Here is a 144,179-nt window from a genome sequence, read left to right as displayed (position 1 = left end):
TTCTGGTCTGCTTAGTGTGGGGTACTCTTTGTTCGTTTGGACAACGTGACTGATGCAGGTTCATTATACTGTATATCTGAATATATATATATATATGCAGCATGTGAGACTATGCATCACCACTTGGGAAGGTTCCTGTGAGTGTGGTAATGAAGAGCAACATTTTACAACCTGTGCCTGAGAGAGATGCTGGATCACTCATTTTCTTCCACTTAAGCACTCTGTTTAACCGATTCTTGTCTTCACTTTTTTGATGGGCCTGACCTATATGTTTACATTTGTATGTGCATGTACATAGGGTGTAGTAGGCTCAAAAATGTTGAGAGGTTATGTATTTGGGTGTAGCTGTGATTTTATATTCTTTTTTTCACGTAACTTAATTTTTATCTCCAGAGGAACTAGAATACCCAAACAGTGGCTATCTGATTAGAAGCAGTGGCTGTTCCTCCAAAAATGTTCTGTCCAGCTCCTTCAATTTTTCAATTAAAGGATCTCAGGCTGGAGGGTTGCAACAGGCAATGTAGCAAGTGTACACCCAGAGATGGACGCGGTTCAACCATTTTGGCTTCAACCTCCATCTTGGCAAAGGGTCAACCATCTTGACAAACATATTTCCCCTCATTCTCCCCCCTTCCTCTCTGTTCATACACATTGACATATGGCCTGTGTGTTAGGAGTGTCACAGGCCAGCCAGGGCACAGCAGGGAGCCCCAGAGCTATAAAACATTTTTGAGCTGAAGCACTTGGTTGTCTAAGAGAGCTGTGCAATCTAGCACATTGTAAAAGATAACGCAAGCCTTCCCAGGAGTTCAAAGACATTCCAGAACCAGATAACACTTTTAAAATCCATTTTTCCCCTATGTCTCATATCTTGGAATATGAGAGACTTACATAAAAATCAGGCATATCTTCAGATTGGCCACCAGCAGACAAACAGTTTGATAGGTCACGCTCCTTGGCTGGAATACATAGGAAAGCAGAAAAGTAGATCTCTTGAACCATTCAGTGTATAATTTCATATTTCATATCTAATCATTCCTCAGATGTGTCTGCATAATAATCTACCCGCGGGTGGAATGTGACTTGTGCATAGAGAAAGTTATGAGCCAAAATATGAACTAGAAGAGATTTTGGCTCTAGTTTAGGCCTACGCCCAGACCTTCCCTCCCTAAACGGGGCATTGGTCCTTGACCTCAGAGACATCCCCTGCTGGGGAACTACAAAATGGGCTGTCAGGCCTAAGAGAGCTAAGTTGAAGAATTCTCCCTTTTACCATCAGAACCAACCTGGGAGACGTGCCCTTTTGCTTTGAAACTTGATCTGTAAACCCAAGACTGATTGGCAAGTACTTTAACCCTTTAACCTCCTTTCTGTTACCTCTTTGCTGTGCTGTTGTTCTCTGTATATTTATATATAAATTAGTTACATCTTTTTTTCTGTAAATATTTTTATTGCACCCTTTTGACCTTTTAGTAATAAATCTTTCCTTCTGAAAGCGTTGAACTGTTTCTAAAGCTCTTTATTGCAACTTACAAATTCCTGCCTCTAAAAAGAGCGCTACTATGTTTGTTTAACCCTCTGTATAACCGGTCTGCGGTGACAGTGTTATACAGATGATTATCTCAACCATTATAGTGTTATACAGTGGGGCAAAAAAGTATTTAGTCAGCCACCAATTGTGCAAGTTCTCCCACTTAAAAAGATGAAAGAGGCCTGTAATTGGCATCATAGCCCTCCAGCTGTTGCCAAACTAAAAGCCCCATGAGGCTGACAGTTACAAGCATGACTCCCAAAGTCAGAGGCATAATGGGACTTGTAGTTTCGCAACAGCTGGAGGGCCACCACTTTGAAACCCCTGGTTTAGGCTTAGGGTTCATTTATATTAGTATTGTCTTCTGAAAAGCCATCCATGATCGCACTTGACAAACAGCGAGAAGGTATTATGTTGCCTTTTTACCACCTGTTTTAACCCCTAAAAGGCCACGCAGCCACACTACAGTCACGTGCATTGCATACAGTTAATTGGCATTTACAGTGCGGCTCCTATTTTCATGAATGGGTCTGTGTCCAGTGGACTAAGCTACCCTCTAAATGTGATGGGATAGTTTTTTCCGTGCCCTGTCGCAAAGCATCATGGATGTGGCATGTGTATCCCCCCTACCCCCTCCATCTGCTGTTTTTGCAGCTTAAGGGTGAATAGTTGGGAGCAGTAAAAATGGATCTCATTTGCAAGCTTTTACCACCCCCCTGCCACAAGTTTTATCAAACCCTTAGGGAGTCAACTTTGTAAAGGTGCCTTGGTGCAGCAATGTGGCTTTACATGTATTTACAAATGTATGCAACTAAACAAGTTTTAAAGTAATTGTTAAAGTAGCAATAAAGGCCAACTACATATTGACATTTCCTTCTCAAATCATTGTGCAAATACTTTTTTAGTGGTTTTTTTATAAGCAATCACATGATCGCAAAGCACCAGGTCCTCCATGTAATGCAGAGGGCTAACAACAGAGATCCATTGAATAGTGCAGTGGCATTGCCCACCGACTTCCACTGCTCTATCCATTGTTGAGCAAGAGGAGAGTTTCCTCCCACAAGCCACAGCTGCCTCACCAGAAAGGGAGATGACGTGGAGTTTTGTGGACATGATTACATGTAAAAAAAAACACTTTAAAAAAAAAAAGATTTACACAAAGCCACAGGTTTTCATTGTGAAACATTAAAAGTTTGGGTATTGTGCAGGCCAGCTGTCCTAACTAGCCACTGACGTCATTGGTTAATAAGGAGGACATCGGGTAGGGATACCAACTCATCCCTTTAAAACCAAACACCAATTACCACCTTAATTCCTCAGAACCTATGTAATTAATTTGTGTTGAGTTTTCAAGTGATGAGGTGGCAACCTAGCATCGGCCCCTGCACAGCATCCTTGTTTGACCACCCCCCTGTCAGCACTGGGGTCATAAAGGACACAAAGAGCCAAAAAGGGTTTGTTAATTAGTCTTTCCTGACAGACTCCGTGGCAGCATACATTTGGGGTAACTTCGCCTTCCTACCCCATAGGACCCCACTCCCAAAAATTTTAAGGCTGAGCCAAAGGTCATATTCCTTTTTTGTTCTCCTCACTCAGGATCAATTCTGTTTGCAGTTTTCTTTACCTTTTTCTTTTTTTCTGTCCTGAACGGTAACTGTTTGTTTTAGCAAGGCTTGCTTTATGTATGGCAGGGTTTGTTTCATTAGTTACCTGCAGGAATCATAGTACTCTGATGTGAGAAGCTGCAGCGTCAGTATTCCTTTAGCAGTGGTTAACCCTTTGGGGGTTTTCTTACCTAGCAAACAGAAACAGCTATTACATTTGTCTTTTTGACAGCTTAGGAAACTTCAGCAGCTGTGGTTTGAACTGGGAAGGTCATTTTTAAATGACTACATGTCTTGAGTAGCATGTTATAATATTTCTTCTCAACAATGTGGAGTTTTCTCTTAGACTTGTACAGTATCCCTGTTTGGCAGGGATTTGTTTCTTTTACTGTGCCAGGTCCTTGTGCATCTGGAAGTCTATCCCTCCATGCTGTGACTGCTCAATGCAGGTTGGTAGCTGGAGGGGACAGTGTCTTCCTTATGGATAACTTTTCCTTGATTGTCAGTCCTTCTGTGGGCCTCGTACACTCCTTATCTTCTTGAATTTCTTACTGCCAGTTTCTGCAAGGAGATGTACTTATTGTTTAAACCAAGGATTGTCACTTCATCCTTGTAGTCAGTCATTGCCAAAAAGGTAAGGGGCATTTTTTGTCATGCAAGATTGTTTCTTCCAGGTGTATGGGAATCTGACTAATGGGCATTTGCTATTAAGCCCCTCCAGATCTGCATGCATTATGCACACCGTAACCTGGGCAAAACCCTGTATGAATTTCCTGCTTTTTTTTTTTTTTAATTTTATTCACATAGAATTGACATTCCAATTCTTTCATTAATTTTTTATTAATATTTGTTATAATCACATATAATTTTTTAATTCACATTTATAAATTAATTTATGTTAATTGTATATTTAAGCACCATAGAAGTAAGTAATGATTGGATTATAGGTGGTATATTAAGAAATTCACACAATCAAAAAAGGTCAATCACAAAAGGTTGATAACATTGGAGCGCGGTACAGTATAAGAATTCATAGTTTATATTTATACACCTTGAGAGGGTGTAATTAGTGCCTAGCGATCTAATATTTAATAAATATTCACTTAAGCACACAATTAACACTAATAATAGAGTAAGTTAACTCCTGGTGGCTCACAAAAAACTATTTTATTAAGGTTACACATTTATTGTCCATCCAGAACCAGTCAACTGGTCAATTAAGCCTCTGCAAAAAATTCCATAGAGGAAGATATGGATGAGGATGATCTATTTGCAGGTTTTTGTACCTAACTTTTGTAAGGTAGTCCTGTAAGATCCTGCAGAGGTACCAGCAATGCAGGCAATTGTTAGCGCTCCTAAAGGAGTGTGGTGCAATTTTTCCCTAGGATGCCTAGGCTAGAAGCTCATTCTAGAAGAGTGGTGCAAAGCTGCACAGAAGGACAGCGCAGTGAGTGGATTAGTGGTCAGCACTTCTACCTTTCAGCACTGGGTTCCTCACAGTTCAAACCCCAACCAGAACACTTCTACCAGCACTGCAGGATGTCAGATTAGGCACTCGTGAAGAAGTTTTCCAACATAAGGAGTCACCTATTTGGTGGATTTGGCCTTCATGAGATTAGCCAGATGCATGGAATGGCCATTAGGGGATTCTGTGCCCTTCAAGGGTATACTCAATAAAGGTGATTTGAGGGGTGGCATCTTCTAGTGGTGGCTTATGGGGCAAATGAGGTTTAATGTTAATAAATGTAAAGTTATGCACTTGGGGGTTAGGAATATGCATGCATTATACATGCCAGGGTGAGTACGACTGGGGAAGTCAATGGTAAAGAAGGATCTGGGTGTTCTGGGAGATCATGAGCTTAATAATGGCATGCAATGCCAAGATATGGTTTTCAAAGCGAGCAAAATCCTCTCTTGCATTAAAAGAGGTATGTACTACAGAGAGCGAAACATCATTTTGCCCCTGTAAAAATTATTACTACCTCACCTCAGCTGGGATTTGCAGTTCAGTTTTGGGCACTAATTCACAAAAAAAGGATGTCAAGGAACTGGAGAAACTGCAGAAGGGCAACCAAACTGATAAGAGGCATGGAGGAGCTCAGCTTTGAGGAAAAATTATAGGAACTGCATTTTTTTTTTCTTGAGAAGAGGAGATTAAGAGGGAATATGATCAACATGTATAAATACAGTGGATATAAAAAGTCTACACACCCCTGTTAAAATGTCAGGTTTCTGTGATGTAAAAAAATGAGACAAAGATACATAATTTCAGAACTTGTGACCTATAAACTATACAGCTCAATTGAAAAAGAAACTGAAATCTTTTAGGGGGGAGGGAGTAAATATAAAAAATTACACGAGAGAGATAAATCTTACCTTTTCAGGGGATGGCAATTGCAATTCAGGCGGATGTGATGTTAATACAAGTACTATTGTTGCTCAGGGGGATGCCTATTTCAAACTCCTGTTACTTCATGGGTCAATACATTTTGCAGCCTACATGCCTGCCAATTGGATTCTCAATCCTCTCTACAAAGATCCCTCTAAAGAATACAGAGAGAGTTCTCAGAACCCTACAAGAGGCTGGCTGGCTAGTGTTTTAAAAAGGATCTTCTGACCTCTACGCAAAATCTTGTGTATCTGAGAGCCCAATTCATCAGGATACATGCTTTTTGCTACCATACCAGTAGTAGGCCACTGGGTTATCCTGGCCTTCCTCTTTTCACCTGTCAGTGTGTCAATGCTGGATGATGATCGGGACCATGGCCTCTCACATCCCTATATCAAAGTGGGTTCAATGGAAAAGGCTTCCTGTCTAAAAGGGTTTTTCTCCATCATTGGACATGTCTCTCAAAGTCAGATGAAGCCTTGGGTGCCAACACAGTATTAAATCTTCTGTGCTTCAGAGCTACAGCTAGTGGAACTCTCCAAATTGTTTGGAACCTACCAGTTTTCTGGCCAGCCCTTATATGCTCCCTGTGCCTTTCATCACCTGACAGTAGGCTTTTTAGTCTCTGATGAGGCTGAACATCACAGTGGAGTTCTACATCAGGGGACAGGTCGGAACCTGCAGGGTCAGTCTACTGGGAGCAATCCATATTTTTTAGTCCAATTGGGCAACAAGTGGTTCTTTGTGCAAGATTCCAGAGTTAGATATGCTAGCATCTACTTACTCTTACAAGATTTTCCCTAAGAGCCTGGGCCAGCAAGCCCTGTGTGAGGATGCTGTGACAGATCAGGCTGTGACAGATCAGGAAAGGTTTCATAAGTCATATACTTTCCTCCAATTCATGCATAGTTTTCTTTTGGGTATATTGCTAAGGACAATGGCAATAATTGCAGCAATCCTCCATTGGCCAAAAAAGCCTTAGTTCCTGCTTTTAGTACCAGGTTATTGAAACCCAGTCTTTTCTCTCAGAAAAGTTCATCTGTCACAGGGTGCAATACTTCATGCTTGTTCATTCCTTTCCAGTTTTGGTTCTTTTTTGAGGGGAAGAGATTATTCAGCCTTGGCTATTTTTTTCTCTAAGGTGATATCAATAAATCCTACAACAGGATTTGAATTAGGCTTATTCAATTTGGACTGTTTTGGCTTATTTTTCTTCAAGCCTCAGGTCAAGTATATTCTGGACTTCAACTGATCTTCAGCTTTCTTAGAAGGCAGGCCTTTGCACCCCCTGTCATATCCAACATCTCATGGGTGAACTATACATTACTCATACAATACCTTGATGAGGTTCTGCATCTGAGACTCAAGGGAGACTTTCTATGTGGGATTTACTACTTTCTCTGGACTTCCTTGCCAGCTCCAGAAGAGTCAGCTCTTGTCAGTCTAGCATGGGTAAAGACTAGGCCATGAAGACAGCCTCTCTAAGGGTTTTTTTCCTCAGTCAGGAGGTTTACCAGGATTTGGGCCTTATGCTATGAGGGATCCAGGTTGGCACTCCGCCTAGTATGGGTAGTGTTTATACTCTTACTGGGTTGCAATTTGAGGTAGATTTGGTATCCTACAAAAACAAATCATTTGTTCCCGTCATTTGTAGGATCACTAAAGATAACTGGTTCCATGCCCTGTATATTGGGATGCTCACAAGCTACAGCTTTGCTTAGAGCTGTAGGACATCTTTGTCACTCTCTCTAGCAGAACCATTACATTTATTCAAATTGGCCAGTGGGACGTATTTTAAACCTAAATCCAATACTTGCAATTCTCTATCTGTTAAAACAGCATTACTAAAATGCCTGTTCCTAATTTTCTCTGTTTCTTTTCTTTTTTACTTCCTCCCCTCTTTCCTCTACATCTTCTTTTCTTAACAGAGTCCCATTCTCCTCTTGTTCTCTCCAACCCCTTCCTTGTGATCTGTACCCTCTCGGTGCATGGTTCCATCCTCTGTTGTAACTCTGGAAACCCTCCCCCCCCTCGAGGGAGCCGCTGAAAACTCCCTCTATTGTGCCAGGTACCTCTTTGCCACAAAGGCATTCTATAATTGGAAAAACCCCTCATAGATCTTCCCTGTCCATCTCTGTAAACCTCTCTCTGATGTCCCTGATGTTGGAATCCTCTCTCTGGGGTTTTTGTTCATGTCCAAAATCTTTCTGGGACTAAACTTTACTCTTACGTGGTGATGTACTTTTAATGGTCTTTCTAAATTCAACTGTTGGAGAATATTATATCCCTTTTGGTCTTTTTCTGGTGTCAGTTGTTTGGAATCACAGTCAACCAACATCAGGTCTTCCTGCCATCTATACACTTTATTGCTTTTATAATCATCTGTATCCAGGGGTGGACTGACCATTTGGAAACTCGGGCACTGCCCGAGGGCCCGGGGTCAGTAGGGGGCCCCATGAGATGCCCCTGGTACCTTTTTCATAGGCTTTTTTGAGTTTGGGCAAGGACACAGGGGCCCCATTATCACCTATTGCCCGGGGGCCCCATGAGTTGTCAGTCCGCCCTTGTCTGTATCCCTTTTATATTTCTTTACTTTTTTATTTTTGGTGTCCCTATCTACTTCGGAAATATAATCTTGCACCAATGAGCTCTTTAATATGTGTGTCTATTTTTTTTAATTTGACCATTTATATGGACATTTTTGTTGGACATTTATTTGTGCATTCATAGAGTTAATAGTCACTTTTTTCTGTTTCACTTGCTCTGTATGGTATTATGTAGTGTATTATTTCATATTATTTTATTTTGTGCACCAATATTAATCTGCTGAGTTCGCATATTCAGAGATATATTATTTATATTATTGAGGAGTGCTGTATTTAGAGATTGTTTGATATGCACCTTGTCCTTCAAGGTTGAGATAAGCTGCTCTTCCTGATATATCTTTCTCATCTGATATAATTTTCATACAAATCCTTCTTAGTATTGTTCTTAGTCGCACTTTCCATATCCCTGTTACAGGGTGCCAGGAATAGTTGTATGGTGATGACGTGGTCCTTCACTAAGGCTGTTCTGGCTTACTGTGGTGTGAATGTAGCTTCTTTATCCTGTTTACCTTTATTTGTAAGGTTTTCTGTTGGCTAAGTGCTATGTTTGAAATCTTACCTTTTTTCTGCATCTCCTCCCTTGTTGTTTTGCCTAGTTAGTTCCCAAATGTATGCTGCCATGGAGTCTGTCAGGAAAATGGAAAATTTCATATCAAATACTTACCATAATTTTTCTTTCCTGATGGACTCCATGACAGAATGTGTACCCTCCCAGTGTCATGAGTAGGCTAGTTATGGAACGCGGCCTCTGGCTTAGCATCAAAATTTATGGAAGTGGGGTCCTATGGGGTAGGGGCGGAGATGGAGCTACCCCAAATGTATGCTGCCATGCAGTCCATCAGGAAAGAAAAATTACAGTAAGTATTGGATAGGAAATGTTCTGGTTTCCTTCTACTTGAAAACAGCTATTTCTATTTCTCCAGCAATATTCCTCTTTTTTTTTTTGCAAGCGCTATTTTTTACATCAAAAAGTTTTCACTGTGTTATTGACATAGGAAACCACTACTGACAGACTCAGCTCCTTGAGAATGGATTTACACAGTATTGTTGCTGTCTGAATGGGAATTCGTGTTTTCATTGTTGTTTGTCCAAACAAAACCTATGGCTTTAAAAGGGTGTTGAGATAGAAGGTTATCAGGGTTATGCTTCCTGTAGAACATGATCAATACCTAAACTGCTGGACCAAATGTTTTGTATAAGAATTTAAGCTGGGTAGCTAATAAATCAAATTAATATTATATGAAACGTGATTAAACTATTCAACTCATAAATGCAATGCTGGTATATTACAAGCACCTAATTAAAAAAATGGGTCATATTGTAACTCTGAATTAAAGAGAATTTCCAGGCAACAAGTGAAATAAATCAGTGAATAGTGAACTCCTAATGAGTTCCAAGAAACAGTACAGCTGTTCTAAAGCCATGATGCGCACTCAGTTTAACTGTTAATGTGAGTTTTAAATAATCCTTTGCAGCCAAATTTATAGGCTGAGTGAGACAGTGTTTTGCTTTATAATTCTGTGTAATGCAACCTTTTTGATATTTTAATGCCCGTGTGCAAAGCCAAAATGCATTAACAAAGTGAAACTACATCAGTGAGGGGCACACAAGAGACCCTTCTGCTTAAGGCTAAGTTCACGCTAGCCTTGTTAGCAAGCAGCAGACAGGCGTTTGGGAAGCATTTTTACCGTTTCCCAAATGCCTGGGAAAATTCTGCACATTGCAGCACATGGTGCTGTTCAAACGGGATCGTTAGCGTCGCGTCGCAGCAAAACGGACGCCTCTGGTCAAGTCAGGAGGAGTTGAAGCTTCCTATTCAAGTTTATGGTGCTGCTCCACAAACGCCCGGCCAGCGTTTGCGGTGCGCTTGCGACGTGATTGCGGGGAGTTTGCGAAGCGTTAACACCATTCAAACTTCATTATAGGCATTTGTGGGGTGTTTTTAACGCTTGGCAAACGCCTAGCAACCGTCGCTAAACTGCGCATGCGGCATTTGCAGAACGTTTGCTGAGCCTTACAAACGCTCCGCAAACCCCGGACCAACGCTTGTCAAACGCTATAGGGACGTTTGGCAAGAGTTGGAAAAACAGTCAAGTGTGAATGAGCCCTAACGAAGGTAAGTGCAAGTTTCTTTTGATGTCTGCTCTCAGATAGGACTTTTACAATTCAAAGCTTAAAATGACTCTCTCGCATCCCCCAAGATATCTAAACTATTGCTCCCTACAGTAAAAACTATGCGGTTGATTTTTTTAAATGTGTATGTGCAGCAGCAGTGCAAAAAAGCCCATTTAGGAATTTATCAATGCTTAACGGCAACTGCTCCACACTTGCTCCAAATTTAAAAACCAGGTTTGTAGATGTGCACATGCATATGGAGCAGTGGAATCTATGAAGAAAGTTTAATAAGAGGAGGAGGAGTATGTTTTCATTACAATAGCTGTTGCTAGCATAAGGCAAGGTAAAATGCATATGTAAACTGTGTTAAAAACATTTTAGAAGTTTAAAATCATATGAAATACACCTGCATGTGAAGACACCAGCCTCAGGAAGGAAGCTCATTGTGTACTACTGCACATGCGCAAAGCCTAAATAGTCATGTTACATTTATTTTTTGAGCGGTCCAGCCATGCTAATGGTTTGTTTTAGTAAATATGCTATGTTGCAGAGATGCACAAGCTGTGACTGCCAGCCGCAACGGCTTCAACATGCCTGAGGACATACTCGATAGTAAAACGCATTTCTACAAAGTATTTGGTCAAAAATTTATCTTCACGAACGCATGCTTGCATATAAAAACTACAAACTTCACAAATTTAAACTATTGTGGCAAATATGAACCTCTCATCCAAAGCTGCTAGACAACTTAAAGAACTTTGCAAAACATGATACATTTGTATATTCATTCTTGCTCAACTTTTACGAATGAATCCTCTACCAATTCAGATACCCCACTTGCCTACTGGGCACTTTCACCCCCTTGTGCCCAGGCAAATTTTGAGCTTTCAGTGCTGTTGCACTTTGAATGACAATTGCGCAATCATGCAACACTGTACCCATATGAAATTGTTATAATTTTTTTCGCACAAATTGATTTCTTTTGATGGTATTTAATTTTTTGCACTATAAACAACAAAAGAGCAAAAAATGTGAACAAAAAAGTTTTTTTCTGTTTCTATTATAAAATTTAGCAAAAAGGTAGTTTTTCTCCTTCACTCATGTGCATTGATGAGACTGCACTGATAATCAGCACTAATAGGCACTGATAGGCAGCACTGACGGGAAATGATGAGGTGGCATGGATAGGCAGCACTGATGGGCACTGATAGGCTGCACTGATGAGGTGGCACGGATGAGGTGGCACTGGTGGGCATTGATGAGGAGGCACTGATGATGCTGCACTGATATGCAGCAATAATGGGCACTGATAGGCAGCACTGATGGACACTGACAGGCAACACTTATGGGCACTGATGGGCAGCACTGACTGGTGGCACTGACTGATGGCACTGCTGGACACAACTGATGGGTGGCATTGCTGGGCACTGATGGGTGGCACTGGTGGATGGCACTGCTGGGCACTGCTGGGCAACACTGATGATCGGGGAACTGTTTCTGTAGGACACAGTGATCACTGATAGTGCCCGGGTGCACACCACTGGGGGCATGTGACGCCCTCCCAGAACTGGACAACTGCGCTGTAGCTGTCGTTCGGCTAGAGCACAGTAGTAAAGTGGTTAATAGTTATTTATTTTATTTTTCTATTGTGTTTTTTATAATGATGGATACAGCTGTTACACTGTGAGCCCTATCTGGGTAAAAGGTATTCACATTATGATATGGTCATTTTATTTTTCTACTGACATGACATGTAAGACTTTTACTGTCTTGGAATGTTTGTTGCTACTTTTTGTTTGTTTACAAAAAATACTCAATAAAAATCTATTGATTTAAAAAAAAAACAAAATTCATTATCACTTTCCAATTTAGAATCTGCTGTAAAGCAATTGTGAGAGTCCAATTTTTTTCTCCTTTTCTCTGTGGAGATGGGATGTTTTTTAATGTTTAATTTTTTTTTAACTTTCTATACTCTAATGTTTGTGACCTGTACATATTTGTGTTATCATAATAAATGCAAATCCCCATATGAAATGCATTGCTTAACAGATTGCGAACCACCCCACTTACATATACGGTGGCAGGGTGGCCGCTCTGCACTTGCTGCTATCTGCTCTCTCCACTTTAAACTTCAACAACGCATGACTCCTGTTAATTTCAGAACAAATAGTGTATATATATCTTTGTCTATGTTGATTAGTTCTCACCTCTTGGTGCACTCTTTTTATGACTGTGGCCTGTGTCTGGTCTGTGTTTGAGAAACATCCTCCCTATTCATGTGATCCTTATCAGTTCTTAATTAGGGCAGGGAAGAGTGCTCATTTCACCATCTCCCTATAAATTTAGATCAGCTCATGGGGGGGGGGCATAGTCACAGATGGGGTGCTGTTTTTGATGGAGTACTAAGAAGCAGTTGAACACAGCAGTTTAACTAAAGCAGGATAACTCAAGCAACAGGAAGATACAACAACAAGAAACTCTACTGCATGCTGGACAGACTGCAAGCAAAAACCCTGAGAAACATCTCTTTCAAGTCTGAGTCCCACTCCGTGTACCTTTTAATATGTCCCCTCTACTCCTCCTTTTCATATTACTATCCTGCGTTCCCAAAATCTCACTTCTTTACCCCTCTGCTCCACCCCAAAACTTGTACATCTCACCCTCACTGCTACCATCTCCCTACTACTGCTCTCATCACCTCCTGCTGATACTTCACTCACCTGCTGACCCAAACACCAGGACAGGAAGGCATGTGCACTCGTATACATCCCGCTCCCATCTTACTTTCCTCACCCTTCTTCTTCTCCTAACCTCTGGGGATATCTCCCCAAACCCTGGTCCTCCACTATCTCACCCCCACACCAGGCATCCTCTTTCTTCCGGGAATAGCCGCAATCCCCTCAATTTAATATCAGTCCCCGTGCTCCCAAAAACCACCCTCCCTTTTTCATGTGCGCTCTGGAATGCCCGCTCTGTCTGTAATAAGCTCACCTCTGTCCATGACCTTTTTGTCTTCCGCTCCCTTAACCTACTAGCAATTACAGAAACCTGGCTTCAAGCAGCAGATTCTTCTTCTCCCGCAGCACTTTCCTATGGAAGCCTCATCTGGACCCACTCACCCAGACCCAGTGGTCGGAAAGGTGGTGGAGTTGGTTTGCTTCTATCCCCACTGAGCACCTTTCAAGTCCTCCCTAACCCTCCCTCTCTATCCTTCTCTTCTTTTGAGACTCGCTGCATCCGGCTGTTTTCTCCCATTTCTCTGAGGATTGCAGTGATCTATCGGCCTCCTGGACCCGTGTCACACTTTCTTGATGATTTCTCCACCTGGCTACCCTACTTTCTCTCCTCTGAGCTACCCACTATCATTCTCGGAGATTTTAACATCCCTATTAATGTCAACAACCCGGCTACATCCCAACTCTTCAACTTAACCTCATCTTTTGCATTAGCACAATGTATACAGTCCTCCACTCACTCTGATGGGAATACATTAGACCTTGTTTTCTCCCATCTTTTCACTCCCTACAACCTCACAAATACCCCCTTTCCTCTCTCTGATCACAATCTCATCACCTTCACAGTGTCCTCGTCTTCAAACACCTATCCCTCCAAGCAGCAACCAATTATCCGCAGAAACCTTCACAACTTGAACCCTGCTCCTTTCCACTCTGCAACTGACAAACTTTATGACAGAATCTCTCCCCTGTCCTGCCCTGACCTGGCCACTACTGTCTACAGCAGTTCGCTTTCATCCACATTAGACTCACGTGCTCCTCTAACAACACGAAGCTTCAGGCCCCGACCATTACAACCTTGGCAGACTGACGACACCAGAAATCCTAAACGACATAGCCGTGCGCTGGAGTGATTGTGGTGTAAAACCAAATCTCAACAAGCATTCACCCTGTATAAATCTGCTTTCTTAACATACAAGTCCTCCCTTCATGCTGCCAAACAAGCCTACTTTGTCACTCTTATTAATACCTTGTTATCCAGTCCTCGTCTTCTCTTCTCTACTTTTAACTCTCTACTTTCTCCAGCTCCACCTCCACCCAGTACCTCGCTCACTGGTCACGAGATTGCAAATCATTTCAAAAACCAGATTGACGCAATTCGTAGGGGCATTGCCACTGCACAGACATCCATCCCACTTGGCATACCTTATACTATACCTCCCTCAACACTTTCCTCTTTTGACCTTCCTAGTACAGAAGAGATCACTAAGGTTTTCTTAGAAGCCTATCTCACTACCTGCCCCCTGGATCCTGTCCCCTCACAACTACTACGGTCACTTCTTTTTCCATCCTATGCTCCCTCACTCACATCTTCAATTTTTCCCTCTCTACTGGTGCCTTCCCCTCCCCTCTAAAGCATGCACACATCACTCCCATACTTAAAAAGCCCTCCCTGGACCCCACCAACCTGAACAACTTAAGACCCATCTCCCTGCTGCCATTTACCTCTAAACTTCTAGAACGCTTAGTCTACAATCGCCTGAGCTCCTACCTCACTGACAACAACCTTTTTGACCCTCTACAGTCTGGCTTTCGCTCATTACACTCCCCTGAAACTGATCTACTAAAACTCAAGAATGATCTACTAACAGCTAAAACCAATGGCCACTACTCCGTACTCTTACTACTTGAGCTCTCTGCGGCTTTTGATACGGTTGACCATCCCCTCCTCCTCAAAAAACTCCACTATCTTGGCCTCAGAGACTCTGCTCTCTCCTGGTTCTCCTCCTACCTATCGCAGCGCTCCTTTAGTATTACCTATAACGCTGCCTCCTGCTCTTCACTCCCTCTTTCTGTAGGGGTCCCTCAAGGTTCTGTCCTTGGACCCCTTCTCTTCTCCATCTACACCACCTCCCTTGGTCACTTGATAAACTCCCATGGCTTTAAGTACCATCTCTATGCTGATGACACACAAATCTATCTTTCTACCCTACACCTCACCTCTTCAGTCTCCTCTCACATTACTAACCTACTAAGTGACATATCGGCATGGATGTCACTCCACTTCCTCAAACTCAGTCTTTCCAAAACTGAGCTCTTAGTATTCCCCCCAGCCCGTGCCCCCTCCCCTGACTTCTCCATTAAGATCAATAACACAATCATCAGTCTCTCCCCTCATGCCAGGGTACTAGGTGTAATCCTAGACTTCCATCTGTCCTTTCAGTCCCAAATCCATTCACTGTCCAAATCTTGTAGGCTTCACCTCTGCAACATCTCCAAGATACGCCCGTCCCTAACCTCAGAAACCACCTAGCAACTTATTCACCCCCTTGTTATATCTCGCCTTGACTATTGTAACTCCCTCCTCATTGGCCTACCTAGTCGCAGGCTATCCCCTCTTCAGTCTATCATGAATGCTGCTGCCAGACTCATCCACCTTACTAACCATTCTGTATCTGCCACCCCTCTCTGCCAATCCCTCCACTGACTTCCCATTGCCCAACGGATAAAATTCAGAACATTAACAATAACGTATAAAGCCATTTATAACTCTGCCCCAAATTACATCACCGATCTTGTCTCTAAATATCACCCAAACCATACTCTCCGTTCTTCGCAATCCTCCTGCTCTCTAGCTCCCTTGTCTCCTCCTCCCATGCTCCTCTCCAGGACTTCTCCAGAGCTTCCCCCATCCTCTGGAAATCTCCACCCCAATTTATCAGACTATCACCTACTCTGCTCACTTTTAGGCGATCTCTGAAAACCTATCTCTTCATGGAAGCCTATCCATCCTCTATCTACTCTTTCAACCAGTCCATCCCCCACAGTTACTACCTTTTGTACCACTAGCCTCTCCCTCCTAGATTGTAAGCTCCAAGGAGCTCCTATCCCACTTGTATTGAACTGTATTGTTGCTGTATTGTCTCCCGTTATATTGTAAAGCGCTGAGCAAACTGTTGGCGCTATATACATTCTGTATAATAATAATAATAACCCCTTGATCACCTCTAGATGTTAACCCCTTCCCAACCAGTGTCATTACTACAGCGACAGTGTATAGTATTATCACTGATCACTGTATTAGTGTCACTATTGATGTCATTGTCAGTTAGTCAGTTGGTATATCCCCCAACCAGCATCAGCTAGCATCCGAGTGGCCACCACACTATCACAGTCTCACTCTAATTTGCTGATCTCTCTCTCCTCTCTCTCTCTCTTTCTCTCTCTCTCTCTTCTCTCTCTTTCTCTCTCTCTCTCTCTCTCTCTCTTTCTGTCTCTCTTTGCCATATGTGTGTTCCTTACCAGGCTGGATTATGAACATGTACTAAGCACTAAACCATCCACATGCTTTTTAACCTGCTCGTGGGTGCGTGGCTGCCTGTTCACTGCATTCACAGCCACCACAAGCTCTCCCTACAACTTCCTCTTTTCAACACTAGAGGTGAGGCCCCCATTAATTATTCATACCAACAGACATAATCTGACAAAAGGGCTATGTTCTGCTCATGGGAGAATACCTGGCTCTGGCATGTGGCAACTCTGGGCCCCCTGATGTTCCCTGATGAGCTGGAATCAGGGTTGAGTGAAGGGTCCAGAGAAGATGTTAAATGATTTCTGGCAGACATAATTTAGAGGGTGAGCAGTTAGTCTGGTGTAATAATGGTGGCGGTGGCAGCAAGCAGGCAGTGGTGGCGGCTAATATACCCTCCTCCTGTTAATGTGCTGTGGATAGAAGAGTGACATTTGAAGAAAGGTTTGTTGGTGCTATATCAGTTTCTTAGACATTTGGCACTTAGTTGTAACACTGTCTTACCAAGGGAGGCCTCCTGGAGATGTAGTACTATAAACAGAGGAGTGACATTTCATAAGCAGTTGGTTGTTGCTTTATCAGCTTCTTAGACATTTGGTGAAATAGTTGTAGGATTGTCTTACCATAGTAGTCCTCTGGGGATGGGGTTCCTGGAATAGAGTGCAGGGTCTCCTGAAATGGAGTGTGGGGCTGCCTCAAAGGGGGGTTCCTGGAATGGGGTCTCCTGAAGATGTAGTACTGTAAGCACATGAGTGATATTTGAGGAGAGTTTTACTATAGTAGCACTGCACTGCTCTGGTGATAGGATGTAATTTAAAAAAAATTATAATTTTATCTACACTATGGTGACATCATACCGCTGTGGCATTGGTAATGTACAATGGCTGGCTGCTCTGATATCACTGTATGTCAGTACCACCAGCCATTATCTCTGATCACCCCCACAGCAGTACGGTGTCACCAGACCAGCGCTGCTAGTCATCTATAATCACATCCGCACCAGTCATTGTCCCCAATCACCGCTACCCACTCAGTGTCTATAATCACCACCACACCAGTCCTATTGTCCCTGATCACCACCACATCAGTCATATTGTCCCTGATCACTGCCACACCAGTCATATTGTCCCTGATCACTGCCACACCAGTTATAATTTCCCTGATCACTGCCACACCAGATACAGTGCTCCTGATCATCGCCACACCAGTCATATTGTTCCTAATCACCACCACACCAGTTACAGTGTCCTTGGTCACTGCCACACTTGTTACAGTGTCTTCACATTAGTGTAAGTCAGCAACGGTGTCACTGATTGTCACCACACTGGTCCCAATATCAGCTGAAAAGTATAAATCAGCAGCAATGTTCCTGTTTTCTGCCACACTAGTCCCCAGTGTCACCAGACAAGTGCAGCCAGCAACAATGTTCCAAACCAGTGCAGTGTTGCCTTTCCCTAGCACCTGCAATGACTCCGGCCCGTTTATTGGCCACATTTCTGCCTGTTGCCTGAATCAATCCTTTACTTGTTTTTTGACCATGTCTCTCCCTGTGGCCTGAACTGACCCATCTGTATGTCTGACTGCTATGTTCATGTGAGACACCAATCCCAGCCATTCTCTGCAGACAACTGCACTCCTGGAGCCACAGGAACTCTTTTGTTCTTTCTTTCTTCAGCCTCCTGTACTTCATCATCAGAAAAAATGACACTCCTGGGGGTAGCCATGTACCAGTAGGCTAGGCTTGCTTGGCATATATGAACTGGGACTGCTATAGGGGATACTACATGAAGCTATATTCCCTGACCATATAGTGGAGACCATTACAGTACATCCACCTAAAAATACCTTGGGGTGTTTTCTTTCCAAAATGTGGGTGTTTCTGCTGTCCTGGTCCAGGGTCTCCAAAAATGTTATAGGCAGTCAGGAAAGTAGGTGCGTGATTTAGCCCCCTAGAAAACCTGAACGTGCTCCTTGGATTTTGGCCCTCTCTGTGTGGCTAGGCAGTAAACAAAAGTCTCACATGTATCGTCATACACAGGAGGAGTAGCTGAATTTGTTTTGGAGTGTAATTCTAAGCATGCCTATGATGTGTGCTATAAATATCTTATTATTCACAACTTTGTGTAAAGAATACATTTTCGTTTTCTTTCCTGCATTTTCTAAAAAAGTTTATATCAAAAAATTACTCCCTATACTTCTCTGAAAATACATTGGAGTATTTGCTTTCCAAAATGAGGTCATTTTGTGGGTGTTCCCACTGTCCTGGTGCTCCAAGGCTCTAAAAAATGTGATAGGTAGTCAAGAAATTAGATGTTTAATTTATGCTCCTTGAAAGCCCAAAGATGCTCATACATGCTGAACTCAACTTTTGACACAGTTTGACTCTCGATCAGCAGATAAGGGTATTTAAGCTTTGTTATATGAAAGTTCCTTTTTGGATTTATTCAGTTTCTTTTTGTATTTATTCTTGCTATCACAAGGGACCTTTGGACTTTTTTGATGTTGGAGCTTTTGGATTTTTTGGATCATAAAAATAACATGTTGTGTTGCAAGGAGGATCTGGATGTTTGATAACTATTTACTACCTTCTTACAACTATTCTGATGCTTGATAACTACAGTGCTCAAAAAAATTAAAGGAACACTTTGAAAACACACCAAATCTCAATGGGGAAAAATATCATGCTGGATATCTATACTGATATGGATGGGGTAATGTGTTAGGAAAGTAAGGATGCCCCATCATTTGATGGAAATGAAAATTATTAACCTACAGAGGACTGAGTTCAAAGACACCCCGAACATCAAAGTGAAACAATGATGCAGCAGACTAGTCCATTTTGATGAAATTTCATTGCAGCAACTCAAAATGGTACGCAGTAGTTTGTATGGCCCCCATGTGCTTGTATGCATGCCTGACAATGTTGGCGCATGCACCTAATGAGGTGATGGATGGTGTCCTAGGGTATTTCCCCCAAGTTCTGGACCAGGGCATCATTGAGCTCCTGGACAGTCTAAGGTGCAACCTGATGGTGTCAGATGGACCAAAACATGATATCCCAGAGGTGTTCTATTGGATTTAGGTCAGGCAAGCATGGCGGCCATTCAATGGTATCAATTCCTTCATCCTCCGGGAACTGCCTGCATACTCTCGCCACATGAGGACGGGCATTGTCATACTCCAGGAGGAACCCAGGACCCATTGCACCAGCATAGGGTCTGACAGTGGGTCCAAGGATTTCATCTCGATACCTAATGGCAGTCAGTGTGCCATTGTCTAGCCTGTAGAGGTCTATGTGCCCCTCCATGGATATGCCTCCCCAGACCATCACTGACCCACCACCAAAATTATGTTACAGGCAGCCTAACGTTCTCCACGGCTTCTCCAGACCCTTTCACATCTGTCACATGTGGTCAGGGTGAACCTGCTCTCATCTGTGAAAATCACAAGGCACCAGTGGAGGACTTGCCAATTCTGGTGTTCAATGGCAAATGCCAATCGAGCTCTATAATGCCAGTGAACACAGGGATAACTAGAGGAGGTCATACCCTTAGGTCAACCTCATAATGTCTGTTTCTGATTGTTTATTCAGAGACATTCACACCAGTGGCCTGCTGGAGGTCATTTTGTAGGGCTCTGGCAGTGCACATCCCGTTTCTCCTTGCACAAAGGAACAGATACTGGTTTTGCTGATGGGTGAAGGACCTTCTATGGCCCTGTCCAGCTCTCCTAGAGTAACTGTGAGTCTTCTGGAATCTCCTCCATGCTCTTGAGACTGTGCTGGGAGACACAGCAAACCTTCTGGCAATGGCACACATTAATGTGCCATCCTGGAGGAGTTGGACTGCCTGTGCAACCTCTGTAGGGTCCAGGTATCGCCTCATGGTACCAGTAGTGACATTGACCCTAGCCAAATGCAAAACTAGTGAAAACAGTCAGAAAAGATAAGTAGGGAAATGTCAGTCGCCCCCAGCTGTAAAACCATTCCTGTTTTGGGGGTCATCTCATTGTTGCCCATCTAGTGCACCTATTGTTAATTTCATTAACACCAAAGCAGCTGAAACTAATTAACAACCCCCTCTGCTACTTAACTGACCAGATAAATATACCAAGAGCTTAATAGACTTGATGCTATACTCTGATTCTTTGATTTTTTTTAAGCAGTGTATTTGGTTGCTTCTAACACCCATTACAATTGATCTTAGCTTTATGTTTTCTACTTAGTTTGGATAAACTCAGTCTGATTGGAATATACAAAGAACCAGCAAACACAAATGCTCCTGCGCTTGGGGATGGACTCGATGCAGGCTACAAACACATTAAGAATGTCCTGGAACATGTACACCTTGCTGCCCTCAATAGACCGGGGAAATCCAAATATACTGAATAAGGAAAGAACAAACAGAGGGCGCACAGGCCTAGTGCATTACCATAAAAAATGTTTAATAAGAAATAAAGTAGGTGTTGTACTCACAAACGACAATAAAGGCAAGGCACGTCATAAAAGAACGGCTGGGTCAACACCGCGCTAACAGTCCGCAATGGGAAGTGTAGACATCCAATAGGCTGACGGATTTCAAGGACTTGCCTCTTCCTCAGAGCCATGTGCCTTGACTTTATTGTCGTTTGTGAGTACAACACCTATTTTATTTCTTATGAAACATTTTTTATGGTAATGCACTAGGCCTGTGCGCCCTCTGTTTGTTCTTTCCTCATTCAGTATGATTGGAATATACCCCTTTCTTTCAGAATACATCAAAACTATAATTAAGAGCTCTTTCACACTAATCCATTCTTGATGCATTTATAAAACAAGCAGAAGAAGAATGCTTTAAAAATGTATACTTTTAAATCCCATGGAGCTCTCCACACCAGTTGGCTGCAAGTGCGGTGCGTTTTTAAATGTCCTGCATGCTGCATTTTTCTCGCATGTTTAAAAACCACACCACGGTGTGCTTTTGGAGATAGGAGTCCAGAAAAAAACACATCAAAAATACTACAAAAACATGACAAAAAAGCATATGCATTTTAGTTTGTTTTTTCAATGGAGCTGTAGGCTGTACCGGGGTGGGCTCCCCAGGATACAGTGAAGTCACGAACGAGGAAAGCAACCCCACCACCAGCTTTTGCCACAACAGAATTTTACTTAGATGTGGCAAATAAACACAACCACAAATGCTGGGAAAATACAATAAATTTACATACACCCAGCCCAAAGACTAAAACCCTTGTGCTGCACAGCACAGCGCCTTCTGATGATCAAGGTAGAAAGAGTAGTAATTTACCTACTGGTGGGCACAACTAAGCTGCCACACCTTACCCGTTATTACCCTAAAAGAGCAGGAATCAGTGTATGGGTGTATATGGGCTAGCCTGCGGTGCAGCACAACAGCTTACAATCTTACACAAATCTACAGTATTCCCCCTCCCATAACTGGTCCTGTAGCACGTGCCTGAGTATTCCTTCTGAGCAAAACGCCAGTCTGGCTTGAGTTTGTAGGATTTTATCAGCTCTCCAATGTGAAATGTCACTTTAAGTTGTGGAGTCCTTCCAATGATCAGTAACAACACTTGTGGCCTGACACAAACAGAGACCCTAACTAACTAACTATAGGCCTGGACTTAGTCTCAAGGCGCCAACACTGAAATGAGGTGCGTGCACGATCTTACCGACCCGGGTCTGCTTTGCATCCGCTGGTGACTCTGAACAGAACAAATGTCTCTTCAACAAGCATGCGGTCTTGCCGTATATGTTGCTTAGTCCCTCTGCTCTCATCAGCATTCCTGGCAGCAATCTCATCAGCATTCCTGGCAGCAATCTCATCAGCTTCCTGGCAGCAATCTCATCAGCTTCTCTTAGCTGCAGAACATGGCTGCTCTCTCTTCTTCCTGTTCCCTCTCAACTCTGTGTGAAAACTCCACCTCTTCATGAATATAGAAATATCTATGCAGTCCTAGGCTGTGTTAGGAAAACAGTGACATCTTGTGGCTAAACTGCAGAATGTCAGTCAAAACATTTAATTTACTCCACACAAGCAGTATTCAAACAATGAGAGCTGTTTCCCCATCTCACAGAGCGATGTAAAAGAGCCCTCTTATTATCAGCTAAATGTGATACTAAGTGTAGTTAATCAAGTCATGTATGGCATCAGGTTTGTGTGAAGGAGTTTCCCTGGTGGCAGGACCCTAGCATTAATGATTGCTGTTATCTACCATATTATTATATTATTAATATTATTATACAGGATTTATATAACACCAACAATTTGAGCAGCACTTTACAATGTGATGGCAAACAGTACAGTTACAATACAATTCAATACAGGAGGAATAAGAGGGCCCTGCTCGTTAGAGCTTATAATCCAAAAGGGGAGGGTCAAGTGATACAAAAAGGTAATAACTATGGGGGATGAGCTGATGGAGAAAATACATGTACAGTTCTTGGGTGGGGATAGGGGAGGCAGGATAGGCTTCTCTGAAGAGAAAAGTTTTCAGGGATTGCCTAAAAGTAGACAGAGTAGGAGATAGTCGGACAGATTGGGGTAGGGAATTCCATAGGATGGGGGAGGCTTGGGACAAGTCCTGGAGGCGAGCGTGAGAGAAGGTGACAAGGGAACTAGAGAGCAAGAGGTCTCTGGTGAGGAATGAACAGAGCAATTTGTTTGGTATTTTGAGACACAAAATACCAAACAAGCAAGTCTCTTGTTATAGGGACAGACATGCAGGCTGCTACTGAGGGGTATGCCTATAAACACACACAGCATCACTTGGCCCCACCTCTGGTCTCTGCTCACAAGATTTGATTGACAGCAGCAGCAACCAATGGCTGCCCCTGTTGCCTCTCTGTCCTGTGAATGCAGGGAGAGAGGAGAATGTAGATGGGCATGGCACTGGATCAAATGAGGACTCAGGTAAGTATTTAGGGGGTGAGGGGGCGATACTGCTACAGTGAATGCATTAAGGCAAAAAATGTGTGGCCTTAAGAATGGTGTTAAAGTGTTACTAAACACACAACAGTAAAATCAGTCTATATATGCAGTAAAGCATGCTTGATATGCTCACTGTGGAATCTAAGGGGTTAATCTTCTGCATTGTGTAAAAACGCTGTTTGACCCTGACTTCTCTGATCCTCCCCTACTTCTATTGTCCCCATCTATCTCCTGATAAGACAAATCGTGTGGAGTCACTCTGCACATGCTCAGTTTGGTGTGTATTGCTAGAGAGGGTTTTTTTTATCTTGGGAGAATGCATGTGATCAGCACAGGGCCAATCAGCACTTTTCAAACAGAGGTCAGGGGTTCTGCATCCTCCTAGAGCAGAAATAAAACTCCTCCTACAAGCTTTAACAAGTGCTCTGCTGAACACTGATAGAAGTCACAAGACTGCTCTAACTGCTGATGAGATTTAGAAGTTTATATTTACTAAACAATAATTGCATTTCCATGTTTTGTGCACTGTGGGAGGTCAGATATAGTGAACGCAGGGTCCTGGGTTTAGCAACACTTTAATGTATTATTATTATTAATGTTCACTTATGTTGGTATGTTATGTTATGCTATGATAGGTCCTGTGACCTCTTGATTTAAGGTATACATATATCAGGAGTATAATGAGACATCTATTAGCAAATACCCCTATAGTGAACCTGCCAGGGTCCTTGATTACACTCAGCATGTGGGACACTTCTCTGACAGGTATTACTCAAAAGAATGTATAAAACCTGAGTGTGAGGCACTACATACTACAAGGACACTTATTTAACAGGTCCTGGCGAGTATGTCTGCCATTTTCACAGAACCATCTGTCACATTGCATGGTCACAGGAAACTTAAGCCAGATTTTTTCCACAGAGGCGGGACATTGTGTTATGATTTCACTGTCTGTTTGTGCTCTTTTATCAACAGTTGTATCATATAGTGAATTATTTTGATGTTTCTGTCCACCAGCTAAGCGAAGTTCCTATGGATGCCAATCAAACAATCATTTTGAAGACATAAGCTGTGCAATCCCTCTGCGTATATTCTCTGATTCTATTGGGGTTCTATCCATAATGGGGAAGCTGGTTTAAGTTTAAGTTTAGTTAGTTTAAGTTTAGTTAGTTAAGCTTATGGTTTTTAAAATGTGTGTTATCTCATGTGTTTTGGTGCAAATTATTTTGAACATATAAGTGGGTCACGGTAACATTTATATTCGATTTAGCATATTTAGGTCATTGAGCCCATTAAGCAGGTTTTCTTCTAAATAGTTCCTTGTCCATTGTAATTTATTGAATAATTTAGGATGACTTAGCTAAACTCTACACAAGTATCACTGGCCATACATTATCCAATCCGGTTGTCCAATCTGTGCACAGGCCTTTAAACTACATAGTTGTGCTTGGTCAGAAAATTGCACAATCATATTGCATTGTGTATTGAGAAGATGCTTTCATGCAAGTTGCAGGTCTACCATTGGGACTAATCATTTAAATGGCATGCTTTGGAGTGCCTTTAACAATGCATGTGCAGGAACAACCAAGTTGAGGCAAAAATTAAAGTTCCCTTAGAAGCCAATGTGAACATAACATGCAGTTTCCATACAGACTCAAAACCCAAACAAAACAACTGAAATTGTGTGTTCTTGCCATCCAGGAATAAGAGCAAAGTCACACTAAAATGGACAGCTGCCAGAGCACTATACCTCTCTGGCAGCTGTTCATTCCTGACTGCAGTAGGGGGCAGTGTGGTGCACGTTTCTCCCTTTTTTGTTTTCATACAAACTTTATTTAAGTGTACAAACGTGGAATTGGGTTTAAGGGAAGCCAATAAAAAGAGAACAGCTGACAGCAGAGTTAGTTTTGTCAGTCCTTTTAAACATCAATTCAATGATTCTGTAATCCATTGACATGGTCCTAGCTCTCATGATGTGCAGTAAGCCAAGAAAAAGCATCTATTTAAAATGTACTAATATTTTATGTATTTGTTATGATTTATGTGCACAGACTTATTTGATTTGTACTGGCACATTAATGAAGGCAATAGCCATACGTGAGCTTTTTGTTTAAGTAAATCAACCTCCCCAAATGCTTACCTCGCCAGTAGGTGATGGGTTCAAATCAAATTCTGCTTCTTTTGAGTGCTTCAGGCTTTGGACGTGTCTTTAACACTTAACACTTTCAGAAGTGTTGAATGCCTGCACACTGTAATATGCACACTGTGGTTTAACCTGATGTCTTGTAGTGAAGTTGGGGTTGGACCATGGAAACAGTGTACGGCAGGGAGCAGTGAAAGCAATAAAGGTCCTAAAGGACCTAAATAAAGGAGAGAGAGAGAGAGAGAGAGGGGGAGAGAGAGAGGGGGGGAGAGAGAGAGGGGGAGAGAGAGAGAGGGAGAGAGAGAGAGGGAGAGAGAGGGAGAGGGAGAGAGAGAGAGGGGGGAGAGAGAGAGAGAGAGAAAGAGAGGGGTGTGTGTGTGTAAATGTTAAGTAAAAGAAGGAATGAATTGTAAGCTTCCTGTCTGGGACTGGGACCCTCCACACCATAATTCAAACATGTTTATCTTTTTCCTGCCTTACAACATAGGAAAGTGTGAGGGTAAGAACCAGTTTTTCTAAAATGGCCATACAAGTAGTCTAACAGTCACTTGAATATACTGTTGGTTATTGTCTGCCTCCTACATACCAGTCATGGGGGTTGATTTACTAAAACTGGAGAGTGCAAAATCTGGTGCAGCTGTGCATAGAAGTCAATCAGCTTCTAAATTCAGCTTGTTCAATTAAGCTTTGACAAAAAAAATGGAAGCCAACTGGTTTCTGTGCACAGCTGCTCCAGATTTTGCACTCTCCAGTTTTAATAAATGAACCCCAAGGTGTTCAAGATCTGACACTCATATAAACAAAATGTTTGGCATAATATTAAAAGCTTTGAACATTTTGAATTTTCCATTTTGGTTTGTATTATATTTGAGTCTTTTCAGGTATATTAGGTCAGATACTCATCATTCTTGGAGAAAATCCCACTCAAGGAGCCCTCTGTAGTAAAATGTTTTTTATTAAAGTGGAGGATCGCCCCCACCTCCCCCCAAATGAGATTCTAAGAAAGCATTCTCTCCAGGAAAGGTGACAATTTCTGACCCATTAACTACTTTTCATTGAAGCAACCTACAAAAACTGTTAACATAGCTTTGAGTTAATGTGGTTAAGGTGGTTCTAAACACTTACATATACCCCGTGAAGTGACTGGCCTCTGGTGAAACAAATCATCCTACATAAGTTGTACCTGTTTATATATGGCCATCTTTCTCCTACATCCATCTTTCTCCATTTTTCTCCTACATCCATTCAAAGTACAGAATCTCTTAGCTCTGAAAAGCAGGGGGTTAAGAGCTGAAGGAGGAGAACTCTGATAGCTGATTGGAGGGAAGGGATACCCCCCCCCCCTCATACAGATCACAGAAACAGAGCTGAGGCTGTCAGTCTGCTGAAGGTCCCTCCCCTGTCACCATTTTTTCTGTTGGTGTCAGGAAAGCTTGTCAGAAATTATTTATGCTGATAGCAGAGGAATGAAGCAGCAGACAGAAATGAGACTTAATGCTCTTAATTGAGACAAGTACACACTATAGAGGGATTTGCTGTGTTCTGATGTCATGTCTGAGGCCCATCACTTTAAGTTTTTAGAATAAATCTGCTATAAAGTATTTAGAACAATACGTTTGCTTTAAAATTACACTATTTGTAATCTCATTTCGAAATTGCATACATACCCCCTCTATTCGGTAATGGAAGGCTGATTTGCCAAAAGAGAATAGCATGTTCTCTTTGCAAGGTGAATTTTTCTATTGCAAGGGAATTTTCACTTAGCTTTATTAATGTATTAAAGTTCACTTTGCAAACAATACCCAATCACGTGCAAGAACAATTTAAAAAAAACAAGATTTTTGCTTGCATGTGACTGAAGTCAGCAGTTTCACCTCAATCACTAAGCAAAGTGAAAATGCACTTGGCAAAGTGAACATGGTCATTTAGTAAACTGGACACAGTGTATTGTCAATGGGTGTTTTATTACCAGAAACTCTGGTTTCTGAAGGTTGATGTTCAAGTTTCTTTACTAGCATGTATACATAATAGTGATGCACACAGATTACTAAAACTGCTAAAGGGACATAATTGACAGTACAGTGATGACACAAACCTAAAGCTAAATAGAACTACTTGGAGTTATGTTTTTCCTTACTAAATAGAGCTGAAACACAAATTATTTGAAGCCAAATGTTACAAACCAAACACAACTTTCAATGTCTTAAATCATTTTTAAATTAAAATTATTGTTTTAAAAACTGCTCTGTCAGTAATATATCTTTTATGCATCTTTGTTTCTTGTGTTTTTTTTTTTGTTTTGTTTTGTTTGGTTGTTTGTTTTTTGTTGAGGAGATTATATCCAGATGGATTCATATCATTTTTGAAAATAAATGGCTCCCTTGTTTCTCCTTTTAACAGTTTAGGTATAGAAACAATAGCTATTTTAGAGAATGAACTATTTTTTAGAGTCAAACAGGTTTGCAGGCCTGAAATATCTTTAGAATTTAAATGATAACATTTTTTATTCAAACTTTTTTTACTCAAAGTTTAAACTAATTTGGAACTAGCAATTATTTTAGTTCAGTGAGTTGGAATTTAGAAATTTTACAAACATTTCTCTCACTTCTCTCTCCATATTTGATCACTTGTAACAATTTCAGCAACTATAGATAAAGGTTTACAGTAAATAAATTCTTCATTTAAAAATGCACTTTGAACTTGGCTATTTCAGTTAGAGTACATGTCGTCAATAAATAGTACATTTAACAACCCAAAGTATTAGAAAATTAGGCATTTTACAACCATAAAGCATTCTCTCTTTTCTATTTGTTTCTGAGAATATTGCAATATGTAATATTTAATTACTTCCAAGCTGCTTTATATTGCACACATTTTCTTATTTTATTGCATTTTCATGTCTCAGCACATCTGTTACTTATTTTCACTAAGTCAGCGTGCTTTGTTTTTTACAGTTTTTGGTATTGTGCAGATCTGAACTTTAATTGTTTATATACTTTTTTAATGAAAGTTATACTTCATTTTACAGTGAACATGCATACAATGGCATTTACAAAAAAGGGTGAAGAAAAAATATGAAAGAGAGCAGGTTTGGAAAATGATACAGTTTTATTTAGACATAAACACTTAAGCAAGGCCTTTATACCTTGTATAATTGTATTATTTGGGTTTTCAGGTATTAAATGACCACTTAAAGTACATCTATTGTTTCCTTTTTTTGCCATCTGTGTCTCATTAGGTTGAATTCATTTCACTTCCTGCCCTGTAGACTTAACAGAGGACACAGGCAGAAATAAAAACATGGCAGTGAGTCTAACCCCTAACAATCTAAATTGAAAGAAAATCATTTTGCCTTTAGTGATGCTTTAAACAGACCTCAGAACATGTGGTCACAGAGACTTTTACTTACTTTAAATTGTGGTCAACAAGAATTTTTTTTGGTTGATTGAAGTTTCAAATAATAATTTGCATAAGTCATTTTCCATTATTTAATAAGTCATCTCAAGTGTAGGAGGTTTAAATAGTATATTTTTACACTCATCTTTACCTGATTATCTTATCTTCTTCTCTGTTAAAAACTCAGGAAAGGCATAGGTAGGGACTACACAGCACTTCTAACTGATTTTGGTTTACAGGCTACCAGTTCAGTAAATTATCACCACATAGGCCAAGTCAAATTAATTTAGAAACACTAGTTAATAGAAACAATACACAAAACAGAGATGAAGGCAGAACAGACATTTGAATCGAAATATAAAAATGCCAACCTTGTAAATACACAATTAATTATTTGACCCACTTCTATCAACTTAAGTGATTAATTGTGGAATGCCTAACATGGCTAATTTAAGATATAGCTCATGGTAAGAAAGAAAACTTGACAGAGGAGACAGAAGAAAAACAGTATCTTAAAAAAAAACTAAATAATTAATTTTTAATTTTTTTGTCATTATCAAATCTATACTAATTCAGATTTAAGGCATCTTTTTATTTATTTATAACTTGATAATGTAGTAAGTATGCAGTAAGCATTTTAAGTGCACTAGCTTTATTATCATTGCCTTCTTTATTATTTATTATCAAGAAAAAAGATAGCTATAATTAAAATTAAAACCGAATAAAATTGCTTTAATGTATATTTTTCTCTGCAACTTATATTAGTATTAAGTATGCACTTTTTTTCATTTACACTAACTTTTAGTAATAAAACAACAACATGAAAATACCCTTTTAATCAATATATAGAAAACAAGCTGAACAGAATATTCATGGTTAAACTGTTTAGTTTTTTTTTCTTTTTATATACCATGTTTTGCTTACATTTTTGATAATGAACATTATGGTGCTCATGTCAAAGTAGATGTAAAAGAGAAACAGCCAACTTTTAAAGTTTTATTAACGCTGCAATAAACCCATCACCTCTACCAGAAGAAGAACCTAAAAGATAAAACTGAAGCTGCCAAGAATGTAGTTACCAGCCATTCACTTTTAAATGTTCACCACACTTCATTGCACAGACCTAATTACTTTTCTGCATTCTCAATTCACTTTGCTGCAGTGCAGTCAGAAACCCAGCATTAAAATATTTTAGGCTGTGAGGATCAAGGCCAATTATTGGACTTAGCTGCACCTCTTGTTTTTTTTTTTCTTTCTCTCCCTTTTCTATCCCTTTCTTTAGGCTATTTTAAAGCACGCTCCAGTGGAAGGAAAGCTGCCCAGTCCCCAGTCGGGGGTGAAGTTAAGAGAGAATGGAACAAAAACTAACTCAGTGCAACTCAGTAAACTTCAATATAGTTGGTATCTTTAATTTGAACCCACAGTTAGCCTACAGAATGGCAGCAGAATGCAAAATTCTGAACAAAAAAAGATATGTTTAAAGTTGGGTAAGGCCCCATAAGGCTCTTGTTGGTGTTTAAGTAGCTCACCAAAGTATTTAGTACTGAAGGTTTCTAAACATTCCAGCTCAGAGTGAAACCATGGATTCAGCTTCTTAAAGGTTTTGGGGGCTGGGAATGTAACCGCCCTCTTGAACTGAAAGGTCAACAAACAGTAGGAAAGATCATGTCATAACAATGATAGAGCCGACTATTACAGATTATTGTGATAGTAATAGCACTTTCACAGTGACTAATCATACATATTAAATGGTGTAATTATTGTAATAATATCACCATTATAAGAACACCCAAGAGAGGGACATTTTTCATCTTAAGCAGCAAAATGATCACTGATCTAGCTCTTGAACAGAAAAAAATGTCCAGCCTAATTGCAAATTGTATTCATTTTAGTATTCAGAATATCAGCACAGTTAAGCTAGATCTTTATATTGTAGCTTTGGAGATTTGTAATACATTGCAACATCCAGAATAATGTTTAGTAAAGAAATTATTTTTGTATTATTTTTTTCTTAAAAGTCTTCTTTTAGTAAATATCCACTCTTTTCTTTGTCAGTATAATGCAAGTCATTAGCAAGCAAGAAGTGTTATTTACATCCTGGTAACTAAACAGTGAAAAAGGAATGTTGAGCTGGGGCTCCTTTTCAGCCTCTGTCATCCAAGGACAAAGCATGGAGTTACCCAGTGTCTCTTAATGTCAAAAGAGAGACGCAAATCCAGAGCTAAATATTCCACTGCCAATGATAAGTTGCTGAATGTGAATTAAAGGTGGCAATGTAACAAAATATCCTCCACTAAAGGTATTTATTCCCATGGTAATATCCAAGATACAAGTGTGATTTTTTTTCTTGATTAACAAAACATTACATTGGGTTTAAAAAGCACAAATGAAAAAAGCACAAGATACATTTAAAGAAATAACAACTGAAACTGCTGCTTACAGCAAAATAGTATTTGCATAAATTTATAAAGTTCCCATATCGGTGTATCTGTAATTGTATAGTATATAAATCTTAACCAATATGCATACTCAAATAAAAAAATTTCAATGCAAAAGCTGAAAAAACAACAAGCTAAAACATGCATGACCCTGTTGTTTTATTGTACCCCATCAATATATATTAACAATTTCCATAGAAATAGTATACCTATTCAACAAGGACATTGTGTTCAATTATGGTATGGACAAAATCCCAAACAGAGGATTTCAACAACATAAAATGAATTCAGTTCCTCATGTTTCCCTCTATAAGGCAGGAATCCTCAGATATCCGTGTCCAGTGATTTTCTGGGATTTGTTTTCACTTCAACACAATAGGTAGCACTATGCAAATGTGGCCAGATAAGCATGATAATTGTATCTTACTATGTATCCCCAAGTGCATTTATATCCAAATAGTTTAGGGTTTTTTATACTGTTCCCAGGATTAATAGCAAGTTCCTTTGAGATATGGAATAATACATTCAATTAAGAAAAATACACCATACACTTGCATCCAGCACCATTAATAATAATAAGCAGATACAATATACTTCACATAGATATAGTTATCCATATGCAATACATGATCTCCACAATGTGTACATTAATAATACAGTCCATGTTTATGTACCACTTGTTTAGGTTGTGGTTCATGCTGGAAACATTGGTAACATCACCAGCCTTCAATGTTTACACAGTCTATAGCTGCAATTTGATAATCCATGTTGGGGACACAAAACAGTTCAATATCACCCTTGCATGTGCTTAGGAAAGGAATTGATATATGAATCAGAATCCTGCAGTGTGGAAAAGGGGAGAGAAATTATCCAGGTTAGTCCCTGCATGAAACAATATTAAAGACTGAAATTCTTCATCCAAGGGAATAAACTTCCAGAGAGTATAGCATTAGTCTAAGGCTGGCCATACATTTTACAATTTTCTTGAGAATTTTGCTTTATATGTACCAAAAATCATATAATATGAGGTCAAACCTGAACTGCACTTTCAATTGGCTATATAGTTGAAGGTAAATCTAAAGGAAAATGGGCAGAAATTGGACAGAAAATTGTAGGGAAATTGAATAGTGTATGGCCAACCTAACTTTCTCCCCTTCCTTTTTCAGAGTCTGGCTAAAGAAAACGTCACAAAAGGACATTTTATGTGTTCTACCAGAGACATTAAATGTTTTTTCTGAAATAACTTCATTAAGTAGGCAAAGTTTAAGACAGTCCATAGATGAGTCCATTTTTTAATTCAACCTATGTTTTGAATTAAAAAACCTGACCCAACTCTCTGATCCACACATTTGAGGTGAATGGGGGAATCCTCCCCACTGTGTGATTGTATTCTGACAGCGGGTTGACTTCCCTGCCATCAGAAAACACTGATCAGCATTTCTGGCTATAGCTTGCAAGTCTGATCGAGCAGGGAAAATCCAGCAGGGTGGTTATGCATAAGTCAATGTAAATGTAACCATACATGGATTGAAACTGGCAGGTCCCTACTGAACAGGCTTAATTTCAATACGTTTCCATGTATTGTGAAAACTATTTCCTTTGTCTCTTTACATAACTAAATATACCTTATCTGGATTATTCAAAATGTCAGATTAAGTTTTGTAATTTACTATGTAAAGTTGGTATGTTTTTCATTTGTAAATTCAGAACTTGAGAATTCTAAAGCAGATGTAAATCTGCAAAAATATTGGAAAGTTTACCAAAAATGAAAAACAACGAGAGCTAAGCCCTAAAGTTAACAGGGCTTATATTTTCTCTTAAATCTATCATGATTGCTGCTACCAGACTCATCCACTTTACCAACTGCTCAGTATCTGCCACCCCACTCTGTCAATCCCTTCAACAATATCCACTCAAACAGAGGTGAGTGATAAAATTCAACATACTAACAATAATATACAGTATAAAGCCATCCACAACTGGCCCAAGCTACATCACCCAAATTGTCTTCTCGACAACTTCCCCCCCCCCCCCCCACCCGTCACCTCCTCCCATACTGACCTCCAGGATTTCTCCAGAGCCTCTCCCTTTTTCTGGAACTCCTTACCTCAATGTATTCAGCTGTCTCTCACTCTATCCGCCTTTAGGCAATCCCAAAAAAACTCATCTCTTAAGGGAAGGCTATCCCACCTCCAACGAAAAACAACACTTTTATTTTCTCCATCAGCTTATCCTTTACAGATATTATATTTTGTATCATTTGCTTCTCTCTTTTAAATTGTAGGCTCTCACAAGCAGAGTCCTTCTAGGCCTTATGAATTGAATTGTAACTGTACTGCTTCCCATTAGTTTATAAAGCACTGTGCAAACTGCTGGAGCTATATGTCTATAAAAGTTCTCATTAATCCAGGTCACGGCTAGTAGTAATTAATCACATTCAAATGGACTTGTTCTGAAATGCTAAAGACATTTCATGGCTTATGCAGTTCCAGTGAGTGTCAAGAAGAGACCCCTGCATTTATGTCCACATTATGTGCCCTTAACTCAATAACTGTGGAATATGTAGCTGTTGAGTTTTGAAGAATGAGATGGGAGTTGTGAAAGTTATGTAATCAACTTTTTCTAGTTACATAATCGCATTGTTGATGTCAGGAAGCCTGCATAGGTGTTAGGACTTCCAATTACATGGTTAAAGGAGAGTCATGGTCACAGCATACACTTTCATTTTATAACATCAGCATGATAATAGCAATGCAAACAATAGTTATTTTTGACAATCCAATATAACCTTACTCGAAAAATCTTCTTTCATGTTGTGAGTGCTGCCTGCCTGCTGGCCATCTCTTTTCACATCTTCCTGGATTCCCTTTGTTCTTTGCATTTTCTCTTCTCCTGTTTGCTTTAAATCTAAATTATTAGGGACTACATATCCTTATTGGGACACCCCTCCAAATCATTCGATTCACGTGTTCCAATCACCTCCATTGCCACAGGTGTATAAAATCAAGCACCTAGGCATGCAGACTGCTTCTACAAACATTTGTGAAAGAATGGGTCGCTCTCAGAACCTCAGTGAATTCAACCACAGTACCGTGATAGGTTACCACCTGTGCAATCTAAAGTGCAACCCTGAAACTTCCTTGCTACTAAATATTCCACGGTCAACTATTAGTGGTATTATAACAAAATGGAAGCAACTGGGAGCAACAGCAACTCAGCCAAGAAGTGGTGGGCCATGTAAAATGACAGAGCGGGGTCAGTGTATGCTGAAAGCGTACAATGCGCAGAAGTCGCCAACTGTCTGCAGAGTAAGTAGCTAAAGATCTCCAAACTTCATGTGGCCTTCAGATTAGCACAACAACACTGCATAGAGAGCTTCATGGAATGTGTTTCCATGGCCGAGCAGCTGCATCCAAGCCTTACGTCACAAAGTGCAATGCAAAGCGTCGAATGCAGTGGTGTAAAGCATGCTGCCCCTGGACTCTAGGGCGGTGGAGATGTGTTCTCTGGAGTGATGAATCACACTTCTTTGTCTGGCAATCCAATGGATGTGTCTGAGTTTGGCAGTTGCCAGGAGAACGATATTTGCCTGACTGCATTGTGCCAAGTGTAAAGTTTGGTGGAGGGGGGGTTATGGTGTGGGGTTGTTGTTCTGGCCCCTTAGTTCCAGTGAAGTAAACTCTTAAGGTGTCAGCATACCTTGGCATTTTGGAAAATTGTATGCTCCCAACTTTGAGGGAACAGTTTGGGGATGGCCCCTTTCTGTTCCAACATAACTGCGCACCAGTGCATAAAGCAAGGTCCATAAAGACATGGATGAGCGAGTTTGGGGTGGATGAATTCAACTGGCCTGCACAGAGTCCTGCCCTCAACCGATAGAACACTTTTGGGATGAATTAGAGCGGAGACTGCGAACCAAGCCTTCTCGTCCGACATCAGTGCCTGACCTCACAAATGCAGTTCTAGAAGAATGGTCAAACATTCCCATAGACACACTACTAAACGTTGTGGACAGCATTCCCAGAAGAGTTGAAGCTGTTATAGCTACAAAGGGTGGACCAACTCAATATTGAACCTTACGGACTAAGACTGGAAAGCCATTAAAGTTCATGTACGTGTAAAGGCAGGTGTCCCTATACTTTTGGCAATATAGTGCATTTGGAAAAACTCCATCAGACCCCTGAAAAAAATGATTCATATAAATAATCTATGCAAAACCCCCATTTTAGAACCAGACAGATTGCTTTCTCCATTGGGAATATTATTCTGTTTTGGAGAAAATGTGTCTCTTTTTTAAATTTCCTAAAATTTTGGTTTGTTGACATCAATGAGAATGTACAAGAGCTGGCTTCTGGCTTTGGTTTGGAGAAAATAATGAAGCATTCCTGTGTTGTTGTTCCACCCTGATTTATTTTCCTTGAAATAATGATACTTTTTCAAACTTAATGGGCATATCTGCCTTGTTTGCCATGATTGATAGACCCTATGAATCTTTACATTGGTGTTAACACACAATGTTATTTTTTCCACCAAAATTCTTCTTTTAAAAAAAGTTCTTTGCCCGGTTTCCAAAGTTAATGTTTGGGAAGCATGGCTTGCTATATTTTAATACATGTGTATCTTCTTTTTGAAGATAATTAGAGTCCATTTAGCCCTAACTAGTCTCAATATTTAAAATGCATGATGATAACTTGTGGTGCAGCTGCATCCTGTCTAAGAATATATATGTTTTTTTTGTAATACAGTTATGTATCATGCAAGATTTTCCATAATTTTAAAATGGGGGGGAATCTGTGCATTCAAAAACAGAGAGATACAATAAAGGGACATGTACGATGTTCACTATATTATTCATAGAAATGCAATGTAACACACCTTTCCCTAAATTACATAATCTCCCTTTATTGGTTTAGAGCAATAAAGTTATCTTCATGTAATCAAAAACTTTGCTCAAGCATACAGTGTAATATTTTGGAAACAACTGCATTATAAAGATCTTATGATCTAAAAATGTTTAATTTATTAAATGTTTTATTATTTTTAAGCAAATAAAATATATGAAAATAGTGATAATATTAACAATGGCCTTCTGTTATCCTACAATCACAGACAATCAGTGGTTCTTGGTCCTCCAAGAGGACTGTCCAACCTCTAATTTCCTGTGCAGGAGGTTGATCTCTGAAGATGCGTATGCAATTTGATTTATGCTTCAACTGCAAAAGCTATCAAGGATGCCCATGTTAGACTGTTCCCATTAAAGAGACTTGGGGAAGAAAACAAGCATCTTTAGGGTGCAGGTTGTACTGTAATAGGTTAGGATTACATGAGCTCTTTCTGTATTTCATATGTGAAAAAAGACAAGTCCTCTTTTATTTCAGTATATGTAACACTGTCAATGCTTAAAGCGATTCTAAAAGTTAATTTTTTGTTTTTGGAAAATAACAAATACACTATACTTATCCACTGTGTGCAATGGTTTTACACAGAGCAGCCCTGATCCTCCTCTTCTTTGGTCCCCCACAGCCCCTCCTGGCCCCTCGCTCCTGTCTGGTGCCCCAACAGCAAGCAGCTTGCTATGGGGGCACCTGCTACTCCGTGTGTCCATTCGCACACGGAGCTGCGGCTTGGCTCCATCCCCTCTTTCTCATTGGCTCACTGGCTATGATTGACAGCAGCGGGAGCCAATGGCTCCCTCTTTCTGTCTCAGCCAATGAGGAGGCAGAGCCCTGGAACAGCTGAGCCTGTTGTTCATATCGCTGGATCTCGATGGGGCTCAAGTAAGTATTGAGGGGGCTGGTGGCACTGCTAAATACAGAAGGTTTTTTACCTTCATGCATAGAAAGCATGAAGGTAAAAAACCTAGAGCCTTTACAACCACTTTAAGAATACAGGCCAACAGTCTGTACCAGCTGCTTGCTTCTCCGCAACACTGCAAGTAATTTCCAGCTTCTTGGCTGCTATGTTCTCACATCAGCATTAACTATTAACCCTGAAAAGATGATTTAGGTCTCTAAAATGTGCCTGCCTTTTTGAATATTTAGTAAATATCTTAGACTAGTACAGTGGTGTACAAACTGTGGCCCCAGGGGCCATTCCTGGCCCCTTGCTTGCTTTTATCTGGCCCTTGGGGAATTATTCCCCCCACTGTCAGTAATAGTAGGGCAACGTTTGATACCAACAATGGGGCACTATTTCTTCCACCGAAATGAACAATAAGGCACGTTCCCTCCCCCTAATTCCAAAGATGGGGCATTGTTTACTATCACTGACACCAGGATTGGCCACAATCCAGCCCCCCCCCCCCCCTTATAATTTAAGACAGTAAATTTATTTGTTTAGAAAGTTTGGAGTCCCCTGGACTAGTACAAATATGAGAGTCCTCTTGATTCTATGTGTCTCTTTTGGATAGTGATATTGCTCTCTGATTGGAGAGGAGTGCTCCTGTTCATGTTAGGCTATCAGCATTAAAGAGGCTGTGAAAGACTGCTCACCCATATTATAGTGACTGAGACTGCAAGCACCAGAGACTACAGAGCCATACAGGGTGCTATATTTTGCTGTTTAGTGATAATTTACTTACATGTACTCATATGCCTAACATGGGAAAACATCAACCTACCAGCTCTGACGTTCTGTACAAATATTTCTCTGTGTAGTTCTGCAATTTAGCTCATTAGGCTTTAGCCTTCATAACAATAAAATTGGGCCACAAACTCACTGCAGCAGTACTGACAACCTAACCTGCAATTTAGTTTAGTTACATAAAACTCACCAAACCATGCTAAAACTATGACATATAAAAGTATGACATATAACCTGAAGCTAGCAGCACTTTGCCATTGCAACCTATACAAGAAGTTCCACTATCTTAGTTGCAGAATCCAGCAATGGGAATGCATCCTATGTAAATTACAAATATAATCTAAAAATGTTTTTTCAGGATATAATTTTAGTAAATTTTTATTTATGACATGTATAGATAGGTTTAGCTTGCCACTAAAAAAACAATAAAACAAAGCAGTGAATGCGAGGCAAGCAGCCAACAGGATCAAATGTAGGGAAAAGTTTAATGAGGTACACCATGGAAATACAGTTCTGAGAAAAGAAAAGTGTAAGAACAAGAGGTCATACTTTGAAGCTGGAGAGTGAGGATCTGCAGGGGAATAAGACGAAGTATATTGTCACAGAACAGTTGTTGGAATCAAACAACTATTTCTCAAAAGAGTAAAGGGTTAAAGAGGAAAATAGAAGTGATTTATTGAAACCAGGAGTTGTAGTTGCATACATACACTGAGGTATGGTGCACCTCTGAGCCCTTGTATGTCTGTATGTTACACATCACATTTCTGTGATATTAGTTACTGGTGCACACTTCAGTTATTCATGTAATTAGTTGCAGATCAAGGAAAATACCTTGAACTGATGTGCTGCTGATTATAGAAATTTCTGCTGGTGGTATGGCTGCTATTCTTAGTAATACAATACAGTATTACAACGTGTTTGAAATGGTCAGAATGAACTGCTAACACTTTGCTGGAGGTTTCCTCTCTGCTTGTGCATTTCATTTTGTGCATTCTTCTTACTTGGATATATGGTGCCCCACTTAGAACATTACTCTCTCAGTCACACCTTTCTGAATATGTTGCCTACCCAATACCTGTGCCATAGGTATTAATCACTTTAATCAATAGGGTGCATGGTAGCATTACCGGATTACATTATTATTAGTCTGAAAAAAGTACTGGTATTTTGTTTCTGGCCCTAAATAAAACTTAATCAACTCACAGTCTAGACAGCTTAGGTCACATGATCTCTGACTGCCAATCATTAATGCAAATAGTGTTTCAAGTCTTCAGCACATATATAATTACAACCTATACATAGAAACAAGGTTTTTAATACATTACAAATTTTATGATGCAGTTTTCTATTAGTTCTCCTGCAATGTCTCACACATATCTGTTGATGCAGCTAATGAAGTCAACCTAATACAGCTTCCTGACATGGTGTGGCAACACTGCTACTCTGCTTGATATCAGATCAGAGTTGCTACACTTATGTAGGCCATGCCTGTTTGTTACAATGGGCTGAAAATACATACCAGGGGGTGGCTATGAGCTTCTATCTTGTCAATCAGCACTGGGGTATACCTAGTCTTGCCCACTGCTTACTGGATTGATAGCACTACCTATTTTACTGAATACTTTTTTGTTTAACAGTAAAACAAAACAAGCAGCAGTGGTATATTGTCTCCATCAGAAACAGCAGATACATTGGAGAGCAAATACAGCAACGTTACTGAATATTTAATAAGTCTTGCGCATCACAATTGGATTTGGGACTTGCTTACACTGTCATAAAGGAGACTTTAGATGTACATGAACATCATTTATAATATGTTATGTACTGTATGTTTACAATAAGTTTATCTATTTCACATTTATATCTAAAAATATTAAAATATTATAGGGCATATGTATAAAAGATCTGACAAAGTATGTCATACATTTGCTGTATAACGTTCCCCCTATTTATAAAGCACATTTTGCCAACATTTGTCTTTCAAAGGTGGCAACTGAATTATATGCGTATTTATTAAAAAACAAATGAAACATTTATTGCACATTTACTGGCCATGTTAAAGTTAAATCATTTACCAATCTGAGATGGTGAACTGTCGCATTTTTATGATGCAATATCTGACTATGAAGACCTGTTGTGCATATGGCAAAATTGTGTTTTTAACGCAGGTTCAACACCTAAAAAAGGTATGTTTTAAAAAAATGCACCTGGCACGCAGGCTTGAATCCCTATAACAAGTGGGCAGTGGGCATGTAGCCCCTGCCCTGGTGATAGCAGCACTCATGCTGTTCAGCAATTGTTTAGAGAGGGTTTAGGTATCTCCCCCAAAGGATTAAACCTGATATTTATGTACTAGACTGTTTGTGGCTCCAGTGTTCAGACACAAGATGCTAGCAAGGTGTGATGCACCTCCTGGCGGTACCTCTAGCAACCCACGGGATAGGGTTCCCCAGAGCACGGAGTCTAAGTCCCAGTCTGCTTGTTCACCAGGGCCCCTGATGGTGGGGATGGAGCAAACAGAGAACAGGTCGCGGCCCCTGAGTACACCCACCCGTGGTAGAGGGATCCGCCAGAGGATATACTGGAGAAGAGCCTGATGTAAAGAGGCGGATAGGTCCGTGCAGGACGGATGGATGGCAGAGTAGAAGCGTGGTCAGACAGGCCGGGTCGGTAACGGTGGGGACAGCGCAGTACAAGGCAGCAGGCACAGAGTAGTCGGGCCACTCGCCGGGTCAGTAACAGGAGGTCACATCCAATGAGGGTATCCAAAAGAGAAGTCAAAACAGGCCAGGGATCAGAGCAGAAGAAGTCAGCAAGGTCAGGATAAAGCAGGGTTGGCAGTAATCGATAACAGGTACACAGAAGCAGGAACAGGGAGATTAGACCATACGGCAACCAGTGTCAGTGCAGAGCGGATTTAAATAGCGCGCCCTGCACTGTCATTGGTGCCAGGCGCGTGCCCGCGATCCCGAGTGCGCATGCACGAGTGCTGCCATCGTCGTGGCCGCCCAGGACCTAGTGCCCGCACGCTAGTGTGAATTGGCACACTGCGCCTGCGCAGAGCCGCGCGCCGCGATGGTTGCTGACATTGCCCCCCCCTACGGGCAACCTCCGGATGCCCAACTGATATCTCCTCCGTGGATGGTTGCGATAAAACTCCCGGACAAGTCTGGGGGCATAAACATTTTTGGGTTGGTTCCCATGAGTTTTCCTCAGGACCATAACCCTTCCATTTAATCAGGAACAGTGTCTGGCCACCTCTCTTCCTGCAATCTAGGATTGCTTCTACTTCAAATTCCTCTTGTTCGTTAATGGTTACAGCCTCCGGGGGTCTGGACCTCCGATCCGGGAAGGGATCTAGCGTTGCTGGTTTTAGTAGCGACACGTGGAAGACTGGGTGAATCTTAAAGGTTTCCAGAAGTGTAAGTTCATGCGCCACTTCATTGATTTTCCGTTTCACCTGGAATGGACCCATAAACTTCAGCCCCAGTTTCTTAGAAGGGCATGACATCTTTAAATTCGTCGTCGCTAACCAGACCTGATCCCCCGGTTGCAGGATTAGTTTGCCTCTTCTTCTTCTGTCGAAAGCCCTTTTACTGTCCTCCTGGGCCTTCGCAATTGCTTCTTGTAGCATCTTGTTGTTGGTAGAAAAAAAATCCAGCATATCTAGCGGGAACTGAGTGTCAGGGCAGGAGCTGAGGAACGGACAGGCAGGCCTAATAACAAGGTAACGCACTGGCTGACGACAACCACCACCCACAGACCGAGGTCCCTCAGGGCGCGGAGTCTAAGTCCCAGGCTGCCCTTCACCAGGGCCCCTGATGGTGGGGATGGACTTGACGCAGCCAGGAACCAGGTCGCGGCCCCCGAGACACCTCAGTTGCGGTAATGGCCACCGCCAATGGCGTGTAGCTGGTGGAAAAGACAATAGAGTAGTCAGGCAGGCCGGGTCCACAACAACAGGACAAAACGGTACAGGACAGCAGACGAGAATCACAGGTCACAAGCCGGGTTCAGCAACAGAGAGTCAGATCAAAGGAGAACACAAAGAATAGTCAAGTCACAAGCTGAGTCAGATTCCAGGAGAGTCACGAGAGTCAGAACAGAGTAATAGCAACACAAAGACACAAGACACAAGTGCAAAGAGCATGTGCGGACCACAGGCTTATATGTAATCAGCCACACCCCTCTGGGGGATGGACCTCAGAGACCTGAAGGCATAAAAGATTCCCACCATGCTCAGCAGAAATCTAAGATGGATGCCAGCACATGGAGTAACATAACCTCTGGGAAAAGGTAGGACCTTGACACTGAGCTTTCTGAAATCAGGTCAGGCAAAAACATGGGATGGAACCCGTAGTTTGCAAAAAATGGGGATTGCCCCGTAGCAGAATGATTTGCGTTATTGTACGCAAATTCGGCTAATGGCAAGAGCGCCAGCCAATCGTCCTGGAGAAAAGACGTATAGCATCTTAGGTACTGTTCCAGCGTCTGGTTCGTCCTTTCCGTGTGCCCATTTGTCTGAGGGTGGTATGCGAACGAGAAGGACAGTCTGATTCCTAAGACTTCGCATAAAGCCCTCCAGAATTTCGATGTAAACTGGACCCCCTGGTCTGAGACAATGTCTTCTGGAATCCCATGAAGCCTTAACACTTCCTTTACAAAAATTTGTGCTGGTTCCAGAGCCGAGGGCGTGCCTCTCCATGGTAGGAAATGGGCCATTTTCGACAGGCGATCTACAATTACAAAAATTGCTGAGTGATCTTGCAAAGGTGGGAGCTCCACTATAAAATCTATAGAGATCATTTGCAACAGTCAGTCCGGTATGGGCAATGGTCGTAGTAAACCCCAGGCCTTGCTTCTGGTGGGCTTGTTCCTCTGACAAGTGGCACAGGTTTTTACGTACAGTTCACAATCCTTGATCATGCTCGGCCACCAGAATGTATGCTGGAGCAATTCTAGAGTTTTAGCAACTCCAAAATGACCTGCCAGTGGATGGTCATGGCAGTATCCCAGAACTAAGGTATGGACCTCCTCGGGTACCGCGATCTGTCCTTCTTTCCAAAGAAGACCCTCCTTGCTCTGAAGGGAGACCCCGGGTGGGTTTGGCATTCCTATGGATGTGGTCTGTAACCTGGAACGTAACTCGGTTTGGAGGCGAGGAAGTTTCCAGAGGACAGAATAGTATCTGGTTTAGGGGCTTCTTCCGGATCCTCGAACATGTGCGAGAGGGCGTCGGGCTTTGTGTTCTTGGAACCAAGTCAATACGTGATATGAAACTCGAATCTGGAAAAGAAAAGTGCCCATCTAGCTTGGCGTGGTCTCAGGCGCTTGGCTCTCCTCAAGTACTCTAGGTTCTTGTGATCTGTGAATATCAAGATGGGATGCATAGCCCCCTCCAGCAGATACCTCCAGCAGATACCTCCAGCGCCGTCTTGATAGCCAAGAGCTCCCAGTCCCCTATGTCGTAATTCCTTTCTGCTGGTGTAATCTTCCTTGAAAAGAACGCCACTGGGTGCATAAGTTCCTTGGTACCCTACCTCTGGGACAGGATTGCCCCCACTGCGTTCTCCGAAGCATCGACTTCCAAAATATATGGCAGAGAGGAATCTGTTTGGCTGAGAATAGGGGCTGTAGTAAATAGTTCCTTCAGGGCCTCAAATGCTGCTTGAGCCTCGGGTGTCCACCGGAAACAGACCCCCTGCTTGGTGAGCTGGGTAATGGGAGACACAAGACCTGAAAAGTTTTTAATGAACTTCCTGTAGAAGTTAGCGAACCCAATGAAGCGTTGCATGCCCTTCTTGTCCGTAGGTACTGGCCACTCCAGAATGGCAGAGATTTTCTGGGGATCCATCGCAACCCCCGTGGTGGAGATGATCAGCCCCAAGAAAGCGATGCTATGCTGCTCAAAGCTGCATTTGTCTGCTTTAGCATAAAGTCCGTGCTGACATAAACACTCCAACACGCTCTTGACATGACCCCTATGGGCCTCCAGGGAAGAGGAGAAGATTAGAATATCATCTAGGTAAATGACCCTGAAAATGTCCAGATAATCCCTAAATACATAATTTATAAAATGTTGGAACGTGGCTGGGGCATTGCAAAGTCCGAAAGGCATGACCAAGTATTTAAAATGCCCGAACCTAGTACAAAATGCGGTTTCCCACTCGTCCATCTCTCTTATGCGAACCAGATTATACGCACCCCTCAAGTCTAACTTAGTGAACACTACTGCAGATTTTTACCTTTGAAACAGCTCTGGAACCAAAGGGAGTGGGTAGTGATTTTTTACCGTGATCTTATTTAACTCACAGTAGTCTATGCAGGGCCTTAGGGACTTGTCTTTTTTCTCAACAAAAAAGATTCCAGCTCCGGCTGGAGATGTGGAGGGGCGAATGAACCCTTTTTGTAGGTTTTCGTCAATGTACTCCTTGAGTACCCCCAGTTCCTGCTCAGATAGAGGGAATATCCATCCGAAAGGGATCTCAGATCCTGGTAAAAGGTCAATGGGACTGTCGTATGTCCGATGTGGGGAAAGATGTCTGCCCCCCGTTTACTAAATACAGTTGTGTCCAAAATTATTCAACCCCCAATGCTGTAAAGGGGTTTAGGGACTATAGTGTACATTTGGAATTGTATTCAGAATCAAATCCTACAAGGACGTTGTAACTACCCAAATGCAACTAAAATGACATCAATTGTTTATGTAATACAGTAGTAAATGGTTCTTATGTGGTTTCTTCATTGCCACAATTATTCAACCCCTTAAAGACTACCACTCTGAAGAACAGAGGTTCATACAGGTGCTTTCCATCAGGTATTGAAAACACCTGTGGATGTCACCGAGCAGCAATCAAGCATAATAAGCACCAATTAGGCAGCTTTAAAATGACTGTGATACTCAGCTCCTTCTAGACATTTACTGGTGTGGTTACAAACATGGTGAAGGCAAGAGAATGGTCCAGGAAGACAAGAGAAGAGGTGATTTCTCTTCACAGGAAGGGCAATGGCTATAAGAAGATTGCAAAGATGTTAAACATACCAAGAGACACCTTAGGAAGCATCATTCGCAAATTCAAGGCAAAGGGCACTGTTGAAACGCTACCTGGTCGTGGCAGAAAGAAGATGCTGACTTCGACTGCTGTGCGCTACCTGAAGCGTAGAGTGGAGAGAAGTCCCCGTGTGACTGCTGAGGAACTGAGAAAAGATTTGTCAGATGTGGGTACAGAAGTTTCAGCCCAGACAATAAGACGCACACTGCGTAATGAAGGCCTCCGTGCCAGAACTCCCAGGCGTACCCCCTTGCTGTCTCCAAAGAATAAGAAGAGTCGACTGCAGTATGCCAAAAGCCATGTGGACAAACCACAAAAGTTGTGGGATAGTGTTCTGTGGACTGATGAAACAAAATTAGAACTGTTTGGGCCCATGGATCAACGCTATGTTTGGAGGAGGAAGAACAAGGCCTATGATGAAAAGAACACCTTGCCTACTGTGAAGCATGGTGGAGGGTCAATCATGCTTTGGGGCTGTTTTGCTTCTGCAGGTACAGGGAAGCTTCAGCGTGTGCAAGGTACCATGAATTCTCTTCAGTACCAGGAGATATTGGATGGAAACGTGATGCAGTCCGTCACACACCTGAGGCTTGGGAGACGTTGGACCTTTCAACAGGACAATGATCCCAAGCATACCTCCAAGTCCACTAGAGCATGGTTGCAGAGGAAAGGCTGGAACATTTTGGAGTGGCCATCGCAGTCACCAGACTTAAATCCGATTGAGAACCTCTGGTGGGACTTAAAGAAAGCAGTTGCAGTGCGCAAGCCTAAGAATGTGACTGAACTGGAGGCCTTTGCCCATGAAGAATGGGCGAAGATACCCGTAGATCGCTGCAAGACACTTGTGTCAAGCTATGCTTCACGTTTAAAAGCTGTTATAACTGTAAAAGGATGCTGTACTAAGTACTAAGATTGAATGTCACTTGGGGGTTGAATAAAACTGATAATGCTGTGAGCACAGAAAAGACATTTGTGGTTATTTCATTATAACTGTTATGTTATATTTGTCTGACCTACAAGTGCCTCTTTAATGTAAATGTAAGCAAGATGACTGAATGATCAAAAGCAATGTCAAACTGGCCAAAACACTCAATTTCAGTGGGGGTTGAATAATTTTGGACACAACTGTACGTCAAGGAAGCTGTGGTAGGCCGAGGGAATGACTTGAACCAGCTCGGCTTCTCCATCCATACATAGGAGGGACTGGGGAGCCGAGGAGGACCATACAGCAACCAGTGTCAGTGCAGAGCGGATTTAAATAGCGCGCGCCCTGCACTGTCATTGGCGCCAGATGCGCGCCCACGATCCTGAGTGCGCATGCGCGAGTGCCGCCGTCGTCGCTGCCGCCCAGGACCTAGTGCCCGCACGCTAGTGCAAATCGGCACACTGCGCCATGATGGTTGCTGACACAAGGTGAGTTTCTGCCCCGTTTTTTTGTCTCCCATAGAGTATTTTATTACTGCTTTCCCTATTCTCTGATTTTCCTATTCTCTGACCTGCACTGAGAGTGAAAGCTCCAGTAGCAAATGAATGAGCTGGTATTATTTAACTAGATCACATGGAAAAACTGAAAGGATAGATGGGAGGAACACATTTCCTACTAATCATTTTATAACTGAACAAGATTACTTTTGCACCATCTTTATGCTGATGAAACACAAATCTATCTTGTCCCCTATCTTGTCCCCCACTATAATGTACAGCGCTGAGCAAACTTTTTGGCGCTATATAAATACTGTATAATAATAATAATATCTTTCTACTCCTCACCTCACCCCTTCAGTCTCCTCTCACATTACTAACCTACTAAGTGACATATCGGCATGGATATCACTCCACTTCCTCAAACTAAATCTTTCCAAACAGAGCTCATACTATTCCCTCCAGCCCGTACCCCCTCCTCTGACTTCTCCATCAAGATTAATAATATAATCATCAGTCCCTCCCCTCATGCCAGGGTACTAGGTGTAATCCTAGACTCCCATCTGTCCTCTCATCCCCAAATCCAATCACTGTCCAAATCTTGTAGACTTTACCTCCGTAACATCTCAAAGATACACCCATTCTTAACCTCTGAAACTACTAAGCAACTTATTCATTCCCTTGTTATATCTCTCCTTGACTATTGTAACTCCCTCCTCATTGGCCTACCTCATCGCAGGCTATCCCCTCTTCAGTCTATCATGAATGCTGCTGCCAGACCCATCCACCTTACCAACAGTTCCATATCTGCCTCCCCTCTCGCCAATCCCTCCACTGTTTTCCCATTGCCCAACGAATAAAATTAAAAACATTAACAATAACATATAAAGCCATTTATAACTCTGACCCCAATTACATCACCAATCTTGTCTCCAAATATTACCCAAACCATCCTCTCTGCTCCTCCCTCGACTGTCTGCTGTCTAGCTCCCTTGATTCCTCCTCCCATGCTCATCTCCAGGACTTCTCCAGAGCCACCTCCATCCTCCATCCTCTTGAACTCTCTATCCCAATCTATCTGACTATCTCCTACACTGCCCAGTCTTAGGCGATCTCTGAAAACCTATCTCTACAGGGAAGCCTATCCTGCCTTCAGCTAATAACCAAATCTTCTATTTCTCCTATCAGTTCATCCCCCACAGTTATTACCTTTTGTACAACCAGCCCCTCCCGTTTAGATTGTAAGCTCCAAGGAGCAGAACCCTCCTAACCCTCTTGTATTGAACTGTATCATTGCTGTATTGTTGGTGCTATATAAATCCTGTATAATAACAATAATAATAATGATAACAATATTATATGTAATAAGTGCTAGATTTTAAACATCAATTTTAGACATCAAGCAATAATTTCTTAATACATTTGGTATGAGCTTAAAACCTCTGCTTAACATATCTTTAAAGTAGTCTTGTGGATATTCTAGTATTTTCATGATTTTAATGAGTAGTAAATGAACTTTAAAAAAAGTTAATTCTTAAAATTCACAAAGGAAACAGAAAGGTCATTCAAGTCCAGTATTAACATCCTGCTCTCACCCCATTTCCTTTGTATTTATATTAGAGACTAGAGGACTGAAATATAACCATGAATGTACAGAATACGTTGTAATATGCTGAACTTAAATGAGACAATCACCTTTTTTCTTTATTCTTGTTATTATTGAAAAATGTAAGCATCTTGTAATATTCATATGCAAAGTCATTTTTACATTGTATTTGAAAAATCAGTCCTGATATATCACTTTAGGCTGGTCTCTCTTGTAGGTATAGCTATTTAACACATTAAAAATAAGTGCCTATACTGTTTAAAATCCAGTAATGCACAGTCTCACCCTGCTCTGCACATGCTCAGTTGCTCTCTGTTCTCAGCACTGTGCCTAAATTCAGAGCCACTGGAGGCCGATCAGCTGACAGCTTTAAGATTTACTGTTGTTGCAGGGGGATGAAAACAACAGGAATAACACAGACTGCACAGAGGGAGAAAAGAAAAACAGGGGAGGTGACAGGACAAACTCTGCTGCAAGGGAGGCATAAAGGAGTTAAACTTACAAGGATAGTAGTGTCTTATCTTCTCTCCTTTCTCCCTCATGGTAGCCTTTGAATTTCAGCATTGTAAAGCTTCTGTCAGCCGTCCTCTCTAATTGTACCAAGACATGCAATAAAGGCTGGAATTATACATATTTTAATTGCAGAAAGTCACATTTATTCTTTGAGGCCAAGGGAGTTTCCATTAAGGAAGTAACTCCTCTGGGCTTTAACAAATTGATGGCCTCCAGCAAGAAGAAACAGGAACAGTGGTGGAGGTTATTTACAGCATACACCAATTCTGGTATAATAGTTATTAAAGTGGTTCTAAAGGCAGAAGGTTTTTTTACCTCATGCGTTCTATGCATGAAGGTAAAAAACCTTCTGGGTTCCCCCCTCAGCCCCCCCCCATACTTCAAGGTAAAGAAAATCTGGAATTCGCTGCACTATTCAATCTTTATTTGTTATAAGTAAAATCCATATCAGAGAAGGTTAACGTGTTTCACGCTAAAAACTAGCGCTTATTCATAACCACTAATAAGCTTTTACTTATAATAAAGATTGAAGAGTGCAGCAGATTCCAGATTTTCTTTACTTTGCAGTTTTACAGATGAGCTGTGCGTGCACCCTCACTCTAATGGCCAGTGGATGATCCATACTACTCACCTGGAGCAGTTTTGAAGTGTGTGTTCCCCCTATACTTACCTGAGCCCTATCTCAATCCAGTGATGTGCATGAGCGCTGCGGCTCTCCTGGGACTCTCTCTCCTCATTGGTTCACACAGCAGCAGGGGCCATTGGCTCCTGCTGCTGACAATCACAGCCAGTGAGCCAATGAGGAGAGAGCGGGGGGGACAATGTCCATTCAAAGGAGTGAAGCTTGTGAGCGAGTCTGCTTGAGTGCCTCCATAGCAGGGTACTTGGCAGGGGGGAGGAGCCAGAAAAAATAAAATTATCCTTTAGAATCACTTTAATGTGGAATTTATGTTCTTTTGTTAAAGAATATTAATTGTTATCAAACTGTTATGATTGAAGTTCCACTTTAGTAAAAATTAGTGATATTAGAGGTCTGGCAGACTGCCAAGTTGCTGCTGGGTGAAGGAGGCAGGATGAGCTGAGCTGCTCAAATTGAACGTGCTGCTATGAACTAAGATGAATTACTCCACTCTGCAGCTACAGAGGTCAGTTAAGACTTGTTTTAAAGTATATGTACTGTTTCTTAAAAATATGAAAATATTTAATTGCCCATAGAACTGCCACATGCTCTCTGTAAAGCAGCTTGGCAGTATATGTAATTAACTGCTTAAGGACCACCCTATAGAACATTTACTGCTACAGGGCGACCCCTGTGCACAGGATAACGTATATATACGCGATTCTGCATTTCCGGGTAGGGGGTGCGTGTATGCCCTGCCCGCACCGCCGATTATGGCCCTGGGTGTCAATCACCAGGTCCCGGCTGGTGATTACCCGCCAGCAATTACCCACCGGCACCCGATGATTACCGGCGATCACCGAAAGGGAGGAGGGCTGCATTGTTTACCAACAGCCCTCCTCCCTGTCTCCCCCCCCATGCCCTAGTAAAACAATTCCATCACACAGTTAACCCTTTGATTGACCCTTATGTTAACCCATTCCTGCCAGTGCCTTTAGTACAGTGTCAGTGCTTTTTTTTAGCGTTGATCACTGTATTGGCTTCACTGGGGATGCCAGTGACACCAGGTCAGTTCCCGCCAGTGTCAGAGTGCCCGCCGCAGTCCCGAAGTCCCGCTATAAGTCACTGATCGCCGCCATTATTAGTATATAAAAGATATTAGTATATTAAAAAAAATTCCAGTATCTATACCACTATTTGTAAACGCTATAACATGTCGCAGAATACATTTTGGCCTAAATGTCTGACGAAATTAGATTTTTTAATTTTTTTACTGGACTTGTTTAATAGCAAAAAGTCCAAAATATTATTTTTTTCTCAAAATTGTCGCCTTTTTTTTATAGCGCTAGTATAGTGTCTGAACTGATCAATATCTTTGATCAGATCAGCACTGTACCAGCATTCACATTGGTATAGTATCCCCAAAAACACAGCATTAGTGGGATCAGCTCTACACCTGCCAACACCTCTGTTTAGCCCCTACGCTTACCCCCCCTTCTCCCCCAGTAAGTGCAGTGTCAGTAGGTTACTGTCACTTGATACATTGCACACGAAACCACAGTGTTCGCAGAATCAGGCCTGATCTCTGCTAGCACTTGCCGGTAAATTTTCATGACTCTCATATGCAGCAGAGTGCCAGTACTAGTGCCACTCTACCTTCTGGTGAACTGGCAAGCACCAGCAGCCTAGTACATCCTGGTCTTTCACATACCAGCACTGCAGTATGACTTGGTGACATGGCGAGTCCCATAAGTGCAGTACAAGCTGGTGTGGTGGCGAGCACAAGTATTGTCCCGCAACCACCAAGAATTCGCACACAGGCCCATAGAGCCCCTAGCATAATTCCGAATGTGCTTGCAAATCCCAATTGGCAGCCCACAAATTATGCAGCACCCGTACTTCCCCCATTCACTGCCCAACCCAGAATTCAGGTGAAAACAGCAAATTTAACTACTCCCCTTGATATTTTGGAGCTGTTTTTCACGGAAGATCTGTATGCATTGATTATGTATCAAAGAAATTTATATGCACAACAATTTATCGCAGCCAACCCAAATTAAAACCTTGCCAGATCATTCGCATGGAAACCCATTAGGGTTTCTGAATTTACATTTTTTTTTAGTCTAACCCTCAACATGGGCATTACTAAAAAAATGAATTGCGGTTGTATTGGTCCACAGACCCGATTCATCATATGCTCATGTTCTCTGCTGCCATGGCCAGGGATAGATATGAGAGTTTAATGTTTTATGCATTTCAACGACAATACACTCTGTCATCCTCAAGGTGACCCTGAATTTGACTGTCTCCACAAAATTCGGCCCCTCGTAAATCACCTTAACCAAAAATTTGCAGATGTCTATACTCCCCAGCAAAAAATCTGCGTTGATGAGTCCCTCATTAATATTTCTGGCCGCCTTGTATTCAAACAATTTCTCCCCAGCAAGCGTGCCAGATATGTGGTCAAGATGTATAAGACCTGTAAGAGGGCAAAAGTCTATACATATAAGTTTCAGATTTACAAGGGAAAAGATAATCACGTGGAGTCCACCGGATGCCCAGACTACATGGGGAGCAGTGGCAAGATAGTTAGGGACTTGGTGTCATCCTTTTTCCATATGTTGTACCACTTATACATGGACACTTTTTATTAAAGCGTGCTACTATTTAGACAATTGTACAATCTTGGAATTGGCACATGTGGCACCGTGCAATCTAATGTGTGCCCACCATTAGAAGTGGGTGGATGCAGGGTGGTATATTTTAACAGTGAGCATACCACACACGTTTTCTGGCAGAGATTTATTCTCTTTTTTTCATTCAGCCCAGAGGCTGCATACAAAAAAAGAACATAGCATATACACCCAACAAGGACCAGCGGCGTACTGGTACATTGCTGGACTTTGAATGGTTATACCAGGATGATGCCTACAGCTTCAGGCATCATCCTGGTATCGTTTTTTTCAGCTAGCGATCGGCTTTCATGTAAAAGCAATCCTAGTGGCTAATTTTCTGCAGGACTGCTTTTACAAGCAGCGGGAGATGATGCCCTCCCTCCCCCATTGCCTACCACTGCCTTCTCGGGAAGTCCCGTGCCATCGGGGGAACCTGAGAATGCATCCGGTATTTCTGCCAGCTGACTAGAGATGAGCGAATCGAACTTGGCGAAGTGGAATTCGTTTCGAATATTAGGAAAAATTCGATTCGCACCGAATCCGAAAATTAGCAAACTTCGGATGCGCGAATCGAATTTTCCCCGATCGGCCGATTTTCATCCCTTCTACAGCCGGCAAAAAGTGTCCCTGCAGAGAGCTCCGCTATTTCTGACAGTTCTCTGACAGTTCCTTCACATTTACAGCGGTTGAAACATTGTATCTATTTGTTTCCATTTAGGATACAGATGTTTTTATTCGGAAACAAATAGATACAATGTTTCAACCGCTGTAAATGTGAAGGAACTGTCAGAGAACTGTCAGAAATAGCGGAGCTCTCTGCAGATACACTTTTTGCTGGAATGGAATTCTTCTTATTTTCATCCTACTTCTTCCTCATCTTCTTCGTCTTCATCCTCATCCTCTTCGTCTTCTTCTTCTCATCCTCATCCTCTTCCTCTTCTTCTTCTTCTTCAACCTCATCCTCTTCTTCATCCTCATTCTCTTCTTCTTCATCCTCATCCTCTTCTTCTTCATCCTCATCCTCTTCTTCTTCTTCTTCATCCTCATCCTCCTCTTCTTCTTCTTCTTCTTCATCATCCTCATCCTCTTCTTCTTCTTCTTCTTCTTCCTCACCATCATCCTCTTCTTCTTCTTCTTCTTCATCCTCATCCTCTTCTTCATCCTCATCCTCTTCTTCTTCATCCTCATCCTCTTCTTCATCCTCTTCTTCTTCTTCTTCTTCTTCTTCATCCTCATCCTCATCCTCTTCTTCTTCTTCTTCTTCTTCTTCTTCATCTTCTTCATCCTCATCCTCATCCTCTTCTTCTTCTTCTTCTTCTTCATCCTCATCTTCTTCTTCTTCATCATCATCCTCATCCTCTTCTTCTTCTTCTTCTTCTTCATCCTCATCCTCTTCTTCTTCTTCTTCTTCTTCTTCCTCATCCTCTTCTTCTTCTTCATCCTCATCCTCTTCTTCTTCTTCTTCATCCTCATCCTCTTCTTCTTCTTCTTCTTCTTCTTCTTCTTCCTCCTCCTCATCTTCTTCTTCTTCTTCATCCTCATCCTCTTCTTCTTCTTCTTCTTCATCCTCATCTTCTTCTTCATCCTCATCCTCTTCTTCTTCTTCTTCATCCTCATCCTCTTCTTCTTCTTCTTCTTCCTCATCCTCATCCTCTTCTTCTTCTTCTTCTTCTTCTTCTTCATCCTCATCCTCTTCTTCTTCTTCTTCTTCTTCTTCTTCTTCATCCTCATCTTCTTCTTCATCCTCATCCTCTTCTTCTTCTTCTTCTTCATCCTCATCCTCTTCTTCTTCTTCTTCTTCCTCATCCTCTTCTTCTTCTTCTTCTTCTTCATCCTCATCCTCTTCTTCTTCTTCTTCATCCTCATCCTCTTCTTCTTCTTCTTCTTCTTCTTCATCCTCATCCTCTTCTTCTTCTTCATCCTCATCTTCTTCTTCATCCTCATCCTCTTCTTCTTCTTCTTCTTCTTCTTCTTCTTCATCATCCTCATCCTCTTCTTCTTCTTCTTCTTCTTCCTCATCCTCATCCTCTTCTTCTTCTTCTTCATCCTCATCCTCTTCTTCTTCTTCATACTCATCTTCTTCTTCTTCATCCTCATCCTCTTCTTCTTCTTCTTCTTCTTCATCCTCATCCTCTTCTTCTTCAATTGAAGCTGCTTCTGCTCCGCCACTCTGCCATTGGACTCTTGATAGTCGTCTCCCCACACTGCTGCTGGGGGGACTTTTTAACATAGGCCTCTGTATGGCCTTCAATTTAAGCTGCTTACGCTTCGCCACTCTGCCATGGGCCCCTGTACCGCCTCCTCATGCTGCTGCCAGGTCCAGAGTGTGTCATGGGTCCCTGTACGGCCTCCCATTGCTGCTGTCTCCATCGCCACACTCTGCCATGTGCCACTTTCAGGTCTCCTCACACTGCTAGTGGGTTCCATTTTGTCATAGGGTGCTGTATGGCCTCCCATTGCTGCTGCCTCCACCGCCACACTGTGGCTCCACACTCTGGTTTTGGCCCCGTGACTGCCCAAATGAGTGAAGTGTGCGGTGATTCTAAGATCGACGGCACTCATCTGCATGTCATACTGACTGACAGTATTATTTCTCTTCCCCAGCAGACTCCAAGGGCATTTAAATTAAAGGTACAGTGTTCTGCACTAATATAAAGGCTCTCTGAAGCCTAGAAACCCTTTTAATAAGTTAAATTCGCAGCGAATAAATTCGCATCGAATCGAATTTATCCTGCAAATTCGGCGAATCAGCCGAATCGAATTTTTGAATAATTCGCTCATCTCTACAGCTGACCATAGAGCTGATTGGAGACCAGAATAGTGCCAATCATCTTTATAGTCTAAGAAATCGGAAGCTACAAGCATTTCATCACTTCAGTTTCGCAGGATATAAACAGCGCCATTTGTGAATTGGGAAAGCATCTGATCACACCGATCTTGGTGAGATTAGATAATGTAAAGGCAGAGGAGATATCTAGAGTCTGATAGACCCCAGATTTCTCAAAAAAGAATATATGACAATGACCATTGAAGTTATGGGGATATTTGAATTCCCTGTGATAGCATTAAAAGCGATAAAAAACAAAAAATGAAAGGGACAGTGTAAAAATAATTTTATAAAATCAAAATAACTTTAAAAAAAAGCACCCTTGCCCCCCCATGCGCACGAGCACCTGCGTAAGCTAGTTTTGACCCTGTGACAGTATGTAAACAGCAGTTGTACCATGCAAGTGAGGTATGGCCATGAATGTCAGATCAAGGGCAGTAATTCTAGCACTAGACCTCCTCTGTAAATCTAAAATGGTAGCTTGTAAAGGCTTTTAAGGCGTTGCCTATGGATAATAAAAATGTATGCAGTTTGTTGTCATTGCACAGGACATGCACAGTTTTAAAGCATGTCATGTTTGGTATCTATATACTCGTCATACAATCATCTTTTATATTTTACCAAATAATTGGCCAATATATTGTGTTTTTGTGCATTAAAAGTAAAAAAGTGTATTTTTTTTTAAAAAAATGAGAGTTTGAAAAATCCATGCGCGAGTACTATGTGACATAAAAAATTGAAGCACCCACCATTTTATTCAATAGGGTGTCTGCTTTAAAAATATATATATAATGTTTAGGGGTTCAAAGTAATTTCCTAGCAAAAACTACTGATTTTTTTCATGTGAACAAAAAGTGTCAGAAAAGGCTTGGTCTTCAGGTGGTTAAAAAAGTGAATGATGTGTGGCATGAACTTCTAATGCTGGGCATAAAATGCCCCCACCTCCCAAAATGATCCCTTTTTGGAAAGTAGACACCCCAAACTATTTGCTGAGATGTTGAGTCAATAGAAGAATTTGTTTTTTTACCACAAGTTTTTGGAAAATTACAAATAAAAAATTATTTTACACAAAATGATCACTCAAAATGTCACTTAAATGATTTATTGCTCACACATGCCATGGGTATATGTGGAATTACTCCCCAAAATACATTCTGCTACTTCTCCCGAGTATGGGGGTACCACAGGTGAGAGACGTTTTGGCAGTCTAGCCAAGTACAGGACCCCAAGATCCAATAAGCATCTTCAGGCTTCTAAAGTGCTTTATTTCCTCATTATACTTCCTGACTACCTATCACAGTTTCAGAGGAAGTTACGCACCTTCAGGCTTTCAAAGTGGTCTTTGGATTTTGGGCTCCTGTATATGGCTATATGGCTAGGCTCCCAATAAGTCTCACACATGTGGTATCCCCATACTTGGTAGAAATAGCAGAATGTATTTTGGGGTGTAATTCCACATATACCCATGACTTGTGTGAGAAATATATAATTGAAATGGCAACTTTGTGTAAAAAAAAATGTTTTTGTCATTTTCTAAAAACGTGTGGAAAAAAATACATCTTCCATGGACTTAATATGCCTCTCAGCAGATAGTGCACGGTGTCTACTTTCCAAAAAGGGGTCATTTGGGGGTGTTTGTACTGTCCTGGTATTTTAGCACCTCAAGAAATGTGATGGGCAGTTAGAAAGTAAAAGCTGCGTAAATTCCATTATCTATACCATAGTTTGTAGATGCTTTAACTTTCACACTAAGCAATCAATATACACTGATTTTTTTAACCAAAAACATTTAGCAGAATACATTTTGGACTAAATTTATGACTAAGTTTGAGTTTACTATATATTTTTTATAGCCGAAAGTAAAAAATATAATTTTTCTTCAAAATTTTCAGTCTTTTTTTTATAGTGCGAAAAATAAAAAGCGCATAGGTGATCAAATACCCCTGAAAGAAATCTCTATTTGTGTGAAAAAGGACGTAAATTTCATTTGGCTATAGTATTGCATGACCGTGCAATTATCAGTTGAAATAGTGAAGCTCCAAATAGCAAAAAGAGGCCTGGTCATTAAGGGGGGTACATCCTCAGGATGGCAAGTGGTTAAACATGTTAGTAAGAATAAAAAACATAAATAGTTTCTATAAGGTTAATCCATCTACATATCTAGATATCTAGATTATATATTTATCTGGAAAATCAACAAGACATTTACTCAGAAAAGTTATTGCTTTTTTCTTACCAAAGCATAAAGCCACTAATTGTACCGGAACCATCAGAACAATCATGGATGAGTGGTATTCTAAAACCCGTGGGCTGTTAGTAAGTTAAAAGCCATTACTGATGTAGCTGTATAAAAAGAAGACAGATGTTTGTGCTTTTAAGTGATGGAAAACAAATATATTCACAGATATTACTTTAATATACCACAGTTACATCACAAAAGATCACTTCTCAGTACAAAACAAATATTTCCAATTCTATATGAAAAAAGGCAGATTTTCAAGTTAAATGACTCCTATAGTTCTATAGTTGACCTTTATATTCTGAATCCAGATCTAAATCGACAATGTGTTTTTTATTAGTTGATTATTGGCCTTAACAATTTTAAAAATAACACAACTTGATAGGTTTAAATGGCCTTTCAGCTCTACAATCAGTGCAGATTATTAGCCAGATGAGGTAGAAAAAAAAATCTCTTTTTGTTTTAGTACGATCATCAAAGACCAGAGAGCCTTTTGTCTTGTGGAAAGGAGGAAGGGTTAAGATAATATTTTCCCTGCTTATAATCCACATGGGAATTCACAATAAAAAAAAACATGAAAGTCAAATAGGTTACATCATTATTACAATATTACCTTTCTTCTTAATCTAGGCTTTCTGCCTGTCAACAGCAATGCATAACATGAGGATACCAGTAACAGCACTAATTACCTTGTAGAATGTGCTCTATTTGAAAGCCAATAATGCTGTAAACCTAAAATAGCCTTTTTACCATGGTATATTTTTCAGCCTAGAGAGTATAACAAGAGCCAGGGCCCTTGCTAATTGACGGTGAAAAGTAAGCTTGAAAAATGTAATGGCAATAATCATGAGCGTATTCTACATAAAACAATCTGTGAGCGAAGGTCAGGGATCAAACGCTCCAGGGCAAATCTGTGTCGCACACACACATACAAAAGAAATTAACAGATACGCTCCCAAATGTGCTTTTTATTGAGGTAAAACATTTTTATTATTCAGATACTTCTTAATTAAGGAAGGTATATTTTCAGTTTAATAAAATTAATGCATCAGCTTGCCTTCTACTGCTAAATTCTCTCTGTGAAGTTGGATTTAAAATGATACAGCAGTAATCTGAAACAGAAAGAAGTTCTTGTTTGGAAAAATGTATTAAAATTAAATACAGAAAAAAGAGGAAAGAAGAGTGATAGAACAGTTAATATTTCTTTAAAGTGTGTGCCAAAAAACAAACATTTGATGCAATTCAGCTTAAGAGCCCATAGATGTGATGGCTGCATTAGTTTTCTTTTTTCAGGCTTTTTTTCTTTATTTTCACCTGGTGATTCCATAAATGACACAATTTCTCTACTAGGGTGACAATTCTTACTCGCTGCACTGTATTTAAGGAAGAGTAGTGTCTAAATTTGGATCACAAACACCTCCCCCTCATTGATACAATGACACATTTGACACATGAATACATTGCTTCTTAGGCAAGCCATATATTTTGCAAATTTTTTTCCTTCAACCATGGGTTCAAGGAAAGAAAATTGCTAGATACAGTGGGGCAAAAAAGTATTTAGTCAGCCACCAATTGTGCAAGTTCTCCCACTTAAAAAGATGAGAGAGGCCTGTAATTGGCATCATAGGTAGACCTCAACTATGAGAGACAAAAGGAGAAAAAAAATACAGACAATCACATTGGCTGATTTGGAAATAATTTATTTGCAAATTATGGTGGAAAATAAGTATTTGGTCAATATCAAAAGTTCATCTCAATACTTTGTTATATATCCTTTGTTGGCAATGACAGAGGTCAAACGTTTCCTGTAAGTCTTCACAAGGTTGGCACACACTGTTGCAGGTATGTTGGCCCATTCCTCCATGCAGATCTCCTCTAGAGCAGTGATGTTTTGGGGCTGTCGCTGGGCAACACGGACTTTCAACTCCCTCCAAAGGTTTTCTATGGGGTTGAGATCTGGAGACTGGCTAGGCCACTCCAGGACCTTGAAATTCTTCTTACGAAGCCACTCCTACATTGCGGTATGTTTGGGATCATTGTCATGTTGGAAGACCCAGCCACATTTCATCTTCAATGCTCTTGTGATTGGAAGGAGGTTTGCACTCAAAATCTCACGATACATGGCCCCATTTGGTATGGTGTTCTTTGGATGCAACTCAGCATTCTCTCTCTTTCAAACACGACGAGTTGTGTTTCTACCAAACAGTTCTATTTTGGTTTCATCTGACCATATGATATTCTCCCAATCCTCTTCTGGATCATCCAAATGCTCTCTAGCAAACTTCAGATGGGCCCGGACATGTACTGGCTTAAGCAGGAGGACACATCTGGCACTGCAGGATCTGAGTCCCTGGCGGTGTAGTGTGTTACTGATGGTAGTCTTTGTTACGCTGGTTCCAGCTCTCTGCAGGTCATTCACTAGGTCCCCCCATGTGGTCCTGGGATTTTTGCTCACCGTTCTTGTGATCATTTTGACCCCACGGGGTGAGATCTTGCGTGGAGCCCCAGATCGAGGGAGATTATCAGTGGTCGTGTATGTCTTCCATTTTCTAATTATTGCTCCCACAGTTGATTTGTTCACACCAAGCTGCTTGCCTATTGCAGTTTCAGTCTTCCCAGCCTGGTGCAGGTCTACAATTTTGTTTCTGGTGTTCTTCCACAGCTCTTTGGTCTTCACCATAGTGGAGTTTGGAGTGTGAATGTTTGAGGTTGTGGACAGGTGTCTTTTATATTGATAACAAGTTCAAACAGATGCCATTGATACAGGTAATGAGTGCAGGACAGAGGAGCCTCTTAAAGCCTCTTAAAGAAGAAGGTACAGGTCTGTGAGAGCCAGAAATCTTGCTTGACCAAATACTTATTTTCCACCATAATTTGCAAATAAATTCTTTCCAAATCAGTCAATGTGATTGTCTGGATTTTTTTTCTTATTTTGTCTCTCATAGTAGAGGTCTACCTATGATGCCAATTACGGGCCTCTCTCACCTTTTTAAGTGGGAGAACTTGCACAATTGGAGGCTGACTAAATACTTTTTTGCCCCACTGTACTCTCTTTACCACAGTCAGCGTTGATGGAGGAATCCCTCCTGCAGCACTATTGTGTTCTGCCAGTGGGGAGCACAGGGAGATTTCCCGACCAGCAGAATACAATGATCACTGCTGGAGGCTATAGGGCTCGTTGCACTGAAGTCAACCAATAGATAGACTGCCCATAGATGGATCAAAATTCTGTCTGTTCCTGCTAAACAGGCCCACTTACAATCTAGCCTTAGTTCACAGAAGATAGCTCAGAAAGCTGATCAAATTGTTTGAGATTTCAGTCCACAGGAAGGTGGAAGTATACATTTTTTGATAGTATTATTTGCCTGTACTTGCAGAAAACATTTATATAATGCAAATAAAAAACAATTGCTGCCATTTGGGGGAGGGTTGTGCTGTAGGCACACAGTGCACAAGAGATGCATCCCCTCTCTTTCTTAGACTGCCCGATATCTAATCCAGTTTCCAGTTGCAGAAAACATATATGTGAATGTGATTTATTGCCACAAACCACTTTTGCTACATTTTTATGCAGTGTTATCTACTGTAGCACAACAGTGAGAGCTGTGAAAATGTGGAATAGACTCCCTCAAGAGTTGGTTCTGGCCAGCTCCATGAATTGCTTTAACCATTTCAAGTCCGGACACTTTCCCCCCCTTCCAGTCCAGGCCAATTTCATCTTTCAGTGATATCACACTTTGAATGACAATTGCGCGGTCACTGTACCCATATTAATTTTTTAGAAATTTTTTTGAGACAGATAAAACTTTATTTTGGTGGTATTTATTCACCACTGGGATTTTTATTTTTTTTGCTACATAAATGAAAAAGTCCAAAATTAGTTTTTTAAAAGTGTTTTTCTTATAAAATTTTGCAAATAAATAATCTTTCTTCATAAATCTTAGCCAAAATAAATTCATCTATCTTTTTAGTAAAAAAAAAAACCAAATTAGTTTATAACCAAAAATTATAATTTTTCAAAAAAATGTTTTACATTTTATTTATTTTTTTATATTATTATTTATGGGGTTTTTTTTGTTTTTGTTTTTTTAACATACTGTCACCCTAGCAGTACAGTGTTACTATTGAGAAATATTGTGCGAGCTGTGATTGGTCACAGCTTGTCACATGCTACAAGGCTGTTGTGAATAGCCTTGTACCATGTGACCTCTGTGATCATTCACAGTAAGCAATGATGTCAGGAAGTGATATCTTGTTTACTACTATTTATGAGATCACTGATTGGCCAATCAGTGATCTCATGAATTCGGGACCTCACGCTGTATGGGACATACAGCGATCTGTGTTCCTCTGTGTCAGCTGGACACTGATCGCGGTGCCGTGCGTTCCCAGGAAGCACGCACAGGCAATGGATGCGGGGGGACGTTTAGAAACGTCCACCAACTTCAGCAGCACTCCTTCCGGCCATTTATCTACATGGGCAAGATGGGAAGTGGTTAAAAAAGGCCTGGATTCTTTCCTAGATACACAAAATATTACTGGATACTAACATTTATAGGTAAAGTTGATCCAGGGAATATCCAATTGCCTCTCGGGGGATCAGGAAGGATTTTTTTTCCCTGCAGGAGAAAATTGGATCATGCTTTGCTGGGTTTTTTCTTTCCTCTGAATCAACTATGGGTATAGGATTATCTCTTTTTTTTTTTAGTGGTTGAACTGGATGGACTTTTGTCTTTTTTCAGCCAGACTATGTAACTCAATTTTGTACTCAGTTCCGTATGTTATATTCTATACTAAAGAAAAGTTTAAAACAATATGATGTCATGTCACTTCTGTAACAATAGTATTTCTGTTTATGCTACCTGTAAAGAGTAGGTAGATGGGAAATTCCAGTCCGACCCAAATTCACACAAGCCTAACTATCAATGTTCTTTTACTCTGAAACCATAATATTAATGCAAATGTACAGTAAATCAAACCCAAATAAAGTACATGGAGACAAGGCATTTTCCAAGAAGAAGCTGTTTACTGTTGGGAAATAATAAAACAATAAAAATACCTGTTTTTTATCTGGATTTTCTAAAACAAACAATTCATAGAATGCAGAAGCACTCCATCTTATTGAACTTCAAAGTGCAAGAGTGACAGGTCCAGTGAGACCATCAGTGTCATCCACTCTCAGTCTGCTGGTGCCGTAGATTATTATCCTATGAGCTGCAAAATTCCAGTGCATTGTGAAGCTGAAAGTGCAGTACATCCCATTCTGTTGGCAGTGGTGGGATATCTCTACATTTACAATTATTGCATAAGTTAACCAACTCTGCACTAAAGAACTGTCACCTTGCTTAATGTAGTTCTGTAGACTCCTCCTGATGCTTCGTAGCCATGATTTGTTGCTTTGCTTCCTGCAGCTGAGTAGGATTAATGGCAGGTACAGATAGTCTTGCATTGACATGTTCAATCTGTGAACCAGAGTTTGCATTCATCAGTACATTAAGTTCAGTTCTTGTACCCAGACTTTGTTGGGCTGTTCAGGAACCACTTGTACCTGAGACAAATGGAACCCCTTCTGCATGTTCCTCCAGGATCTGTTGTGCATGGATATCTGCCTTTTTTAACTCATGAATCAAGGGAGTTTTGTTATACATTGCTGCACATATTTGTCAGATCATCTTTTCTCATTTTGTTGTATTCTGCCAGACCAGGCATGAGTGCAAAATAATCTAATAAACGTAAGAGGGTGCCAACCCACAAATGGCAAGATGTGAAAAAAATCTACATATTAAGTAAAAGTGTATATAAAAGGCAGCTGTCCTGTGTGATAACACATTCAATAAAACAAAAATAGGTGTTAGTCCTTCATAGTCAATATATACTCACTGGCCACTTTATTAGGTATACCTTCTTAGTACCAGGTTGGACCCCCTTTTGCCTTCAGAACTGCCTTAATTCTTCACGGTATAGATTCAACAAGGTGTTGGAAACATTCCCCAGAGATTTTGTTCGATATTGACATGAGTTACTGTTGCCTTTCTATCATCTCAAATCAGTCTGCCCATTCTCCTCTAACCTCTGACATCAACAAGGCATTTTCGTCCATACAACTGCCACTCACTGGATATTTTCTCTTTTTTGGACCATTCTCTGTAAACCCTAGAGAAGGTTGTGCTTGAAAATCCCAGTAGATCAGCAGTTCTTGAAATACTATGACCAGCCTGTCTGACACCAACAACCATGCCACGTTCAAAGTCACCTAAATCCCCTTTTTTCTCCATTCTGATGCTCAATTTGAACTTCAGCAAGTTGCTCACTATGTCTAGATGCCTAAATGCATTGAGTTGCTGCCATGTGATTGGCTGCTTGTGTTACCAAGCAATTGAACAGGTGTACCTAATAAAGTGGCCAGTGAGTGTATGTGACCTGTATATAAATTAATACAATATTGCCCACAGTGTAATGATTCAAACACAAATATTCATATTGAATAATAAATCATAGAGTCCATCAGAATAGACAAGTAAAGTCCCCAACCACCGTGTTCTTGTGAAAATAAATTAGGTGATAAATTCTTATTTACAAATAAAAGTGCTTCCCCATGTGTTCAGGTAAATTCCTCACTCACAAGATGGCTCTGGCCAACAACGCAGCCAACAAGCATCAGATGTAAAATCCTGAACCTGGAATACCAGCTCCTATACGTGGGAATCCTTATAATAGACAGGTCTTGTTATAAATACTCATTCACCCAAGATGAGTGTGAATAAATGGTAGGTTTTATTAAATAGAGAGTAAGCACAATTAAAAATCAATGCACTCACATGGCACAGGTGCCAGTAGGAGCACCAACACAAACAGCTCACTAGGGGGATCCTCTCCCTCACACGGTTGCTCATATCCATGGAGTCGGCATGCATTCCAGGTGACCAGAAATGACTTGGGCAATATTGTATTAATTTATATACAGGTCACATAATATAACATAACATAATATTGATTATGAAGTGCTAGTGCCTATCTTTGTTTTCTTGCAAATGATTGCAAAAAAGTTAATTAACTGATACAGTAATTTATTTACTACAGGTGATTATATAGCGCTGTCAGTTTACACAGCACTTTACATATATTGTATATTCACATCAGTTCCCTGCCCTCAAGGAGTTTACAATCTAAGGTCCCTAACTCACATTCACTAGGGCCAATTTGGATGGGAGCCAATGAACCTACCAGCATGTCTTTGAAATGTGGGAGGAACCAGAGTACCCAGAGGAAACCCATGCAGGCACAAGAAGAACATGCAAACTGTGTGCAGGTAGTGCTGTGGTTAGGATTTGAAATGACAACCCTAGAGGTGCTAGGCGGAAGTGTTAACCACTTAGGCACTGTGCCGCCTGCTCTAAGAACAAATATTCCACCACTGATATCAGAATGTCACATATTACACTTTCAGTCCCACCCTGCACAGAGATTTTGCATCTTCTGTGACAACAAATTATCACTAGCAGACTGAAACTTTGTTCACGCTATGAGAAAATCTGACGACTAATCATCATTTTCCACGGAAGTGCATGATGTAGTAGGAATGGTATCATGATATAGTAGGAATGGTATTGACTTGTAAGAAAATTCTCATCTGACAAAGGCAAATGTAGACAAACTTAGCTACATAGTAGTGTAGTAGAAGAGGAAGTATAGGGTTGTTCTATACTTCTGATCATGCACATGTTTTTCTATTTAATTATTTCTATATGATTACTATACACATTAAATGAAAATAAAAATTTAGTTTGCACCCTTGGTTTTTGTTGTCCAAAAAGTTGGAATCAGCTGTCGAAAGCACTATGCTAATGATCAGATAATCATTTGATTGCTGCTCGTACATAAATGTATGTACAATTTTCTTATCGTGTGTATGGGCCATTAGAGTGGATGCCACTGGAGCAGAAGTCTGTAGTTAACTCTTTAGACATACAAATAGTAACTGCCACCAGAATGGAAACATGTAATCTGTTGTATCAATTTTCACCTTTAATGTTGAACCATGGGTTCTAACAGTTTAATTTATTTATACTCCTCAATGGACCCCATAGGCCTCACCCACTAGAGATTGCCTGCAGAAAACCACAGAAGGAGGCAGATACAAGACCATTTTTCAAACTTTTTTCTTTTTTAAACTTTTTTTTTCTTTTTTACATACTTTCATCAACTTAGTTCAGTGTTATGATAGTGACACTTTACAACTCTGGCTGGGATGATCAGGTTTATTTCTTTTTTAACATTATTATTGCTTAAAACAATGATGTTTGCTGTCATAAGCAATAGTTAACTGTCATGAATAGCTTTCCATTCATAACAGCTTGCTTACTGTTGACATGCTGTGATTGGCTACAGATAATCACATGGTACAGGCTGCCAGATACCATGTGATAGCTGTGGAACTATCACAGCATCACAACAGTAAGTAAACTGTTCATGAATGAAAGGTCACAGTGATCATATGATACTCCTGTCACTGTGACACAGTGGTAACAGGATCACACTGCTGCGTTCCCCAGGGGACTCGCTCTTGCGCATGTGCATGAGCGATATACCAGTATGTCCCATTTCCTGCCTGTGCTGCCTGCTCTCAGTAGATTTACTGTGAGCAGATCAGCAAGTGGTGAATGAAAATAAAAATGGTGCAAGAAAATATTTACAGAAAATATATGACAAAACAGACATCTATCAAAAGTAAATTAAATGGGACTAAGCTTGAAAAGTACTTAACAAAGTTCACCTGGTCTTTTGGTTTAATGAGCCCAATCTGCTGCAGAGTAAATCTAATTTGAAATATTAGAGTCATCTCATGAATGATCCTTAGGATTCCTACACAGTCTTAATGGTAAGAAATTTCAGCCTTCTGAAGCAGACATTTACAGAATTAACATAACCAATCCAAAAGGTGTGCTGAAGAGATGTTGAAGTGTTTTATTATTATCCAGCTGACATTCCCTCAATTACAAATTGTTCTAACTGTATCTATATTTCCACCTGACCATGTTTTACAGTCTGGCAATCAAATAATTTATTGAACAGTATGAAATTAGGATTTGATAGACACCAAACCTTATTATCTTATTCATTTTTTCCATAGGACATGCAATGTGTCCAATCCACCTTCTGCACCCTGTGACATAGGTGTGTTTGGTGTGTATCTAACATTTCTTTTCTTATACATTAGTGTAACCATGTGTTACGAATTTAGATCCATAATAGCAGGGATTATGTATAGAGTTTGGCTCTAGCAGTTTTATTTTAGGTCAGAAACCAGACTCATAGTTATATATTTGTTCTAGACTGTCTTTTGACAGGCATACAACATTCTTGAGCAGAAGCTGGCTTAATGGAGGTGTAAGACATCATGCTTTGCTTTTGGCTTGGAATGTGTTAATGGGGTTCATGATGTTTCTGCCTTTTATGTAATGTGTCTTAAGCTGGCTGTGGTGTTGTTTTTCAAGGGGGCTGCAATTTGGTTTGTAGCTTATTATTATTATGTGGCCCTCGAACCCCTCGTGTATCGCATTGTATTGTTACTGTACTGTCTCGTGTACTGTCTCCCATTATAATGTACAGCGCTGAGCAAACTTTTGGCAGTATATAAGTACTGTATAACAATAATAATATTAAAGTTATCACTTACTCAGAGAAATGATGATGACCCTGTTTTCAGCATTACTCCCTCATTCTCCAACTCATTTTTGGGATAGTAAGACCTCGTTATCATTATACTATGTACTTCCAAGTATGACTGAATTCTTTGCATTGTTTGGTCATGGAAGGTAGGAGTTGAAGTGAGCCCCTTGGCAGTCTACAATAGCAACCAACAGTTGCATACCAGCACAGGATTAGCCTTGAATTGTGTTCACATTTATGCTTTTCAATTTGACTGCTTTATAAGTTTCATTCTGTGCACTGACTAGAGTGATACGTAGTGTTGAGCACATCATTTCTGGTGATGTCACTTACACTTCCCCAAGTTCAACTCCCCCCTTTTTCTATTACTAAAATAGGCTTGGTGGAATCACGTGGTGGGTTGACAATGCAACCGCTGCATTGCAAGCCAGTGTCACCCTGAAAGAGGAAGTGCCAGTGCTAAAAAAAAAAGTAGATTATTATTATTATTATTATACAGGATTTATATAGCGCCAACAGTTTGCTCAGCACTTTACAATATAAATAGCTGAAGTTTTAGAAATAGCAACACCAAAATCAAGGATCAATAAATGTTACAAGTTGCATGTGCAGAAACATAGTTTTAGGTTTATGTACACATAACTTTAACTTCAATTAATAACTTAAATTATTTAATAAACTAAGAAGTGGAATTTTGATTTGATTATTCAGTATAAGTGTATTACTTTCCCCCTATATGGTGCATTCATCATATCTGAACCCTTGATCCTAGATCATTGTTACCTGTTTTCCAAACCAAAAGAAATATATTTTTGCTGCAATTTGTATTTTAAGCATTCCCACATACTCTACCACAACCAGTTCTATACTTTTTTTTTTGCTCCACAAATCCTTTTTTTTTTCTATTAACTGGCAGTGATTAGACAAAAAACAGCTCCAGTTAAATCACACCATGTTAAGGGAAATGATGAGATCACAACATGCTCTTTTTATTTCCTATAAGCATGATTTAATCTTAAACAGAAAAAAAATAGACTGGAGGAATAATTCCCAGATCAAGTAAAAGACCATTTTCCCTTTTCAATCATACCAAGTAATTGAAATGTGGTCAATAATAAATTAGGAACAGGTTTGATTTGGGAATGGGGGTGTGGGCAAAATTTTAAGGTTCACTAATCTAAAGACACCTAACTAGCTGCTAGTTTCAACACTGAACACCTTTTTCTTTCAAACGTTACATATCTAAAACATTCTCTTTAATATTACCGTATATATATAAAAATCTAAATAAATACCTTTCCATTTATGTGTGTACTTTCCGTAATTGAGTTTATTGATAAACATATACAAGTATATGCAACAGATTATTTATTATCAGCTATAGTATTCTTTAAGCAAATGTATATCAATTTAGTTTTCCAGTTGTGATACTTCAAAAATGTATTCTGAAATGCAGGGTGTTGCTGCCTCTCTTCCTGGATAACAGATTCTATTGGGGATTTTATACAAGTAGTCTTTGAGCCACATGGGGCTCCCCTTAGCCTCTTGGCAGATACTTAGTACCTGTTTCTGTGAACACATATTGCTATAAATACTTTTAAAAAAATATTCTTTATTTTTTAAAAAAAGTTCATACACTGGGAACACAATATCAGAAATTCATTTTATGACATTATAGCATAAATGTACAGAATAATGAAGCTTAGTACAAATGTTACAAACATTTGTCCATGTTTCAAACTAACCTAATAACATGTCAGAGAGTCTCATTTTGAAAATAACCTGGGTGAGGTGTTGGAATTTGTCTGAGAGGTCATAATACCCTACGTATGTATGGTTTTAGAATTTGCAAGTGAGGCTGAGGTGGGTGGGGAAGGGTAAAATGGGTTCAGCAGGGAGAGGGGGGAAGGGTAGAGGGTGTGGGTAAAGGGAAAGGTAAGGTGGACATTTCTGGCAGCAATAATCAGGTGTGGCAGTACCAATTCAGGAAAGCTGGAATGTGTAATAGAAGGCCCTTGATTAAATATGATATGCGGGTAAAATATTCATATTCAAGATACCTTATCTACCAAACTAGAAGATTGTGTGCTAATGGGTGAGTCTTTGTATTTGTAAAGTACTGTAGGAAAGAAAGGTTAACTGAGTTAAGTAAAGGTCCTGTGGGATAGAGGTATAATATGGTGAACTCTGACTACTTAAAAGAGAAGCTGGCTCACAGTCTTTGAAATATCCTAGATGGGATGGAGATATTTAAAGCTTCAGATTTTAGATAATTGATCTGAAAGTTAGAAACTGAAAGGAATAGGTAGAATTCTGTTTGCAGGTTAGGGACCAAAATTATTGTGTGGTTTAGTTGTGATAAAGAATAGGGACTTCCTTGCCAGGTACCATTAGATATGGTGAGAAGGCCTGAGTAAGTGCCTTTTACTTTATCTTGAGCATTAGGAGAGGAATAAACGGCTTTGATCCAGGACATCTGCTATAAGCACTTCTTATATAAATGAAGCCAAGAAGGAGCTTCATAATTGAAACAGTTCTCTTAAAATGTTTACCACTTTTGTTAGCTAGAGTTTTTCAGTGTTATATTTTCATGTTTACTGTTGCTCACGCTACTTCATATATAAATGTGGTTCACAAGCTGACAAAGGTTGGCAACCCTTATGTTTAATTGATGCTAACCAAACTGGCCAACAGTGGAGCAGTAGCCCAATATTTAACAATGCTAGTCAAAAATGCTGAAATTCAAATAAACTCCTCTTGATTTGAGTTACTTGAATTACAGTTTCCTAAATAGGTTTCAATGCTCAGTTGACAGCAAAGATGGGATATCACTAGGGTATTTTATCATAATCTAATCTTTCACATGTCCTGGCCTGGGTTCAAATGTATGATTAAATATCACTAGGTGAAGATTACTCTGAAACAGTCCCTAGTATAGCTTCTGGGTTCTATAAACCACTACAGGAGCCCCAGTGCAGAGATTACAACATGACAATCCCTCCACAGTCATACTATTATTTGATAGTGGAGCCCTGCACTAGTGTTCAGAGTCTATTGTAAGTGCATTGCATTGACTTTGTGTTGTTCATGCTCTGTAATGCTACAGGTCCTGCTTTTTGCATTGGAAGGTTTTAAAGCTACTAGAATTTACCACTTTAATAAATACATTCAATTCCTCTATACTTCTTTAATCTACGTCCAAAATACTTTTCGGCATTCATATACTTAACATGTATTTTTACGTTATTATCCAACATTCTTTTTTCAATATTTACTACTTTATTTGATTTTTGCAACAGTTTGCATAGAAAATACTTAGCAAAATACTACCTCTGTTAACCCCGGGGGGGGTAATTTTACGTTCCCTTTGCCACTTGTCAATAGAAGCACCTTCCACAGTCCCATATAGTACAGCTAGAATGCACATTCAATTCAAAAAGGACTTAAGGCACAGACAATGATTTAAGAATGCAGTCCCTATATGCTTCATCCGCAGTCCATCCCATTCCATGGGATAGACAGTGCCCTTCAACAAGGTTTAAATGTATACACATATGTACTTTAAGCCTTGATAGAGTACAGTCTGGTACATGAAACATGTTGTTAGGTTAGTTCATGCTATATAAAGCATGAATATACAGATAAAATGTATTTACCTTAAAATAAAAGGTTCCTGTTTTTCATATACTTGGGTATTATTAAGGACATAAAAGTGGTGCCAGAGTGTTGAGAGGTTCATATGTTAGGACAGGAATTATGAATTGTAACCTATGAACAGTGGGGATCTTAACAAAGAGTAGAACTTGTAGAATGACATGATAGTATTATGAGAAAAGCTGCAGCATTCATAAAAATTCTGTTTTTAAACTTTAGAGAAATTATATTAAAAACAGACTTAGGCGTAATAATGTTTGCATTGTGAACCTGCCTTAGCATGTGGAAGGGTAGACTCCAACAGATTTTGTGGAAAGATGGTCACTAGTGATTTTTAACAAAGAAGCTTTTACTCCCCTATACTCCATAGAATGCACATGTAGAACTCTAATACAGTATCAGTGCACAGGAGGAGAAAATAGAGAACCATAGCCTATAGTAATTTTGTTTTTTGAATGAATGGTCAATAAACAAGGAAGTTATTGAATGGAATTTGTGAAAAAAGTTATATGATATGTGCAAAATTGCATTTAACGGGTAAGAAACGTTGGGGATGGAGGAGAGCATGGAAGAGCACCGAGTAGTGGCACATTTTATTCACATTAATGTGAGCATAACTTTAATTGAAGTAGGTGTGTCATTATTTTGAGCATACTACACATTTTTTTGTTACTTATATTAATGTCATGTAGATGTGGGCAGGATATAGGGAAGAGAGGAAGCAGAAAACAAGACACATTTTCAAGTCTGTTACAGCAAGCTTTGATAAGATCCAAATATTATCAGATCTGGTATCACAAGCTTTATTAGATCCAGGTATGACAAGGGTCTTCACATCTGGTGAGAATACTAGGAAAAACATTATCTTCTGTTTGCATATTGGGACTATTTTATTTTATTTTCAAAGAGACTTTGTAAGGAGACACAGAACTCTGCACATGTCATTACCACCACGCCATCCACCTAGACCCATGCTGTCATATTTATTAACCACTTAGAGACTGGACTCTTTACCCCCTTCCTGCCCAGGCCATTTTTCCATTTTTTAACACTACCACACTTGAATGACAATTACACAGTCATGTAACACTGCACCCAGATTATGTTTTATATAATTCTTTTAGACAGATAGAGCTTTCTTTTGGCAGTATTTAATTGATACTGTTTTCTGAAAAAAAAAATTTGATATATAAAGGAAAAAAGAACACCAAACTTGAAAAAACAGGTTTCTTAGTTTTTGTTATAAAATTTTACAAACAAATAATCTTTCTTCATAAATTTAGGCCAAAATGTATTTTGCCACAGGGTAAAAATAACCTAAGTCAGTGTATATTAATGGGTCTGTGTGAAAGTTACAGAGTCCCTAAATTATGGTATATATATTTGAAAATTGATTATTCCTGACTTACTGACCGCCTCATTTCTTGATGCCCTAAAATGCCAGGACAGTACAAACAGCTCGCAAATTACCTCTTTTTTGGAAAGTAGACAGTCCAAGATATTTCTTAATTTTTTGAAGTTGTCATTTTTTTTTACAATTTTTTGGAATATGAAAAAAATGTATTAAATGTTTTCACAGTGTTATCATTTAACAAAGTTTTTTCTCACACATAGCTTAGGCATACTTACAATTACACCCAAAACATATTCTTCTACACCTCCTGACTATGAGGATATGACATGTGTGAGACGTTTGCAGAGCCTAGATACATAGAGAGATCCCAAAATCCAAGGAGCACCTTTGGGCTTTCAAGGAGCATAAATTATGAGTCTAAAGTAATGTCCTGACTACCTATCATATTTCTTGAGTCCCTGAAGTGCCAGGACTGGAAAAATACCCACAAAATGACCACATTTTGGAAAGCAAACAGCACAACATATTTTCTGAAAGACATAGTGGGGCATAGAAAACAATCAGCTTCCAGATTTTATTGCAAAAGCTTAGCTGATCCAACTGAGGTTAGAAGTTGATGGTTCATATGCAGAAGTGAGCCTGATTTTGCACTCTCCAGCTTTAGTAAATAAACCTAAGTGAGTCTTTGTAAATTTAATTTTTTGCCACACAATTTTGGAAAATGCAGGAGAGTAAAACATATTTTTTTTACACAAAGTTGTCAATTAGTAAGATAATTATAACACACATCATAGGTATACTTAGTATTACACCCCAAAACACATTCTGCTGCTGATCCCAAATATAGTAATACCACCTTTGAAACCTTTTCACAGCCTAGCCTCATAGAGGGGCCAAAAATCCAAGGAGCAGGCATTCTAGAAGCATACATTACACTTCTAATTTCCTGACTACCTATCACATTTTTAAAGGCTCTGGGCATGAGGGCAGTGCCAGGAAAGGAGAAACATCCACAAAATGCACATGCACATTGTGGAAAGCAAACACCCCAAGGTATTTTCTAAAGAGCATGGTGAGTCTTTTGAAGACTTAATTTTTCAGCCACATGTTGGAAAATGTGGAATGAAAATAAAAATGTATTTTTAACGCAAAGTTGTCAATTGATAAGATATTTCTAACACACAGCAGAGACATACTGTACTTATAATTATCCCCTAAAATGCATTCTGCTACTTCTTTTGATTATGGCGTTACCACATGTGTGAGACTTTTTTACAGACTAAGCACACAGAAAGGCCCAAAATCCAAGGAGCACCATTAGGCTTTCTAGGGGCATAAATTTTACATATAATTTCCTGACTACCTATCACATTTTTGGAGGCCCTGTGAAACAAGGATAATAGAAACACCCACAAAATGACCAAATTATGCTTTATGTTGATGCTGGGTTACCCCACCTCTTCTTTACAAGTGACAATGTCTACTATCTCTGAATTTGGGAGGATTCTCAGATCTTACTATAAATTATAAATTGTTTTAAATGAGCTTTGATGCTATTGAATGGTAATTTGTCTCAGCTAGTGGCCAAGACGTTTCCTATACCATTTACGACTCCTTTCAAAAATTTAGGGATTCAGGTCACCCGAACACTCACTAATTTTTGTCATCTTAACATACACTATATTGCCAAAAGTATTGGGACGCCTGCCTTTACATGTACAGTACATAAACTTCATTGGCATCTCAGTCTTAGTCCATAGGGTTCAATATTGAGTTGGTCCACCCTTTGCAGCTAGAACAGCTTCAACGCTTCTGGGAAGCCTGTCCACAAGGCTTAGGAGTGTGTTTATAAGAATGTTTGACCATTCTTCCAGATATGCATTTGTGAGGTCAGGCACTGATGTTGGACCAGAAGGCCTGGCTCGCAGTCTCCGCTTTAATTTATCCCAATGGTGTTCTATTGGGTTGAGGTCAGGACTCTCTACAGGCCAGTCAAGTTCCTCCACCCCAAACTTGCTCATCCATGTCTTTATGGACCATGATTTGTGCATTGCTGCACAGTCCTGTTGGAACATGAAGGACCCATCCCCAAACTGTTCCCACAAAGTTGGGAGCATGAAATTGTCCAAAATGTCTTGGCATGCTGATGCCTTAAGAGTTCCCTTCATTGGAACTAAGGGGCCAATTCTAACCCCTGAAAAACAACACCACACCATAATCCCCCATCCACCAAACTTTACACTTGGCACAATGCAGTCAGACAAGTACTGGCAACCACCAAACCCAGACACATCCATTTGATTGCCAGACAGAGAAGCATTATTCGTCATTCCAGAGAACACATCTCCACTGATCTAAAGTTCAGTGGCAGCGTGCTTTACACCACTGTATTCAATGCTTTGAACTACACTTGGCAATGTAAGGCTTGGATGCAGCTGCCCATTTAATGAAGTTCTCTACACACTGTTGTGCTAATCTGAAGGCCACATGAAATTTGGAGGTCTCTAGCTCTGTAGACAATTGGTGATTTCTGCACACTGTGCACTTCAGCATGCGCTGACCCTGCTCTGTCATTTTATGTGGCCTATCACTTTGTGGCTGAGTTACTGTTGTTCCCATTTGCTTCCACTTTGTTATACTACCACTAACAGTTGACTGTGGAATATTTAGTAGCAAGGAAATTTCACAGATGGACTTATATCACAGGTGGCAACCTATGCCATACTTGATTTCACTTCACTGAGCTCCTGAGAGCGACTAATTTTTTCACAAATGTTTGTAGAAGCAGTCTTCATGCCTAGGTGCTTGATTTTATACACCTGTGGCCATGGAGGGGAGTCGAACACCTGAATCCAATGATTTTGAGGGGTGTCCCAATACTTTTGGCAATATAGTGTATCTTCCCTGTTTGCTCAATGTAGGGATTATGTTAAGCTATGGAGCAATTTGTGGCACTTGTAGGGAAAACTAATCTCATAAAAATGATCCTTATGCCTCAATCCCTGTATATCATGCACAATACCCCTATGGCATTCTACTAAAATGTTTTGGGTTTTAATTCTATTTTCTGGACCTTGCTGTGGAACAGTAAAGCACCCAGGGTAAAGCTAGAATAATTGCAATACCCAAAAGATGGGGGGTGAAGTAACTCTGCCAAGCCCATGACTATACTATGTGGCCACACAATTGCAACACATGATGAGTAGTATGGTACAAAGGAATAGATGTACCCAAACCAAACCTGACAACAGTACTTCTTTTATATTTAACAAGCGCAGGGGATGTACCCCCAGGTTTGGAAGCTCTGGTAATTGTTAAATCTAAACAACAATTCTCTACATACACTCTAATGTAAACAATATGGAATGCAGTCAGACAATTTCAGCATGTTTTGGGTTTTACCTGTTTTCCTCCAAATTGGCAGAACAACAATTATGCTGAATTAGCCAAGCTTCAACATGGCAACAAATGGAAGCAGTTTGCAATTACACATCTACGTCATATATTTGTGGATGTCTCTTTGTTACCCTTCTCTGACTTACAGACCAGATTCAACCTTCCACGGCATATTTTTATTATTTGCAGTTACAGAATGCTTTGAGAGCACACAGTGATCCTAGTGTGTAGTGTCAATCCCCCACCCCACTCTTTAACTTAATGCAAAACACTGAAACCTCTAAGGGTTTAATTTCTCACTGCTACATACTGTATGCCATGCCATTGGTTGCTTTCCTTGATGATCATCTCTTTAAAGTGGGAATTTGCTTCACAAGCAGTTCAGTTTTGTTCTCCAAATGTATCTCAGAAGCTTTCAGAATTGCAAATTCTTTTACATGTTCCCCATATCCCTTTGAACTTTTTTAGCATGGGTATCTTGGAGTATTCCTTTTGTGGCAGGTGTTGCAGGGACCATGTAGAACTAATTCGTTTAATATGGATAGCATTGTGCAAACTCCATATGTATTGGAAGAAGAATATAGATACACTAAATAAGGTAATCCAGAACGCTATTCAGGTTGACCCACAGCAATATTTATTGATGGTTTTGGACACTATCCAGGTACAGGAGTTTACCAGAGTGGCGATCTCCAGGGTTTTATTTCAAACCCATAAACTTATTTTACAACACTGGAAGTCAGTAGATCCCCCTATACTTACAGAGTGGATAATACGCTTTAGAGATACATTAAGACTTGAATGCTATTTCTACCAACACAGGTGCTGTCCTGATAAATTTGAGAAAATATGGCTCAATGGTTAGATACTCCAGGCTTAATTCCACTGGATTTGGTAATTAGCAGAATTGTGTAGCTCCTATTAGCGGTAATAGACTTAAAGCCATAAGTACTATGTTGCTTTATGCCATTGAATTATTTGTAATAGGCAGATCATTTAGCGCAAGACATTGTGGTTGATGTTGTATACCTACAGCTATTGAATTCTTTCAAAGTATGATTTTTGTACATTGTTTTATTGAATGTTTACAGTGCTGAGGTATATGCTGATTGGAGCACATCTTCTGAGGACCATATGAGAGGAGACTCCCATGGAATTGTTATGCTTATGCATTATATGACCTTTCTTTAATAAGAGGGTCATGGCTATCTGGTAAGCTTGCATGGTGTTATCTGGTGGAAGCCTTTTCGGATACCTTCATCTTCAGCCTTTGTGGATGTGGTCATGATTTCTCACTTCTTTTCTGGACATTTACAGTATGTTTTTATTTTCACATGGACTTTCTCATAATTTTTTGCATTGCATATAAGTTACAGATATTGTGTATGAAAAATTTGTTTACCTTAACTACATTTGGTCAATGTATTTATGATTTATACAGACATTGGAATTATCGCAGAATAGGGGGCTTGGGGGTTCCCAACTTTTCCAAATATTATATGGTGGCTCAGATTGCATCTGTGACCTCTCTATATGCCACACAACAAGCCCTTACATGGGTTACTTTGAAAGAGCTCTCTTGTTTTCCAGTCTGCCCCTGCTCTCTTTTGTGGCTTCCTCCAAAATTTGGACCGACAACTGTTAGCCCTCTAATGTCCCATGCGCTGCAAGTGTGGGACTCCACCAAATATTCTAGTGGTTTACTCTCCCCCCATCTACCCCTCCTCCCCCTTTTAGGTAACCCTATGCTCTCTCCAGGCCTTGAGTCACCTAGCTTTACATTGGTGGATTTCCCACAAGTTTCACTGTGTCCATTCGTTTCTCACTGTTCGCTCTGTCTACACCTGGGCAGAAATAAGGGACAAACACCAAGTTCCTCACACTCAACTCTTCCGATTCCTCCAAATCAAACAGTGGCTGACCTTGGTGCTTGTTGATAAAGACCTGACTACTCAACTGTCTATGTTTGAACACATTTGTCATCGGACACCCTTCTCCCCCAAACTTATATCGAACCTCTACTCACAATCTTCAAAATCCTAACAATCACACTTACATTTCCAGGTGGGAAAGGTTTCTTAACAGTACCAAAGATAGGGGCTGCTGGTCTCAAATCTGGACCACCTTGACCTCCTGTTTTATTAACATCCTCGCTATTGAATTGGCTTTCAAAACTGTTATGAGGTGGTACCTGGTCCCATCCTGCCTGGCACATCTTCACCCATCAACCTCTGGTACCTGTTTCTGGGGATGTTCTACCACGGGAGACATCCTCCACACGTAGTGGATGTGTTTCATGCTTTCCCAGTTCTGGACAAAAGTACTTAAGCTTCTACACTCATTACTTAACTATCCCTTCCCAAGGTTCCTGTAGCATGTCCTTCTACATTTGCGCCCCTCGGGCCTTACCAAATACCAATTTCAACTGGCTATCTACATGCTACTGGTGGCAAAAAAACGTAGTGAAAGCCTGGAAAAAACAATTTATGTCCTTCATGGAGGTCCACTACTGCTTAGACTTGAAAAATGAAAAACTTTCAAGTATTCTCTTGGATACCCATGAGAAATTCCTTAAAATATGGATTCTATAGATCCAACATGCCCACCCTACTATGTCACCAGCCAACTTTACATTGCTATAACTACTGAGACCCCCTCAGGTGCTCCAAACATCCTTCTCTTGTTCCTATCTTTTGCTCCTTCAATTCTCTCTTCCCTTTCCCCCTCCCCTTCTTTTTTTTTTGGAATCTTCCACAGGGTCAATATATGGTTTGTTCCTCTATGTTTCCTAGTTCGACTTTTAGTTAATTTTACATACAGATACTTCTCTCACCAACGCCCACTCTCGTGGCATAAGCGTATGGCGATTTGCCTGTTATCCTTATTATATCATTGTTACGATATGTTTACTGTACTTTTGCAATGCCAACTATTTTGACCTTTGTTACGGCTTTACAGATTTCTATACAGGCGCATTCATTTTGTCATTGTTGGTTCTATACTTCTACATGTATACATGACTGTGGCTGCCATTGTATCTTTTATAAACAAAAAATGTTTTTCAATAAAAATCTATTGAAAGGAATTAGCGCTGAATATTTTTATTATATTGAATGTTATTGTTCAACTACACTGGAAATGTTTATACATTTAATAAACATCAATTTAATAAAAAAGAGGTCTCACCCCATTATTAACGTGTTACTAAACTCACAACAGCAAAATCAGTCTGTATATGCAGTAAAGCATGCTTGATATACTCACTCTGGAAACTAAGGAGTTAATCCTCTGCATTGTGTAAAAATGCAGTCTGATCCTGACTTCTCTGATCCTCCCCTACCAGTGCCCTACTCTTATCTTGATAAGACATATCCTGTGGAGACACTCTGCACATGCTCAGTTTGGTGTGCATTGGTAGAGAAGTTGTTTTTTTCTTGGGAGAGTACATGTGATTAGCACTGGGCCATCAGCACTGTCCGGACAGAGGTCAGGGGTTCTTCATTCTCTTAGAGCAGAATGAACACTCCTCCTACAAGCTTTAACCAGTGCTCAGCTGGACACTTATAGAAGTCACAAGACTGCTCAGTGTCAGGGCTCCCGGGTATGACCAGAGGTGTGTGACTGACGCAGGGAAACGCAGACTTCAGATAAGTTATAAACAATTTATTAACACTAACAATACAAACATAAACGCAGTGCAATACTAAAACATAACACAGTGCAAACGAACCAAACCAAACCACCCACAGATAACAGTACATACAGTGCAAGCGTCAGGCAGGCCGGGTCAATATCAATCGGGCAGGTAGGTACAGGGGGAGCAAGCGGAGAGTAGTCAGGTCACGAGCAGGGTACAGCAACTAACAGGCAGGTAGGTACAGGGGGTCAGGCAGAGAATGGTCGGGGTCACAAGCCAGGGATCAGAACTGGAGAAGTCAGCAGAGGTCAGAATCAAGCCGGGTCAGCAACAAGACAGGAACAGGAACAGGAGCAGGAGCAGGATGCAGGAACAAGATACAGGGCCCAGGAAAAACACAACACCAAGGCAGAGTCTGCAGGTCTGAATGTCCCTTAAATACACCAGTATAATTAGTTCCAGGTGTTTGACTGGCTGCAAGGTTGAGTCTCTGATTGCTGGGAGCACCCGCTGGCCAGCCCTGGTACTGCAGCTCACAAGGCAGGTGAGTCCCACTATTGCTGGCCAGTCCATTCCTGACACTCAGACTGCTGATGAGATAAGGTATTTAGCACTTTATATTTAGTAAAGTAATTGCATTTCCATGTAGTGTGTACTGTGGGAGACCAGACAGAGAGAATGCAGGGTCCTGGGTTTAGTAACACTTTAAACCTTTCCATCCTTCACCAACAAATGTATATTATTATAAAAAAAATTGTGCATTGCTCCTAAAATATCTAACCACCCTTATTAAGTTTTCATATACCTTTACATACAATTCAAATATGTAAAAAGTTCAATCAACTGCAAAAGTCCAACATGAATGAATGTGCTACAGTCATTTTAAGAACCCTTCATGTAGCTCTCCAATATATTATACTTGAAAAATCAAAATGCTGGTGCAAATTCAGTAACTGTGCCAAAACACACAAATAAACAGATGCATATGTCCATATACTGTATAGTCAATTAAAAAAAATCTAATATGCTTCACACTTCTGTGTGCTCTCATGCAAAATCTTGCTGCCTGTGAATCAATCGTGAAACCACCTCTGTGTCCCTTTTGCATGGATGCTCACCTCCTTTGATGACCCCCCTTTTTTAATCAAAGACTGTAACATCCCTGTCTGTGTTTCTCCCATGGAGATTCTATGTAATGAGGCACTCTCTTACTCCTTGGTTGCTCTAACCATCCAACTTGTTTAACTAGTCCAGGCAGATAACAAGAAAATCCACATAATGTGAACCATCACTTTATTTAGAAACCATGAAATATAATGCACTCACACTTTGCCAGTTAGAAAGCACTTGTCACCATATGCAGTATCACCAGATAATCCTTAAGCAGCTAGACAAACTCCTTCTCGGTCTTTCTGGTATTATAGAATACAGCCCCATCGCCCTAACGTGTATTGCCCCATGGACACATTATTTTATTTCAAAAAATGTACATTACCTTTGAAAAATGAAATACATTGTACAATGGAAATAATTTCTTTAGCTGGAAAAAAAACATAAAAGTTGCATAGGGACAGGTGTCAACATTATTTTGTCTTAGTACATTGGCTCAGCACTGTGGTCTTATAGCACTGGGTCCTGGGCTTAATATACACCAAGGACAGTTAATGCATAGAGTTAATTTCATCCATTTCATGTCTTTTCTGCTAGACCCTGATAAGACTTTAAAAAACCATGCAGTGAAAGGCAAGCTCTGTTTTTTAGACTTGCCCACCCCCCTTCCCGTAATAACCGCTGCCTATTAGAACTACAGAGAAAAAAGTAAAATTATATATATACTTACCCCACCCCTGCCTTTTGCTTGTGAAGCTTAGGTGAGGTTAACATCATGTTCCTTCCAATGAGATTCTGGGGAGTGCAGAGCAACCCAAATCTTATGAGAAGATTCTCTTGCACCTGACTGGGGTGTCCTCTTTTGTGAGTTTTGGGGTTCTCATTGTTATCTAGGAATTTCTTCAGAAGGATAGTGACATCATACCCATAAAAGGACTAATAATATACAAGTAGTATATTATAGTACTATTAGACACATTTTTTACAGAGGGAGGGTTGGGACCTAATAAACTGGATCTTGCAGTAAAATATAGGACTAGCTTAAGTAAAGTGCTGCACAATTTGATGTATAAACAGACACACACAAATAATATGTTTTTCAGAGACATCTATTTTACAATTAGCATGATACTTTATAGTATATCCTTATATACTGTTTTCTAAACGATAAAATCTATATTTAGCTATTTTATTTTTCTGGATTTTTTTTCTGATTTTGGTTCTAATTAACATTGCTTGCCCAGTATGACAGCACAAGAAATAAGTTACACTTCACGCATCCAATACCTTTACATATTATGTTACAGAGAGATGTCTTCCCTCGCACATTGGTGTTAATATTATGTGAAATATGCATTGGAAAATGTAGTTGCTGGGTTTGATATGAATTATTCTCTTCCAATATACCTAGACAACTGTCATAAAGAATTACACTACAGATTTAGTGATGTTAAGTGTCAATTGTAATTTGGTGACAGGCATTTTATTGCCTATGCATATTGCCTCTGCTAGAATCTGCTTCTGAGTACAGAGGCCAGCATATCATTAAAAGCCAGTGATCCTTTACTGATGACATAATTTGACTGGCAGAGAGAATGGCAAGGAACTGCATCATTTCACCTTCATAGAATCTGCTTTATGTCAGGTATGTATTTGACTTAAATTAGAAACAGTCCAGGAGATTTTTGTGCACTGAACCGTTTGAGGCTCTTTTTTTTCTTTTTTTTTTTTGTTTATGGACAGTCATTATAAACATATTATTACAGTGTAATCATCGTTCATTTCAGATTGCAGCCACGCAAGTGTGCACATTCCTCTACAAACAAGCAGCTCTGAAGTGATATTGTTGAATTTTAAACCTCTGTACAAATTAATATGAAACCTGTGTTTCAGGAGATAACTCGTGAAGCCTGTCAGCAAAATAACAGGGGAGGCACGATCATTTCTTCTAGCATTTTACAGACATAATTATCATCTAGGTTAATGCTAAAAGAAATGATTTCTAGGTTTACTGACTCCAAATTCTCTTTTTCTTCTATAAAAAAAATTGGGAAGAATATTCAGTTTTATTCTGTACAAGAGAATTTAGATATATAAATCAAAATACTTTAAAATACTGATGTGAATGTACAATATATATATATGTGTTAAGCGCTGCGTAAATTGATGGCACTATATAAGTACCTGAAATAAATAAATAAATTTAATTACACTGATGATTGGTATCATCAATTCACTTAAAGCTGAACTGTAGGCAGGTATAAATCCCACCATTTAATCCAGGTATGCATTCAATGAAAAAAATCATTAAATATATTTTTACATACAACTAATGTTAGTAGCAGAATCTGTCTCGCTATTAGCCTTCTGTACTCCCACCAACAGCACCGTGGACTGAGTGATATCAGAAGGGGAAGCAAATCAAGCCCTAGTGTTCGCACATTGGTGTCAGCCTAAAGTTGACCATAGATTGTTAGTTTTTTTTTCATTCAGCCAACAGATTCCTCCATCCATACAAAAAAGGTGGGTGGACAAATTCCCCAGTGCAGGGTCAGGTGCAGCTGTCAGAATAAACTGATCAGTGGCTGCAACCAATTGGCTGCAGCCGCTAATCAAAAATAATTTTCCAGTAAGTCCATTCAACAGAAGTCAATCGAATTGACCCTTACTTTTTAATATATTTATAAACGATATAGGGTCTGGGATTAGAAATACCTTTTCAGTCTTTGCAGATGACACCAAGCTGTGCAGTGGAATAACGTCCTTACAGGATGTCTCCAACTTACAATCTGACCTCAATGCACTGTTTAATTGGGCAACTGTGTGGCAAATGACTAGTCAGGGGAAACAGAAATACTAAAAATTGACTTTAAAGGCACAAAGACTGGGTATACACATAAATAAAATCAATATTGCTTTATTTGACATTTTGTCACATAGAGACCATAGTATTAAAAACCTATTTGGTAATATCCCTGCAATGAATGTCCCAGAGCCCACCATTTACAGAAGGAGCACAACCAGTGATGAGGCATGGAAAAGACCACCAGGATGATCATATGGGAGGGTGAGGGACATTCTGGCACTGGAGAATTGGTCTGACGTGTTTCGCGACTGTCGTAGCTTCCTCAGGAGCTATTTGTATATCTAAAAGGGATACATAGACTTAGATAACAAACAAAAGAAAAAAAAATTATACAGACATGATACAAAGCTCATAAAGCATGTAATACACTTACATAAAATCACATTATGCACCAGACAGTCATGAGCCCTCCAACCAATGAGAGCAGGCCTCCACTGGATGTCCAAAGGGTCAGAAATCGTCCAGGGGGCCAGGTGTGAAGGGCACAAACAAGGAAAAGCAGGCCAGCACCCAAAAATACCTCAAGGGGCTAAGTATCAGCTAGGAATAGTAGGGAGCTGAAGAGAATCTAAGTAGAAATATATATATGTATGTAGAGATTAAAATTGTCATTCTAGATAAAATGGTGTTAATTAAGGTATATAAGGCTAGTTAATTACCTTCCCACAGCGGAGTAAAATATAAGGTGATCCCTTGCATCAAAGAGATGATAATCATCAGCTAACCTACAATCCTTTTCAAGGAGGAGGCTTATATTCAAATAGAAGATGCCAAATTTCTGCAGTATTGAAAAACGATACAGCTATCTAGAAGGGCTATCGTAACATTATATTAATATGCAGGACGTGTCTAAAGGGCCATCTCCGATTACATGCATGCCACACAGCAAAACCTACCGATTAGGGTAATATGAACAAGCCTTATTAACAATGGTGTAGTAATAAAGACATCCAGAGCTGGAACGTAGAGGATATACACAGAGTATAGCCAAATCCCTTCTGTTGTTAATGGTAGAACACCTCATAACAGGAGATTGGCCAATAGGCCTAAAAAGAGAGAGGGGAGAAAAGGAAAACAAGCCATACACACCCTGTTCCAAATTACTATGCAAATTATATTTTTCTCATTTACCTAAATAATTGATGTAGATAACAGTCAGCATAATTCTCATGTTATCAACTATTTAGAGTACAATGCAATTTTATTGAACAAACCTCCTAATGATAACAGTATTTTTTTAAAACATAAAACACTTACAATGCACTGTTCCAAATTATTACGCACAGTAAGTTTCAAAACACTTTATAAGTTGTAAAGAACTGAAAATTGTCATTTGTTGTGTTTGCAGCATATTTACTGAAGTCAAAAGCTATTTCAATCAAACTTTTAACAACATTTTAACTTTTTAAACATTTTAACATAGGACCCCTTATTTAATAGCAGCTTCACAAGTCTTGCATCTATTGAACTTGTGAGTTTTTGGACAGTTTCTGCTTGAATTTGTTTGCAAGATGTCAGAATAGCCTCACAGAGCTGCTGTTTGGATGTAAACTGCCTCCCACCCTCATAGATCTTTTGCTTGAGGATGCTCCAAAGGTTCTCAATAGGATTGAGGTCAGGGGAGGATGGAGGCCACACCATGACTTTCTCTCCTTTTATCCCCATAGCAGCCATTGATGCAGAGGTATTCTTTGCAGCATGAGATGGTGCATTGTCATGCATGAAGATGATTTTATTACGGAAAGCATAGTTCTTCCTTCTGTACCAGGGAAGAAAGTGGTCAGTCATAAACTCCGCATACTTTGCAGAGGTCATCTTTACACCTTCGGGGACCCTAAAGGGGCCGACCAGCTCTGTTCCCATGATTCCGGCCCAAAACATTACTCCACCGCCGCCTTGCTGACGTCACAGCCTTGTTGGAACAGGGTGGCCATCCACCAAATATCCACTACTTCATCCATCTGGACCATCCAGGGTTGCACGGCACTCATCAGTGAACAGGACTGTTTGAAAATTAGTCTTCATGTATTTTTCTGCCCAATGCAGCCGTTTCTACTTGTGAGCATTGGTTAGTGGTGGCCGAATAGAAGGTTTATGCACAGTTGCAAGACTCTGGAGTCCCACGGACCTTGATGTCCGTGGGACTCCAAAGGCACCAGCAGCTTCAAATATCTGTTTGCTGGTATGTAATGGTATTTTAGCAGCTGCTCTCTTGATCCGATGCATGGATCTGGCAGAAATCTTCCTCAATGTGCCTTTATCTGCACAAACCCGTCTGTGCTCTGAATCAGCCACAAATCTCTTAATAGTGCGATGATCACGCTTAAGTTTTCGTGAAATATCTAATGTTTTCATACCTCGTTCAAGGCATTGAACTATTTCACTCTTTTCGACAGCAGAGAGATCTCTTTTCTTCCCCATATTGCTTGAAAATGGTGCTCTGCTTAATAATGTGGAACGCCGTCCTTTAGTAGTTTTTCCTTAAATTGGGCTACCCTGCCAATCTAATTATCACAGGTGTCCAAGATTGTTTTCAGTGATCAAAAGAGCACTGAGACACAATGCCATCCATGAGTTCAACTGAAAAACAAAATATTTAATCTTTGTGACACTTAAATAGAATTTGCATAATAATTTGGAACAGGGTGTAATGTACATATAGTGTAGTATAATACTAAGCACTACCTTGTCAGACAGTTACACAAGTATCCATGGATGGTGGGTTTCTTACCTAGAGTTCGGTGCAACAGCGCTAAATTACAAAGAGCTGGTGACAAAAAACGTGCGGGGATATTACCAAATAGGTTTTTAATACTATGGGCTATATGTGACATAATGTCAAATAAAGCAATATTGATTTTATTTATGCGTGTACCTAGTCTTTGTGCCTTTAAAGCCCATTTTTAGTATTTCTGTTTCCTCTGACTAGTCAAAATTAGGACATGGCACTAGTGTATATATTGGAAGTGACCCTTCACCCGAGGGCACCGCAGCCTCCTTTTTATTTATGCGGCAAATGAGGTTTAATGTTGATAAATGTAAGGTTATGCACTTGGGGGCTAAGAATATGCATGCATCATACATACTAGGGGGAGTACAACTGGGGGAATCAATGGTGGAGAAGGATCTGGGAGTTCTGGTAGATCATAAGCTTAATAATGACATGCATTGCCAAGCTGCGGTTTCTAAAGTGAGCAAAATCCTATCTCGTATTAAAAGAGGTTTAGACTCCAGAGAGAGAGAGATATCATAGTACCCCGGTACAAATCATTAGTAAGACCTCATCTGGAATATGCAGTTCAGTTTTGGGCACCAATTCACAAAAAAAACATTGGGGAACTGGAGAAAGTACAGAGAAAGGCAACCAAACTGATAAAAGGCATGGAGGAGCTCAGCTATGAGGAAAGATTAGAGGAACTGAATTTATTTTCTCTTGAGAAGAGGAGATTAAGGGGGGATATGATCAACATGTATAAATACATCAGTGGTTCATATAGCGAACTCAGTGTAGAGCTATTCACCTTGAGGTCAACACAGAGGACAAGGGGGCACTCTTTATGTCTGGAGGAAAAGAAATTTAACCTCCAAACACGGAAATATCGGATTGCCTCTTGGGGGATCAGGAAGGAATTTTTTCCCCTGCAGGAGCAAATTGGATCATGGTTTGCTGGGGGTTTTTTTGCCTTCCTCTGGATCAGCTGTGGGTATAGGATTATATCTTTGTTTTTTCTTATATGTTGAACTGGATGGACTTTTCTATTTTTTCAGCCAGACTAACTAGGTAACTATGAATCATTGGCTTCTGTCGAGCACGGATGACCACACACTATTCAAAATTTGTCTGGTCCCTGCTTAACTGGAAAAAGTTTGACAGTGCATGGCCAGCTTAAGCTTGTTGCTATGCTTACAGTTGGACATACTATCCTGAAATGATCCTATCACGACTCGACTACTGCAACTCCCTCCTCACTGGCCTGCCTCGCCGCTGGCTATCCCCGCTTCAGTCGATCCTGAATACGGCTGCCAGACTCATTCACCTTTCCAACCACTCCGTTTCCGCCACCCCCCTCTGCCAATCCCTCCACTGGCTTCCGATTGCGCAACGGATCAAATTCAAAATCCTAACACTGACTTACAAAGCTGCCCACCATACTGCCCCGAACTACATCACTGACCTAATATCCAAGTACCGCCCAGCACGCACACTCTGCTCCTCACAAGACCTCCTTCTCTCTAGTTCCCTGGTCTCCTCCTCCCATGCCCGCCTCCAGGACTTCTCCAGGGTGTCACCCATCCTCTGGAACTCCCTGCCCCAACCCATCAGATTATCACCTACTCTCCTCTCCTTTAGGCGCACCCTGAAAACCCATCTCTTCAGGGAAGCCTACCCCACCCCCTGCTAACTTGCCAACCTCCTCCACTCTTCCTACCACTCCATCCCCCACAGCTATCTCCTCCTGTACTACTATCCCCCTCCCTCCTAGATTGTAAGCTCGAAAGAGCAGGGCCCTCAATCCCCTCGTGTTTTGCATTGTATTGATATTGTACTGTCACATGTTCTGTCCCCCTTTGTAATGTACAGCGCTGAGTGAACTATTGGCGCTTTATAAATACTGTATAATAATAATAATAATCAGTGTGCTACTGCTCATTAATTTTCTGATTCCCACCTGGGGCACATCCTGGACCACACTGTATTGCGTAATAGATAAGTTCACCTTTTAATAAAAAATAATAAATGCACATTTTTTTGCAGGTAAAAAAAATCTACATTTATTATTTTTTGTTAGTGGAGCCTCTAAAGCATTTGTGGATCACTGGTGCCATGCAGATCTCTCCCTGACCTGTCAGTATATCTGCTTGTTCGTATATCCTGTACGGGCAAGCAGATACTTACAAACAGAAAGGCTCAATGAACTACCATGGTGCTATGGAGCGTCGTGGTAGTTGATTGAAAACTACTGCTGGGACTTTTAGTTTTCCCATTCACAGAATGCTGCGGAGCCCCGCACAGCCATGCTTTTTTTAATTGTGACTTCTAGCGGGGAGGAGAAGGTCCCCCGCTAGCTATCACAACAAGGATTGGGGGGATACAGGGCTAGTCCCATATTCAGGGTGTAACATGTAACATGTTACAAAAGGTGAACTTATCCTTTACCTGCAGTGTAGTCTACAGAAAAAGCTGACTCTACTATCTGGTATGTGTGCCTAAATCACAATACTGTTTGAAAAGAATTACAAATTCTTTGGTAGGTAACACGGTTTAATATATCATTTTTACATTCAATTGTGTATTTAGCTGTATGCCTAGAGTTACATTTTAACTACTTCAATACCGAACACTGTCACCTCCTTCCTGCCCTGACTAATTTTCAGATTTCAGCATTGTCACACTTTATGTGCCAATTACTAACGGAGACCATACATGGGTCAAATTCTGAATGAATTTTCTTTAAAAAAAACAGAAATTGTGTGCATTTTCTAATCCAATGGTGTCATCATTGATTTTCGAAATTCGACCAACCAAGCCTTCAAATTTAACATTTTTGTGGCTAAGAATTTTCTTTTCTTTCCAGGTTACAGCTCATGCTTGTTTCTTTTTTGTTTACATTTCTCACACAATTCTCCCATCATTGATTAAAAATTTGTTCATTTTTCAAAAAACTTCCAACATGCCTGATCCCTCAGATTTGATTAGAGATGAGCGAATCGAACCAGGCGAAGTGGAATTCGTTTCGAATTTCAGGAAAAATTTGATTCGCGTCGAATCCGAATATTTGCATAATTCGGGTGCGCGAATCGGATTTTTCCCGATCAGCCGGCAAAAGTGTCCCTGCAGAGAGCTCCGCTATTTCTGACAGTTCTCTGACAGTTCCTTCACATGTATAGCGGTTGAAACATTGTATCTATTTGTTTCCATTTAGGATACAGATGTTTTTATTCGGAAATAAATAGATACAATGTTTCAACCGCTGTCAACCGCTGGAACTGTCAGAGAACTGTCAGAAATAGCGGAGCTCTCTGCAGATACACTTTTTGCTGTACTGGAATACTTCTTCTTTTCATTCTTCTTTTCATTCTTCTCATTCTTCTTTTCATTCTTCTTTTCATTCTTCTTCTCATTCTTCTTTTCATTCTTCTTCTTCTTTTCATTCTTCTTTTCATTCTTCTCATTCTTCTTTTCTTCTTCATGAAAAGAAGAATGAGAAGAAGAATGAAAAGAAGAATGAAAAGAAGAATGAGAAGAATGAAAAGAAGAATGAAAAGAAGAAGAAGAATGAAAAGAAGAATGAGAAGAAGAATGAAAAGAAGAATGAGAAGAAGAATGAGAAGAATGAAAAGAAGAATGAGAAGAATGAAAAGAAGAATGAAAAGAAGAAAAAGAAGAATGAAAAGAAGAAGAAGAATGAAAAGAAGAATGAAAAGAAGAAGAATCTTTTCATTCTTCTCATTCTTCTTTTCATTCTTCTTTTCATTCTTCTTCTTCTTCTTCTTCTTCTTTTCATTCTTCTTCTTCTTTTCATTCTTCTTCTTCTTTTCATTCTTCTTTTCATTCTTCTTCTTCTTCTTTTCATTCTTCTCATTCTTCTTTTCATTCTTCTTCTTTTCATTCTTCTTCTTCTTTTCATTCTTCTTTTCATTCTTCTTCTTCTTCTTTTCATTCTTCTTCTTCTTTTCATTCTTCTTTTCATTCTTCTTTTCATTCTTCTTCTTTTCATTCTTCTTCTTCTTCTTTTCATTCTTCTTTTCATTCTTCTTCTCATTCTTCTTTTCATTCTTCTTCTTTTCATTCTTCTTTTCATTCTTCTCATTCTTCTTTTCTTCTTCATGAAAAGAAGAATGAGAAGAAGAATGAAAAGAAGAATGAAAAGAAGAAGAAGAATGAAAAGAAGAATGAGAAGAAGAAGAAGAATGAAAAGAAGAATGAGAAGAAGAATGAAAAGAAGAATGAGAAGAAGAATGAGAAGAATGAAAAGAAGAATGAGAAGAATGAAAAGAAGAATGAAAAGAAGAAGAAGAAGAATGAAAAGAAGAATGAAAAGAAGAAGAAGAAGAATCTTTTCATTCTTCTCATTCTTCTTTTCATTCTTCTTTTCATTCTTCTTCTTCTTCTTTTCATTCTTCTTCTTCTTTTCATTCTTCTTGTCATTCTTCTTCTTCTTCTTTTCATTCTTCTTCTTCTTTTCATTCTTCTTTTCATTCTTCTTCTTCTTTTCATTCTTCTTCTTTTCATTCTTCTTCTTCTTCTTTTCATTCTTCTTTTCATTCTTCTCATTCTTCTTTTCATTCTTCTTTTCATTCCTCTTCTCATTCTTCTTTTCATTCTTCTTCTTCTTCTTTTCATTCTTCTTTTCATTCTTCTCATTCTTCTTTTCTTCTTCATGAAAAGAAGAATGAGAAGAAGAATGAAAAGAAGAATGAAAAGAAGAAGAAGAATGAGAAGAATAATGAAAAGAAGAATGAAAAGAAGAATGAGAAGAATGAAAAGAATGAAAATAAGAAGAAGAATGAAAAGAAGAATGAGAAGAAGAATGAAAAGAAGAATGAGAAGAATGAAAAGAAGAATGAAAAGAAGAAGAAGAAGAATGAAAAGAAGAAGAAGAATGAATGAAAAGAAGAATGAAAAGAAGAAGAATGAAAAGAAGAATGAGAAGAAGAATGAAAAAAAGAATGAAAAGAAGAATGAGAAGAATGAAAAGAAGAATGAAAAGAAGAAGAAGAATGAGAAGAAGAATGAGAAGAAGAATGAGAAGAATGAAAAGAAGAATGAGAAGAATGAAAAGAAGAATGAAAAGAAGAATGAAAAGAAGAAGAATGAAAAGAAGAAGAAGAATGAAAAGAAGAATGAAAAGAAGAAGAAGAATCTTTTCATTCTTCTCATTCTTCTTTTCATTCTTCTTCTTCTTCTTTTCATTCTTCTTCTTCTTTTCATTCTTCTTTTCATCCTACTTCTTCTTCTTCTTCTTCTTCTTCTTCATATTCATCCTCATCCTCTTCTTCTTCTTCTGAGGATGAGGATGAGGATGAAGAAGAAGAAGAAGAAGTAGGATGAAAATAAGAAGAATTCCAAGCCGGCAAAAAGTGTATCTGCAGAGCTCCTCTATTCTGCAGATACACTTAGAGGAGCTCTGCAGATACACTTTTTGCCGGTTTGGAATTCTTCTTATTTTCATCCTACTTCTTCTTCTTCTTCTTCATCCTCATCCTCATCCTCGGAAGAAGAAGAAGAAGAGGATGAGGATGAGGATGAAGAAGAAGAAGAAGAAGTAGGATGAAAATAAGAAGAATTCCAAGCCGGCAAAAAGTGTATCTGCAGAGCTCCTCTAAGTGTATCTGCAGAATAGAGGAGCTCTGCAGATACACTTTTTGCCGGCTTGGAATTCTTCTTATTTTCATCCTACTTCTTCTTCTTCTTCTTCATCCTCATCCTCATCCTCAGAAGAAGAAGAAGAGGATGAGGATGAGGATGAAGAAGAAGAAGAAGAAGTAGGATGAAAATAAGAATTCCAAGCCGGCAAAAAGTGTATCTGCAGAGCTCCGCTAAGTGTATCTGCAGAGCTCCGCTATTTCTGACAGTTCTCTGACATTCACTCCATACAGCGGTTGAAACATTGTATCTATTTGTTTCCATTTATGGAAACAAATAGATACAATGTTTCAACCGCTGTATGGAGTGAATGTCAGAGAACTGTCAGAAATAGCGGAGCTCTGCAGATACACTTAGCGGAGCTCTGCAGATACACTTTTTGCCGGCTTGGAATTCTTATTTTCATCCTACTTCTTCTTCTTCTTCTTCTTCTTCATCCTCATCCTCTTCTTCTTCTTCTGAGGATGAGGATGAAGAAGAAGAAGAAGAAGTAGGATGAAAATAAGAAGAATTCCAAGCCGGCAAAAAGTGTATCTGCAGAGCTCCTCTAAGTGTATCTGCAGAATAGAGGAGCTCTGCAGATACACTTTTTGCCGGCTTGGAATTCTTCTTATTTTCATCCTACTTCTTCTTCTTCTTCTTCTTCTTCATCCTCATCCTCTTCTTCTTCTTCTGAGGATGAGGATGAAGAAGAAGAAGAAGAAGTAGGATGAAAATAAGAAGAATTCCAAGCCGGCAAAAAGTGTATCTGCAGAGCTCCTCTAAGTGTATCTGCAGAATAGAGGAGCTCTGCAGATACACTTTTTGCCGGCTTGGAATTCTTCTTATTTTCATCCTACTTCTTCTTCTTCTTCTTCTTCTTCTTCTTCTTCATCCTCATCCTCATCCTCTTCTTCTTCTTCTGAGGATGAGGATGAAGAAGAAGAAGAAGTAGGATGAAAATAAGAAGAATTCCAAGCCGGCAAAAAGTGTATCTGCAGAGCTCCTCTAAGTGTATCTGCAGAATAGAGGAGCTCTGCAGATACACTTTTTGCCGGCTTGGAATTCTTCTTATTTTCATCCTACTTCTTCTTCTTCTTCCTCTTCATCCTCATCCTCATCCTCTTCTTCTTCTTCTGAGGATGAGGATGAGGATGAAGAAGAAGAAGAAGTAGGATGAAAATAAGAAGAATTCCAAGCCGGCAAAAAGTGTATCTGCAGAGCTCCGCTAAGTGTATCTGCAGAGCTCCGCTAAGTGTATCTGCAGAGCTCCGCTAAGAAATAGCGGAGCTCTGCAGATACACTTTTTGCCGGCTTGGAATTCTCCTTCTTCTCATCCTTCTTCTTCTTCTCATCCTTCTTCTTCTTCTCATCCTTCTCCTTCTTCTCATCCTTCTGCTTCTTCTCATCCTTCTTCTTCTTCTCATCCTTCTCCTTCTTCTCATCCTTCTTCTTCTCATCCTTCTCCTTCTTCTCATCCTTCTTCTTCTTCTCATCCTTCTTCTTCTTCTCATCCTTCTTCTTATTCTCATCCTTCACCTTCTTCTCATCCTTCTTCTTCTTCTCATCCTTCTTCTTCTTCTCATCCTTCTTCTTCTTCTCATCCTTCTCCTTCTTCTCATCCTTCTTCTTCTTCTCATCCTTCTTCTTCTCATCCTTCTTCTTCTTCTCATCCTTCTCCTTCTTCTCATCCTTCTTCTTCTTCTCATCCTTCTTCTTCTCATCCTTCTCCTTCTTCTCATCCTTCTTCTCATCCTTCTCCTTCTTCTCATCCTTCTTCTCATCCTTCTCCTTCTTCTCATCCTTCTCCTTCTTCTCATCCTTCTCCTTCTTCTCATCCTTCTCCTTCTTCTCATCCTTCTCCTTCTTCTCATCCTTCTCCTTCTCCTTCTTCTCATCCTTCTCCTTCTTCTCATCCTTCTCCTTCTCCTTCTTCTCATCCTTCTCCTTCTCCTTCTTCTCATCCTTCTCCTTCTCCTTCTCCTTCCTCATCTCCAAGGGCATTTAAATTAAAGGTACAGTGTTCTGCACTAATTTAAAGGCTCTCTGAAGCCTAGAAACCCTTTTTATAAGTTAAATTCGTAGCGAATAAATTCGCATCGAATCGAATTTCTTCCTCAAATTCGGCGAATCAGCCGAATCAAATTTTTGAATAATTCGCTCATCTCTAGATTTGATGGTTGCACAAAAATCGTCTGTTTCTGTGGCTCACTAATGGTACAAAATTCAAACAAAAATTCTTAGAAAAGATTTTCAAAAGAAAATAATTTTGGAATTCAACCCATATATGGCCGGCTTTAGTCATGCAACACTACCTAAATGAAATATATATCATTTTTTGAGACAGACATTTGGTGGTATTTAATCACCCCTGAGGTTTTAATTTTTTTGCTATATAAATGGAAAAATATCAAAAATTTTGAAAAAACATGTTTTTCTTAGTTTTTGTAAACAATTTGCAAATAAATAATCTTTCTTCATAAATTTAGGCCAAAATATATTCTGCTGCATTTCTTCTGTAAATAATAACCCAAATCAGTGTATAACATTTAGTCTGTGTGACAGTTATAGAGTTTACAAACTATGGTATATATATTTGAAAATTGATTGATCCTGAACTGATAACCCATCTCACTTCTTAAGGCCCTAAAATGCCAGGACACTACAAATACCCCTGAAATTACCCCTTTTTGGAAAGTAGACAATCCAAGGTATTTAGTATGAGGTGAGTATTTTGAAGTTGTGATTTTTTTGTCACAATTTTGTTTTTGGAAAATGAAAAAAATAAATACAATTAGTTTTTTTCCCTAATTCTTTTTAGATACTGTCACCAGAGCAGTACAGGGTCATCATATGACTAGTGTAGCAGTGATCAGGGACACTGACTGGTGACACTGTATTGCAATGGGGTGCCTCAAGATTGTCCAAAATTTTAAAGGGTGCCTCAGGACTGTCCATAATTTTAAAGGGTGCTTTGACTTAGAAAAGGTTGAGAAACACTGAGCTAGACAATGCTACCTCTATTCATTTCAAAAGTGTGTTCCTCTGTGGTGGTAACAATACAAAGTAAATTGTAATCTAGGTTTTTTTGTATAAAGCTAAATTTCTTTTCAAAGATGGTGAAGAATTATTTTCCATTTAGTTACAATTCTTTTGAATTAGTAGTGATGAAACGTTATCATCTGATTGTTTTTTTAATATTGGTAATCCAGGCAGACACTATTCTTTTGGTATGCTCTTAACTTCATATACTGTATACATATGCGCAGGGCCGGAACAAGGGGTGGGCAGAACGGGCATGTGCCCTGGAAGCAGTCTTAATATGTGGTGAGAAGGGTACATTGGGAGCATCAACCGCTCTTCTTCCTCATTGACAGGACAGACTGTCATTCTCCCTCACTGCACAATGTACTCATTTCCCAACTTCTCCTTCAAGCCAGCTGTTCCAACTCTTCTTTATCTCTCCTGCTTGATGGAACTATAATCACCTTCTTCACTAAGCTCCACTCCTGCCGTCAACTTGCCCTGCTTCTTGGGACTGACTTTACTGTCTTCACTGTTGAGTTGTTCTCACTTGATCCGGGCTCATCTCACCTTCACCCTTGGTGTACACATCTCTGTATTTTCCATGCACAACCAATGCAGTAAATCAACATGGATCTGCACTACACACATCCTGCAGCCTCATATCCCAGCTCTGGGCATTGCACACTAGGAGTCCACACACTGACTGTCTGCCTGACACCCTTTCCATCCCAGTTTACTTTTATCTCTACTAACTGCCCTGTCACTAAAATGCAGTCTAGCACATTTTCTGCAATCCTTCACTCCCCTCTTCATTACCACATACTCTTAGTATCTTGACCCCACCTATTTCCACCTATTATCCATAAGGCTAGGTTCACACCTTTGTGAGTCGAAAATGCATGCAAAGTTGCACGCTTTCCTGACACACAGAGAAATGCATTGTCCTTTAGCAGATGCGCTGCTTTGGATTTCTTTTCCACATTTCTCATGTGTAGGGCAGCACATTGAACGAAAAATGCGTACATGCTCATTCGCAGCTGTAGGTGTGAACCTAACCTAACTGATTTGTTTTTCTATTGTCTAATTCAAACTTTCTCACCCACAGTCTCTAACATGCCTTTATACAGCTTCTTTACCCACTTCCTAACCAGGCCATTTTTTGCAAAACAGCACTGCATCACTTTAACTGACAATTGCGCAGTCATGCAATGCTGCATCCAAATTAAATTTACATCCTTTTTTTCCCACAAATATAGCTATATTTCGGTGGTATTTTATCACCTGTGCGTTTTTTATTTTTTGTGCTACAAACAAAAAATACGACAATTTTGAAAAAAAAACTATTTTTTTTACTTTTTGCTATTAAACATATCCAGTAAAAAAATTTAAAAAATCAAATTTCAACATAAATTAAGGCCAAAATTTTCTGCTACATGTCTTTACTAAAAAAAAATCCCAATACATGTAAATTCATTGGTTTACATGAAAGTTATAGCGTTTACAAATGGCGGTATGTAAACTGGAATTTTTTTTTTTCACTAGTAATGGTGGTGATCAGTGACTTATAGCGGGACTGCAGTGGGCATTCTGACACTGAGAGGAACTGAGGTGGTGTCACTGACATCTCCAGTGACACCAATACAGTGATCAGTGCTAAAAAAAAGCCCTGACACTGTACTAATGGCAGTGGAAGGGGTTAACATGTGGGGCGATCAAAGGGTTAATTGTGTGCTGTTTCACATTATGTGCTGTGTGTGTGCGCTTCACTGTAAGCACTGTATTTTTTACATACAGGTCTCTCGCCCGTCAGTGATACTCGGAGATCACCAAGTGTCAACAGGGAATCAGTGGCCGGCACCCGGCAATTGATAGCCGAGGCCGCGAATGGCGGAACGGGTAGGGCACGCATGCACCCCCTACCCAAAACTGCAAATTCACAGTATTTCTGCTATATTGTGGTGTGGAAGTGGTTAAAGTGTTACTAAACCCAGTACCATGCATTCACTATATCTGGTCTCCCACAGTACACAGAACATGGAAATGCAATTATTTTAGCAAATATAAACCGCTAAATACCTTTTCTCACCAGCAGTTAGAGCAGTCTTGTGATTTCTATCAGTGTCCAGCAGAGCCCTGGTTAAAGCTTGTAGGAGGAGCTTTCTCTAGGAGGATGTAGAACCCCTGACCTCTGTCTGGGCAGTGCTGATTGGCCCTGAGCTGACCACATGCACTTCCCAAGAAAGGAAAAAAAGCCTCTCTAGCAATACACACCAAATTGAGCATGTACAGTGTCTCCACACGATATTTCTTATCAGGAGATAAGAGGTAGACATTGGAAGAAGGGGAGGATCAGAGAAGTCAGGATCAAACAGCATTTTTACACAATGCAGAGGATTAACACCTTAGGTTCAACAGTGAGTATAACAAGCATGCGGTACTGCATATACAGACTGATTTTACTGTTGTGGGTTTAGTAACACTTTAAGGCATTCTGTCATGATTCCATTAACAATGACTGCACTTGAATGAGTAATGTTCAATGGGCAATACTGCATACTGACAGGAGGGATCATTTTTTTCCAATATGCATAGCATTACAGCTGCAGCATGTGCATACCCCTTTATGGCTGCTTTTCTAGCTTAAGGGGGCAGGCAGTAAAACTGCAGCTCAACCATCTGTATTTACCACCTTCACAACTGCAAGTGTAAATGAGGCATTAGGGCTCATGCACATAGGTGGTTGGTGGGCTCATTCACATAGGTGGTTGGTGGGAGGTAAAAGCAGGAGGTTGAGCCACAGTTTAACTGCCCTGAGTGCCCACCTGAACAAAGGCTGTAAAAGTGGTAAAACTGAAATTGCATGTCAGCATGAACAGGGCCACACCATAACCATAACTGCCCTGCAACCGAATGCATTGCACACAGTAAATCAGCAAAGTAGGTCAGTATTTTTGCGATAAAAACTGGTAGACATGACATATGACTCCCCTCCCTGTCTGTCAAACACCAGCAATAATATCTGCACATCCGCACAAGCCCTTTCAGCCCCTCCTCCTCCCTCAGAGCTCCCTAGAGCCCTTTAGTTCCATGCATCATGTACCCCTCAGAGTCCATGTCCCATCCTTCATCCCACTGACATAGATGCTAGCTAGTCCCCCTCAGACTGACACCAATGACACATTGGCGTATTTTCCTCCCAGTGACATTATCAGCACATTTTTCTTTCAAGTGACACCACTGACCATTGCCACTGTTAGCCCCTTATTTGTGCACCAATTTTAAACTCTTCAGTTTGCTGCAGTATAACTACTGATACGATTTCAGTGCATGGGACAAACATTACCTACATTACAAAAATCACATACTTTACAAACCTTAGACCAGTATTAGCCCCATACTGGGGGGGGCACAGTTTTCCATCTTTGCCCTTGCCGCTAGATGACTGCATATGCGGCATTATAAATCTGCTTCCAATCTATTCTATACATTGGGGTTGCTTTGCTAAAGGTCAATAGGCTGTTCTCTTTGTATGGAGATTTAGCTTAGTGAATGTGTCGGAAATTCACTTTACAAAGAAGACCAAACACAAGGAAAATGTAAAAAAAAACTGTATTTTTGCTTGCAGTTACAAGTGTGTCATGTGGTGCACCCGTAGCTCATAGATCTGTGTAAAAAATCAGTGTATAGAATGACAGTAGATGTATACATTATGTGAAAACACTTCTACAAACGTGATGAAGAAATCCTTAAATCTCTGACTCTAGCATCAAATGTCCAAAAACACTACAAATACATAAAGTTCCATATATATTCCTCATATAACCATCTTACTCCACTCTGTGCTTACTATTATAAATCCACACCAACAAGCAAGTGGTTCCCACCACCTTTCCTCCAATGCGCTCACCTCAAACATTGGACCTAAAATTTTCGTAATTAGGTCTAGATGCGCATTTATCCCCCAGGGTATACAGGTATATATAGTGCCCGCTTTCTTCCTGGGGTTCCTTTCAGATAGATCTGCTCCCGTTTGGTAAAACACCTGGTATGTGTCTCTTTAAGGGCAAGTTCACACTACATATTATATTGTAAAGCGCTGAGCAAACTGTTGGCGCTATATAAATCCTGTATAATAATAATAATAATAATAATAATAACATGCGTTTCAGTGTGCTTTTTTTCTGCATCCAAAACGTTAATTACCAGCCACTCTTTGTCTCCACAGTGATTCACCTGGATACCATTACCTGCCTCATTAGTCCAGCCTACAGCCAGCCCTTTTTGCTATTTTAGCAGCTTGGCTCATTTCCTCCTTACCCTTGCGTGGTCTATTGATCTCCAATGTGTTCCTGCCTGTGTTCCTGTGTACAACTCAACTTAGTCTGGCTGACTTCTCTTCCAATTCCTGTTCCTGATTTTTGGCTCCTGACAGCGCTGGCTTCTCGTTTCCTGACTCTGGCTCGTCTGATTACCCACTCTGGCATCCAAACCCTGGCTTCTGTTTTGAATACGTTCCTGAACTCTGTAATTTTTGCTATTTCATTAAAGGTGTGACTTTAATTGCACTTTCTGTTTCCACCTAGTTCATGCTTCCTAACAAATATATATGGGACTTTATGTATTGTATTGTAGTGTTTTTTGGACATTTAATGCTAGATTCACAGATTTAAGCATTTTCTCATCACATTTGTAGAAGTGTTTTCACATAATGTATATATCTATTGTCATTTTGTACTTATTTTGTACACAGATCCATGAGTTAAGGGACTGCCCCATAACACATTTGTAATTTGTGTTTATCTGGCGGTGCAGGAACACATTGAGATGTGAGCAGCACCCTTGTAGTTTTTCACTATTTATTTAGCATATTAGAGCTTTCAGGAGCTCACTATTCATCACTTAATAGTCTAGCCTTTTCATTATTGTACATATTTAGTTTATCAGTATAGTAAGCATGAATTGTGAACTGTGGTCATGTGGCAAAGTATGGCTAATAATTGGGGTTTGTAAATGTGCCAGCCTCCTCCCTATAAAAGTAAGCTCTCCCTTCAGAACTTTATGTCTCCACCTGGTTCATGTTTCCTGACAAATATCTATGGGACTTTATGTACTGGGGTTTGTAAATGTGCAGTAGATGCAAAACTTTGCATATCTTCTGTTTATAAAAGAAAATTGAACTACTGAGTTTGTTAACCACTACACTGAAATCCAATTACCATTATGCATATCATGAACTGTGAACTGTGGTCATGTGGCAAAGTATGGATAATAATTGGGGTTTGTAAATGTGCCAGCCTCCTCCCTATAAAAGTTAGCTCTCCCTTCAGCCTTTTTTCTGTGGGTGTTTTTGGACTGGATAATGACAGCAGACATTCAGAGCAATTTTAGGGAGGTATTAATGAGGTACTATGCAGTGCTATATACAGAGCTTGTCGCAGCTGCTTTCCCCTCCCAGCCCCCTTGCTTTGTCCCTGCTCTCTCTGCCGTCTCTCATCTGTGCCCCTCTCCCCTCCTGCAAAGATGAAAGGCATTCCTAAGACAAGCTGGAGCCACGCCACCTCCGGGCCCCCCCCCCCGGTTGCCTAGGTGACTAGGGGGTCCGACATCAGTTTTAAGAAGCTGATGCAGAGCTCCTGGGGTATTCACCGCTGTGTAGCTGAGGGAAGGGGCCGGGGCTGCGGCTGGGACCTTTCTTGGCCAGGCTCGGCAGAGACCCAAGGCTGCCTAGGACCCCCCTTCTCCCAAAGCTGGGGAAGACTGTCTGCTAGACACCAGAGATCCATGAGTACATGCTCTCTGCCTGCTTCACTTGAACTGTTCTTGTCTGACCAACCCCCCTGTTGGATTACTTGCTACAGAGACTCACACCAAACTCCCTTTTGGATTATTTGCTACAGAGACTCTTCCTTGGCTCTCAGTGTTGGACTTTAAGTGTGTTGGTCCTTCCGTGTCGCCCTGTACTGGCGTATTCACCCTCCCTGTGAACTCCCCTATTCGGTGACTGTCATCTGTTTGCCTCAATAAAGCTTTGTGCGTTTGCCATCTACTCTGTGTGTTCTGTCCTGCCTAAGCTCCGTCACAGAGCTATATGGTGCTATATACAGTGCTTTATAGTGCTACTGCTAAATTACATTCAATTGCAGTGTTGTGGGCTACAAAGAGTATACTACCTTTATTCACTCTGCTCAGTGAGTAATATGCTATAGTGCACCAACCATTGTATTCACAGTGACTTTACCCCAGTCTTTTTATGGCTACCTTTTCGCGTGTGTCAGCAACAACTTTTGGTGCTATTTAGATGGGCTATTTTATTGTTTTTATTTTTTTTTCTTTTATTTTTTTTTTCTTTTTACTAGGAAAACATATATATATATATATATATATATATATATATATATATATCGCAGTGACCAGCCACAGATAAAGCCAAATGACAGCTCCCCAACAGCTATATAAAGGAAGGGATGGAGATGGTGGCAACATCTTTGTCAAATCATGGCCATGGTCATGGCCATATTTAGGCAATCTTGTACTGCTCCATCCCTCGTCCATTTGCTTACATTGCATTTGTTGCTTCCTTAGCAACCATCAACAGACAGCAGAAAGCTGTCACGTTCATCCACGATGAATGCCTAAAATGTTAAACATCCAAACAGACAGTGTTTGATTTGAGCTTACATTCAGACCAAACACTGAGCTCATCCATACTATTTATCTATCTATTCTTCTATCCATCATGTAGCTATTTATCTAGCTATCTCACCTTAGCTATCCCTGTTTCTGTATTTACAACTCTTAAGATATACATGGAAATCTCTTATGAAAGACTACTATTGCTCATCTCTCATTCTGAAAATGCCAGTTGGATAGTATACTTACCCTCTTGCTTCAATATTTTTACTGACCTAGAACAAATTACCACTTTTTCAATGTCAGAGGGTCAGGAAGGATAACAACCAGGCAACTAGCATTTCAGAATTAGGTCAGCAAGTCTCAAATGTTTCATATGACAGATTTACTTAACTCTGGCAACTTTGGAAGTGGTAGCTATTGATAGATGTTTTCTTTCATCTTATTCTCTATAAAAGAATAATGCATTACCTATACAATTGTAGATAAAGGACTTATGTCCTTATCCCATTCCCCTGTGTTGAGAGGTATAAAAGATTTCTCTTTCTTCAAAGTGTGTTCAGTGACTGCAGGGATCTGGGTCCAGCTTATATCAGAGCAAAAGTTCTTCATAGTAAAAGGTGATGATGAAAGACACACAGCCAGTGTAACAAAAGTACAGCTAGCCCAGTCAAATGTGTGCTGTGGTACCAAACAAGGGTTACCACCATTTTCTCCTATTTTAGAATGTTTTTTTTATCTATTAAATGAAATGGCACTTTCATTGAAAGGTGTTTACATAGTATAAAAACACATTTTAAAGTATAAAGTCACATTTTTAACAGAAAACACTATCTGAACAGTTTTAAATACAGAAACAGGTATGGATAATGTGAGATAGCTAGCTAAATAGCTATATGATTGATCGATAGAAGGACAATAGAAGCATGGATAGATAAATAGTAGGGGTGAGCTTCTGGGTAGAGTACAAGGGATTATCTCCAATGTCAAATTTTGTCCATTATACTTACCATAGTAACATGAAATGTATGTCTGGTTATGATGTTCATACACATAACAAAACAGTTATTTAAAAAAGGAACATTTCAATCAGTAGTCGGGATGAAGTCCAGGTCTCACCCTACTATGGTGACGGTGAACTCTGTGGATTCAAGATTCACAGTCTGGTAGATTTTTGTACAGATTTACCTAGGAGAACTTTTTATTTTTAAATTATAATGCATTGCATGATCTTTAACTACATGTTTATCAATACATGTTTGTAAATGTCCTGGTAGACAAAGAGTTAAAACAAAAAAACATTTACAAGTATCATGCTCACCTAACTTGTAAAAATCTAAATAGCTGCGGTACCCAAAGTGGTGACAACTTTGTCAAACTCTATATAAGGCAGAGACATCCCCCACAGCTCACTGCTCTACACTAAGAATCAAGTTATCCCCTGATGAAGTCAATGACCTAATGCGTAGGGAGGAGCGTTGAGATCTATCAGTGTTGTAGAGGAGTGAGGACCAGCAGCAGCTAGGCTTTGATGATTCGATTCCTAGCACCTGTCGATCAGATCAGTGAGCTGTGGGGGATGCCTCTACCTCTTTGCTTGTATATACAAGAGGGGTCCCTTTGATGTTCTTATGTGAGATTTATATTAAACATTGCTTGATTTTAGTCAAACAGAGAGCACTATGTCAATGCTTTTGTCTTCCTGAGCTGATACACTAGGAATTTCCTTTTGCTTCCTGCCCTGAAGGAGAAGGTTCAATTTTCCACTAAACCCTGTCCCAGCTGTTGAAAGGGACCTGTTCCTCTGACCTTTTATCATTTTATGGTTCAACGCAGAAGGTGAGCATGTGCCTACATGAGTGGTTGGTGGTGGAGCGAACATCATTTCACTTATATTTCCATGCATATATTATTGGGGGGTTACAGGAGAAGAAGACTTAATATGTTAGGTTGATTTTTGTTATTACTATATGCACCTTTTTGAGTAGGATCAATGAATTAATTCATATTAAAGCTGTAAATCTCAGGGCAAGTGAGCGCTTAAAATAGATTATAAAATTAATAAAATTAATAAATAAATGAAATGAGACAATAGCAGCTGAACACCAAAAAAGGTACCGTATAAACCTTCAAAATAATCAGAATGCATAAAAGGGGGGGGTGCAGCGCTAAATTAATAAATACACATTCATATAAACCAATGTTAAGGTGCTGATAAAGTGCAAAAAGGTGACTATAAATAATGAGTATAGTCCATAACGTGATCAAAACCCAAGAGAGTCTTCAAAGAACTCCAATGGCTGGATTCGTGGATGCGGTGATAAAGGTATAAAGATTGCGCACTCACCAGATACGCAATCCAAATGCGCATTCAAAACAGAAATCCTAGGGTCCTCATATGGATCTGGTCAGATCTGGTCACAAAAGCCCCTCGCCTCTTGATAGTGTTGCCACACATAGATGAAAAAAGGCCGCTCTCACTAACCACAAGAACTTCTCTCTTCCGGATCCAGAAGCAAACAGAAGAAACAGCGCGGTCTCAAGTGTCTGCAGTGCAGGCGCCGTCTGTCAGAGTTAGAGTGAGCACTCTAACTCTGACAGACGGCGCCTGCACTGCAGACACTTGAGACCACGCTGTTTCTTCTGTTTGCTTCTGGATCCGGAAGAGAGAAGTTCTTGTGGTTAGTGAGAGCGGCCTTTTTTCATCTATGTGTGGCAACACTATCAAGTGGCGAGGGGCTTTTGTGACCAGATCTGACCAGATCCATATGAGGACCCTAGGATTTCTGTTTTGAATGCGCATTTGGATTGCGTATCTGGTGAGTGCGCAATCTTTATACCTTTATCACCGCATCCACGAATCCAGCCATTGGAGTTCTTTGAAGACTCTCTTGGGTTTCGATCACGTTATGGACTATACTCATTATTTATAGTCACCTTTTTGCACTTTATCAGCACCTTAACATTGGTTTATATGAATGTGTATTTATTAATTTAGCGCTGCACCCCCCCCCCCCCCTTTTATGCATTCTCATATTAAAGCTGGATTCACTTTTGTAATTTTCAGCACTATCATTTATTTTTGTTGCACAAAATTAAATCCGTGCTAAATACTTACTCAAGAAATAAATAAAAATAAACATGAAAAATGTGCACAAACAGCAGCTATCACTGACACCATACATTTCCGAAACTATACATATTAAAAATGCATTGTGCTGTTTCTTTAACAAACAAAACTAATGACTAATCAATCCAAAATATAAATAATCACACACATTTGTGCTTTTATAAAATATATGCATTGTAATTCTTTGGGGGTTTTAAGTAATTTTAAAGCAAAAAATGCACATGTTAATATGTGTAAACATTTTTCAAAATGTTCTCATTGAGAATTAATTATACTATGGAACTTATGGTTAAAGTGGTTGTAAAGGCTGATTGTTTTTTACCTTCATGCATTCTATGCATGAAGGCAAAAACCTTCTGTGTGTAGCAGTGCCTCCAGCCCTTTCAATACTTACCTGAACCTCATTGCAATCCAGCGATGTGAACGACAGCCTTGGCTGTCCCGTGTCTCTGTAGATGAGAAAAGGAGAGAAGTGCCTCTAAGTGCAATAAGTGCTTCTCTCCTTTTCTCATCTACAGAGGTTGCTACAGCTTATTTGGAAGCCTTGCCCTCAGTACCACACGAAATCCTACGCTCTTCATACAGTAGCCACTAATACCACGATCACCCCATACTACTATTTCCCAGGACTTTGCAGTGTTTGCGCTGGTACAACCCTTCCTCATTTTTTCTGTCCCATGTCTCTGCCTCCTCATTGGCAATCACAGCCAATCATCCAATGAGGAGAGATGGGGGCAAGGCCAAGCCACAGCTCCATGTGTGAATGGACACATGGAGTAGGGGGTGCCCCCATAGCAAGCTGCTTGCTATGGGCTCACCCAACAGGAGGGAGGGGAAGGAAGAGACTGCCCGGGGACCTGAGAAGAATTTTAGATTAAAATGCAAGACTTCTCTTTTAAAAAATGGTCTTTTTCTAGGCATTTTGGGGTTACCAAGTATTTCGTATTTTTCATTTCATGGAGCACTCACTTGGTACTGACCATCTATTCTTGAAGCTGTTTTTGACCACAGCACACAGCTGCATTGTTTGAAAAAAAATGGAAGAATGATGTTCACCTAAAAGATCTTACATTATATGACTCACATTTACTGCACCCCCTTATACCCATTGTAAAAATAAAAGTTAGGCACACACTGGCTAGACCTATTATTCAGAATTACAACTGTATACTACTAGCCAATTTTACACTGCTATATCATTATCCTGTAAGGTGTAATTCCTGCATGTGCTTGCTGTCTCTAGTACATTTAGGCATAATCTTGCTCATTAACATTGCTGCTGGCCAATATTACACCTCTGTGTCATCTGGCAATTAGGCCAATTCTCCCTCTTTAAAAAATTTCCCGCTGGCCAGTTTTACACTGCTGTCTTTAGAAGTGAAGCCTTGTTTGTTCTAAGAAAGTGGGAAACAAAGAAACAGGAGAAAACATGATTTTGATAGTGCTCACTTCCTGTTTTCATGTGTTTTCTACATCTACATTTTCTGAATGAAATGAAGGCACACTTCACTTGATGACCTGATGTCTTGTCTAGAATTGATGTTGTTTCAAACACTTTTACAGGAAAGTTCATTTGAAATAATCAACTCTGTGATTGTATAAGATTATTTATTTATTTCAGGTACTTATATAGCGCCGTCAATTTTCGCAGCGCTTTACTGTACATACATATATTGTACATTCACATCAGTCCCTAACCCTCAAGGGGCGTACAATCTAAAATAAGATTATCTGTATTGCTAATAATATACCGTTTATACTTGTGTCTAAACCCAAGAAGTAAAATGTAATAATTTCAGCTTACCAGTCCTCAGGTATAGTGGCTGCATTTGATTTCTTTCTCCTGTTTTTTTTTCTTTTGTTACTGGCAAGAACACCAGGTAAAAAAAATAACGTCCTGTCCTAGGGTGACTATACTTAATTTACTGTATCTGTGGAGGAGCAGCATTGTCACCCTAATATAGGAAGTGTGTTTGTTTATAAATTACAAGTACCTATATAATACTGTAAATGGATGCAGTGCTCTGCATACTGTATATTGAACATTCACATCAGTCCCTAATCCTCAAGGTGCGTACAATTTAAGGTCCCTACATCACATTCATACATATATTTGTACCATTTTAGACATGAGCCAATTAACCTACCAGCATGTCTTTGGCATGTGGGAAGAAACTGGAGTACCTGGAGGAAACCCACACAGGTACAAGGAGAACATGCAAACTCTGCACAGGTGGTGCAGTGGTTTGGATTCAAACCGACGACCCCAATGCAGCTAGATGAAAGTGCTAACCACTTAGCCACTTCTCCTTGTCTCCATAACATGGAGGGAAGTGTTCTATAGTGCTGTAGGCAAACTGGACATGAATGACAACACAACTTGAGATTTCTAACCACTTAGCCACTTCTCCTCTTCTCCATAACATGGAGGGAAGTGTTCTATACTGGACATGACTGATATGACTGATAACACTACTTGAGATTTCTAACCACTTAGCCACTTTTCCTCCTCTCCATAACATGGAGAGAAGTGTTCCATACTGCTGTAGGTAAACTGAACATGACTGATAACACTCCAAGTGAACAAAAGGATACAAGCTTATTGGTTTTGTGGAAGGATCAGCAGTTTTTTTGTACCTATCAAACATGAAACATATATAATAAGATGCTCATATAATTAAAAGACAAAAAGCCAGCAAATTAGAGATGTTCATTGATAGGTTTTACATACACATTAAGGTTCTATTGGTGACCTGGGTCAGGCTCAGCCACTGAGAAGCTGCAGTTGTAACAAATCTGGGCATACATCATACAGTGCAGTGAAAAACATCTAAATCATGATAGTATTAGTGGTACAAGCATGGTTGTCATATGATTGTATTTTCCACTATGATTCTTGACTAATCAGTTACAGATCAGCAACTTAAATGGCTACCAATCTGTACTCTTAAAGCAACCCTTTCCTTTGCTAGTGTTTACATAAATCATGGTGAAATTAACTATTCAACTAATAATCAATCAACTCACCAGTGCATTTATGAACAAAACTGAACTTCAGTCTGACTGGCAGATTCTACACACTTAGCATTTAATGGAACCAACCATGTAGATGACTGCTTTATAGAGGTTTTTCATTTATTTGAAGTCACTTAAAACATTGTTGCTATTTATAAAATTAGGATTGTATTGATAGATGTGTGAAATTTTGAAGATATTATAAATAAACTTACAGCGTATTTATCAATTTGAGTCCAAGGTGTCACTTTAACCACTTGCCCTCCTGAGGATTTACCAGGCCTCTTTTTGCTACTTGGCACTGCACTAATTCAACTGATAATTGCGCGGTCATGCAATGCTGCACCCAAACAAAATTTTTACGTCCTTTTTTTCACACAAATAGAGCTTTCTTTTGGTGGTATTAGATCACCTGTGTGCTTTTTATTTTTCACGCTATAAACAAAAAAAGATCAAAAATTTTGAAGAAAAACATTATTTTTTACTTTCAGCTATAAAAAATATATAGTAAACTCAAAGTTAGTTATAAATTTAGGCCAAAATGTATTCTGCTACATGTTTTTGGTAAAAAAAAATCCCAATAAGTGTATATTGATTGCTTTGTGTGAAAGTCATAGCATCTACAAACTATGGTATAGATACTGCAGTTTACGCCATTATTTTGCTATACAGCGCTGCGCTAGTTTAACGGACAATTGTGCGGTCATGCAATACAGTACATAAATTTATGTCCTTTTTTTCACATAGAGATTTCTTTTGGTGGTATTTGATCGCCTGTACGTTTTTTATTTTTTGCGCTATAAAAAAAAAAAAGGCTGACAATTTTGAGAAAAAAACAATATTTTGGACTTTTTGCTATAAAAAATGTCCAGTAAAAAAAATTTAAAAATCACATTTCGTCATAAATTTCGGCCAAAATGTATTCTGCGACATGTCTTTGCTATAAAAAAAACCCAATACGTGTAAATTAATTGGTTTACGTGAAAGTATAGCATTTACAAATGGCGGTAAAGATACTGGGATTTTACATTTTTTTTAATACTAATAATGGCGGCGATCAGCGACTTATGGCGGTGATCAGTGACTTATGTCGGCGAACAGCGACTTATGGCAGGCCTGCGGCGGACATTCTGACACTGGGGGGGAACTGACTTGGGGTCACTGACATCCCCAGTGACACCAATACAGTGATCAGTGCAAAAAAAAACACACACACTGTACTAATGGCACTGGGGAGGAAGGGGTTAACTTTTTTATTTATTGAAAGGGTAACTGTGTGAGGGGAGTGTTTTACTAGGGGGCGGGGGTGTGTACTGCATGGGGGACAGCTGATCGGGAGAGATAAACTCTTCTCTCCGGCTCAGCATGTCAGGAGCTGACAGGGAACTGACAGAAAGCAGAGCTACTGCAGCCCTGCTCTCTGTCAGTGATTGCCGCTACACGGCAGGACACAGCCGGTAATGACCGGCTGTGACCTGGTGACTGACATCCGCGGCCGTGATCGGTGGGACAGGTAGGGCGGTGGCGCGCCTCGCGCACACCCCCTACCTGTTTTGCAAACACACGTTTTAAAACGTGGTTTTGCCCAGCTGTGCCGCCCTGCCAAATGCTAGTTGCTTGCCTATGTCTGGTGCTAGATTCAGAAAAAGCATATTGTAAATGGATACCTTTTTCTTTTTTGTACACTTGATCCAGGTTGAAGACTCAGACAGGATTGAAGTCAAAGCAGAAGCATGACAAACAGGTAACTAGCATCCTCAAAGGGAAGTCAGCAATGGCAATGCTTTTTCCCAATACTTTTCTCATTAAAGAATCACTTTAAAAAGTAGCAAGATACAAAATGGTTTTGTTTAACTTCTAGAATTCCTAAACAGATTAGAAATGCAGTGGAAACAAAGGAATTTTTATCAAATGAAGATGATTATCACCTTGAAGTCACTTTGCTCTACACAAATTCTTCACATTTCCATGGAAACATCTAAACCATATCCATGGTACATATCCTACTATGCGTCTATAACTGTACACCACTCTTAATAAAAACACTTCTGTGTTCATATTAGGAGCTGAGGGCAGTTACTCATCCTTCCTAACAACATGTTACTACAACCCACTCATATTTCCTTTTTATATAGAATAATGCTCTTCTGCCTTTCACTAATTCCACATCATTTCACACCTGTTTTATGGTTTCATGCTGTGAATCTATTTTTCTGTTCTGTGACAACATCTGTCTAGTGGATCCCTCTCCTTCATATAGGAAGATGTCCTTTAACATATTTAGATGTGTTTTTACCCAAGCAAACATATTTGAGACCACTGATATATCTTGAACATTTCCCAGTGCCCTTCTTATTTTACTGAGCAATAAATAGCATAATTTATTCAGCCAATTTCAGTCCAATGATATAAATCATGCTCCAGCTGACATGCAGCTTCTGATAAATGTGTTGTTTAAACTAGAAGAAACATACCACCGGAGGTTTAATCAGAAGCTCCAAACATTTCAAACATTTGCAGCTTTTTTTCCTCCTTGGCAAGAAACTGCTGTACTGTACTTGTTGCATTGCTTTCTCTTTTTTTTTTCTCTCTCGTTTGGGAATTTTTCTTTCCCATGAGAATACTGAAGTCATTCCATGCACTGAAGAAATTATTTATAAATAACTGTTAAAGGTTTATGAGGCAAAAGTTAATGCCTTTGTGTTTTTGTCATGAAGAAAGGCAGATTTAGTTATAAACCGTATGAAAAATTTAGGGACATTTAATTTATTTTTGACCTGCAATGTAATATTAGAATCAGCAGTTAAAGACAGGGGTCACAGGAGTCATGACTGAGACCAGGCCCCCAGGTACCTGGAGGTCCAAAGTTTGACTTTCTGTTTTCTGCTGCTGACCACCACCTCCTATTGCTCAGTACAAATGTGAAGCTATGGGCATCTCTGTTTGTAATGAATAAATGATTCTAATTATAAAAGGCAACATTAGGTTACATACGTATAGAGTATAGACACTGGATGTAGGGGTGCATCCTGATCCTTTCTGAAAATACAGGCAATGGTTTCATAGTTCAGCATTCTCCCAATTAGACTCACTTAACAAATAATACAAATTATCCAGAACTGCAAATGATAAAAACTTTAAAACTATCAAAAACACTATAGTCCGTGTAGATTTTAACATGGTAGACATCGTTAGAGCATCACTAATGTGCACTGAGGCAGTTAATACCTTTTGCTTCACTGAGTTGGTAAGAGCTCATTAGGTTCAGAGAAAACTGCTTCTTGTGCGACTGTTGCTTAACCACCTCAAGACTGAACACCCCCTTCCTGCCTAGGCCTTTTTCAGGCTGCAGTTCTGTCACACTTTGAATGGTAGCTACCAGGGGCAGACTGACAACTCATGGGGCCCCCGGGCAATAGGGGATCGTGGGGCCCGTGTCCTTGCCCAAACTCAAAAAAGCCTATGAAAAAGGTACCAGGGCCATCTCATGGGGCCCCCTACTGACCCTGGGCCCTCAGGCAGTGCCCGAGTTTCCAAATGGTCAGTCCGCCCCTGGTAGGTACTCAGTCATACAACACTGTACCCAAAAAAATTGTTATCATTTTTTTAGACAGATAACGCTTACTTCTGGTGGTATTTAATCACCACTGGGTTTTTTATTTGATTCTATATAAATGAAAAAAAAAACATTTTGAACAAAAAAAAAAAAACATTTTTAGTTTGTGTTATAACATTTTGCAAATAAATCTTATTCATAAATTTAGGTCAAAATGTATTCTGCTACTTTTCTTTGTTAATAATAACCCAAATCAGTGTATATTATTTAGTCTGTGTGAAAGTAATAGAATCTGCAAACTATGGTATATACAGCAGGGCTTGAAATTTCAAGTCTAGACCTACTAGCCAGGCAAAAACCTTACTCTCCACCAGTTGCCCCACTGAACCTTGCCCAGGTCCACCCCCAACCCCACCCCAGGCCCATCCCCCAACCCCACCCCAGCCCTGCCCCCAACCACACCCCCTTAAAGCTTATGAAATTACATTTTTCTTTAGAATAAAGAGTCCAAAATATAAAAAACAGCAATTATAACATAGCTTTATTATGTCACTTTAAACATAACAGCAATAGCTTAATAGAGTCTAGAGGGCAAGTGGTTAACATAAAACAATGTAAACATAAAATGAAAATAAGTGTCCCCATCAGAGTCCTCCTTTACATTAGGTGTCCCCCTTTATATCAGGTGTCCCCATCAAAGTCCCCCTTTACATCAGGTGTCCCCATCAGAGTCCCCCTTTACATCAGGTGTCCCCATCAGAGTCCCCCTTTATATAAGGTGGTCCTATCAGAGTCCCCCTTTACATCAGGTGTCCCCATCAGAGTCCCACTTTATATAAGGTGTTCCCATCAGAGTCCCCCTTTACATCAGGTGTCCCCATCAGAGTCCCACTTTATATAAGGTGTTCCCATCAGAGTCCCCCTTTACGTCAGGTGCCCCCATGAGAGCCCCCCTTTACATAAGGTGTTCCCATCAGAGCCCCCCTTTACATCAGGTGCCCCCATGAGAGCCTCCTTTATATAAGGTGTTTCCATCAGAGTCCCCCTTTACATCAGGTGTCCCCATCAGAGTCCCCCTTTACATCAGGTGCCCCCATCAGAATCCCCCTTTACATCAGGTGTCACCATCAGAGCCCCCCTTTATATAAGGTGTTCCCATCAGAGCCCCCCCTTTACATCAGGTGTCCCCATCAGAGTCCCCCTTTACATAAGGTGTCCCCATCAGAATCCCCCTTTATATCAGGTATCCTCATCAGAGCCCCCCTTTATATAAGGTGTTCCCATCAGAGCCCCTCCCTTTACATCAGGTGTCCCCATAAGTGTAACCTCACCCTTCCCCCTTGTACTCACAGATCTTCTTGTGAATGCAGCTTCTCCTTCTTTCCCTCCTTCGGTCATGTGATAAGTCACATGACAAGGGGAGAGAAGAAGGACACTCTGCCTTGACTCCTTAGTGCCGGCTGTCTATTGCCCCCTGTAGGCAGGAAGGAGGAGAAAGCCTAGTCCTCCCTCCAGCAAGTGTCAGCAGCTGCTCCCTGTGACAGGAGTGAAACTGCGATCAATCCGGTCACTGAGGAGCGGCACCAGCCGTGCGCCCCCCTTAACACAGTGCTTGGGGCAGGTTGGTGCTGCTGGTAGAACCCGCCCCTCACCCTCCAATGCGGCGCCTGGGACACACTCACCCCCATGTTATTTTCACTAGCCAAATGCGAGCAGGTGACTGGAAATTTCAAGCCCTGATATACAGTATATTTGAAAATTGATCAAGCCTGATGTCCTGTCTGACTATCACATTTCATGAGGTCCTATAATACCAGGACAGTACAAATATCCTCCAAAATTACCCCTTTTTGGAAATCCAAGATATTTGTAAAAGGCACGGTGAGTTTTTTTGAAATTGTAATTTTTTTGTCACTTTTTGTCAGAAAATTAAATAAAGAGTTATTTCTTACACACAGCATAGGCATACTAACAATTACATCTCAAAGCACATTCTGCTATGCCTCTCGAGTATAGGGATACCACATGTGGGACTTTTCCACAGCCTAGATGCATAGAGGGCCCAAAAATCCAAGTTGTACCTTCAGATCAAACGTAATCACATGGTACCAGGGCCAATCACAACAGCTCAGTACCCCGATCTGTGATTTACAGTAGCCAGGTGGGATAGAGATAAGAGGACACCAAAAATAAAATTTGTGGAGAAAATTTTACTTCATGTCCTGTCTTGTGAGACACAGGAAGTGAAGTCAAGGGGAATTACATCAAGAGTTGTCACCAAAGCAAGTGCCCCCTCATCTCTTGTTTTGGTGACAATTGAAACATTTTGGGTTTTTTGATCACTTTGTGTAGTAATAACAGTGGTCACTGACAGTGGGATCAGTAGGGAGAGTTTACTCCCCTGAGTGGGAACACAAACAGCACCAAAAAAATCCTCATCGGTGCCTCTTCATCAGTGCCCATCAGTGCAGTCTATCAGTGCCCATCAGTGCAGCCTCATCAGCGCACAACAGTGAAGGAGAAAAATCACTTATGTGCAAAACTTTTTAACGGAAACAAAGAAAAACATTTTTTTTTTTAATTTTTGATCTTTTTTTGTTTGTTTAGCAAAAAAATAAAAACCCCATTGGTGATTAAATACCACCTAAAGAAAGCTCTATCTGTCTAAAAAAATAAGAATTTCTTATGGGTACAGTGTTGCATGACCGCGCAATTGTCATTCAAAGTGTGACAGCACTGAAAGCTGAAAATTGGCCTGGGCAGGAAGGGGATAAAAGTGTCCAGTAGGCAAGCAAACACTTGTGAATACTGGGAACTGACTGCTGATCCTGCAAAAAGTCCAATATGTTCCTATCTTCCTGTAGTGAGCTGACAATGCTGCGGCCGCTGAACTAAAATCCCAGGGAATGTTGTCAGCCTGATTCTTCACTGCTGGACTACCAAACACCTCCTTATTATATTATGGAACTGAGAGAGGGAGAGGTTCAGAGTCCAAAAGAAGAGAACTTATTTTTCAGTGCAGATTTTCAATGTGCATTCAAATATTTCCATGCTCAAAATGGCTTGAGAAATGATGGAAAAACAAGAACACCTAAAACTCCAAATAGGCAACTATCACATCCCATCTACTTAAATTAAAATGATAGTCCTAAAATGATACTTTGATCTTTTAACTACTTGGGAATATATCTATGATTTCACTTCCATTTATATATATGTGGGCATCCTAACTTTGTGTGTATGCATGTATGTGCATGTGTGAAGTGGAGGAAAATGCCTTTTAGTTTTTCAATTTCAATCATTTTATAATTTTTTAAATTATTGTTTAACACATTTTTATTTGCTATCATCATACGGGAGCTGAATAACTCTTATGCGGTAGTACTGAGGCAGTGATGGGTCTAATTTATAGAGGCATTAGGAGTCCAATAGACCACTGATGCCTCCTCTGCATTTAGTACATCCAGATCTGGGATAAATAGTCATCAAACTACCATTTAGATGGTTTTGAAACAGGTATTTTAATAGCTTTGAACCTGGAAGTACGCAGAGCAGAGTACTTCTGGGTTCATACTGAGTTAAGAAGATCAGAAAAAAAAAGACACATCAGGTATTTGTTCATGAAGAGTAATGTAGGTATGATTATCATCTAGTGGTGAAGTGACAGTGTTGGGTAGACTGTACTGTGAATTCATTTCATAGAAGTGTCTATATCTTATTCCAAGTGCATGTATAAGATACTAAATAACACCACAACGTCTTTTTTTTCTAGAACTACTCATCTGTGAGGGTCACTGTGGACACATGGCAAAACCTGAAAGTAGTTTTAGTGTTAAATATTTGCTAGTGAATATCTACTGCATTAAACAGTTTCTTCTGATGTAGCCTGACTTTTGAAGAAAAGTGTCACTGTTCCTTCCATCCATTTATAATATTTGCTATACAGAGTCCCCCATAGTTTATAGAAGTCAATATAGAAAATATTATGTACAGCAGTTAAAGGTCAAGGAAAAGATTGCTTCCTGCAATATAAGATTAGAGGGCATTTTATCTTGTCAGGCTCAATTATATATACTTTGTGGGCTGAAAGGCTGATGTTTATACTTCTATAAAATCTCTTTCTGTTGAGCAGCTGGTGATTTTCCAAATAGTTCTTCATTTGAGTTCAGTTTAGAAATGTCTAAAATGCCACAGGAAATCCTTTGGTCTGATATTTTATGACATTAATACTTTAACCAAAAGTGCTACTTGGCTAATAAGCCATATCCTTGTTTTCTTTCGATTTTCTGCAGCAGTTTATATCATGAATATATGTTATGAAATTAAACACAGAAAGCAAATAGTTCTTGTTTTTTTTTTTGCAGCAGTTTCCTCTCAAAGTAAATGGGGCTAATTTGTGGTCTGAGCATTTTCTGTGTCAATCATTAGAATATTCAGCCATTTCTATTTTAAACTCCTGGGGTATGCTTTATTCTAGAACTGTTCTCAAGACTTTCATTCACTCTCAGTTATAAAAGAGTAGAAACCTTTGGAATATTTTTGCTCATACCATTCCATCAGCTGTGTTTTCCCAACTTTGTTAAAATTGACATTTATGTAAAAGATAAAAACTTGGCAAAGCTTGCTGTCATTTTTAAAGAATGTGGAGCTGGAACTTAAATCTAAAACTAACATTTATTAATTATTCAAATGTAAAGATGTGTAAAAATAAGAGGTTTAAAGAGTCTTGGTTTATGGCTTTTTCACATAGTATTCTAAACTTTTTCAAATCAGATTCTCAACTCATCTAAAAAATAAACATGCATCTGGATTTAAAAGGGCTTCTTTTTAAAATAATTTATGTTTACCTACTCATGTGGCTTTTGTGCACCACAAGTCTTCTGTGGCAACCACCTACTGGACCAAAGCTGTCCATGGATTAATTAAATTCAACTAGTTCAGCAGGGAACACTCTTTTTGAAGAAATTATGTATGCAATAGAACTTTAATTAAAATATAGTTATTTTTATTAAAGCTGAAGTTTAGGTATGCATATTTTTGCATAGTTATATATGTGTAAGTTTCCATGTGTCATATCTGGAAGAACCCCTTGGAAGCTGGAAATTACTGTAGTAGGCACTGCTACTATTGTGATCATCGCCAGGATTCAGGTCCTGTGCTGAGCAGTTGTTCTGCTGCTTAGTGAAAGCAGGAGGCCACTCACTTGACATAGGTGCTATTGAAAGAACACTTTTCATTTTATCAATAAATTCAAAAGTGTTTTCTGATTGGAGGTAGAGATCACAATGTCACCACCTCACCTCTCCACCTTGTCCAATCAGAGAATGTGGAAATAGCGGGAGCATCAGAGGACAGAAGATTTCAACAGCAGGAGCCAGCAGTACAAGGTTCAGATTGCATTGGTTGGAAATAATGTGCTATTTTTTGTTATTATTCTATTAATGTATAATTCTAACTCTAATCTTAGACTTTTTATTTTTATCTAATTATTTGAGAAATTAAAAAAAAAATTTAATTTGCAAATAATTATTTAATACAGGGTTTATCCATGAAACTGAGTGGTTGATTTACTAAAGACAAATGGGCTATTCACTTTGCAAGGAAATAGAGCTTAGTAAATGAGGTGAAGTTCTGCTTATTTCCATTAGCCAATCGTGTGCAAGCAAAAATTATGTTTTGTTTTTCTTTTCCTTTCAAGTGATTGGGTATTCCTTGTGAGGTTAAATTTCATCACATTTACAAATCTCTGGGGAAAATTCCCTTGCAGACTTCAACGTCCCTTGTATGCTATGTTTTCTAATAGGAAAAGTCAGTACTGCCTACCTACTTGGCTGGCATTGTAGAAGTCCAAGAGCCTCATCACTGCTAGAGCAGAGGGAAAAGTAGCGACTCTATGGTTAAGCTCTTTCTCAACTGAAGCATGTTAAAGACTAGAGGTATAAGTGTAGATGAGCTTGTTTAGCATCACATGGAACAATACATTTGTACTACTATGCGTGGTCTTGCTTGTTTTTTGCTGCACAAGTTCACACAGTCAATGCCCTGAATGAGTATTAATTCATAATTTTCATTTACACTCTCTAGCATTTGCCCATTTGTGTCAAAGTACAATAACTCTTGTGGATAGAAGGAGCAAATGGGATCAAATACAAGCATAGGAATGAGCGGCAACCTTTTTCTATAAGTGTGCTCCTATGCTTTAGTTTGGGTGGCATTAAAACCTACAACATATCTCTAAAAATTAGTGATCTACAGTACATTTTCTTAAAAGATAGCAAATCCATTTTCTAACAGCTGCCGATACCTTTTGGTAGTCACTGCTTTTTAGCTAGCTACCCAATGCCTTCCAGAATGGAAAGCATTCACAGTCACCTACTTACAATATTTAACTACAAAGTACTAAAAGTACATACAATGCCACAACCTTCATATTTTAGTTTCAGAAGAGATGCATTGAGGTTGATTTGCTAAAAGAAGCTCTTGTGTTAATGACATGAATGCTCACTTTGCAAAATGTTTCTTCACATAGTTTAGCAAATAAAGTAAGGCTGTTTTAAATGCCCAATTGTATGTTTGCAAAATTTAAGAAACATAACAGATTTTTTTTTTTGGTGCATGATTAGATGATTAAAGTGAACACAGCTCTTTTTGCTTTAGTAAATCAACTCCTGTACAGATACAGTCCTTCTTCCACAGCCTCGCCCTCAATTCCCTTTCTCCTTATATTTCTTAGGCGAATGTGCTATAATTGACTGCAAGCATTTAAAAAAAGTTCAGGGTGAGTCTGGCCCAATAGAAAGGCAAAGGACAGGCTGAGCTGCCTCTCATTACCATGCAATGAAGAAGGCATGATTCTAGTCTTTAACCCTTTGTTAGGATGCTCAAATGTAGCTTTCACCTGATAATGAGATCTTTCAACATACAGAATGTACAGAATGCTGAATTATGTAAAGTAGGACTTTGCTTTGCTGGAGTAATCAGAAAAGAGCATTTAGAATGGTAAGCACCAAATTTGAAATATTTATTTATATTTTTGTTATGTGGATGAGAACATGTAACTAATATATGGTGTCCATTTTATGAAGGAGAGAAAATCTCATCTCATCTCCCATGTGTACAGGTTTATGTAGCTGAGATGAGGAGCAGAGATCATGTTCTCCACCTCTCATCACAGCACACAACCGTTCTGTCACAAATGGGCAGTTTATGAAAGTCAGATCTGAAGATTTCACTGGCCCTTACTACGAAATGTCTCCATCCTAGATTCTCCAGCTCAAAAGTGGAAAATCTCGGGGAGAAGCTGGTGTGATTAGAGGAAGAAGACTTCTTTCTTCCTATATATCAGCATCAGTGGGTTAAAATGTTACATAAATTTTATATATATATAGTAAATATGTATAAATATACACACACACATTTAGGTCCATATATATTTGGAAACAGGCACAATTTTAGTTTTCTTAAGGTATTTAACAAAATATATTCAAGCTATAGTTATATCATGGATACGGGCTGAAAGTGCACACTCTCTGGTTTAATTTGAGGGTATGTACATCCAAATTGGAGGAAGGGTGTAGGAATTACAGCTCTTAAGAGTAGCCATCCCCCCTTTTTCAAGGGACCAAAAGTAATTGGACAATTGAATCAAAAATTGTTTGGTACATTCTGAGGAAAGAAGAATACACCGGTGAGCTTAGCAACATAAAAAGTCATGGATGTCCACAGTAGACAACAGTGGTGGATGATCACAGGATCCTCTCTATGGTAAGGAAAAACCCATTCACAACATCCAGACAAGTGAAAGACACTCTCCATGAGGGCATGTCATTTTCAATGCCTGCAATCAAGAGAAGACGTCATGAGCTGCAAACCATTCATAAGCCTGAAGAATAGAAAAGCCAGATTGGACTTTGCCAGAAAACATCTAAAAAAGCCATACCAGTTCTAGAAAAGCATTCTTTGGACAGATGAAACTAAGATTAATCTGTACTAGAATGATGGGAAGAAAAAAGTGTGGAGGAGGCTTGGAACAGCTCATGATCCAAAGCACATAACGTCATCTGTAAAACATGGTGGAGGCAGTGTGATGGCATGGGCATGCATGGCTTCCAGTGGCACTGGGTCATTGGTGTTTATTGATGATGTGACAGAAGACAGAAGCAGCCGGATGAATTCTGGAGTGTTTATAGATATACTGCCAGCCCAGATTTAGCCAAATGCAGCAAAGCTGATTGGACGGCGATTCACAGTACAGATGGACAATGATCCAAAACACACTGCAAAAGCTTTTGAAGGAAAAGTGGAATATTCTGCAATGGCCAAGTCAATCACCTTATCTCAATCCAATTGAGCATGCATTTCATTTGCTGAAGGCAAAACTAAAGGCAGAAAGACCCACAAACAAAGAACAACTGAAGACAGCTGCAGTTAGAGCCTGGCAAAGCATCAGAAAGGAGGAAACCCAGTCTTTGGTCATGTCCATGGGTTCCAGATTTCAGGCAGTTATTGCCAATAAAGGATTCTCAATAAAATATTAAAAATGAACATATTATTTATGATTATATTCATTTGTCCAATTACATTTGAACCCCTGAAAATGGAGGGACTGTGTATAAAAATGGTTGCAGTTCCTAAAGTTTGTACTTGATATTTATGTTCAACCCCTTGAATTAAAGCTGAAAGTCTGCACTTCAAATTCATTTATATTTTCTCGTATTAATTTATTCTGGTGGCATACAGAGCCAAAATTATGAAAATTGTGCCTGTGTCCAAATATATATGGACCTAACTTTATATATGGAAAGGATAGTGTCCCCTATGTATCCTATCCTATATATATATATATATATATATATATATATATATATATATTTATAGTTAGTTATCTGTGTGTCTACACACAGTGCGTATTACTTTCATATAATCACGTGTCCTTTTTAACTTTGGTTTCACTGTTTAAACTCGGCTGCTCTGTAATCATACAATATCTCACGAGATCACAGGCAGCCCCTGCCCCTTCTACACAGATCTCAGCTGTTTTCTCTTCTGTTCTCCCTCTGAGAACAGAAGCTCTCGGTTTCATAAACAGGTTGCAGAGGAAATCAATTTCCTTTGAAAACTGCAGAGAAATGAAACTGCAGAGAAATGAACTGAGATAAAACTCCTCAGTTTAATAAACATACATCATAATGTAGGTGTTTTACCAATTTGGCTGCAAAAGTGGAAATACACTTATTAACGTATTAACACATTTATCTTCAAAACACCACAATGATGTTTATTCTGACAAGATGATGACTACAGGATGCTATGTCTTCACCTTCTTAAAAGTTGATATATAGGAGTAAAAATAAAATGCTAAAATATGTCTTTAGATAAATAGATAAAAAAAGGTAGAACAATTACTTTTTATCTAAATGAAATACTTAGATTTGCCTTGCTGATTTACCTCTAGCACTAGCAATTCATTTTCCAAATGGTTAGATTATTATATCACTGAGCTAAATAAGAAATGTGCATTTTTAGTAAATAGCTTCAAAATGGTAACCTACTTGTTCCAAACCTGGTCTTAAATATCAAAGGATATGAACTGCACATTGTTGCACAAACACCTGTTAATACTTAAAAAAATATATAAATATATATATATATATATATATATATATATATATATATATAAGAAATGCAAAAGGCAATGGATATATATATTACTAATAATCACATTAGATGAATGGAACTAAAGATACAGGCTCCTCTGTGAAAAATACATTTGTGTTTAGCAAAAAAAAAAAATCTCCATCTCCCTCTGAAATCTCAACCTGCATTTCTGGGTCACTTGAGGCATTTAAACTCCACTTATAATTAATAGCTATTTTTAAACAGCAAAAAAATGGTACAAAAGCATTAAAATTGCCCCAGTTTTGCTATTGAATAGGACACACTACCGCAATATGCTTCAAGATCAAAGGGAACTCAAGAAAAAGAAAAAAAAAAAGCAAGACAGGCTGATCAGTGGGGATAAATTGTTCCCATTATGGTGTTGTAAGAATAGGGTTCTTTCAATTGAAACAATTTAATAACCACATTCATTACACTGGTGTCCACTCTATCTGAGCATTTTTTTCCTTCTTTTTTGCATAACTGGAGAGCAAGTTCAATTGAGCTTATTCTCCAGAAATTAAGATGTGCAGGCTTTGACATTATGAAATTAAGCACTAGTAGTCAGCAAAGCAGTTGTCTGGAGATTCCCTCTGGATGTGGCTAACTCTGCCTTCCAGTAATTATACTGAATGCAAATTCACTAAGCAATAGACATAGCAGGAAAAATACATTATTGTATCTCATTTCATGGCTTTTAATACTACACCAGTAGAGACATTGATATATTCCTCCCAATGCAAGACCATATTTTTTACCACAGCTGTAAAACGGTGTAGGTGATATTTTATGTATCTTAGTAATTAAATATATTAATATAAATTGTGTTTAGCAATATGGTTCACATTCAGAAATATGATTTTTGTGGGGGAAGGAAACTACATTTTTGATGCAGTGCATTTATTAAAGCTGAAGTTTAATCTGCTAATATCTCCTTGCTCCGGTTCCTCATTTCCCCATCATCAGCATGCTAATGATAATTTGGAATAAAACCTTTCAGTTTTCATTACATACCTTATTTCAGACCCAGTGAAACCATCACTATGTCTTACCACCCTAGATATTGCCCACATGTTATACTAAGCCTCCGTAACTAAAAGAACTGAAATGTAATGAATGAATGGTGGCAGAAACAATAAAGCTGGGGATGAAAAGGCTAGATAATGTAAGATATCCATTAGCATGGAAACAATGAGGGCTCTATCTTACCTAAATTTGTTTTGGGTGTTCTATGATTTGCATAAAGACATTACCCTATATAAGTCATTATTATTAGTGTACAGATAGCATTGAAATAAACTATGCTGATTTTAAGTGCCAGGGCAGATTTAAGTGGAGTTTCTTATTTTTCTATAATGTTTTATTTTCCTATGGTTTAACATGTTTATTTATCTTTTATATGGTTTACAGCTTGTTTAGTTTAGATTCGGTTTGTATGTGCTTATTCATTTTAAGTGGAAGCCGTAAAGTGGTTGTAAACCTTTGAAATGAAAAAAATTAACAAAGCTTAGCCTCACATAAAGTTTACTTGCCTCAATCCCTAGCACCTAGCGTGGATTGCTCTGCAATCTGCATATGTTACTTCTCACAGTTTTTCCTGACACCAGACAATCCATAGTTACAGCATGCCCCCCAAGCACTCAGATGTGTATTTTTCCCTATAAGACTGTGTATTTACCCTCCACTCAGGTGAAGATTACACTCAGCTGGCTGCTCTGTGATGTGCATTATATAATGTTATATCCCCTCTCCCTTCCTTCCGGAAGCTGAGGAATACCATATGATCTGTGTCATGGTAGGGCTCAGGAGGAAAGAGGGCTGCAGATAAAGAGGTACAGTTTATGTGTTAGGATTAAATAAGCCCATTTCAGTGGACTTATGTGAAGGTTTATCACTAAAAATAAATAAGCAATAATAAATAAATATTACTACCATTCTTACCCACTGCCAGCCATTGCAAGTCTAGTATTATTTATTCATTGGTCATGTTCATAGTTAGGGCATTTAACTGGAAATACATATTATTATCTTTGAAGTTTTCATTGATTTTTTATATTGTTTTAGTAAATTTTGCCATTTAATAAAAAATATTTTTATGTAACTATAGTGTACTGTAGTAATGCAATGTTGTGCAGGAACATATCCCTCTTAATCATTTTGTAAGAAACAATATTAGGTTCATATTCTTTGCTAAAAAATATATATTCATGACTCCAATTAAAAATATGTTGACATTGTGTGTGTGGTTCAATGATCCTGTGTTAAAGGATAAGTTCACCTTTTGCTAAAAAAAATAACAAATGCACATTTTTTTGCAGGTTAAAAATTGCATTTATTATTTTTTGTTGCAGGAGCCAGTAAACCATATGGGCAAGCAGATATACTGACAGGAAAATTGTGGAGCACCGTGGTAGTTCATTGAGAACTACAAGCTGACAGCTGCGAAGGCTGTTGGGACTTGTAGTTTCTTATTTACAGCAGACTGTGAATGAGTAATGCAAGTGGGTGGGCGGAGCCCCGAATGGCCGCCTTTTTTTAACATTTTGACAGCTAGCAGGGAGAGAAGATCCTCCACTAGCTATCAAAGAGGGGGAGCTGGAGGGGGTAGAGGCCGGTCTATTCATAACATGTTGTGTGTTACACCCTGAATATGGGTGTAACATGTAACATGTTATGAAAGCTGAACGTATCCTTTAACTAAAACTACATAGTCATCATGAAAGCTTTAAAAAAAATCACGCTTTTGGGTAAAGATTATATCTGTTTTTAAACAAAGACATTTCTTCCAAACCTTACAGTACATCCACTATTCCTTGTTGGATTTATTAGCTATTCCTTACTAAACCAGTGCCCTACCTTGTAATTCAAAATAATTAACATAAAAGTGTTATTTGCTAAAGCAGTACTTTTAGCCTTTCAAATACCTAATCAGGTCTGTGAGAGATTCATTTTTTTAAATTCCTGAAATATTCATTATTAGGATTATGCTTGGTTAAAACTCTTATAAACAGTAAATCTACAACTACTGGATATACGCACAGAAATGACACCTGTCAAGACTTTCAGTTGATGTCTCAAAAAATGATTCAATGCATTTAAATGCATTTAAAATACACTGGCATTATAAGCACTCAATCTATTGTTTAAGGAAAACAAACTATCGATAGAAATCTTTCTCTATTCTGGCTCATGTCACAAAAATATACATATATATATATATATATATATATATATATTTCTCAAGAATAAGTAGAAAAAAAAGCAATAGTGCCAAATCTGTTTGGGCATTTTACAAAACATTCCATTATAGGGCTAATTCCCAGGAGTGCTCTCAGTACAGCTTTAAGCTGAGGATTACTGTACTGAATGTGATGGATTTTTTGTAGTCCCTTTAAAAGCCAGTGAACCATTTTCTATTTTATTTAAATAATGCCACTTAAAATGGATTTTTAGCCATATAATAACTCCTTGAGAGTTAGTTATGTTAAGCAGTTTCTTTTGAGGGAAACAAAGTGCAACTTGTTAATTGTGCAATCTCAGAGACCTGATCTGTAAATACTCATTGTCATGTGAACAGGCAAGCTTGGTGAAATTATTCTGCGGTCGCAGTATCATGCACTGTGCACTGCACACACTATAGGCCACAAGGGGCTCAACCCTGACAGAAAATTACTTCAAGATGAATGAAAAGTGCTTGTTTCTCTTTATTAGTTTTTTTTAGAGTACAATGAAATTGTTGAATTGTTTACAGAAGACCTGATTAAATGTGGTCAGTGAGGCCAGGTTCCCTTTGCTTACTGTTAGCCTCCCCCCAGCCTCCATTCTCTACCACATGCATATTCTCACAGGCTATTATAGGCACACATCTGTGTGTGAAGTGCTCTCAAAATTGACATTCCACTGTTGTGCAGAGCCTGATGATTTGGTTTATAAAACACTGTTGTCAACTCGCACAGAGTCCCAGCACTGAGGTCTTAGCAAAATTTGTGTGATTCAGATGTATATAAACATGATTTAAAGTGTTATGATGACACAGGGGTTGGTTTACTAAAACTGGAGAGTGCAAAATCTGGTGCAGCTGTGCATGGTAGCCAATCAGCTTCTAACTTCAGCTTGTTCAATTAAGCTTTGACATGGAAGCTGATTGCTTTCAATGCAAAATTGCACCAGATTTTGCACTCTCAATTTTGCACTCTGAGAGAGAGAGAAAATAACAGAACCACTGCATTTATTATACGTTTGCAAATTTGCAACTAAGTACAAACATGGGTCCCTTTATACAGGTCAAAACAAGATAGCATCTACCTTATCTTTACCACTGGTCTGTTAGAGCCATTCTGATTGGTCGTACCCATACATCATTCCACTCCATGCACTGATGTGCAGCAGGGTGATTTTGTGATGGCTATGTCCCTCGGACACAGCACATCACAGATCAGGATATGGACTCTCTGATTGCCCCCCCCGATCATGTGATGGCTGTGTCCAATCACAGCCATCACACAATGTAAACAGGGGCATGTGCGTGAGCTCAGTGAGAGCTCACTGAGGAAGGGGAGAGGGGGATCGCTGCATCTGTGTGCAGCTGCTGATTTTACTGTGCAGTAACTCACAGATGACACAAAGTGCACCCGTCTACCAACAGTGCACCAAGCACTATCTGTTAGTGTCCAAGTGCAAATCAACGTCTGTACCAGTGTCCCATCAACATCTGTCACAGTGCACCAATATCCGATCAACATCTGTCACCCTGTACCAGTGTCCCATCAACATCTGTGAGTGTATCAGTGCGCATCAAGAACTACAATAGTATCCCACTGCAACATCAACATCTGTCAGTTTCCCATTGCAACATCAACATCTGTCTGTGTCCCACCGCTGCCTCTTCAGGATCTCCATCCCACCAGAGACCCCAGGGTTCTGCCAGCTTACCATAGAGGCCACGGATGACTTAATGGTCTCTGATGATCTGTATGGTGTATGAAACTGAAAGTGACAAGTGCTGTAGTCATTTCCAGTTTCCCTAGATGTAAATAGCGCCATTTTTAAATATGAAGAGCATATAAACACACCAAATCATAGTGTAATTAGATGCTTTTAGGGCAGAGGAGAGCTCTAGGGTCTATTAGACCCCAGGTCTCTCCACAAAGAGTACGTCACTGCCTATTGCTGTCACAAGTGATGTTTACATTCCTTATGGCAGCAATATAAGCAATCAAAACATTGTTAAAGAAACTGTGTAAAAATGTTAAAAAATTAAGTAAATGTAAAAAAAAAACAAATTAAAATGCCCCCGTCCCCCCATGCTCACGTGCAAAGATGAGTGCACAGGTTTCTCCCTTGCCATGCGTAAATGGTGCTCATACCACAAATTTGAGGTATTGCCGTGAACATCAGAGCAAGGGCAATAACTCTAGCACCAGACCTCCTCTGTAACTCTAAACTGGTAACCTGTAAAAGCTTATTTTTAAATACAGTAGTTTGGCACCATTCCACAAGCGTGCACAGTTTTAAAGTGTGAGGAAGGGGAGAGGTATCTATTTACTCGGCGCAACACCATATTTTATATTTTACAAAAAGATTGGTATTATATTGTCTTTGTGTGCATTAAAACAAATATTTTAAAAATGCTGCTCAAATACCATGTGACATAAAAAATTGGAAGACCCACCATTTTATTCTCTAGGCCCTCTTCTGAAAAATACATAATGTTTAGGAGGTCTAAGTAATTTAATATTAAATATACTGATTTTTACTTGTAAACAAAAAGTGTCAGAAGAAGGGCTGGTCTTAAAGTGGATAATGTCTGAAGGTGTTCCTTGGATGTCGTGCCTCTCTATGTGGCCGGACTGTGAAAAAGTCTCATACATGTGGTACCGCCATACTCAGGAAGAGTAGCAGAATGTGTTTTGGGGTGTAGTTGCAAGTATACTACATGTGAGAAATAACTGGTTATTTTTACATTTTTGTGGAAAAAAAATCTTTAATGAATTTCTAATTTTCCAAAGAATTGTGGGAAAAACTAAAACTTCAAAAAACTCATCATGCCTCTTACTCAATACCTTGCATTGTCTATTTTCCAAAAAGTGGTCATTTGGGGGGTATTTTTACTTTCCTGGCAAGGTAGGGCCTCAGGAAATTAGATAGGCAGTGAGTACATCAGTTTTGATCAATTTTCAATGATAGGTACCATAGCTTGTAGATTTTCCCAAACCACGTTTACTTTAGTGACGTTATTACACTGGAAGTATTACGTCAGTCATTTTACCTACTGGATGCCAGATGGATGTTTTTTCCTTAAGGGGCCAATGATTGTTGAAGAGATGATTCTTTGTGCACTGGATTAGTGCACTATATTTGTGAGTATATGTTAGCATCCTTTTAATAAATTTGGTCTTAATGGGATACTACACTATGAGATATTTCCATTCTTTTCCCTAACACTATTGATTTACATGATTGATCGGATTGATTGAGGATCGAGAGATAAAAAGGAGTCACTACCCTTATGAATAGGCTGTTTTGACCTGATAGATTTTGGGTCATTGCGTGGAGGTAAGCGGCTGCTTTGAGCATAGAGTGGTGTGCCAAACAAGGAGATTGAGAGTATTATCTATGTTTATTAATAACACTCTTCCTTTTTAAACACTGGAATATATGGTTCTTATCCTGTAGAGTGGATAATGAGGACTTTATGAACACCTCTTTCTCTATATTTATCTATTATATTATTAGTATTTTTTGCACTTTGCATTGGGTTATATTTCTGATGATATATAATTGTTTTTGTTTAGTTCACTGGACACTAGAAGATATATTACCATTTTGAAAATTCAGTTATGTTTTAGTTGCACAGCACTATTATGGGAAAAAATACTGTTTGATGTGGCAACACAGGCTAGAGGCTTGCAGCAACTAGATGCACTTTATTTTTTTTTGCTGGTTTTGAGTTATGTATTGTTTTTGTGAACACATATTTTTTTACACTATATTTTTCACACCATTTTGGCAAGCGCAGGATTATTCGGGTTTAGTAACCATAGCTTGTAGACTCTATAACGTTCACACACACCAAATAATATACACTGATTTGGGGTATTTTTAGCAAAGAAATGTAGCAGTATAAATTTTGGTCAAAATTTATGAAGAATTTTGAAAAAACTAATTTAATTTTTTTTGTTTATAGTGCAAAAATGAAAACTCAGTGGTGAATAAATACCACCAGAAGAAAGCTCTATTTGTGTGAAAAAAATGTCATATGGATACAGTATTGGATGACTGAGTAATAGTCATTCAAAGTGTAAGAGCGCTGAAAGCTGAAAATTGGCCTGAGCAGGAAGGTGGTGAAAGCGTCCAGTATTGAGATGGTTAAAATTGTATTATTAGTGGTATGTTCTGTCATTTGAAAGTATTCTCATTTGTAGAATTGTAATCATTCCTTAGCAATTTCAGGAAATTTGCAATCACATGCAGTGCCGTCTTAATGCGTGGGCCCCCCCTGGGCATTGCCCAGGGGCCCCAGGTGCATGGAGTCCCCTTCATAGTCATGCATAGGCAGACACGAGATGTGACAGCAGTGTCATTCCTTTTAGCAGGGAGGAGGAGAAGCACAGCAGCATCACCTAGTCTTGAAAAGTGCATCCAGGCAGGAGAAGGCAGCCACTATTTTTTGTAGTATCCTAGTACAGCCTCGACAGCCCCGTCTCCCTTCCACGCAGTACTGTGTGCATAGGCATCATGCACCGATGTATGTGAGTATATATGTATGTGTGTTTATACTGTATGTATATGTATACTATTGCCAAAATACGCACGTTCCTAACCCCAGAAACCACTAAACAGCTCATCCACTCCCTCATCATATCACGACTTGACTACTGCAACTCCCTCCTCACTGGCCTGCCTCGCCGCTGGCTATCCCCGCTTCAGTCGATCCTGAATACGGCTGCCAGACTCATTCACCTTTCCAACCGCTCTGTCTCCGCCACCCCCCTCTGCCAATCCCTCCACTGGCTTCTGATTGCGCAACGGATCAAATTCAAAATCCTAACACTGACGTACAAAGCTGTCCACCATACTGCCCCGAACTACATCACTGACCTAATATCCAAGTACCGCCCAGCACGCACACTCCACTCCTCACAAGACCTCCTTCTCTCTAGTTCCCTGGTCTCCTCCTCCCATGCCCACCTCCAGGACTTCTCCAGGGTGTCACCCATCCTCTGGAACTCCCTGCCCTAACCCATCAGATTATCACCTACTCTCCTCTCCTTTAGGCGCACCCTGAAAACCTATCTCTTCAGGGAAGCCTACCCCACCCCCTGCTAACTTGCCGACTTCCTCCACTCTTCCTACCACTCCATCCAAAACAGCTATCTCCTCCTGTACCACTATCCCCTCCCTCCTAGATTGTAAGCTCGAAAGAGCAGGGCCCTCGATCCCCTCATGTTTTGCATTGTATTGGTATTGTTCTGTCACATGTTCTGTCCCCCTTTGTAATGTACAGCGCTGAGTGAACTATTGGCGCTTTATGAATACTGTATAATAATAATAATAATATGTAAGTGTGTTTGTGTATATGTGAGTGTGTATGCCTTTGTGTGAGTTTATGTATGAGTGAACGTGTGTGTGTACGTAAGTATGTATGTGTAGTGTGCATGTGTATACGTATATAGTCATATACGTGTGTGTGTGTGTGTATGCATGTATGTCTGTATGTTACTGTTAGATCCTGTTCACACAGGCATACATAAGCATACACCCATGTGAGTGCTGTGTTTGCTCTCAAAAGCATGGGTGTACAGGTGTTGCGTGCATTTCCGTGCAGGCAGTCTCATTGATGCTGGACAGAGTCACTGCTCTGAAATTGACATCCATGTGGGTGCTGGTCCCTAAACACAGGCAGTGTGGATTTGGGGACCCAAACCCACAAAGATGTCAGATTGGGAACAGTACCTGTGTCTGTGCAGCCACTGCATCCTAACTATCATGAAAGGGACTGCCTGCATAAGGATGCACTGAATACATGTGCATCCTCATGCCAGTGTGGGCAAACAAGGAACTTACATGGGTGTACTCTTAAATGTGAACAAGGTCTAACAGCAATGTACAGACAAGATAAATATAGGCTGCTAATGGGGGGCAGTGTGTACGGGGGATAGTGTAAACAAGAGATCTATGTGTAGAGAGAGCAGGACAGTGTGTACAGGGGGGTGAATTTAATTTGGAATAATTCCCTGGTTGTGTTTATTTGTTGTTTCTAATCAGACTAAAAAGCCATGCACAGTATTTGGCATAATTTAGCCACACCCACTTTTTGCTGTGGTGAGCTACATGCCCTGCAGGTCACCATCTCCCTGGTAGGGGCCCCAGTGCATTACTTTGCCCAGGGGGCATAATGATATTTAGATGGCCCTGATCAAATGTGCATTTTTTTCCCCCACGTGCTGCTCAGTTTTAAAAAGTGTAATTTTTGAGAAGTTTCCTGAGTTTTACAATTCTCAGGGTGAAATACAAAAATGTACCTCCCCCCAACAACTACAAAGTGCATGACATTACAATAATGCTCCAATAAATCTAAAAATATAGCAGTCATCAACTGCAGATTGTTTTCATCATTTTATTTTAAGAATAAAGGATGATGAGCGGCTAGTGTTGTGAAGATAGAAAGGTTGACAGTTTTTTTATTGAGAGAATGCTAAGTAAACTGTATTGCCAAAAGTATTGGGACACCTGCCTTTACACACACATGAACTTTAATGGCATCCCAGTCTTAGTCAATAGGGTTCAATATTGAGTTGGCCCACCCTTTGCAGCTAGAACAGCTTCAACTCTTCTGCGAAGGCTGCCACAAGGTTTAAGAGTGTGTCTATGGGAATGTTTGACCATTCTTCCAGAAGCTCATTTGTGAGGTCAGGCACTAACGAGAAGGCCTGGCTCGAAGTCTCCGCTCTAATTCATCCCATAGGCATTCTATTGGGTTTAAATCAAGGCTCTGTGCAGGCCAGTCAAGTTCCTCCACCCCAAACTCGCTCATCCATGTCTTTATGGACCTTGCTTTGTGCACTGGTGTGCAGTCACGTTCGAACAGGAAGGGGCAATCCCCAAAGTGATCCCACAAAGTTTGGAACATGAAATTGTACAAAATGTCTTGGTATATTGACGCCTTAAGAGTTGCCTTCACTGGAACTAAGGGGCCAAGCCCAACCCCTGAAAAATAAGACCACACCATAATCCTCCCTCCACCAAACTTTTTGCTTGGCACATTGCAGTCAAGCAAGTACTGTTCTCCTGGCAACTGCCAAACCCAGACACGTCCATCAGATTGCCAGATAGAGAAGCATGATTCATCGCTCCAGAGAACACATCTCCACTGCTCTAGAGTTCAGTGGTGGCGTGCTATATACCAATGGATCCAATGCTTTGCATTGAACTTGGTGATGTAAGGCTTGGATGCAGCTGCTTGGCCATTGAAACCCAATCAATGAAGCTCTCTACACACAGTTGTTGCGCTAGTCTGAAGGCCACACGAAGTTTGGAGGTCTTTAGCTATTGACTCTGCAGACGGTGACTTCTGCGCATTGTGCACTTCAGCATGCGCTGAACCTGCTCTGTCATTTAGCCTACCACTTCGTAGCTGAGTTGCTGTTTTTCCCAGTTGCTTCCACTTTGTTATACCACTGACAGTTGACTGTGGAATATTTAGTAGCAAGAAAATTTCACAGATGGACTTATTGCACAGGTGGCAACCTATCACGGTACTGGTGATCCTCTGTGATCAAGCCTCGGTGGGTGGGGTGAAATGCATCAGAGGGCGTGGCCGGCATGACAGCTGAGGCCATCCTTCACATATGGGAGTGCACAGGAGGCTCGAGCTCCTTCAACAGAATCTGGATCTTAATGTGGACGCCGCTCCCCTGCTATGCCGGTGAGGTGACTATTTAGACTATACAGCTTATGAGTGGTGTTCAGATTTTGAACATTGCAATTGTATCACGGGACCATGCTTGAATTCAGTGAGCTCCTTAGAGTGACCCATTCTTTTACAAATGTTTGTAGAAGCAGTTTGCTTGCCTAGGTGCTTGATTTTATACACCTGTGGCCATGGAGGTGACTGGAACACCTGAATCCAATGATTTGGAGGGGTGCCCCAATATTTTTGGCAATATAGTGTATATAGTACACCACCAAAAGATGGCTACCACTATACCATAACTGAATTATTACTGTGCTCATGTGAAATGCTTATAGTATTACTTTCAATGGCTTTCTTTTTCATGGTCCTGAAATTAGCTAATGGGGTAAAAAGGAATTATTTGTATGGTCCCACCCTCTGCTGTGAATTATGGAATGATCCCCTTATTTTGGACAAACGGTATATGATGGAATGAGATAAGTAAATACCTTCTGTTCTAAAAAAGCTCTACAGTGGAATTTTATTTTTTTGCTCCTTCTCCCATTGACCCTCTAGGTTATACTTTCTTGCAGACATGTGCACACCGGACATTTTCATTTAGTTTTGGATGCATTTGTTCGTTGAAGAATTTTGTTTCATAATGTTGAATATTCGTTTCATATATTGTTAGTCGGGGTGGATTCCACAAATTTTGCATTTGATATTTATTTGTTGAAACTACTTGTAAGGATTCAATATTTTCGGATGCAACAGAATAAATAATGAAAAATTTGACGACCCAAATTTTTCAAACCTAAGAATTGCATTAGACTGTAGAACTGAATTGACTGAATGCGACAATTACAAATTCAATTTAAATCACAAATTTACTCAAATCTGAATTATTGGACAAATTCGAAAAATCATGTGAGGTCATCCAAATAAAACTAATGCATTCATTAATTTTGTTACAACTTTTTTTGGATTCATTTACATTCCTTACTATATCCATTCTGAGGTTTGTATACATCCAAATCTCCAAAAATCTAATTACAAAACAAAATGCACATGTCTACTCTCTTGTTGGTCCTCAAGCCCTATGTCATAGAAGTCCTTGTTTGCATACTTTGATCTGATGATGACCAACAAACAGCTGTATGCAGTTTACCTGACAGTGTGATTCGTCACTCCAGAGAACACATCACCACTGCCCTAGAGTCCAGTGGCGGTGTGGTTTACACCACTGCATCTGACTCTTTGCATTAGATTTGGTGATGTAAGGCTTGGATGCAGCTGCTCGGCCATGGAAATCCATTCCATGAAGTTCTCTATGCACTATTGTTGTGCTAAGCTGAAGACCACATGAAGACCACATGAAGTTTGGAGGTCTTTAGCTATTGATTCTGCAGGGAGTTGCGACTTCTGCGCACTGTGTGCTTCAGCATGCGCAAACTCCGCTCTGTCATTTTACATGGCCTACCACTTCGTGGCTGAGTTGCTGTTGTTCCCAGTTGCTTCCATTTTGTTATAATACCACTAACAGTTGACCGAATATTTAATAGCAAGGAAATTTCACAGATGGACTTATTGCACAGGTGGCAACCTATCATGGTAACACGCTTGAATTCACTGAGCTGCTGAGTGCAACCCATTATTTTACAAATATTTGTAGAAGCAGTCTGCATGCCTAGGTGCTTGAATGTATACACCTGTGGCCATGGAAGTGATTAGAACACCTGAATCTAATGATTTGGAAGGATGTCCCAATACGTTTGGCAATATAGTGTATATATATATACAGTGGGGATCGAAAGTTTGGGCACCCCAGCTAAACATGTGTATTAATGTGCATAAAGAAGCAAAGGAAAGATGGAAAAAATCTCCAAAAGGCATCAAATTACAGATTAGACATTCTTATAATATGTCAACAAAAGTTAGATTTTATTTCCATCATTTACACTTTCAAAATAACAGAAAACAAAAAAATGGCTTCTGCAAAAGTTTGGGCACCCTGCAGAATTTATAGCATGCACTGCCCCCTTTGCCAAGCTGAGACCTGCCAGTGTCATGGATTGTTCTCAATCATCGTCTGGGAAGACCAGGTGATGTCAATCTCAAAGGTTTTAAATGCCCAGACTCAACTGACCTTGCCCCAACAATCAGCACCGTGGGTTCTTCTAAGCAGTTGTCTAGAAAACTGAAACTGAAAATAGTTGACGCTCACAAAGCTGGAGAAGGCTATAAGAAGATAGCAAAGCGTTTTCAGATGTCAATATCCTCTGTTCGGAATGTAATTAAGAAATGGCAGTCATCGGGAACAGTGGAAGTTAAAGCAAGATCTGGAAGACCAAGAAAAATATCAGACAGAACAGCTCGCAGAATTGTGAGAAAAACAATTCAAAACCCACGTTTGATTGCACGATCCCTCCAGAAAGATCTGGCAGACACTGGAGTTGTGGTACACTATTCCACTATAAAGAGATACTTGTACAAATATGGTCTTCATGGAAGAGTCCTCAGAAGAAAACCTCTTCTATGTCCTCACCACAAAAATCATCGTTTGAACTTTGGAAATGAACATATAGACAAGCCTGATGCATTTTGGAAACAAGTTCTGTGGACCGATGAGGTTAAAATTGAACTTTTTGGCCGGAATGAGCAAAGGTACGTTTGGAGAAGAAGGGGCACAGAATTTAATGAAAAGAACCTCTGTCTAACTGTTAAGCATGGGGTTGGATCAATCATGCTTTGGGGTTGTGTTGCAGCCAGTGGCACAGGGAACATCTCACGAGTAGAAGGAAAAATGGATTCAATAAAATTTCAGCATATTTTGGATGGTAACTTGATGCCATCTGTGAAAGAGCTGAAGTTAAAGAGAGGATGGCTTCTACAAATGGATAATGATCCTAAACACACCTCGAAATCCACAGGGGATTACATCAAGAGGCGTAAATTGAAGGTTTTGCCATGGCCTTCACAATCTCCTGACCTCAACATAATTGAAAATCTATGGATAGACCTTAAAAGAGCAGTGCGTGACAGACAGCCCAGAAATCTCAAAGAACTGGAAGACTTTTGTAAGGAAGAATGGGCAAAGATACCTCAAACAAGAATTGAAAGACTCTTGGCTGGCAACAAAAAGCGTTTACAAGCTGTGATACTTGCCAAAGGGGGCAGTACAAGATATTAACTCTGCAGAGTGCCCAAACTTTTGCAGACGCCATTTTTTTGTTTTCTGTTATTTTGAAAGTGTAAATGATGGAAATAAAATCTAACTTTTGTTGACATATTATCAGAATGTCTAATCTGTAATTTGATGCCTTTTGGAGATTTTTCCATCTTTCCTTGGCTTCTTTATGCACATTAATACAAATTTTTAGCTGGGGTGCCCAAACGTTTGATCCCCACTGTATATATATATATATATATATATATATATATATATATATATATATATAAAACCTAATTGCCTAATTGGTAATACTTTTTAAAGTTTGTTGCCAATTTTCCATAAGTATGATTCATACACGGTTAGCATTATTTAACCAAGCCCATCTTTGAAATTGAAGATTCTATACAGGGGCCAATATCTCTAAGAAGAAATCTTTAAATTCATGAGTGTAAGGAAGGTTTCATTAACTAAATTAAGCTTTAAAACAATGAAGTGGTTAAAATGGAAAAGAGGATGGAAAGAGTTTGTAATGGTCCTATTATAATCAAGGATGGATGAACATGTACTGACACATACTGTATGTGATAGCATGTATATTGATATATGCCGAAATCTCTATAGATGAATACACTACAAATGTAAAATAATGACATAATGTTAAATGGTACAAGCCGCAACTTGAAGAAAATGCTCTGCTAGATCTGGTGATTTTTAATACTACAGAGCAGGGGCGGACTGACAACTCCTGGGGCCCCCGGGCAATAAGAGATCATGGGGCCCCTGTGTCCTTGCCCAAACTCAAAAAAGCCTATGAAAAGGTACCAGGGGCATCTCATGGTGCCCCCTACTGACCCCGGGCCCTCGGGCAGTGCCCGAGTTTCCAAATGGTCAGTCCGCCCCTGCTACAATTTCAGATGTGCAAGTAAAGCCAGCCATATATGGATCAAAATTTGACTGGTTCAGCAGGGACTGTCTGAATTTCAATCCATGTATGGGCAAGCTGGTTGTACAGAAGTTGATCTAGCAATTGACTTCTGTATAACCAGCTTGTCGCATTTTCCCTGCTCAATCAGCACCACCAGCTATAGCTGATAGCACTGATCAGTGTATTCTAACGGCAAGGATGTCTCTCCGCTGTCATGTGTGGATGGGGGAATCAAGTCATTTTTTTTTTTTCATTCAACCCGCTGTAGAGTGCTTTAGGGACAACTTAGGCAACAGGGACCACAGAGTCATTACATTTGACTTGAGTTACAGGAAAGAGCGACAAAGCCAACTAGTGATACTAACTGGAACTAAGAGGAATGGTTAATCAAATTAAAAAGATGGTAGAAAGTAAGCACTTTAGAGGAGACATGATAGTTACATATATACTGTATATATATATATATATATATATATATATATATTAAAGGGGTAGTAAACACTGCGTTGTCACTTGTACCTACAGGTAAGTTTATAATAAAGCATGGTGATGAATGGTGCTAAATGTATAAAAACAAAATAATAATGCCAATGTTACTAATAAACCAATAACATAAACAACTATAACATTTCTCTAAGTGTCAATAGTGCTCAATAAATGTGATAAACAAATGTGAAAAATGCTCAAAGTCTATACATATTTCCAACACTGATTTATTATTTTGTTTTACTGGACTCTATAAATCATTGTACCTGTGATCAGCAGATTGCGATTCCAATGCCAGGCTCCTGCAGACTCTCAGTTTACTTGTTGTCTCCCATATGGTCAGGCAGTTACTGAATTGCAGAAAATAACAATAAACTACAAGAGTGCTCACGAGCACCCTCCCAGTTCACTGAGAACCACAAGCTGTCAGCTTGGTGGCCAACAATACTTGTAGTTCATACTGTATTTCTATCAGTGTCCAGACAAGCACATGTTAAAGCTTGTAGGAGTTTTCTTTCTGCTGCAGGAGGATGCAAAACCCCTGACCTCTGTCTGAACAGTGATGATTGGCCCTGTGCTGATAACATGCACTCTCCTAAGAAAAAAAAAACCTCCCTAGCAATACACACTAAACTGAGCATGTGCAGAGTGTCTCCACACAATACGTTTTATCAGGAGATAAGAGGGTCAAACAGCATTTTTAAACAATGCAGAGGATTAACCCCTTAGGTTCCACAGTGAGTATAACAAGCATGCTTTACTGCATATACAGACTGATTTTACTGTTGTGGGTTTAGTAACACTTTAAGGTCAAAAGATCCATTGACAGCTAAAATTGGTTACCTGTTTGTACAGCCTGCGTCCCGTAAACCATATAAAAAGGTAACACATAAAATAAGTCTTTATTATTTTATGTATCATTAAAGGGATGTCTTGTCACTTTGGAGAGGTTTCTACTCATTTCCTAATGCGTCTTTGGGTAGGCAAAGTTTGGAAATCTCCTGAATTAGATACATACAGCAAAGGAACCTAAACAATCCCTTCCCTATGAATAATAAAAAAAAAATAATTAAGTTTTGTCCATACAGTAACTTTAATCATTGAATATTACTGCCTCTTATCAAACTATCTTGTGTCCCTCACAATTTATATTTTTAGTGTTTTCCATGTAGGCAGAAACTCTGTCAAATGTTAAGGTCTGTGAAATGCTTTAACAGATTTTGGTTTACAGTTCATTACTGACTTCTCCATAGTAAACATCTCCCTATGAAAGTGTTCTGGCAAGATTTGAAAATAATTTATATAAATAGGTTAACCCTTGTGTACCTTTCTAGTGGCATGCCTAAGGCAGCCTTCTTTAGTGTGTCTCCATTATTTTTAATGAGGCAGTAAGAGCTATCTTATGTAGAGCAGCCATTCAAAAGGTCATAGCACTGTTGCATGACTATTAGTAATATGTCTTACAAGAAGAGGTGTGCTGCTTATGTGTACATGAAATAGGCTTGTGCTCACTGACTTTTAATTAGATAATATAATTGCATGTGTACTTGTGTTTATGCAACTTACCATACCAAAGGGAGCATCAAATGTTGCTTGTAGCCTTAGAAAATGTCTTTTAAATTGTGATTGCATTTTTTAATCTTCTATCTGCTAGCTATGGTTTAGTACATGTATAATCATACCAATGAATATTTTTACTATTTTGATGTAAAAATATCTCTGTTCGTTACAGGGAAACATATGTTCTTATATGCTGTATTGATTATTTATGACTTTATGTTAACATATACTACTATGATGTGTTAATGTTCACTAATCCAATCAAAAGGTTTCATCTGATATTAAGTTTAAAGAGTCCCAGTCACCAGATCAGTCATTTGAATAACAATCTTCTTATGTTATTATAAATGCATTAAACATATTGTATGTGTAGCGCTATTTTTACACTCTTTGCGGCTACTGGGGTATGATGGCACAACCTGTATAATATTTAAGAGCAGAGTACTTATAATCTGTGTGATCAGGACAAGATCTCTAACAAGCGCTAGTGCCTCCACTCAATTGGGGCTTGTGGATAACAAGTGAAATCCCAATTGAGAAATGTATCATCCACATAGACAGTAATCCACACAGCATTGTATATGAAAGTCCATGTATTGAAGAAATAACATTTAGTGAACCATCCAACATAAAGTATCTTCCAAACAGGAATGTTAAAGCGTTAACAGTCTTTTTTGCATGTCTAAGTGAGGGGAGGCTGCAACACTTACAGTCTGAACTCTCTCTCTGCAGAAAATCCACACCCCTCTCTTCTCCACAAGTGCTCTCTATGATAACCTCATCCTCAGTGCCCAGAGAGTATAGCAGCCATATTGGAAAAGGGCAAAACAAACACTGCATAACAGAAGTATACACTGGAAAATGGGCAAATAAATTATCACATCACTACATATGCATGTTATTTACCTGTAAAAGCCTCCTTTTTGTTGACATCCAAAATCCCTAAGGCTGCTGTTGGACACTTCCATCTTGAATATAATGTCAGCAGATTCAGAGCTGTCACTCTAAAGCACAGATGTCAAACTAGTGGCCCTCCAGCTGTTCCCATGAGGCATTGCAAGATTGACAGTTACAAGCATGACTCCCAAAGGTAGAGGCATGATGGGACTTGTAGTTTTGCAACAGCTGGAGTGCCGCCAGTTTGACACCCCTGCTCTATAGTATTCCCATCCACTACTCCCCTGACAGCTACCAAAAGGCCATGAGCGCAGATCAGAGTAGGGGTGGAGAAGATGAGCCAGCACAGTGATTGGACACTCCCAGAAGAGGAGATTGCTATGATTTGCAAAGAGAGTTGGGGCTGAACTACGAAATTGATTAAGTAAAACTTTTTATCCAAAGGCACATTCCACATTTAAAAAATGTTTATGCAAAAAACCCCACTGCAATGAAGCATTCAACTACTTGAAATTTCTATGCTTTTACCTGCATTGTTTTTAAGTTTGTTACAGGGTCTCTTTAATCATAATTTAAACACTTCAGCCCCAGAAGGTTTTCCCCTCTTCCTGACCAGGCCATTTTCTGCTATTCGGCATTGCGCTGTTTCAACTGGTAATTGAGTGGATATGCACCGCTGTACTTAACCGCTTGCCGACCCGCCGCAGTGTTTTTACTGCGGCAGGGCGGCACCTGTGCGCACAGCGCCATCTTTTAATGTCGCTGTGCAAAACAGGTAGGGGGCGCACGTGAGGCGCGTGCCCGCCATACCTGTCCCGCTGATCGTGGCAGCGGGTGTCCGTCATCGGCTCCCAGCAGGTCATTTCCCACTGGGTGCTAACGATTACAAGTAATCACTGACAGATAGCACGGCTGCAGCGTTTACATTGCAGCTATGCTATCTGTCAGTTTAGAGCACGCTGAACCTGAGAGAAGACTTTATCTCTCGGGATCAGCATGTTCCTGTGAAGTACACACCCCCGACCCCTAGTAAAACACTCCCCTCACACAGTTAACCCTTTCTTTATCTAATAAAAGTTAACCCTTTCCTCCCCAGTGCCATTAGTACAGTGTCAGTGTTTTTTTTTTGCCCTGATCACTGTATTGGTGTTACTGGGGATGTCAGTGACCCCAAGTCAGTCCCCCCCCCCCCCCCCCCTCAGTGTCAAACTGTCCATCGCAGTCCCGCAGTCATAAGTCGTTGATCACTGTCATTAATCGCTGATCACCGCCATAGGTCGCTGATTGCCGCCATTATTAGTATAATAAAAAAATCCCAGTATCTTTCCCACCATTTGTAGATGCTATAACTTTCATTAACCAATTAATTTACACGTATTGGGATTTTTTTTAAGCAAAGACATGTTGCAGAATACATTTTGGCAGAAATTTATGACTAAATTTGATTTTTACATTTTTTTTACTGGACATGTAAGGATGTAAATTTCATTTATGTACCGTATTGCATGACTGCGCAATTGTCCGTTAAACTAGCACAGCGCTGTATAGCAAAAAAATGGCGTAAATTGCAGTATCTATACCATAGTTTGTAGACGCTATAACTTTCACACAAAGCAATCAATATGCACTTATTGGGATTTTTTTTACCAAAAACATGTAGCAGAATACATTTTGGCCTAAATTTATAACTAACTTTGAGTTTACTATATATTTTTTATAGCTGAAAGTAAAAAATATCATTTTTCTTCAAAATTTTGGGTCTTTTTTTGTTTATAGCGTGAAAAATAAAAAGTGCACAGATAATCAAATACCACCGAAAGAAAGCTCTATTTGTGTGAAAAAAAGGACGTAAATTTTGTTTGGGTGCAGCATTGCATCACCGCGCAATTATCACTTGAATTAGTGCAGCGCCGAGTAGCAAAAAGAGGCCTGGTCAGGAAGGGGGGTAAATCCTCAGGAGGGCAAGTGGTTAAACAAAATGTATGTCCCTTCTTTTTTACACAAATAGAACTTTATTTTGGTGGCATTTGATCACCACTGAGTTTTTTTACTTTTTTTGTGATATAAATGAAAAAAGACCGAAGATTTTGAAAAAAAAAAACAATATTTTCTACTTTCTGTTATAAAAAATATCCACTAAACCCAAATTTAGTCATAAATTTAGGCCAAAATGTATTCTGCTACGTGTCTTTGGTAAAAAAAAATCCCAATAAGTGTAAATTAATTGGTTTGTGTGAAAGTTATAGCTTCTACAAATTATGGTATATGTATCAGAATTTACGTAGCTTTTACTTTCTGACTGCCTATTACGTTTCTTGAGTTGCTAAAATTCCAGGGAAGTACAAACCCTCCCCCAAATGACCCCTTTTTGGACAGTAGACACCCAAAGGAATTTTCTGAGAGGCATGTTGAGTCCATGGAAGATTTTTTGTTTTGCCAAAACTTTTCTGAATATTACAAAACAATTTTTTTTTAATACACAGTTGTCACTTAAATTATATATTGCTCAGCCATGCCATGGGTATATGTGGAATAACACCCCAAAACACATTCTTCTACTTCTTCTGAGTATGGGGATACTACATATGAGAAACTTTTTGGCAGCCTAGGTCCCCAAATTGCAATGACGACCTTCAGGGCATACTTCCTCATGTCACTTTCTCACTACCTACCACAGTTTCGGAGGCCCTAAAATGCCAGGATAGTACAACCCCCCCCCCCCATGACCCCTTTTTGGAAAGCAGACACCTCAAGGAATTTGATAAGAGGCATGGTGAGTATTTCTCTTGAAAAAGAAAAAATACATTTTCGTTTTCTTTCTCTATTTTCCAAAAACTCTTGGCAACAAATGAGATCTGCACAATACTCACCATGCCCCTTAGCAAATACCTTGGCCTGTCTAATTTCCAAAAAGGGGTCATTTGCAGGGTGCTTCTACTATCCTGGCATTTCAGGGCCAACATTAGAAGGTTATGGCACGCATCACCCACTCTTCTAACCACCTGAAGATCAAGCCTGTTCTGACACTTTCTGTTTACATGAAAAAACATTTTTTTTGCTAGAAAACAATTTTGAACCCCCAAACATTATATGTTTTTAAAGCAGGGGTCCAAGAGAATAAAATGGGGGTGTTGAAATTTTTTATGCCACACAGTATTTGCACAGCAATTTTTAAAATGCAATTTGTTTGGAAAAAATTAAATTTTTTGCACTTTAATGCACAAAACAACAATACATTGCCCAACTGTTTGATAAAATATAAAAGAGAATGTTACACCAAGCAAATAGATACTGACATGACATGACATGACATGCACACACACGTGCAATGGTGACAAACTACGTAACTTTTTTATATCCATAGGCAAGGCTTTAAAAGCCTTTAAAGGTTACCTCTTTAGATTTACACAAGAGGTCTAGTGCTAGAATTACTGCCCTCGATCTGACATTCACGGTAGCAAACATGTATGGCACAATCTCTGTTTACATACCGACAAGGGACCAACGATTGCATTTGCCTTTCCACATGAGCACAGGGATGGGCGCGTGGGAGATGATTTTTTTTTATATTTAGATATTTTTTTATATTTATTTTGCTTTTTTTTATTTTTACACTTTACAATTTACACCTATTTTTTTATCAGTTTTATTGTTATCACGGGGAATGTAAATATCTCCTGTGATAGCAATAGGGGGTGACAGGTACTCTTTTCTGATAAATATGGGGTCTATTAGACTCTAGATCTCTACTCTGCTCTTAAAGCATCTGATCACATGAAGATCAGTGTGATCAGAAGCTTTCCCAATTTTAAAATGGCACTGTTTATACCCGGTGAAACCGAAATAATGAAATGCTTGTTGCTTCGGGTTTCTTAGACCATTCAGATGATTGGAACCATTCTGGTCTCTGATCAGCTCTATGGTCAGCAAGTGCATTCTCAGGTTTCCTGGGGGGACGGTGGCCCGAGAAAGCCATAGAAGGCAGCAGAAGGGATGTGGTGCCCCTTCCCGCAGCTTGTAAAAGCTACCTGTGATGATTGTGTGCAATAGAGGCATGGACGCTGTACATGACAGCCATCTTGTTAGGTCCCTTCCATGTTCTCTCCTGTCCTCCCTTTTGAATGGAATGTGAGTCTGTAAGTGAACTGAGGTCAAAAGGGCCTCTTATCCTAAATAAAACACAGCTAGATGAGCTTCAGGGCTGAAAACCACTAATTAGTCTGGTTCCAGGGGGTCTGCTTGAAAACCACTTTCCTCTGCCCAATCGTAAAACAATAACTCAGTCAGTCTTGACCTGTTAGGCCATTAGGGCTAGAGCGTGCCATAAAATGTATATTCCACATGAGTCATTTTTTCATACAATTCATAAACTTCAGCAGGAACTGGGCACATTAATATGAAGTATATATTTGGATAGGTCATTTTAATATGAGTCACAAGAGACCTTACATGACTATATTAGTACCTACAAATGAGAAGCAGCAATCTCATTATCTGGAGTGGTAAAGATATGCTATGTTTGATATCTTTGCGTTTGGAATATAATTTTAAACATTAATCTGCCAGTTGCTAGGATGCTACCTGTACCTATTGAAGGTTATTGACCTTAGTATAAAATTGTAAGGGATTTGGTCATAACCTTGGTTACCGCCTAACACCCATCCCCAAACTGGATGATTGGTCAGTTGTTCTCAGGAGACACCCCTTTGAGATGATAGAAAAAGACTAACAGCCTGGAGAACGGAAGCTCTCCTTTAACATTGATCAGGAACCATCTAAGAAATTTGAGAGCCAAGGTAACCTTTTGTTCGGACAATTGGACTCTGCTCAAACCAAGGACTATTGCAAGTATTCTGCCTTCTGAACTTCATTCTTTTATTTTATTTCTCTGTTGTTTTATTGCTCTCTTTATATCTTTGTTACATCTTTTTCTGTAAATATTTTAATTAGATCATTTTGACCTTTTTAGTAATAAATCCTATTTTCTGAAAAGTGTTGAACTGTCTCTAAAGCTTGTAATGCAAACTCAAGATACATCTGTCTGTGGTGACAGTGTGTGTTACAGACACTTATACTAATAGTGTTACTGCTAAGATTTGTGAGTTTCCTCCTTCTCTGTAAAAACGTGGTGGCAGTGTGAAGGGTTAATTGCGTAATTAACCTGACCCAGTAACAATCGCTCTCAGGCTGCTGCACATAGATTGTAGTCCCGCGAGCTGGAAAATCTTTCTGCAGGGCGCAGCTGAGAGCGGAATTGTTACGCAAGTGAAAGCACGGTGCGAGATTGGCTGGTCCTTCGTTCACGAGTTGGTGAGAAGGGCTGGGGTCGGGCGCCTTGCACCATCACACTACCCAGCTGTTATTTAGCCACTAGGATTGTTTTTACATGAAAGCCAACCGCCAGCTGAAAAAAACAATACCAGGATGATGTCTGTAGCTGCAGACATCATCCTGATATAACCACTCAAAGTCCAGTGATGTACCAGTACATTGCTAGTCCTTGTTGGGCATATATGTAGCAGCAGAGAACATTGGCATATGATGAATCAGTTCTGTGGACCAATATGACCACAATTCATTCTTTTTTGTAATGTCCATGTTGAGGGTTAGTCCCAAAAAAGTTTTAAATTCGGAAACATGAAAGGTTTTCATGTGAATTATCTGGTAAGAGCTAAATTTGGGTGGGCGGCAATGTACTGTTGTGTGTAGCCCACAATCAATTGATACAAATCATCCATGAAAAACAACAGAGGGGCTAAACGCTAGTGCTGGCAACGAACGGGGCTGATCCTGCTGAGTTTTTGGAGACACTATACTAAGGAGGAACTAACATAGTTCTGTTCGTGATCAATATATTGATCCATACAAACACTATACTAGTAATGGGGGTGATCAGCAACCTATAGGGTGAGTGCGATAGTGTGCAGGCAATCTAGCTGACCCTGGCTGGGAAAGGCGCTAACTGACCCTGACACTGATGTAGCTAGTGGCAGTAATACGGTGATCAGTGAAAAATTCTATATATTGACACTGTGCTAATGGCACTGGCTGAGTGATCAAAGGGTTAATAAAGACGATCAACGTGTTAAATGTGCTAAACTGACATGTAGGTGTAAAAGGTAGTGCTTTTACTCACAGTGTCATGTTCTCCCTTCTCTCCCTGAACTGACATGGTGGTGCATTCCTGCATGCTCACACCCGGAAATAGAAAGCTACGTAAGGGAACGCCACTCGCCCGCACATTGTG

The sequence above is a fragment of the Staurois parvus genome, unplaced genomic scaffold, assembly GCF_062004578.1.
Source record: "Staurois parvus isolate SC_StPar_1 unplaced genomic scaffold, SC_StPar_1.0 ptg000218l, whole genome shotgun sequence".
Lineage (NCBI taxonomy): Eukaryota > Metazoa > Chordata > Amphibia > Anura > Ranidae > Staurois > Staurois parvus.
Note: the sequence above shows the minus strand (reverse complement) of the source record.